Source organism: Bos javanicus, chromosome 19 (genome assembly GCF_032452875.1).
Source record: "Bos javanicus breed banteng chromosome 19, ARS-OSU_banteng_1.0, whole genome shotgun sequence".
NCBI lineage: Eukaryota > Metazoa > Chordata > Mammalia > Artiodactyla > Bovidae > Bos > Bos javanicus.
In genome coordinates this window covers 51,725,639-51,866,110 of record NC_083886.1, presented here as the reverse complement: position 1 = coordinate 51,866,110, position 140,472 = coordinate 51,725,639, and the positions used below count along the sequence as shown (strand labels likewise).

The 140,472-nt window shown below is 52.5% G+C and overlaps 4 protein-coding genes and 1 long non-coding RNA gene across 16 annotated transcripts; 2 read left to right on the top strand and 3 right to left on the bottom strand.

Moving 5' to 3' along the window:
* The first annotated feature begins 7,528 nt into the window (after positions 1–7,528).
* Positions 7,529–15,712, top strand: LOC133232709 (secreted and transmembrane protein 1A-like). The gene is made up of 6 exons (XM_061392467.1): positions 7,529–7,683; positions 12,421–12,574; positions 12,800–13,114; positions 13,701–13,733; positions 13,988–14,148; positions 14,866–15,712. Exons 1-5 carry the CDS (start codon positions 7,612–7,614, stop codon positions 14,107–14,109), a joined length of 696 nt encoding a protein of 231 aa, XP_061248451.1. The 5' UTR covers positions 7,529–7,611; the 3' UTR covers positions 14,110–14,148; positions 14,866–15,712.
* A 7,997-nt stretch (positions 15,713–23,709) lies between these two features.
* LOC133232708 (secreted and transmembrane protein 1A-like) lies at positions 23,710–83,444 on the top strand. 8 transcript variants are annotated; one of them, XM_061392461.1, is made up of 8 exons: positions 24,021–24,107; positions 70,678–70,803; positions 75,815–75,977; positions 80,710–80,860; positions 81,076–81,390; positions 81,975–82,007; positions 82,263–82,423; positions 83,140–83,444. In XM_061392461.1, the coding sequence occupies exons 3-7, from the start codon at positions 75,906–75,908 to the stop codon at positions 82,382–82,384; spliced, it is 693 nt and encodes a 230-aa protein (XP_061248445.1). In that variant the 5' UTR covers positions 24,021–24,107; positions 70,678–70,803; positions 75,815–75,905; the 3' UTR covers positions 82,385–82,423; positions 83,140–83,444. The 8 variants fall into 8 exon arrangements, with proteins under 8 accessions (XP_061248443.1, XP_061248445.1, XP_061248450.1 ...); XM_061392464.1 differs by lacking the exon at positions 24,021–24,107 and adding an exon at positions 55,860–55,990; XM_061392463.1 differs by lacking the exon at positions 24,021–24,107 and adding an exon at positions 56,436–56,523.
* LOC133232707 (syncytin-1-like) lies at positions 61,931–70,333 on the bottom strand. Its single transcript, XM_061392457.1, has 2 exons — positions 69,932–70,333; positions 61,931–64,516 (listed from the first exon to the last, which is right to left on the bottom strand). Exon 2 carries the CDS (start codon positions 63,532–63,534, stop codon positions 62,542–62,544), a length of 993 nt encoding a protein of 330 aa, XP_061248441.1. The 5' UTR covers positions 63,535–64,516; positions 69,932–70,333; the 3' UTR covers positions 61,931–62,541.
* Positions 83,445–84,818: 1,374 nt separating the features above from the next.
* Positions 84,819–97,497, bottom strand: LOC133232710 (uncharacterized). Its single transcript, XR_009731440.1, has 3 exons — positions 96,579–97,497; positions 85,529–85,707; positions 84,819–85,128 (listed from the first exon to the last, which is right to left on the bottom strand). It is a non-coding gene; the product is annotated as an uncharacterized LOC133232710 (long non-coding RNA).
* Positions 97,498–105,034: 7,537 nt separating this feature from the next.
* LOC133232700 (secreted and transmembrane protein 1A-like) lies at positions 105,035–139,969 on the bottom strand. 5 transcript variants are annotated; one of them, XM_061392449.1, is made up of 6 exons: positions 139,178–139,701; positions 108,271–108,424; positions 107,741–108,055; positions 107,125–107,157; positions 106,709–106,869; positions 105,035–105,991 (listed from the first exon to the last, which is right to left on the bottom strand). In XM_061392449.1, exons 1-5 carry the CDS (start codon positions 139,271–139,273, stop codon positions 106,748–106,750), a joined length of 720 nt encoding a protein of 239 aa, XP_061248433.1. In that variant the 5' UTR covers positions 139,274–139,701; the 3' UTR covers positions 105,035–105,991; positions 106,709–106,747. The 5 variants fall into 5 exon arrangements, 1 of the variants encoding a protein (XP_061248433.1); XR_009731433.1 differs by lacking the exons at positions 105,035–105,991; positions 106,709–106,869; positions 107,125–107,157; ... (1 more) ...; positions 108,271–108,424; positions 139,178–139,701 and adding exons at positions 122,355–123,392; positions 124,645–124,770; positions 130,403–133,261; positions 139,712–139,969; XR_009731435.1 differs by lacking the exons at positions 105,035–105,991; positions 106,709–106,869; positions 107,125–107,157; positions 107,741–108,055; positions 108,271–108,424 and adding exons at positions 122,355–123,392; positions 124,645–124,770; positions 130,403–133,261.
* Between the last annotated feature and the right edge of the window lie 503 nt (positions 139,970–140,472).

The following is a 140,472-nucleotide window of genomic DNA, read 5'->3' as shown; positions in this document are numbered from 1 at the left end:
ACCTGAACCCTCAGGTGTGTGCTGACCAGCTGATGCCCAGGCTTCTGGACCTGTCCTCTGGGCACCTGCCCTACCTGCTCACAGCCCTCCTCGGGGCCCCTTGTGGGAAAATATCCAATTTTAAACTTTGACCCTCAGTCACTCTCAGACCTGGTGGCCTCTGGCCTGTATATTCTAGCCCTGGGCCTGGAAGCCTCTACCAGGAGAGGAGGTCAGAGTTCAAATGAGGATGCAGAGGAAGAAAGCACTGCCCCAGGGTTGGGGTGAGGAGGAGGAGAACAGGAGGGGCATCTGTGCTCCTGGAGTGTCCTGACGCTGAGGGCCAATCTTCTCAGGCCAGGAGGGCGGGAAGACCCTTGAACCTTCTCACCCCCACTCAAGGCTGAGTGAGCCTCTGAACAGGGTGGCGTTGGGGGAGTGTTCTGGGGGGATGCAGTTAACAAAAAAAAAAAACCACACAGTGAGAGAGCTATGATGGAGTGAGAGAATCCGTACCAAGACACGGGGGAGGCCAGTTCGTGGGGCTTCTGGCCAGGAGTACAGGTGGGCTTTCCTGGTGCTCTAGTGGTAAAGAACCTGCCTACCAATGCAGGAACCGTAAGAGACCTCGGTTCGATCTCTGGGTTAGGAAGATGCCCTGGAGGAGGGCATGGCAACCCACCCCAGTATTCTTGCCTGGAGAATCCCATGGACAGAGGAGCCTGGCGGGGTACAGGCCATAGGGTCACAGAGTCGGAGACGACTGAAATGACTTGGCACATACAGATGGTCAAGGATACATCTGGGTAAATGTGACTCTACTGCTTGCCACAGAGAACAGATATATCACAAGTTAAGGGTGAGGGTGCTTTTCTTTTGTGGGAAAACACAAGCAGGTGGGGTCAGTGAAATTCTTCCTGAGACACGCATCTAATCATCTGACAGGCTGCTTGTCTAGAGTACACAGAGTCCGTTAACGTCTCTAATTCCTGTCTGAGCACAGAAGTGCACGGTGAGTCCCCAGCTGCAGCGGATCAACCTTTGCAGAACTGGACAGTGAGCAAGACACTCTGTGCTCCTCTTTTGTGTGCAGGGTCAAGCCCAGCAGGCTGCAGCCCTCAGCTGAGTCACTCAGGGATGGCCCCTCAGCCTTGGTGACCATCCAGGAGCCCCTGGAAGCTCACCTTCTTCTCCAGATGGTCTTGGAGTGACCTTCCACCCAGGAAAGGCAGCATGGTGGTGCCAGGGTCCCACAGCCCTCCCCTGGGAAAGGCCAGGGATGGGTCAGAAGGGGGACATGATGGCCTTCAAAGGTCCAGGGCTTTGCACTTAGAGCCCGTGGGCATTTCAGCCTGGCCCCAGCCCTTCCACCCACTGCCCCGGGGCCTTGGGGAAGCCTAAGATAGCCAAGGAGGGGTCATTCTACTGTCCCTATCATCCCATCAACCCCGCTCTCTCTAACCTAATAAAAATTGCTGTTTATTCTTAAAGAACACAGTATTCTCTGATTACTTGAGCACAGGACTGTTGTAGAAATTCTGGAGGAAAAAAAGTTGAAGAAACTGTAAAAACCTTTAGTTCCCAGACTCAGAATTACTTCCTGATGACATTCTATGTTCGTCTAGCTTTTCTGGAAGTATATATTTCTATGGATTCAAAAGGAAGGGGCTTCCCAGATGGCACTAGAACCTGCCTGCCAATTCAGGAGCTATAAGCACATGCAGGCTCGATCCCTGGATCGGGAAGATCTCCTGGAGGATCGCATGGCAACCCACTTCAGAATTCATGCCTGGGAAATCCCATTACAGAGGAGCCTGGCAGGCTGCACGCCAGTGGGTCCCAAAGAGTCAGACGCCACTGAAACGAGTTAGCATGCAGGCAGGTGTGCATTCAAAGGTATATTGGGATGATGCTGTCTGCACAGTTGGGAGTTTGGGCTGCCGGGTTCAGCTGATGCCCCGACAGTACTGTCAGACGTGCCCAGCCTCACCACAGCCCCTCAGTCCACACCAGACACGTCCACACACAGGAGCTGTGTATGGAACCTGTAACTGATGCAGCTACGGTCACAGGAACGCCCCAACCAGATCCTCTGCTTCCCCCAGACCCTCAGGTGGTCCCAGGAGCACTGGCTCCTCCAGGCTAAGCGGTACTTCCAGGGCCAGGGCCCCTCTCTGCCACACGACAGACCCCCAGGGACCCTCCCCCTCGACGACCATTTCAAGCAGCCCCTGAAGAAGGTCTTTCCCAGCTCCTGCCTCCCCCAGGAATAGCTGAGGAATCTCCCTCTGTCCCAAGCACTCTTTCTGAGATGCCTCTCGGAAACTCCCGTGGAGGGAGGGCATCTCCCGGGATCAGAAGGTGCTACATCCTGGGCCCTGGTCTGCCCTCTCTTTGGTCTGGGGTTAGAGTCTTCCCAGAGAAGCGTCCTGATTCTCGGGTAATTCTGGGAATGGAGGCAGAAAGTTGAAAGGAGAGAGCAGACTCTGTGTGTGAAGGTTCCTCCACCACCTTCTCTGGGGGTCACGTGGGGTGACTGGGGCAAGAGAGAGCCGGAGGCTGGGGCATGTGGGCCACTCTCAGGCTCAATGGGATGCAGGGAAGCCTCTTTGAAGGGCTCTAACTTTTATGTATGTTTTTGTAATTGCATGTCCCTCCCTGGCCTGCAGGTCCAGGGACTTCCCGGGATTGGGGCATAAGCCTCACCCTTCCTGGCACTGGTTCCCACTCAGCCCTCCACAAATGTTTGTTGAATAAACAAGAGTTGATTTGGCAAAGAATTCACATTGTTAGGACAGAGTACTTTAAACAAATCAATAAATAACAACACATAAACACAAAAATGGACTTATCCTGCCCCACAAAGTTCCTGTGCCAGGGATGCCTCTCACCTTACAGGTGAGGATTCTGTGGGGAGCAGGTTTGAACACCCCAAGTCGTCTGGCACCCTGGCAGTTTTCGAGGATGTTCCTCCAAGGCCCACATTAGCCAGACCAGTCCCCCAGGAAGGTCTGAGTTGGCTCAGGGACTCACATCTGGTATCCCCAGCTCCTGTGCCTGCAGCCCCACCTGTGACTTTCCTGCCACACCCTGGGTGATGCCAGGGAGCTCGTCACTTTTGCAAAGGACTTGCCTTCCAAGGTAAACACCCGACTGGGCCCCACCGGGGGCAGGACACCCACTCTGTGCTCAGAGGCACTAGAACAAGGGGGACCTTGCTCTTTGGGGACCAGGGGGAAGCGCAGGCTGGTAAGCCTGTTTGGAGGCAGGGGGACAGCAGCAGGATGGGTGCTTAACTGAGGAAAGTGGGCAGGCGGTGCCTCAGTCAGGGCCACCAAGGGATGGGGTCACCAACCCCCTCATGGCACTGTGCATCCTGTACATAAACCGCAGCGCTTGTGAGCACACCAGAGGATTCCCTCTCGGGATACCATCCCCGGAGACTTACTTTCTGTTTACCTCTTATTTCACTTCTATGCAGAGTACATCATGCGAATTGCCAGCCTGGGTGAAGCACAAGCTGGAATCAAGACTGTTGGAAGAAATACCAACAACCTCATAGATGATACCACTCTAAATGGCAGAAAGTGAAGAGGAACCAAAGAGCCTCCTGATGAGGGTGAAAGAGGAGAGTGAAAAAGCTGGCTTAAAACTCAATATTTATAAAACTAAGACCATAGCATCTGATCCCATCACTTCATGGCAAAGAAAGGGAAAAAATGGAAGCAATGACAGATTTTCTGTTCTTGGGCTCCAAATTCACTGTGGATGGTGACTGCAGCCATGAAATTAAAAGACACTGGCTTCTTTCAGAAGGAAGGAAAGCTATGCCCAACCTAAACAGCATGTTCAAAAGTAGAGACATCACTTGCTGACAAAGTTCCATATAGTCAAAGCTATGGTTTTTTCAGTAGTCATGGACAGATGTGAGAGTTGGACCATAAAAAGCTGAGTGCTGAAGAATTGATGCTTTTGAATGGTGGTGCTGGAGAAGACTCTTAAGAGTCCCTTGGACAGCAAGGAGATCAAACCAGCCAATCCTAAAGGAAATCAACCCTGAATATTCACTGGAAGGACTAATGCTGAGCTGAAGCCCTAATACATCGGCCACTTGATGAGAAGAGCTGACTCACTGGAAAAGACCCTGATGCTGGGAAAGATTGAAGTCAAAGGAGGAGGCAGCAGAGGATGCAGTGGTTGGACAGCATCACTGACTCAATGGACACAAATCTGAGCAAACTCTGGGAGACAGTGAAGGACAGGGGAGCCTGGCATGCTGCTGCCCATGGGGTCACAGTCAGGCACAACTTAGCAACCCAACAACAACAGCTTTTGTAAATGCTGGGCAATGAACAGGTTGTCAGGATAAGGGGGAAACAGTGCTCTAATGTTTAAATCACCTAGTGAGCCCTTCCCCTTCCAGGCAGAGCTGCCTCCCCCTGACTACTGTGGCCACTGAAACTCCATTCCTGTTGCCCCATCAGCAAGGTGACCTAAGGTACACTGACAGGGCTTGTCCCCAGAGGGGAGAGGAGAGCGTCCAGTCTGCGGTGGCCTGCGCGCCAGGGTCTGGGCAGCCCGGAAGCATCAAGGACCCTGGAGGGAGCTGTGGGGACCACGTGGCTCAGCCAGACTGGCGGAGCCCACCTCCTCCCTGACTCTGAGGGGCCACTGCAGGAGTTAGACCCTCAGGACCGAGTAACTTAATGCACGGCGGGGGCGGGGCCAGAGCCAGACCTACCTCATGATCCCTGAAGCAGCAACAGGCACCCCAGTTATAAGCACTTCCATAAGTACAATGTTATACTATGTTGAAGAAAATAAAAGAACGTTCAGATAAAGGGAAAGGCATATCTGGGTGTTGGTTGAGGAAGGATGAATACTGAAAATGTGATTCTTTCAAAAAATGAAGTGTAAAGACAAATAATTCCCAAGAGCACTGAAGACTGGGGCAGCTGGGGACAAAATAACCCGATGTTGGAGGAATGCAGCCATTTCAGAAAGCAAACATCATGCTTCCGGGTGACTCCATCAGAAAGAGAAATACTAACGGGTCAAGAATTTTAGTCTTACATTTTAAAACTTAGAAATGTCTAAAACAAGAAAGTTCCCTGGTCTCTAGTGATAAGGATTTGGCACTTTCCCTGCCGTGGCCTGGGTCCAATCGCTACTTGAGGAACTGAGATGCCACAAGCCACGTGGCACGGCCAGCTTAGCTGAAAACATTCTGGACCTGAGACTGAAAAGACTGTGACGTGAATGCTGACATCTGGACTGCAGGAGCCCTAGGGAGATCACTCAGAAGGAAGAGGAAGGATGTGCATTTCTTGGAGTTTAGAAAGAAGAAGAAAAGGAAATGCAAGATTTTGGTTGGAAGGGGGATATAGGCACTAGGGTGAGGAAGTAAGTAAAACACTCCCCTCCCCTAACCAAGGGCTTCCCAGGTGGCTCAGTGGTAGAGAAGCTGCCTGACAAAGCAGGAGATGCAGGAGGCACGGGCTCAATGCCTGGGTCAGGACGATCCGCTGGCCGAGGACATGGCAACCCACTCCAGTATTCCTGCCTGGAGAATCCCATGGATAGAAGAGCCTGGTGGGCTGCAGTCCACGGGGTCGCAAAACACCAGACACGACTCAGCAACTGAGCCCAGCACAGCACTCCTCACCAGAGACAAGAGGAAAAGTTTAAATCTTCCCCACAAGGATGATGTACGTAGGAATGAGCACAAGCAGATTCTTCCTCAGCTGCTCTGGAAATAAGGCGACACTGGACCAGGGCTTTCGAAATATTGAGGAAACGAGAAGCCAGGATTCTGGGGCTGTGAACCCAGCCTCAAAGCTCACAAACACAAAGCCCTGTTTAAACACACCCTTAGGCCCATGAGCCCTTGGAGGGTCTGCACTCCGAGACCTGCCCTTCAGTGGGGGTGCCTAGTGTCTGAGATGCCAGCAGACATGTGTTCATGAACGTGGCCACATGCCTCGGGGAAGCTGCTCAACCAGAAAGAGAGAATACAAGTCTACACATGTCAGCATAGGATGGGTGAGGGCTGGTCCACAAGGATCCCACCCACACCAGCACTGTCTCTGCCCACCTACGGAGGATTTGCCCAGCCTGGCTCCACAGTCTATGGGACCTCTCCCCTAGTGGCCACAGATACCTCTTTGCCTACAGCAATTAGAAAAAAACGGAGCTTGGAGTCAAACAAAGAACAAAGAGTCGAAACACCTCTGTCCTTCCCCGCCCTTGTGACTCTCACACATTGCCCTTATTCCCCACTTTCAGAGTTTCAAAGAGAGACTTCTATCTTAGTGATTTTTATAAGCACCGAAACCTTTTCTACATGAGAGACGTACACATCCCTGCAAGGAAACTGTTGGCTTCCAGCACTTCTCTGAGGTCAGCACCTATTGGACTCCACCCTCTGGGAATGAGGGCACTCAGGTATGCCCCAGGGACACCTGTTTTGGCCACAGAGTGTCTCTATTTCCCCTGCTAGGACTCTCCGTGGGGAGGGAGCCGGGAAGAGGGGCTCCTTCTGCTCAAGGCCTAATGAAGGACAATTTATAGTTCAAACTCTTTACCACTTGCTCCTACTCACTCTCGCTCCTTATCCCTGCCTGTGTCCCCAGCATGATTTCTATCTAGGTGGACCCAACTTGCATTTCTGAAAGATGGAATCAGGCTCTGAGGTTTCTCAATGGGCAGGGCTCGGCCCAGTGTCTGTGTGTGGGGGTGATGCACACTGCAGGGGACAGGCAGGTCCCCAGATCCACGCAGCGGGGTGAACACAACCAGCTCCCCAAAGGAGGATCTGTTCAGACGGAGCTTGAAAGGGGAGAACTCAGGAACTTGGTCTCCTGGAAAACTGCCACCTACCGTTTTCTTTAGAATGACCATCTAATGCCCTGAGCCTAATAAAAATATAATAAGGAATGCACTGTCAAGAAACTCATCTTTTCCCCTGAACTCAGGGCTGTTCCTGAAATTCAAGTTCAGTTCAGTTCAGTTCAGTCGCTCAGTTGTGTCTGACTCTTTGCCACCCCATGAACCGCATTTGCCAGGCCTCCCTGTCCATAACCAAGTCCCGGAGTCCACCCAAACCCATGTCCACTGTGTCGGTGATGCCATCCAAGCATCTCATCCTCTGTCGTCCCCTTTTCCTCCTGCCTTCAATCTTTCCCAGTATCAGGGTCTTTTCAGATGAGTCAGCTCTCCACATCAGTTGGCCAAAGTATTGGAGTTTCAGCTTCAACATCAGTCCCTCCAATGAACACCCAGGACTGATCTCTTTTAGGATGGACTGGTTGGATCTCCTTGACGTCCAAGGAACTTTCAAGAGTCTTCTCCAACACCACAGTTCAAAAGTATCAATTCTTCTGCACTCAGCTTTCTTTATAGTCCAACTCTCACATCCATACATGACTACTGGAAAAACCATAGCGTTGACTGGTCAGAACTTTCTTGACAAAGTAATGTCTCTGCTTTATGGGAAACTCGAGTGACTTCCCATAACTTGATGTTTTCCTTTTTGAATACAGGACCTGGGTATCAGACCTGAGGTGCATGGATTCTGAATCCTTCCTGCCTCCTCCTTTCCTGGCTCCGCCCTGGAATCATCATTCGGTTTGAATGCAGCCGCTCAGACCTGCACACAGACAGGCTGCAGCTGCCGGCGTGGAGGAGCCGGTTACCAGGTCGCAGGTGAGAGATGGAGGGGTGGTGGCTGGGGCTCCTGGTGTAGGATCGCACTCAAATAGGGGCTGGGTTGATGGAGATGGACCGCTGAGCTCCCAGGCTCTGCGCTCTGCCTCTCCGCTGAAGGAGGGGAAAAGACAAAGGCTTCCTGACCTGGTGGGGAGCTGCATCTCTGAGGGGCAGCTCCAGGCTTGACTCTGCCGTTGTTGGGAGGGGCAGAAAGTTGGCGTCTTGAGCTCCAGCATCTCCACCCATCCACACAAAACCTGCGTCCCGGACCAAACCTGGGAACACCGGGACACCTGCTGTCCCTGACCACATCTGGCGTGAAACACTTTCAGGTCCAGGCCAACACTGCGACTCTCATACTTGTGCACACACACTCACTTTCATGCACATACACACTTGTGTGCACTGACAAGGGGCACACATGCACACTCAGCCCATTCACTCACAAACACTCATTAAAACAGAGGAAACCTGGAGAGGGGCACTCCACTGACTCGTTCTATGCTCTCCTTTCATTTTTGGTTAAGCTGCACCAGCAATCTAAATTCAATTCACCACCCACTACTGGTGAATGATCTGCAATTTGAAAGCCGATTTCCACTCCCAGTGCCTGGGGAGCCAGAGCCCCTGGGAGGCCCTCATCCCCTGGGACTAATAGTGAAGGTGGTGGGGAGGTACAGGCCCCCACCCATCCCCGGAGGGTGCAACCAGCAGGTGCAAGGAGGGGAGGATTCTCAGAGGAAGTGCCTTGTGAAAGAGAGTGAGAAGTAGCCCAGCTGATGGGCTGGCAGGTACTGATGGCCCATGAGAGCAGCAATGGTTTACAGACTCAGCCCCCAGGCCTGGAGGAACTTATTACTGCCCAGTAGGAATCCCTCCAGAGAAGGCAATGGCAACCCAGCCCACTAATATTGCCTGGAAAATCCCATGGATGGAGGAGGCTGGTGGGCTGCAGTCCATGGGGTCGCACAGAGTCTGAGATGACTGAGCGACTCACTTTCATTTTCACTTTCATGCATTGGAGAAGGAAATGGCATCCTACTCCAGTGTTCTTGCCTGGAAAATCCCAGGGATGGGGGAGCCTGGTGGGCTGCCGTCTATGGGGTCGCACAGAGTCGGACACGACTAAAACAACTTAGCAGCAGGAGCAGAAGCAACCAGTGACCCTCCCTTCTGGCCATAGCAGCAGGGACAGGACACAGCAAAGGCTCCCTGGACTGGGGCATCCCTTCCCTCTGAGCCAGGGTTGGGGCTCCATTTCAGTGTCTCCTGAAGGTGGTTGGTCGTCTCCCTCCACACTGTTGGTGAAAGGCCTGCCTGGACAGCAGGGTGCTCACCATCCCATGTAAATATCCAGGTACATACACGTTACCACTGAGCCTTTGCGTGGAAAACCTGGTCCAACTTCTCCTAGGCGCTGCAGGAATGGAGATCCCTGCTGACCGAAAAACCCTGTGCCCCTGGTCAGCTGATAAGCCTCCAGCCACATACCTGCTGCCTCAGTTTCCCCAAGGTCCTGTGGCAGGACAAAGTGCTGGCAACGGCATGCACTTTCCAAGGTGTTCCACTGACTCCCAAATGTGAGCATGTCCCCATTGACAGCACAAATCCCAGCTGTGTGCCCCAGCTTAACACATGGAGATACCAGCAGCTGTGACAGTGATCTGAGAGAATGATGAATTGTTGCCTCACTTTTCCCAACTCCAGAAACCTCAGGGCCCCTCCAGCTCTTGCCCCATCATGCAGTCTTCCTGTAGCAACCCCCACCCTCTGCCTTCTCACCCCGCTCTTCCCCTGTTGTGCCCTGGCCTCTCTCTCTCCCATTTTCCTGTCCTTTGCAGCATCAGAGACAAGAGGAGGGACTCAGGCAGAGGAGTGGAAATGCCAGACTTAAAAACCCATCTGAATTTCAGATAACGAATCACTTTGAAATGTAAATATGTGGCAAATATTGCATAAAATATACCTATATTTAAAAATAAGACAGCAGTGGAACCCCAGACTGATAAGGGCGGCAAAGGTGCCTGAGGACAAGGGGAGTTCCTCCCACCCCCAGTCCAGCTCCTCCAGCCCAGACCACCTCCCCCTATCCCCATTCCAGTTCATCCATGCTCAGACCAGCCCCTCCATCCCAGTCCAGCTCCCATCCTCAGACAGGACGCTCCTTCCCAGTCCAGCTCCTCCATTCCCGGTCCAGCTCTTTGCAGACACCCCTTCCGCATTCTATAAGGTGGAAAAGTCTGTGTCTCCGATGTACAGATTTGGTTTAGTTGAGACTGGTCTATGGTTTCAAGGATCTACCCCAACCTGGAGTTCTTCCCAGCGCCTAGGCTGTATCATCTGACAATGAGGAGCCAGGCCCAAGGTAGTTGGACTTTGGGGGCAGAGACTGGTGGGAAGGGACCCTGGCATCCGTGTCCGGATTCTGGAACCCTCCAGAGCCCTTCCTGGTGAGAATCTCAGGGAGCTCATGAAGTTGGACTGAGAGGTTCGTGTGTGTGAGGGCAGAGGCCTGCCATGGCCTGGGGAAGGCTAAGGAAAGACTGGATGTTTGGGGGCAGTGGGAAGAGTGGCAGGGAGTCCCCACTGGTGCCCGTCTGGGAGCCCGCACTTTCAGCAGCCTTGGATAACATGACAGAAGATGGCCAGGGGTCACCTGTGCACAGGCCATACTCCTTCAGGAGGACTCCAAGTGGTGGTAGAAAGTCTGTGAGTGTCACCACGGCTGCAGGGAAATATCCTTCCTTGTCTCTTCCAGCTTCTGGTGGCTCTGACATCCCTTGGCTTGTGGCCACATCCCTTCAGTCTGTGCCTCTGTCAGCTCCAGGCCTCTCCCTTGTCTGTTTCTGACAAATTTCTCTCTTCTTACAGGAAAGCCAGACACATTACATTGGGGCCCACACTTCTCTAATACAACTTCCTCTTTATTTATGGCTGCAAAGGCTCTATTTCCAAGTAAGGTCACCTTCACAGATTCTGGGTGGACATGTGTTTTGGGGCCACCTTTCACCCTTCCCTGATGGATCAGTGGTAAAGAAACTGCCTGCCAACGCAGGAGAGGTGAGTTTAATCCCTGAGTCGGGAAAATCCCCTAGAGAAGGAAATGGCAACCCACTCCAATATTCTTGCAAGGGAAATCCCATGGACAGCAGAGCCTGGTGGGCTCCAGTACACGGGGTTGCAAAAAGTCAGACATGGCTTAGTGACTAAAAAGCAGCATTCACCCTTGTACATACAGTACAGAGGGCGAGAAGAGAGAGACAGTAGTGGGCTGTCTAACCTGATTCCACGTATGTAAAATCACATACATGTGTGTGCACAGAACACGTGTCTCTCAGGTGACGTCTTTCTTCCTCAACTACAAATGTTGTACTTATGTGAGAAAAGAAGGCTGTCCTTCTGACGGTAAATTAGGAATAGAAGCAAGTTTAGAAAATCAAGGGAAGCCAGAGACAGGAGCACCAGTCACAGGGGTCTGGGGGCTGAGACTGTCCCTCGCCATGTCATTCTCCTTGTTTGACCCAGAGTCTCCTGGAGTCAGGACTGGGGCTGGTCACCAATGGCCCTCAGCTCCTGGAAGCGATTACATCCACACTTTCCTTTGCTCCTGGCCCTTCTGCCCAGTACCCAGCAAAGTGGAAAAGGAAAATCAGACACTGAATTCAAAACCAAAGGGTACCAAGTCCATGGCATTCTGGAAAAGGCAAAACTCTTGACATGGTAAAAAGATCAATGGTTATCAGGAGTTGGGGGAAGGATGGATGAATGGATGGAACACAGAGGATTTTTCGGGCAGTGAAGCTACTTTTTGTTGTTGTTCAGTCACTAAGTCATATCCCATTCTTTGTAACTCCATGGATTGTAAACCGCCAGGCTCCTCTGTCCTCCACTGTATCCTGACTTTGCTCAAATTCATGTCCATTGAGTTGGTGATACTATCTAACCATCTCATCCTCTGTGTAGTACCTAATGGTAGCTACCTGTCATTATGAAAAGTGAAAGTGTTAGTCGCTCAGTCATGTCTGAGTCTGTCCATGGAATTTGCCAGGAAAGGCTACTGGAGTTGGTTGCCATTTCCTACTCCAGAGGATCTCCCTGACCCAGGATTGAACCCTCATCTCTTGTGTCTCCTGCATCGGCAGGCAGATTCTTCACCATTGTGCCATCTGGGAAGCCCAAACCTCAGTTTTACTGGATGCCAAAACCCGAGATGAGCATTTGTTTCAAAGGAAGTGAAAGTTCAGCTTTCCGGGCAGTAACTAAGGAGTTCCACAGGAAGACTCTTGTTGTTGATAAAAGCAAATCTGGAGAGTGAACCAAATATCCCCAAATGCCAATCCTCAGAATGCAAGAGTGCAAGAGGGGTAGGGAGCATCCAAGGTGGTCCTAGGCTGGTGTCAGGTTCAAGTGGCCACAGGAGATTCTGTGTGTCATGACCATCTCTACAGGACACATGGCTTAAGCAGTTTTGCATGTTTTATATAAAATTCAAGATAACCCCAGCAATATAAATGGACTTGTGTGCCAGGGACTTTTTTCCTGTCTCATTTGTTTCTCATCTGTCTGACAGTGGTCCCACTGCAGACATTATAAAGGTGTCGAGAAGGGTCATGACACAGTTGGGTCAGGGAGGAGCTTGGGGACCCTCACCCACCCTGGACAGGCTGCAGCCCCTCTCACTGGCTTCCAAAGGAGCCTAAGGGAACTCTGACTCATCAGCTTTCTGTCCTCCAGGGAGTGTCCCAAAAACCAGTAAGGAGAACAAGGGACCCCTTAAAACTCATCCACGTCCTGCTGGCCATGCTGACCTCAGCATACACTCTCCTCGCTCCCAGGATGTTCTGGGTCCTCTTGTTGTTGGCCACCTTGAGGAGTGCTCAGAGTGGAAGTAAGTTGCATGGTCCCAACTCTGCCTGTGGGGTCGGGGTGGGGGAGGGGGGAGGGGGGAAGGGGAGGCGAATGCAGCAGGGGCAAGATGGGTGTGGGAGGAGAGACCTAGATCAGGCCAGGAGGAGCCCAGGCTCCAGGTAGTGCCAGTGACCCCAGGAAGGGCAGTCACTGGATGTCCTGAGGTCCAGCCATGACCCACACGTGTGACTTTCCCCACACACAGCCTGGGACAACCCCAACTGCACCAAGGGTGTGGTTTCTGTGTCGAGGGGCAAGCCAGCCACGATGAGCTGCAGCATCTCCAATGCCTTCTCCCACATCAACATCTCCCTGAAAGTGAACCCCACGGCACCCTGGAAGCTCATCTGCAATGTAAAGCCCCCAGGAGACTTCTGCAAGGATGGATGGGAGCTCTGGATTTGGGATGGCGAGGCGTACCTAGTAACTGTTAAAGCCCAGGACACCCAGGCAGGGCAGTACAAGTGGAGTCTGAAGGGACGCCAGATAAATACCGAAATCACCACACTGACCGTCGTAGGTGAGCAGGGCGGGTAGGGGGAAGTATTGACCCCAAGAGCTTCTCTTTTTGGTGGGCAAGAGTGCGGAGCAACTAGGGAGGAGTGACTCCTGCCCACCTGAGGTGGCCAGAGCCACGGGGATGAGGCCTGAAGAGGACTTCCACCCTGCCCCACCCATGCCGAGGCTGTGCCCTCTCTGAGCTTCTCAGGGCAGCCCTGGCACGTGTGCCTGCTCACTGTCCCCTGTGGTCAGGGAGCTGGCACCTCCCTCCCTAAACACCGCCTATCCCCCCACCCCCACCCCTTGCTGTGCTGCAAACTCCCCAAGTCACCGTTGCTCCGTCCCCGCCCTCGCCTGCTCATACGCAGTCAGAGTCACTCTGAGCGCTGGGGACAGGAAGCAGGGATCCAGCTTTGCCCCGAACAAGGAACAGTGGGAGGGGCTGAGAAGGCACCCCTCAGCCTAGCCGGGCTCTGTGCGGGGAACCCAGTGAGGCCTTCATGATCTCCTGTATCCAGGGCTCATCTGACACCTGGGGCGGAGGGGATGTGTCAGGGCAGGCCCTGGGCAGGCCCCCGCCAACCTGCCCTGTGTCTCTTCGGCAGACCCGCATTACCTGCCTCTAGCACCTCCGACAGGTAGGTGTTCCTATCTTCATCCTGGGCTACAGGAGGGGAGCCCGCAGAAAGCCCCCTCGGGTCTTCCCTCCGCAGACACCCTCACCCTCTGTGCCTGGAGCCCTGCCCATCCCATGCACCCATCCCCCTGCCATTCTCCCAATCATGGGCTTCCCAACCACAGGCGATGTCCCCCTCCAGGGTGCCCCCAAGGTGGTGGGGGCTCCTGCACAGGTGAACAAAGGAGGGAGGGCCCACCCGCCCATTTACCGTAGGTCGGCAGATGAGCACACCCCGTTCCGATCATAATCCTGAACACACTGAGCGAGATGCTGGTAATCTTCCCCATCCTTGCCTCGTCGTCCTCCTCAGCCTGCTGATCTGCACACTGGCCTAGTGCCGAAGGTGTGGCTCCCTGAACTTCAAGCTCCAGAAGGTATTGGCCGCTGAGCCCCGTCTGTGGGCTGGGGAGGGTTAGGGTCATCCCAGACCCGGCATAGACACTCTGCCCCATGGTCTCATACTCACCGAGACCAGTGAGAGAGTGGGGAGCATTTGAGGTCCCAGAGAGCCAGAACCCCTGCCCAAGAGGACCCCAGGCAGCAAATTCAGTCCTAGTCCCAGAACGCAGATGCCCCACCGCAGACAGGCCATGGAGTCCACACCACCCCTAGGACCCCCTAGGGGATGGCATGGGGGCTTCCTGCTTCTTCCAGGAGACCTAGATGTGTGGGTGGGGGATGTTCCCACAGGACGACTTGTAGGCAAAGGTGTCTTGCGTGGCTCTCACCCCTCCCACTCTCCCCACTTCCCCAAGTAAGGAGGCTCTGAACCTGGGGTGGGGAGCTGAGTGCACCGTGCCCACTGGACTCTGCAGAGGGGACGTGCGCGGAAGAGCAGCTGAGGACTAGGAAGCTTGGCCACTTCCTGGCGTCTTCCTGATGGACATGCCAGGGAGGGCTCCTTAGCATGTTCTGAGGCCCAAAGAGCAAAAATCTCATGTTCCATAGCACTTGACCTAACGGGACCCTCCTCTCCTCCACCCAACTCAGGCCTGGGCTCCTCCCCAGGGCAGGAGTGCCACGCTTCGGTCACCTGGGAGATGCCCCAGTCTGGGGTCCTCAGCTGATCATGGACACTCTCTTGTCTTTAGAACATGAATAAGAACCAGTTTGAGGGACCTTCCAGGAAGCACCTGTGGAACCAAAATGAGGATATCAGTGGCCTGAGATGATGCATGAGGCCTCCTCCACCACCCCCACAGGGTAGAGCAGCCCCTCTGGATGGGAGGCCAGACAGGCGGCTGCTGGTGGAATCTCTGTCCAACCTCCCTGGTCTTCCCCAGCCCTGGGGCACCCCTCTCTGTCACCTACCCCAACGTGCAGCCCCTTCCTGTTCCCAAACCGCATCCCAAACCATATATGCCAGATGTCTTTACAAGCAAAGCTGTGCAACCTCTGTTGTTCTCTTATGATATGATGAATTTCGTGACGCACTTGAATTCCTTTTTCTTTTGTGTGTGTACATCTATGATAATAGACTTTGGTTTGTTGTGACCATGAGATTTTGATACAGCAGTCTACATATACATGCATGATTGTTTTAAGTTGCTGATCTCTTCCTTTCCAGTGCATTTCAAATATCCTGCGTGCGTCCACTCCTCCTCTCGTGATTACTGGTTTTGACCTCTTGTTTGTGTGCGTGGATGGTGTCCTACTTCTACTGCATGTTTGCCTTTACTGGTGAGCCCTCTTATTTCATCCTTTTCCTGTTTCTCGTTGTGGCCTTTTCTTTTCAGCGTAGAGAAGTTCCTTTAAAGATAGAGCTGGTTGGTGATTCATTGAATATTTCGTAAAAGGTACATATAATGTGATAAAAAGAAGGTTTTTCTAGGAGTGCTACCTTCCATGGTTTGCAAAATGTCCACATTGCTAATCCTCAAGATGACTACAGTAAACCTAGAAGCGAAGCATCGAATGAGCTGAGAAGTACATCCTTAAGTGAAGAAAATAAAAAATGAAAGAAACTCTGTGGGTCTTACAAGCTGAAAAGCCCAACGAGGACTTCCCTGGTGGTCGAGTGGTTAATAATTTGCCTTGCTATGCAGGGGAAGCGGATTCCATCCCTAGGGAGGGAATTAAGATTCCAAGTGCTGTGGGGCAGCTAAGCCTACATGCCACAACTAGAGAGCCCATGAGACCCGACACAGCCAAATAAATATATTAAAAAATATATATTAAAAAAAAAAAAGGAATCCAAATACATGCAGAAGGCCAGATATCTGGGAGTCCTCACTCACCTTGAAGAATCTCAGGTTGGATCAATGCACGGTGCCTGGCGACTGTCCTCACAGGAGGGTAACGATCCCAGAACAGCTTCGCTGGCACCCAGAGTCCAGGTCTAGAACTGACTGCATTTGCATCTCCCAGGTTAAAGAAAGGTTCGTGCCAGAAATGCTGGGTTTGTTCCACCCCCTGGGCCAGGCCCCTCAGACACAGTGGGCACGGCACGTGGGACTGCCATGCTTTGGGGGCCGTGGAAATCTGTTCCATTTTGCCTAAAAGAGACCAAAGGTGTTGATGCTTTGAAAGTCATTCAAAGGTCATTTTAATATTGCTATTATGGTGGGACGGGCTCACATTAAGTCATTCAGCCCCTGCACACCCAAGGCAGGAAACCTAGAAAGAAATCCTGTGTCTGGGTCTTTGACTAATTTTAATTTTCGACTTGTTGCTTATCTGTACGTTCAAGGATTTCTCTAAAGGAAGTTTAGCTCTGAGTGCTTGCAGTGCCCTAAAGACCCTTCGCCCCAGGCCCCCCTTGCTCATCCTCAGCCGCACTGGCCCTCCTGCAGGCACTCAGAAACCCCAGGCATTCTCTGGCCCTGGGGACCATGCATGTGCTGATGCCTCTGCTTGGAACCCTGTTCCCAGATATGCCACCTGACCCTCTCTCACCTCCTGTCCTTTACTCCTGTGGCCCCTGAGGTTCGGCACCCCTCTCCCAGCAGGTGCTGTGTGTCCTGCCGCAGGTCTGCTCGTGCTTCCCTGGAGTTGTCTCCAGGCCACGGGCCTCTCGTTCGTCTCACTCTCTGCCCTTGGCACTGGCCCTGGCACACGTGGGCGCCCAGGGAGTGCTGGTGATGAACAAAGGCAGGATGGGGTGTGTTTGACAAGCCTGATGCTTTTATTGGTTCCTGCCAACAGTTTTGCTAGGATTCTCTGTACCTTTGGCAAGATTCTGCCCCTGAAATACATACCCCCTCACGCAATAAGTGTCTGTAGGTAGGTGGACAGCCCCAGCCAGGGGCGCTCACCCAGCAAACCTAATCCGCTCCAAATCCCACCCAGGACCCCGAACCATCAGCACAGGAGCGTTCAGTCAGAGAAGGGGGTCTCTAGGGAGGAAATCTCTTAGGGCTGTCTGGCCACACTTGGTCCACGCGTGAACGACACGCACACACCCGGCACACACACATGTGGCTTTGGGCCAACGCTGGAAGCTTGGCCCTCTAGCCCAAGGCTGCCAGGACAGAAACATCTTCCTCTTCCTGGTTGCCACAGTCTGTCTCCTCTTCAAGCACCTCTGAGCCCTTGGGGTCAGGGTCCAGGCATGGATGTCCCTCTGCCCTGAGGGCTGCTCACCAGTACCCTGGTGCACCAACATACTGGATGGTAGCCCAGCTGGGTGGTCTCCAGCCCTGCACCCACAGGAAAGAGAATCGTGAGCCACTCAGGCAGCCACAACCTGGGCACATGCCCCGGGCCTTTCCCTACGACGACGCCCAGCCCCCAGGGGGCAGTGGTGACTGAGTTGATACTCCAAGTTTCTGGACATAAATCAGGTCCCAGCAGAAAGTGAACCAGAAGCCCGGGGCATCTGGAAGCCGACCCCCATCCCCACCTGGGGACCCCCTTGTCTTTCTCCTGGTCCTGCCCCTGCCCATTCTTGCCCTCCTTTCTCCTCTCCATGGTGTGCAAGTGGGGCAGAGGGGCAGGATCACGGGGCTACCAGTGTTATCTTAACTAGACACTCCTGTGAGAAAGTCAGCCCTGAGCTTCTGAGCGGGGCAGGGGCAGCTTGTGAGTTATCCTGGATGATCTGGAGGGGTCTCTGACGGGGACTCGACCTGAAGGCCATGTGGCCGGCCCCCAGCTCCTCCCCAGGCTTGCCCTAGAGTGTGGCAGGAAGGCTCGCTCCAACCTGGAGCTCATGCACACCAAGAGGGGCTCTCTAAGGAAATTAACACAAAATCACCAGTACAAGTCCTGGGACAGAAGCAAATGCTTATTTGGAATGAGAAAAGAAATCACACATTTTATAAAGCATCCAAAATATCCAGGAAGTAACAATATTTAAAATTAACTGATAACACAGACCATTCTTTTTTTTTTTTTTTGGCTGCATAATTTCACTGTCTCTTCTTTGGTGGCCTCTTCAGATGACCATAAAAGAGCACAGAGAAATATCATTCTTATGAAAGCACAAGCCTGGCTGGAACAAGACGTTTATGATGGACCAGGATGTGCTTGGCCTGCTGGGGTGTGAAACAAGTGCCTTGGCTCCCTACAAACACAGGAATTTCAGGAAATTCTAGTTTTCAAAGTCTCACACAGAAAGAAAGATGGGCAGCAGGGGGTGGGGGTGGGGGTGGAGTTGGTGCAGCTATAATTGTGTCTGACTGCATCGTGGAGAGCACTCCCGGAAGTGAAATGTGTGTTGACCAGCATGGACGAGTACCACGGCCTCTGCCAACAATCTCACATCTTATACACCTCAGCTGACGCTGCCAGGCACCGAAGGACACGGGTCCCTTTCGTCCACCCCTTGAACCACACATCTCACAGCTTCCTGTCATGAAGCCAGAGAGCCCGCCCAGAGCAGGGGGCGGGTAGGGAAGAAATCTGTATCTGGAGGCCAGAATGAATTGCAAATGTAGTGGTTTAAAACAACAGCAATTAATTTTTCCACAATTCTGGAGGCCAGAAGTTCAAAACCAACGTAGGGTTGGTGCTTCCTGGAGGCTCCAAGGGAAAGCCTGCCCCAGGCTTCTTCCAGCTCCTGGTGGTGCCGGCGATGCGTGCTTCCTGGGCTTGTGGCTACGTCTCTACACTCTCTGCCCCGTCAAGGCATGGCCTTCTCCCAGTATCCAAAATGATCTCTCCTATAAGGACATCAGTCATATCGGGATTAAGGCCAGACAGGATGGTTTGGTCTTGACTACATCTGCAAAGACCCTGACTCCAAATAAGATTCCATTCACAGGTCCAGGTGGATGAATTAGGGGGAGTACCGTTCACGCTTGGGCTTCCCCGGTCCCTCAGCAGTAAAGAACCCTCCTGCAACGCAGAAGCGGTAGGAGACGTGAGTTCGATCCCTGGGTCAGGAAAATCCCCTAGAGGAGAGCATGGCAACCCGCTCCAGTATTCTTGCCTGGAGAATCCCCAGGACAGAAACCTGGTGGGCTATGGTCCATGGGGTCACAAAGAGTCAGACACGACTGAAGTGACTAAGCACATACGTTTTCAACCTCAGCTCACGATTCCTCTCCAGATAGATAGCAAAACCTTCATCGATCTTAGAGACACTGGCACACCTATCAGTAGACCTATCATATCAACTAAATGTGTCATCAGGTCAATTAGCTCTTAACCAGGCCTCAGAGATGCTCTGGGCACACTGAGGCCGCCTGACACGCAAGCAGACTGGAGAGAGACAGGGGTCCGGATCACTGCGGTTGCACATCTTCACCAAGTTTTACATCATACGCGATGCCCCAGGCCTTGGGAGCGTCTGAGACCTGATTGTCAGAACCACGTAGTATAACCACCTCGGCCCACTGGATAAAATGTTTCCAGGAGATGGTGTCCACCCTGTGTTCCAGCTCAAACCCCCTACACACAACTCCTAGACACCGAGAGTGGATGGTTATTCCTATACAGCAGGTGCGATGGGCCCAGATCCTTGAAGGGCAGCACAGATCCCAGGTCAAAGACCCACCTCAGCCCCACACCCTGAAGCTTCCCCGAGAGTTTGCTGCGGGTCTCTCGACCATCAGAGCTGAGACCACCCCAGGCCTCTACCCCACAGTGGAACTTTCCAGCCCTGCCTCATACCACATTGCTGTGGGGTCAGCTCTGGGCTCTACAAGGAGGACACACCCAATTCAGGGTCAGTGGGTGCTCAGCCTGAAGAACACTCCGGGCTGTGCCCTGCAGATGCCTGACTGATGTAACCACATTAAGATCCAAAGACCCATGGACACCCCAGACTCAGTCCTGCTTAAGAGGAGATTTACCATCGTCTTTTATTCGCCGTGGGCCAAGAGGAAGGCAGAGGAGGCGACTCAGCCTCCAGGCCACAGTCCTCCAAACAAGGAGGGGATGCCAGCCCCAGTGGGCCCAGAACGCATGGGGAGAACCTGGCTGCTGTGGGAGCCTCGGCCCTGGGACAGCTGCTACGCTTCCAGCCCCTCAACCCAGGGTCCCACAACTACAGACTGAGGCCCACGTGGTCACCACTGTCCTGGCCTCCCTACAACACCACAGGCTGGGAAGGACTGACCTCTCCACAACAGCCCCGGTAGCCATTAACAATGAATGAGGCCTTGGGCCTGGAGAGGAACAATGGTGAGTGGCCCAGAGACTGAGACATGGGGCCCACTGCAGCATCAGGAGAAAGGGACACAAATACCTATAAGTGGGAGGGAAGTTCTCTGTCAGATGGATTTTTTCCCATCTGAGCCTCCAGGGAAGCCACAGAGTGACCCTTGAACATGCCTTTGCATCTGGCTGACCCTCCTCCAGTGTTTGGGGTTCCCAGCCACATCTCATGCCCACGCAGACCAACTGGGTTTAACACATTCCTTTCTATGGAATGTAGTAAATTGTTTTTCTTCATAAAGTCTATGGGGGCAGCTAGCGGCTGAAACCAGATATATCAAAATGTCCATCTCCCCATCATGGCTGAAAGCCACCTATTCTTCCAAAGGGTTCTGGTTTCAGACCACCTGCCCTCCCAGTTCATGCTGAGTGTGCCCATCTCCCCATGTAGGAAGAGAGAGGCTGTGGGGTCATGCCCCTTGTCTCACGGGTGCCTCAGGCAGGCAGGGTCACTGCAGGCTGGGTGGGGGGTGGCAAGTGAGGGGGCAGAAGGGACTGGGCTCCTGTCAGCACTGTCACTGAGAGTTGTTTGCCATCGATGGCTCCCTGCTCCCACCACTGGCAGAAAGCTCAGTTTTGTCACTTCCAGCAAGAGTCAGGCCGCGACCTCTGCCAGCAGTCCAGTGTGCCATGGGCGTGGCCCTGTCGGTGCTCCCTGCCCTGCTGCCTAGAGACATGTGGAAGCCGGGGTGCCTCTGGAGTTGGGGCCACAGGCTCCCCTGCTGGAAGGTTCCCAGGGAGGGAAAACAGCAGCACGGCTCTGCTCAGATTCCCGCTGACTCGCGCCCGCTGCCTCCCCAGGGCGCAGGCAGGGGGAGGCTCACCTTCCACCCTGGCTTTCAGGTCTCCGCGGGTGCCCCTGCCACGACCTGCAGGAACGGATGCTGCCCTGTGAGCCAGGCTGGGGTTCCCCTGGTTCCTATGAGGCAGAGAGAGGGCCTGAGCCCTGTGACCTGGGCCCAGCTCCCCACCCCTGCCTACCAGGCCACCGAGGGAACTTAGGATTCATGCTTCTGGGGTGCATGGGTTAAGGAAAGTGTCTGATCCTAAAGGCCTGAGTGATGCTTAATGGTGAAACCTCCCACTCTGGCCCCACCTGAGAAACGGAGACGGGGCCCCATGAATTTGGAATCCATTAGCCACAGACCTTCGCTTAAATACACCAAGCACCAAAGACGTAAACCTGGGTGCTTCTGGTAGACTTTCTTTTTTTCTCTCACCACCTGTAAAAAGAGCATCTCCTTCAAAACACACATTCCAGGAAGCTAATAGAAAAGGCTGAGGATTAAACATTCTGGGCAAACCATAGCAATGCGGCCTCAGTGACTGGCGGCCTGCCCTCATGGAGACCGGGCTCGTCACTGGCTGTCATCTGAGTGAATGGCTGAGGCGCTTGATGAATAACACGTGTTTTCAGTTAAAAACCATTTCTAAGGTTTATTTCAGTTTATTTGTTTTGAAGTCAGAGAAAACCCCAACTCGTACGGAGAATGAGCTGGGAGGTTCAGACATTCGACACAGGCACAGGTCACACTCACTCAGCTTGCGCTCCATGACGGTCCTGCCCACAGGCTGTAGACGGGCCTGCACTCGAGAAACTGCAGGACGTATGTGGGCAGCTCTTGTCGCCGCCACGGACCCCACTGCTGGACACGGTGCGGGATGCCATGAGGGGACATCCTGAAGGGAATCACGAGGGGACCCAAAGAGGAGACACTACGAAGGGATAATCATGAGAGGATACCACAAGAAGACACCATGAGGGAAACATCATGAGGGGATGTCATGAGAGGACACCACGAGGGCAGCCGTGAAGGGAGCATCACGAGGAGCCGCCATGGGGGAAACCGTTGGGTACACTATGAGGGGAACAGGATCAGGGACGCCACGAGGGGATAGTAAGGAGGAGACACGAGAGGAAAGAAACATCATCCAGGGAAGCCAGGAGGGAACAACCTGAGGAGATGCCATGAGGAGAATTTCAAGGGGAACAGCCATGTGGGGAACTTGAGGGGAACTGTGAGAGGATTCTCTGAGGGGATATCAGGGGAGTGTGCCATGAGGGGACATTGACAGGTACACAAATGGCCCCACTGAGGCATAGCCACGCCTCCTACTTTATGCCCCTGTTCCTGCTGTGCGTTGCACTTTTGTTTAAAGACCCACGACTAGACAAAACCAGCATGTAAACACAAGACTGAATCACACCCATAAATCTTTGGGTAGTGAAAGGATTATGGAATCTGAGGGCTTCCAGGAACCCTTGGCCTGCCCCACTGGCCTGTGGCAGGCCCCTCAAGTTCCTGGGGATCCCAAAGACATGGAGAAGCAGCCCTGGGGCGGCAGCATCCGCTCCCAGGCCTGGGACTCTGCTGCTGACTTAGTGTTTGCCAATGGCATCCCCTGCTGGTGACTTCAGGCTGCATGGACTGATGTGTCCCCACCCCAAACCGCAGCCTCCAGAAAGGAGCCCCAGCCCAATGCTGGCCTGGCTCTCATCAGAACCAAAACTAAGAGCCTGTCCTTGGAAACGCTGAGAACTCCCGACTCTGATCTGTCTGGCCTATGTTTTCTGATCTGTGGAATCAGGATGCTGCGTCCTCAGCGTCCATTGTTCTCTCCCGCCAGAGCCCTGTCTGGTGGGTTGGGAACATGTGGAAGCCATCCCCAGGCCAGCTCTGCTGCATCAGCAGCCCCACAGACCTGCTGTGAGTGTGCAGGTGTGTCACGTCTGTGAGTGCGGGTGTGCAGTGTCTAAGTGTGCATGCATGTGCCCCTGGTGTTAGGTGTGTTTCCAGGGCCCTTGGAGCAGATACCATGGTTCCTGGATCCCTCGTGCCTCGGCCAGGTCTAGTGACTGCAAGTCAATAGAAGACCTGATTAATAACCACAGGACCTTGAGATGTAGAGGGCTAGACCCCAAAGGCAGGAACCACACACTTAGAGGACTGAGAACCCGATGTTGGCCAAGGCCACTTTTGGGAAGGATTTTCTGCTTATTTGTGTTTTCGTAGGCTTCCAAAATGAACACGAAATCTGTGGAAATAAGAAAACACACCATGGTAACATTCTCACCCAGTCTGTGGCCTATGTCCACAGTCTGGGTGAAGCAGAGACACGGAGAAGCATCAAGAAGGGCAAAGGGGCGACCCATCCAGCCTTCCCCTGCAGATGGAAACCCCAGGCCATGCAGAAGCCTGTGAGTGGGGTGCGGGTGTGTGGGTGCTATGTCTCTGTGCTGGGTTCGACAGCAAAGGGGCGGGGGGAGGTGTTAGGAAAATTACAACGGAGGAAGGCTTGTTCCGGTTTCAGAGGCCGGAGAACAGGCCCTGACTGACTTCTGATCTTGCCTGGACTATGTGCTTGCTTGCAAACACACAAATTGTTACCAGCAAGTCAAGGGGCACTTTGGATAAGAAAGGGAATGGAGCTTGGATTTTCTTGAGCCCCTGGAGTTCTGGCCAACTCCCTGGGGTCTGGGAAATCTCCTGACTCACAAGGTGAAACAAACAACAATGTAAAAGGTGAAGGAAAACCAGAGCTGCATTGCTGCACACCCACGGATGATGGTGTCAGCTGCACCCTGGGATTCCAAGTGGGAGCCTCCAAAACTGCAATTTGAAGTCTCACCTGCGTGATGCGGACCTTTTCCCAACTGGGACTCCATATGCTGTTACCAAGGGACCTTCCAGCTCTGTTTACGTCTGGATGTTGGTCGGCCCCATGTGGTGATGTATGTGCTGTTACTTTTCTCTATTGTTTCTATTTCTCTTTTTTTAAGGACTGTATATTGAAATTAAGCCAAATACTCTTCTAGTAAATACTGAAATTGTTTATTGTGTGACAAGTGGTTTCTTTTGTTGATGAATCCTTCGAACCAAAAACAAAAATTTCAGCAAAATGGTGAGGTGGGGTGGCTCCGAGGTCACCCAAACAGATGTGATGCGGCACCATCCTTGAGGACTGTTTTACCTCTTTCTGTGACAACTGAGATTCTCTGCAATCTCAACAGACTGAGCTGGCAGCATAGGTGCCCACGAACACTCCCTGCGACGCCGGGAAAAGTGATACTGCGACAGGGGATGGTTTCCAAACTGGGTCCTGGAGCTCATCTTTGTACTAAGACTCCAGGAACAGTCATGCTTGTCAGGGGTTCATCCCGTGCCAGGCCACATAGGACATGTGTGTGCTTACCACAGGGCATCCAACCACGAGACACTGCGAGGCCAGTGCCGAGAAACTTCAAAACAGCCGAGTTCGTGCCAGACTGCTGGGGCTCAAGGCCCCCACAGCTGGGTGTGTCCTCTCATGGACTCCAGCCTGGGTCAGGCCCCCTGAGAACTGGAGAAACAGAAGGTGCCGTGTCAGAGTCCAAGGCCCCGAATCCTCAGCCAAAGGTCACTCTCATGTGGAGAAACCTCTACAGCCTGTTCAGGGTCTGGTGTTAACTGGTTCACATCCTGGGCATCTTGCCCTGAAAAAGACACTCTCTGCCCTAGCTTTCCAGTCACCACCAGAAACATCCATGACTGAGCGTCATTTCTGTTTGGCCCAGTCTCTTCATTCTTTCTGGAGCTGTTAGTAATTGCCCTCTGCTTGTCCTGCTCTTGCCCAGTATCATGTTGGACACATTCTGATCTGGGGCTGGGGTGCGGTGGGGCGCTCATGGGGTATCATATCTTTTTGCCTTTGCATACTGTTCATGGGGTTCTCATGGCAAGAATACTGGGAGGAGTTTCCATTTCCTCCTCCAGTGGATCAATTTTGTCAGAACCCTTCACTATGTCCTGTCTCTCTTGGGTGGCCCCATGTGGCATGACTCACAGCTTCACTGAGTTACACAAGCCCCTTCACCACAACAGGGCTGGGATCTATGAAGGGGTTAAGAAGGTGTATGTGCCATAATCATGATGCTGGAGATTCTTAAAGGTGCTTTCTCAAACCCCTCAGCAGAGGCAGTGGCTGGTGTGCGCTCTTTTGGTGGACTTTGCTTCTTGGGATTTGGTGGCAACTCCTTTTCATTCTTTCCTGAATCTGCAGAAAGAGAAATTGTAGGAGCAAGTCCTTGAAACACTCCAGCTTCTAGAAGCACAGTCTTCAGTACCCCGGCTCGTCTTTGCCGCAGTAGAAAGGAGGTCACCATAGCAGTGACTCGGGAGTGGGCTGGGTAATTGGCCTGGTAGATGGAGGTCACACCCTAAAACACAATCTCTTCCCATCCAAGCCTTTCGAACAGATTGAGTAATGGGGCAGAGTGACACGCTTCCCTGTGGAGGGATGGGGCCTGCCTGGGGAGGAGGAAATGTGCCTTTTGCCAGCCACCCCCACCCACGGCCCTTGGTTAAAGCTGCACGTTCTGCTCTTTTTTGGAAAGCAAGACTGTGGATGTTGGACTCTCAGGACATTTGGGCTAAAATGTACTCACATACTCAGACCCAGACGATGCAGGAATTCTCTGTCAATTTAAATGCCATTCTCTCAGGAATCGAAGTTTAAAAGTCATTTATATAAATAACTTAGGGAAATAGGATTTGTGGGTCGTCGAAGATATTCCCCTTTTGCAACAGTCTTATAATTAGGAAAAGCGCTAAGAAGAAGCTATTAAACCATGTACGTGGTTTCCAATCTAAGCTGCAGGCAAACGAGACAAGGAAGCTCATTGCCCAGGTGTTAGGAAACCAATACCGAGAGGGCCAGGAATGCGGTGCAGGAGGTAATAGAATCACTCACTAATTAAAGCCATTGCTGCCCCCTGCCCTCCAGGCTTGGCTTCCAAGCCACTGCTGGAGGAAACAGGAGAGACAGGGTGGAAATGGCAAAAGGGGCCAGGCTAGTTGCTGCCCTGATTCTGGTGACTTGTGTTTGAAGGAGGAGGAGGAACTTGCTGCTTTTGCAATAGATTGCCAAGCTCCACATTTCTTCCCTGTGATCTTGACTTTCCAATGTATCCTGATCCCAATGTATAGTGGATCATGATGGATTTTTTTAGACCCTCATCCTAAGGCCTCCCATTCTCTGGAAACCCTTCCACACCTGTGCCGTTGGCGCCCTCTGCAGGGTGGCTCAGCGACTTACAGGTTCATCATGCCCTCGCCCTGGGGGACAGATGTGCTTTCCATGCTTCCCTATGGAAACTGGTCAAAGGAATGTCTCAAAATAAAACTTGGCAGGGAAAGTGCATCAGATGTTGGGTGGGTGAGTTGGAGCAGGAGAGAGAGACGAAGAAAGGTTGTGGGGGTGATGGCCAAGGCAGGACGGTGGCAGCAGCCAGCCCGAGGAATCGCAGGAGACCTTATGGAGGAGCCTCAGCCTTGATGACACCTTTTCCCTGGCCAGCAGGTGGGGGCCCATTCCTCCAGCTCTGGGTTCCTTTTTGTGTGTCCTGAGGCTCTAGTGTCTTCCATCCCTCCAACCACTGGGACTCAGAACTGAAATAGAAACCCAAATCTCACTTTTCCACAATGAGGACAGGTTAACCTGAAGCCCCTCAAAGGAAACACAAATCAGAAAGTCAGAAGGCTTTAACTCTAATGAAAGAGAAACGTTGAGTCCTCTGGGCGTCTCTGGCCTTGATTCCCGAGTGCTGTGCTGTGATCTGCCTTGACTGTGTGTCCTGCAGGGTGATAGAGAGAGCTCTGGCCACTGATCAGTCCTTGAAGCTGGGGGCCCCTCTCCCTCTGGGCTCCAGCCACAGGGGAAGGTTTTGCCTCTCGTAGGGCCGGCCACAGTGCCTGCCTGTGGAACAGGGTTGGATCCATCTGAAACAAGTCTGTGGCCACCAGGTTTGTGAGGTGTGGGCCAGCATGGGGCATGGCTCCTGGACACCTCCCCTCGTGCGGTCCAGGAGCAGCAGCAGCTGGTGGGCAGCACACAGCATCGCCGCTGTCCAGACCTGAAGAACAAAGCCACGTGTGACCAGGTGCTCCAGGGATGCACAGGCAGGGGACAGGTTGATCACAGCAGGCACGGTCCTGAGATCTGATGTGGTCTCCTGTGTGTTTATGAGCGGTGGACTCCCCTCTCCTCTTCAGCAGTGCTTAATTCTAAAATTAAATTCTAAAGTTCTCCTGACAATTTTAACCCCAAACCTGTCTTGGAGCTTTATTCATTGTCTGACTCCAGCAGCAGAGATCGCTCCCAGCCCCGTGGCTCCATGGCATACAGCATGTGAGCCTACATGAGCCCATGTCTGTGAGAGCGCCCGGCTGTGGGTCAAGTCGAGCCCGAGGGCAGTGGCCACCGTCATGGGCCAAGTGGGCTAACGGAAGTGCACAGTGAGCCCAGCAGGACACCTCCTGTGGCATGAGGGGCTGCAGTCACACTGAGCTCCAAGGTCAAGTTGCTCTGCAGAGTCTCAATGCTGTCTAAGTAAAGATTGAACATAAGACAAAAAAGAAAAAGATACACGCAACTTGTGGCGAAGTCTGTTTTGAGAAAAAGGTGTAGATCTGGGTTGGAAGAGACACGGGGCAAAAGTGACCCAGGGCGCTCCCTATCTTCCGTGACCTGCCCTGCAACACTGACAGCGACACACCCAGCTGGGGCAGGCCCACGTGCGATGCTGACGACGACAGTGTCACCAGCTGGGGGGGCCTCTGGCTGCCGGGACCCCTGAATGACTGTGTGGCACCGGCCCCCTGCACAGGCTCCCAGGGTAGGGCTGCTGCTGCTAAGTCGCTTCAGTTGTGTCCGACTCTGTGTAACCCCATAGACAGCAGCCCACCATGCTCCCGCGTCCCTGGGATTCTCCAGGCAGGAACACAGGATAGGGCTGGCGGCCCCTGTTTCCACAGATCCCCCACTGCAGACCGTCACCAGGAGGCCACTCTTCCAACAGAGGGCACGGGCAGCCACGGGGAGACCAGGTCAGGTGCATATGTGCGCAGGGGATCACCCACACATGACTCTCCCTCACCGTGAGCAGACCCTCAGACCAGGCCCCCCAGGCGTGCTGACTCAGACCTGCCAACAAGGGACCAAGTTCAGAATCGTATTCCACCCCTCCTCCACCCAACAGCAGCTTCCTCCAAGGCCTGTCCAGTTAGAGCCAGACATGACACAACGGACTGGTTCCTTATTGGGAAGGAGTACGTCAAGGCTGCATATTGTCACCCTGCTTATTTAACTTATATGCAGAGTACATTGTGCAAAATGCTGGGCTGGTTGAAGCACAAGCCAGAATCAAGATTGCTAGGATTAACATCCATAATCTCAGCTATGCAGATGACACCACCGTTATGGCACAAAGCGAATGGGAACTAAAGAGCCTCTTGATGAAAGTGAAAGAAGAGAGTGAAAAAGCTGGCTTAAAACATGACATTCAAAAGACTAAGATCATGGCATCCGGAACCATCAGTCCAGTTCAGTTCAGTTGCTCAGTCGTGTCTGGCTCTTTGCGACCCCATGGACAGCAGCATTCCAGGACTTCCTGTCATTCACCAACTCCCAGAGTTAACTCAAACTCATGTCATTTGAGTCGGTAATGCCATCCAACCATCTCATCCTCTGTCATCGCCTTCTCCTCCTGCCTTCAATTTTTCCCAGGTTGAGGGTCTTTCAAATGAGTCAGCTCTTTGCATCAGGTGGCCAAAGTATTGGACTTTCAGCTTCCACATCAGTCCTCCCAATGAATATTCAGGACTGATTTCCTTTAGGATGGACTGGTTGGATCTCCTTACAGTTCAAGGGACTTTCAAGAGTCTTCTCCAACACCACAGTTCAAAAGCATCAATTCTTCTGCACTCAGCTTTCTTTATAATCCAACTTTCACATCCATACATGACCACAGGAAAAACCATAGCCTTGACTAGATGGACCTTTGTTGGCAAAGTAGTGTCTCTGCTTTTTCATATGCTGTCTAGCTTAGTCATAACTTTTCTTCCAAGGAGTAAACATCTTTTAATTTCCAGGCTGCAGTCACTGGTCCCATCACTCATGGCAAATCGATGGGGAAACAATGGAAATGGTGACAGACTTTATTTTCTTGGGCTCTACAATCACTGTAGATGGTGACTGCAGCTGTGAAATTAAAAGACATTTGCTCCTTGAAAGAAAAGCTATGACCAACCTAGACAGCATATGAAAAAGCAGAGACATTACTTTGCCAACAAAGGTCCATCTAGTCAAAGCTATAGTTTTTCTAGCAGTCATGTATGGATGTGAGAATCGGATCATAAAGAAAGCTGAGCACCAAAGAATTCATGCTTTTGAAGTGTGATGATGAGAAGACTCTTGAGAGTCCCTTGAACTGCAAGGACATCCAACCAGTCCATCCTAAAGGAAATCAGTCCTGAATAGTCATTGGAATAACTGATTCTGAGGTTGAAGCTCCAACACTTTAGCCCCTTGATGCTAAGAGTTAGTTCTTTTCTGGGAAAGATTGAAGTCAGGAGGAGAAAGAGACAACAGAGGATGAGATGGTTGGATGGCATCACCGACTCCATGGAAATGAGTTTGAGCAAGCTCTGGGATTTGGTGATGGACAGGGAAGCCTGGCACACTGCAGTCCGTGGGGTCACAAAGAGTCAGACACGACTGAGTGACTGATCTGATCCTGAGAAGGCCTGCCTGGGTGGTAGGGGCCTCCCCCAGTGAACCTGGTCCCCATCTGGGCTCACAGCCTGAACACCCAGCACCTGCATCCTCGAGCAGGTGCCCACATTTCCAGCTTCTTCTGATTTTAGGCGTGAGGACACAGACAGCCTGTCAGACGAGAACTGTTTCCCAGAACAGTGGGCACAGTTCAGGGCAGCATGGTGAGCCTGGGGGAGGCAGGAAGAGGCTGTCCAGCTGACTCAGCTCTTCTGTGCAGATGCTGCTGAGGCTCGGCTCTACAAGGAAACATGGACCAGTTGTAAACAGTGAGGGAGGAACTCACCAGCACCCCACCCTGACAGATCTCCTCACCTGCCTCCCAGTCGTCTCAGCTTTCTGGCAGGATAGCCCTCACGGGCACACGGAGACAGGAGGCTGGGCTGCTCTGCAGGCTGGCCGTTCTGTCAAGGCCTCTGCCTAGTCCCTAGTCTGGCTTCTGAGACAGGATGACCTCCTGCTCCCGACAAGTGCCTTCCCCACCCACCTCCCCTCCCCCTCAGATCAGATCATATCAGATCAGTCGCTCAGTCGTGTCCGACTCTTTGCGACCCCATGAATTGCAGCATGGCCTCCCTGTCCATCACCAACTCCCAGAGTTCACTCAGACTCACGTCCATCAAGTCAGTGATGCCATCCAGCCATCTCATCCTCTGTCTTCCCCTTCTCCTCTTGCCCCCAATCCCTCCCAGCATCAGAGTCTTTTCCAATGAGTCAACTCTTCCCATGAGATGGCCAAAGTACTGGAGTTTCAGCTTTAGCATCATTCCTTCCAAAGAAATCCCAGGGCTGATCTCCTTCAGAATGGACTAGTTGGATCTCCTTGCAGTCCAAGGGACTCTCAAAAGTCTTCTCCAAGACCACAGTTCAAAAGCATCAATTCTTCGGCTCTCAGCCTTCTTCACAGTCCAACTCTCACATCCATACATGACCACAGGAAATACAGAATGAAGCAGGGCAAAGACTAATAGAGTTTTGCCAAGAAAATGCACTGGTCATAACAAACACCCTCTTCCAACAACACAAGAGAAGACTCTATACATGGACATCACCAGATGGTCAACACCAAAATCAGATTGATTATATTCTTTGCAGCCAAAGATGGAGAAGTTCTATACAGTCAGCAAAAACAAGACCAGGAGCTGACTGTGGCTCACACCATGAACTCCTTATTGCCAAATTCAGACTTAAATTGAAGAAAGTAGGGAAAACCACTAGGCCGTTCAGGTATGACCTAAATCAAATCCCTTATGATTATACAGTGGAAGTGAGAAATAGATTTAAGGGACCAGATCTGATAGATAGAGTGCCTGATGAACTATGGAATGAGGTTCATGACATTGTACAGGAGACAGGGATCAAGACCATTCCCTCCCCCTAGCAGAGTGCAAGCCAGAGACCTGCAGGAGTGATGAGTATTCCAGGCCCAAGGCCACGTCATTGGTTCCAGGTCCACGTGTTCCTCTGTGTGTGTGTGAGTCGCTCAGTCATGTCCAACTCTTAGTGACCCCATGAAATATCGCCCACCAGGCTTCTCTGCCTATGGAGTCCTCCAGGCAAGAATACTGGAGTGGGTTGCCATTCCCTCTTCCAGGGGTTCTTCCCGACCCAAGGATGGAAACTGGGTCTCCTACATTGCAGGCAGATTCTTTACCATCTGAGCCACCAGGGAATCCCATCTGCTCCTTTAGTAGCAAACAATCCCCACATTTTTTTAGCCTCTGAATGCTTTTTTGAACCCTTTATCAGCTGAGCCAGTGAAAATCAAACAGCAAAATGGCAGCAGGGTGGCCGATACTCCATGCGCGAAAATGATGGAGTGAAGGACTGTGGGGCCTCCATTCACATGCCACCAGTCAAGTCCCGAGATTTTGTGCCAAATGGCAACAAACCGGGATTTGTGACTAGTGTGCATATTTTATGAAGCAGGTGGGACTCAGTGCTCTCCGAAAACCATACTCATCTCCTGAATTTAGCAGTCTGCCTCCAAAAGCTTCCCAGGTGACTCAGAGATAAAGAATCTGTCTACCCAGCAGGAGAGGCAAGTTTGGTCCCTGGGTGGAGAAGACCCCTGGAGAAGGGAATGGCAACATACTCCAGGATTCTGCCTGGGAAATCTCAGGGACGGAGGAGCCTGATGGTCTACCGTCCATGACATCGTAAAACAGTTGGACTCAACTCAGCAAATAAAAGAGCAGCAGCCACCTCCAAAGTGGGGAGGGGCTGGGGAGCCGGCTCTGTAAACACTTGTTCCTCTGTCGCAGGGACACCCATGGCTGTTGAGCAACATTTACGGAGAACCCACTGTGTTAGGAATGGCTGGCCTTCACACCATGGAAGAGCAGGGACCTCGTCAGAACAAAACACCCTTGTTTACTCACCCCTCGAAGAAGGGAACTGAACGCTCTCTCCCTCCCTCACCCCCACCCCAGGGGGCCCAGCCTCAGTGTGGACAGTCCCCTGGCGTTCCCATGAAGCCTGAGTAGCTGGCTGGGCTCTGTTCTCAGCCTGTGGACTACCCCTCAGGCTGACTCTGGCACATTCCGGAAGGTGGGGACCTGAACCTTCAGGTGTGTGCTGACCAGCTGACGCCCAGGCTTCTGGACCTCTCCCCAGGGCACCTGCCCTCAGCCTCCTGCTCACAGCCCTCCTTGGGGTCCCTTGTGGGAAAACACCCAATTTTAAACTTTGGCCCTCAGTCACTCTCAGACCTGGTGGCCTCTGGCCTGTATTCTAGCCCTGGGCCTGGAAGCCTCTACCAGGAGAGGAGGTCAGAGTTCAGATGAGGATGCAGAGGAAGAAAGCACTGCCCCAGGGTTGGGGTGAGGAGGGGGAGGACAGGAGGGGCATCTGTGCTTCTGGAGTGTCCTGGTGCTGGGGGCCAATCTTCTCAGGCCAGGAGGATGGGAAGACCCTTGAACCTTCTGACCCCTACTCAAGGCTGAGTGAGCCTCTGAACAGGGTGGCGTTGGAGGAGTGTTCTGGGGGGATGCAGTTGACTAAAAGAAAACCACACAGTGAGAGAGCTATGATGGAGTGAGAGAATCCGTCCCAAGACACGGGGGAGGCCAGTTCATGGGGCTTCTGGCCAGGAGTACAGGTGGGCTTTCCTGGTGCTCTAGTGGTAAAGAACCTGCCTACCAATGCAGGAACCGTAAGAGATCTGGGTTCGATCTCTGGGTTAGGAAGATGCCCTGGAGGAGGGCATGGCAACCCACCCCAGTATTCTTGCCTGGAGAATCCCATGGACAGAGGAGCCTGGCAGGGTACAGGCCATAGGGTCACAGAGTCGGACACGACTGAAATGACTTGGCACATACAGATGGTCAAGGATACATCTGGGCGAAGGTGACTCTACTGCTTGCCACAGAGAACAGATATATCACAAGTTAAGGGTGAGGGTGCTTTTCTTTTGTGGGAAATGCAAGCAGGTGGGGTCAGTGAAATTCTTCCTGAGTCACGCACCTAATCATCTGACAGGCTGCTTGTCCGGATACACAGAGTCCGTTAACGTCTCTAATTCCTGTCTGAGCACAGAAGTACACGGTGAGTCCTCGGCTGCAGCAGATCAACCTTTGCAGAACAGGACAGTGAGCAAGACACTCTGTGCTCCTCTTTTGTGTGCAGGGTCAAGCCCAGCAGGCTGCAGCCCTCAGCTGAGTCACTCAGGGATGGCCCCTCGGCCTTGGTGACCATCCAGGAGCCCCTGGGAGCTCCCTCTCTTCTCTAGATGGTCTTAAGATAACCTTCCACCCAGGAAAGGCAGCATGGTGGTGCCAGGGTTCCACAGCCCCTCCCTTGCGAAAGGCCAGGGATGGGTCAGAAGGGGGAGATGATGGCCTTCAAAGGACCCAGGGTTTTGCACTTAGAGCCCGTGGGCATTTCAGCCTGGTCCCAGCCCTTCCACCCACCACCTCGGGGCCTTGGGGAAGCCGGAGATAGCCAAGGAGGGGTCATTCTACTGTCCCTTCTCCTCCCATCAACTCTGCTCTCTCTAACCCAATAAAAATTGCTGTTTATTCTTAAAGAACACGATATTCTCTGATTACTTGAGCACAGGACTTTTGTAGAAATTCTGGAGGAAAAAAAGTTGAAGAAACTGTAAAAACCTTTAGTTCCCAGACTCAGACTTACTTCCTGATGACATTCTATGTTCGTCTAGCTTTTCTGGAAGTATATGTTTCTATGGATTCAAAAGGAAGGGGCTTCCCAGGTGGCACTAGAACCTGCTGCCAATTCAGGAGCTATAAGCATATGCAGGCTCGATCCCCGGATCGGGAAGATCTCCTGGAGGATCGCATGGCAACCCACTTCAGAATTCATGCCTGGGAAATCCAATGGACAGAGGAGCCTGGCAGGCTACACGCCAGTGGATCCCAAAGAGTCAGACACCATTGAAACGAGTTAGCATGCAGGCAGGTACGCATTCAAAGGGAAATTGGGACGATGCTGTCTGCACAGTTGGGGGTTTAACCTGCCTGGTTCTGCTGATGCCCCGACTACTGTCAGGCATGCCCAGCCTCACCACAGCCCCTCAGTCCACACCAGACACGTCCACACACAGGAGCTGTGTATGGAACCTGTAACTGATGCAGCTACGGTCACAGGAGCACCCCAACCAGATCCTCTGCTTCCCCGCAGACCCTCAGGTGATCCCAGGAGCACTGGCTCCTCCAGGCTCAGCGGCACTTCCAGGACCAGGGCCCCTCTCTGCCACACGACAGACCCCAGGGGCCCTCCCCCTCGATGACCATTTCCAGCAGCCCCTGAAGAAGGTCTTTCCCAGCTCCTGCCTCCCCCAGGAACAGCTGAGAAGTCCCCGTCTGTCCCAAGCGCTCTTTCTGAGGTGTCTCTTGGAAACTCCCGTGGAGGAAAGGTGTCTCTGGGGATCAGAAGGAGCCGCATCGTGGGCCCTGGCCTGCCCTCTCTTTGGTCTGGGGTTAGAGTCTTCCCAGAGAAGGGTCTGGATTCTCGGGTAATTCTGGGAATGGAGGCAGAAAGTTGAAAGGAGAGAGCAGACTCTGTGTGTGAAGGTTCCTCCACCACCTTCTCTGGGGGTCACATGGGGTGACTGGGCCAAGAGAGACCCAGAAGTTGGGGCATGTGGGCCACTCTCAGGCTCAGTGGGATGAAGGGAAGCCTCTTTGAAGGGCTCTAACTTTTATGTATGTTTTTGTAACTGCATGTCCCTCTCGGGCCTGCTGGTCCAGGGACTTCCCAGGATTGGGGCATTAGCCTTACCCTTCCGGGCACTGGTTCCCACTCAGGCCTCCACAAATGTTTGTTGAATAAACAAGAGTTGATTTGGGAAAGAATTCACATTGTTAGAACAGAGTACTGTAAACAAATCAATAAATAACAACACAAAATGAACCAACCAACACAAAAATGGACTTATCCTACGCCCAAAATTCCCTTGCTAGGGATGCCTCTCACCTTACAGGTGAGGATGGTGTGGGGAGCAGGTGTGAACACCCCAAGTCATCTGTCACCCTGGCAGTTTTCGAGGATGCTCCCCCAGGGCCCAGAGTAGCCAGGCCAGTCCTCCAGGAAGGTGTGAGTCAGCTCAGGGACTCACGTCCGGTATCCCCAGCTCCTGTGCCTGCAGCCCCACCGGTGACCTTCCTGCCACAACCCTGGGTGATGCCAGGGAGCTCGTCACGCTTGCACAGGACTTGCCTTTCAAGGTAAACACCCGACTGGGCCCCACCGGGGGAAGGACACCCACTCTGCGCTCAGAGGCACTAGAACAAGGGGGACCTTGCTCTTTGGGGACCAGGGGGAAGCGCAGGCTGGTAAGCCTGTTTGGAGGCAGGGGGACAGCAGCAGGATGGGTGCTTAACTGAGGAAAGCGGGCAGGCGGTGCCTCAGTCAGGGACAGATGTGAGAGCTGGACCATAAAAAGCTGAGTGCTGAAGAATTGATGCTTTTGAATGGTGGTGCTGGAGAAGACTCTTGAGAGTCCCTTGGACAGCAAGGAGATCAAACCAGCCAATCCTAAAGGAAATCAACCCTGAATATTCACTGGAAGGACTAATGCTGAGCTGAAGCCCTAATACATCGGCCACTTGATGAGAAGAGCTGACTCACTGGAAAAGACCCTGATGCTGGGAAAGATTGAAGTCAAAAGGAGGAGGCAGCAGAGGATGGGGTGGTTGGACAGCATCACTGACTCAATGGACACAAATCTGAGCAAACTCTGGGAGACAGTGAATGACAGGGGAGCCTGGCATGCTGCTGCCCACGGGGTCACAGGCAGGCACAACTTAGCAACCCAACAACAACAGCTTTTGTAAATGCTGGGCAATGAACAGGTTGTCAGGATAAGGGGGAAACAGTGCTCTAATGTTTAAATCACCTAGTGAGCCCTTCCCCTTCCAGGCAGAGCTGCCTCCCCCTGGCTACTGTGGCCACTGAATCTCCATTCCTGTTGCCCCATCAGCAAGGTGACCTAAGGTACACTGAAAGGGCTCGTCCCCAGAGGGGAGAGGAGAGCGTCCAGTCGGCGGTGGCCTGCGTGCCAGGGTCTGGGCAGCCCGGAAGCATCAGGGACCCTGGAGGGAGCTGTGGGGACCACGTGGCTCAGCCAGACTGGCGGAGCCCACCTCCTCCCTGACTCTGAGGGGCCACTGCAGGAGTTAGACCCTCAGGACCGAGTTACTCAATGCAGGGCGGGGTTGGGTACCCAGACCAACCTCCCGTTCCCTGAAGCAGCAACAAGCACCCCAGTTATAAGCACTTCCATAAGTAAAATGTTATACTATGTTGAAGAAAATAAAAGAACGTTCAGATAAAGGGAAAGGCATATCTGGGTGTTGGTTGAGGAAGGATGAATACTGAAAATGTGATTCTTTCAAACAATGAAGTGTAAAGACAAATAATTCCAAAGAGCACTGAAGGCTGGGGCAGCTGGGGACAAAATAACCTGATGTTGGAGGAATGCAGCCATTTCAGAAAGCAAACATCATGCTTCCGGGTGACTCCATCAGAAAGAGAAATACTAACGGGTCAAGAATTTTAGTCTTACATTTTAAAACTTAGAAATGTCTAAAACAAGAAAGTTCCCTGGTCTCTAGTGAAAAGGATTTGGCACTTTCCCTGCCGTGGCCTGGGTCCAATCGCTACTTGAGGAACTGAGATCCCACAAGCCACGTGGCACGGCCAGCTTAGCCGAAAACATTCTGGACCTGAGACTAAAAAGACTGTGACGTGAATGCTGACATCTGGACTGCAGGAGCCCTAGGGAGATCACTCAAAAGGAAGAGGAAGGATGTGCATTTCTTGGAGTTTAGAAAAAGAAGAAAAGGAAATGCAAGATTTTGGTTGGAAGGGGGATATAGGCACTAGGGTGAGGAAGTAAGTAAAACACTCCCCTCCCCTAACCAAGGGCTTCCCAGGTGGCTCAGTGGTAGAGAAGCTGCCTGACAAAGCAGGAGATGCAGGAGGCACGGGCTCAATGCCTGGGTCAGGACGATCCGCTGGCCGAGGACATGGCAACCCACTCCAGTATTCCTGCCTGGAGAATCCCATGGACAGAAGAGCCTGGTGGGCTGCAGTCCACGGGGTCGCAAAACACCAGACACGACTCAGCAACTGAGCCCAGCACAGCACTCCTCACCAGAGACAAGAGGAAAAGTTTAAATCTTCCCCACAAGGATGATGTACGTAGGAATGAGCACAAGCGGATTCTTCCTCAGCTGCTCTGGAAATAAGGCGACACTGGACCAGGGCTTTCGAAATATCGAGGAAACGAGAAGCCAGGATTCTGGGGCTGTGAACCCAGCCTCAAAGCTCACAAACACAAAGCCCTGTTTAAACACACTCTTAGGCCCATGAGCCCTTGGAGGGTCTGCACTCCGAGACCTGCCCTTCAGTGGGGGTGCCTAGTGTCTGAGATGCCAGCAGACATGTGTTCATGAACGTGGCCACATGCCTCGGGGAAGCTGCTCAACCAGAAAGAGAGAATACAAGTCTACACATGTCAGCATAGGATGGGTGAGGGCTGGTCCACAAGGATCCCACCCACACCAGCACTGTCTCTGCCCACCTGCCGAGGATTTGCCCAGCCTGGGTCCACAGCCTATGGGACCTCTCCCCTAGTGGCCACAGATACCTCTTTGCCCCTTACTCTGCTCTACACCTTGCCAGCAGGTCACTTTAGGTTCTAGTGGAAGGGGACAGTCCACATGGCACTCAGTTGGCACTACGGACCTCTGGGCTTCCTTACCCCACCTCCAAACCACTGATATCCGTGGGGTCTCCCTTCTCCATACACCTTCGAGGCTTCTGCTCCCTCATGGAAGGACCTTCAGATGCACTGCCCCCACCCCACTCCTGCCTTCCAGGGGGCTTTATTGGAAGTGCAGGTCTGATGAGGGACGTCCTACACTGAACAGAAACAAACTCTTTCTCCTGCCCCCAACCCCTGCCACAGCATCCCTGCTGGGTCTCTCTCTCCAAGCCTCTCTTCTCCGGGGAATGGGAACAGAGCCAGGCCCAGGCCTGCATGTGCCCCTTTGTCTCTGGTCACCCTTGACTCATGACTCGCTCCCCCTGGTGTGAGCTCCCAGGACACATGCTGCCCACAGCTGAGGCTGCACACCTGGCCCTCTGCCACAAGGAAAATGGAGCTGGGAGGGTGTACGCAGGCAGGCTAGGCAGCGGGATGATGACAGCAGCCTTCCTCCGGGTCTGCAGGAAATCTGGGTGCTGCTGGCGAGAGCCTGGAAGCTAGCGAGGCTGGACAGGGACCAAGGACTCTGGGTTCAACTCAACAACAGCCGCTTGCCTCCAGCAATTTGAAAAAAACGGAGCCTGGAGTCAAACAAAGAACAAAGAGTCGAAACACCTCTGTCCTTCCCCGCCCTTGTGACTCTCACACATTGCCCTTATTCCCCACTTTCAGAGTCTCAAAGAGAGACTTCTACCTTAGTGATTTTTATAAGCACCAAAACCATTTGTACAAGAGAAACATACATACCCCTGCAAGGGCACTCCCGGGTTCCAGCACTTCTCTGAGGTCAGCACCTATTGGACTCCACCCTCTGGGAATGAGGGCACTCAGGTATGCCCCAGTTTTGGCCACAGAGTGTCTCTATACCCAGCCTGCTAGGACCCTCCATGGAGAGGGAGCCGGGAAGAGGGGCTCCTTCTGCTCAAGGGCTAATGAAGGACAATTTATAGTTTAAACTCTTTACCACTTGCTCCTACTTACTCTCGCTCCTTATCCCTGCCTGTGTCCCCAGCATGACTTCTATCTAGGTGGACCCAACTTGCATTTCTGAAAGATGGAATCAGGCTCTGAGGATTCTCAATGGGCAGAGCTCGGCCCAGTGTCTGTGTGGGGGTGATGCACACAGCAGGGGACTGGCAGGTTCCCAGATCCACACAACGGGGTGAACACACCTGGCTCCCCAAAGGAGGATCTGTTCAGACGGAGCTTGAAAGGGGAGAACTCAGGCACTGGCTCTCCTGGAAAACTGCCACCTACCGTTTTCTTTACAACGATCATCTAATGCCCTGAGCCTAATAAAAATATAATAAGGAATGCACTGTCAAGAAACTCATCTTTTCCCCTGAACTCAGGGCAGTTTCTGAAATTCAAGTTCAGTTCAGTTCAGTTCACTCACTCAGTCGTGTCCGACTCTTTGGGACCCCATGAACCGCATTTGCCAGGCCTCCGTGTCCATAACCAAGTCCCAGAGTCCACCCAAACCCATGTTCACTGTGTTGGTGATGCCATCCAAGCATCTCATCCTCTGTCGTCCCCTTTTCCTCCTGCCTTCAATCTATCCCAGTATCAGGGTCTTTTCAAATGAGTCAGCTCTCTACATCAGGTGGCCAAAGTATTGGAGTTTCAGCTTCAACATCAGTCCCTCCAATGAACACCCAGGAATGATCTCCTTTAGGATGGACTGGTTGTATTTCCTTGACATCCAAGGGACTTTCAAGAGTCTTCTCCAACACCACAGTTCAAAAGTATCAATTCTTCTGCACTCAGCTTTCTTTATAGTCCAACTCTCACATCCATACATGACTACTGGAAAAACCATAGCGTTGACTAGTCAGACCTTTCTTGACAAAGTAATGTCTCTGCTTTTATGGGAAACTCGAGTGACTTCCCATAACTTGAGGTTTCTTTCCTGAATACAGGACCTGGGTATCAGAACTGAGGTGCATGGATTCTGAATCCTCCCCGCTTCCTCCTTTCCTGGCTCCGCCCTGGAATCATCATTAGGGTTTAATACAGGAGCTCGGACCTGTACACAGACAGCCTGCAGCTTCAGGCGTGGAGGAGCCGATTACCCGGTCCAGGTGAGAGCTGGAGGGGTGGTGGCCGGGGCTCCTGGTGTAGGATCGCACTCAAATAGGGGCTGGGTTGATGCAGATGGAGCGCTGAGCTCCCAGGCTCTGTGCTCTGCCTTTCCACTGAAGGAGGGAAAAAGACAAAGGCTTCCTGACCTGGTGGGGAACTGCGTCTCTGAGGGGCAGCTCCAGGCTTGACTCTGCCCTTGTCAGGAGGGGCAGAGAGTTGGCTTCTTGAGCTCCCGGATGTCCACCCATCTGCACAAAACCTACGTCCCGGACCACACCTGGGAACACCGGGACACCTGCTGTCCCTGACCACATCTGGCGTGAAACACTTTCACGTCCAGGCCAATGCTGCCACTCTCATACTTGCACACACACACTCACTTTCATGCACATACACACTTGTGTGCACTGACAAGGGGCACACATGCACACTCAGCCCATTCTCTCATAAACACTCATTAAAACAGAGGAAACCTGGAGATGGGCACTCCACTGACTCGTTCTATGCTCTCCTTTCATTTTTGGTTAAGCTGCACCAGCAATCTAAATTCAATTCACCACGCACTACTGGTGAATGATCTGCAATTTGAAAGCCAGTTTCCACTCCCAGTGCCTGGGGAGCCAGAGCCCCTGGGAGGCCCTCATCCCCTGGAACTAAATAGTGAAGGTGGTGGGGAGGTACAGGCCCCCACCTGCCCGCGGAGGGTGCCACCAGCTGGTGCTTCTCAGAGGAAGTGCCTTGTGAAAGAGAGTGAGAAGTAGCCCAGCTGATGGGCTGGCAGGTACTGATGGCCCGAGGGAGCCGCAACGGTTTACAGAGTCAGCCCTCAGGCCTGGAGGAACTTATTACTGCCCAGTAGGGATCCCTCCAGAGAAGGCAATGACAACCCAGTCCAGTAATCTTGCCTGGAAAATCCCATGGACGGAGGAGGCTGGTGGGCTGCAGTCTATGGGGTCGCACAGAGTCGTACACGACTGAAGCGATTTAGCAGCAGGGGCAGCAGCAGCACCAGGGACACTCCCTTCTGGCCATAGCAGCAGGGACAGGACACAGCAAAGGCTCCCTGGACTGGGGCATCCCTTCCCTCTGAGCCAGAGTTGGGGCTCCGTTTCAGTGTCTCCTGAAGGTGGTTGGTCGCCTCCCTCCACACTGTTGGTCAAAGGCCTGCCTGGACAGCAGGGTGCTCACCCTCCCATGTAAATATCCAGGTACATACACGTTACCACTGAGCCTTTGCATGGGAAACCTGGTCCAGCTTCTCCTAGGTGCTGCAGGAATGGAGATCCCTGCTGACCGAGAACCCCTGTGCCCCTGGTCAGCTGATAAGCCTCAAAGCCACATACCTGCTGCTTCAGTTTCCCCAAGGTCCTGTGGCAGGACAAAGTGCTGGCAATGGCATGCACTTTCCAAGGTGTTCCACTGATTCCCAAATGTGATCATGTCCCCATTGACAGCACAAATCCCAGCTGTGTGCCCCAGCTTAATACATGGAGATACCAGCAGCTGTGACAGTGATCTCAGAGAATGATGAATTGTTGCCTCACTTTTCCCAACTCCAGAAACCTCAGGGCCCCTCCAGGTCTTGCCCCATCATGCAGTCTTCCTGTACCACCCCCGACCCTCTGCCTTCTCATCCCGCTCTTCCCCTGTTCTGCCCTGGCCTCTCTCTCTCCCATTTTCCTGTCCTTTGCAGCATGAGAGAAAAGAGGAGGGACTCAGGCAGAGGAGTGGAAATGCCAAACTTAAAAACCCATCTGAATTTCAGATAACGAATCACTTTGAAATGTAAATATGTGGCAAATACTGCACAAAATACGCCTAAATTTAAAAATAAGACAGCAGTGGAACCCCAGACTGATAAGGCCGGCCAAGGTGCCTGAGGACAAGGGGAGCTCCTCCCATCCCCAGTCCAGCTCCTCCAGCCCAGACCAGCTCCCACCATGCCCATTCCAGCTCATCCATGCTCAGACCAGCCCTTCTGCACTCAATAAGGTGGAAAAGTCTGTGTCTCCGATGTACAGATTTGGTTTAGTTGAGACTGGTCTATGGTTTCAAGGATCTACCCCAACCTGGAGTTCTTCCCAGCTCCTAGGCTGTATCATCTGACAATGAGGAGCCAGGCCCAAGGTGGTTGGAGTTTGGGGGCAGAGACTGGTGGGAAGGGACCCTGGCATCCCTGTCCAGATTCTAGAACCCTCCAGAGCCCTTCCTTGTGAGAACCTCAGTGAGCTCATGAAGTTGGACTGAGAGGTTCGTGTCGTGTGTGTGAGGGCAGAGCCCCGCCATGGCCTGGGGAAGGCTAAGGAAAGACTGGAGGTTTGGGGGCAGCGGGAAGAGTGGCAGGGAGTCCCCACCAGTGCCCGCCTGGGAGCCCACACTTTCAGCAACCTTGGATAACATGAGAGAAGATGGCCAGCAGTCACCTGTGCACAGGCCATACTCCCTCAGGAGGACTCCAAGTGGTGGTAGAAAGTCTGTGAGTCTCAGCACTGCTACAGGGAAATATCCTTCCTTATCTCTTCCAGCGTCTGGCGGCTCTGGCATCCCTTGGCTTGTGGCTACATCCCTTCAGTCTGTGCCTCTGTCAGCTCCGGGCCTCTCCCTTGTCTGTTTCTGAAAATTTTCTCTCTTCTTACAAGAAAGCCTGACACATTACATTGGGGCCCACACTTCTCTAATACAACTTCCTCTTTATTTATGGCTGCAAAGGCTCTATTTCCAAGTAAGGTCACCTTCACAGATTCTGGGTGGACATGTGTTTTGGGGCCACCTTTCACCCTTCCCTGATGGATCAGTGGTAAAGAAACTGCCTGCCAACAACGGAGAGGTGAGTTTGATCCCTGAGTCGGGAAGATCCCCTAGAGAAGGAAATGGCAACCCACTCCAATATTCTTGCAAGGGAATTCCCATGGACAGCAGAGCCTGGTGGGCTCCAGTACATGGGATGGCAAAGAGTCAGACACGGCTTAGTGACTAAAGAGTAGCATTCAGCCTAGTACATACAGTACAGAGGGTGAGAAGAGAGAGACAGTAGTGGGCTGTCTAACCTGATTCCACGTATGTAAAATCACATACATGTGTGTGCACAGAACACATGTCTCTCAGGTGACGTCTTTCTTCCTCAACTACAAATGTTGTACTTATGTGAGAAAAGAAGGCTGTCCTTCTGATGGTAAATTAGGAATAGAAGCAAGTTTAGAAAATCAAGGGAAGCCAGAGACAGCAGCACTGTCACAGGGGTCTGGGGGCTGAGACTGTCCTTCGTCATGTCATTCTCCTTGTTTGACCCAGAGTCTCCTGGAGTCAGGACTGGGGCTGGTCACCAATGGCCCTCAGCTCCTGGAAGCGATTACATCCACACTTTCCTTTGCTCCTGGCCCTTCTGCCCAGTACCCCGCAAAGTGGAAAAGGAAAATCAGACACTGAATTCAAAACCAGAGGGTACCAAGTCCATGGATTCTGGAAAAGGCAAAACTCTGGACACAGTAAAAAGATCAGTGGTTGTCAGGAGTTGGGGGGAAGGATGGATGAATGGATGGAACACAGAGGATTTTCCAGCAGTGAAGCTACTTTTTGTTGTTGTTCAGTCGCTAAGTCACATCCCATTCTTTGTAACTCCATGGATTGTAACCTGCCAGGCTCCTCTGTCCTCCACTATCTCCTGAGTTTGCTCAAATTCATGTCCATTGAGTTGGTGATACTATCTAACCATCTCATCCTCTGTATAGTACCTAATGGTAGCTACATGTCATTATGAAAAGTGAAAGTGTTAGTCACTCAGTCATGTCTGAGTCTGTCCATGGAATTTGCCAGGAAAGGCTACTGGAGTTGGTGTCATTTCCTACTCCAGAGGATCTCCCTGACCCAGGATTGAACCCTCATCTCTTGTGTCTCCTGCATCGGCAGGCAGATTCTTTACCACTGTGCCGTCTGGGAAGCGCAAATATCAGTTTTACTGGATGCCAAAGCCTGAGATGAGCATTTGTTTCAGAGGAAGTGAAAGTTCAGCTTTTTGGACTGTAACTCACGAGTTTCACAACACTCTTGTTGTTGATACAAGCAAATCTGGAGAGTGGACCAAATGTCCCCAAATGCCAATCCTCAGAATGCAAGAGCCGAAAAGGGGCAAGGAGCATCCAAGGTGGTCTTAGGCTGGTGTCAGGTTCAAGTGGCCACACGAGATTCTGTGTGTCACGACCGTCTCTACAGGACACATGGCTCAGGGAGTTTTTCATGTTTTATATAAAATTCAAGATAACCCCAGCAATATAAAGGGACTTTTCTCCCAGGGACTTGTTTCCTGTCTCATCTGTCTTTCTCATCTGTCTGACAGTGGTCCCACTGCAGACATTATAAAGGTGTCGAGAAGGGTCATGACACAGTTGGGTCAGGGGAGGAGCTTGGGGACCCTCACCCACACTGGCCAGGCTGCAGCCCCTCTCACTGGCTTCCCAAGGAGCCTAAGGGAACTCTGACTCATCAGCTTTCCTTCTTCCAGGGAGTGTCCCAGAAACCAGTAAGGAGGACGAGGGACCCCTTAAAACTCATCCACGTCCTGCTGGCCATGCTGACGTCGGCATCCACTCTCCTCGCTCCCAGGATGTTCTGGGTCCTCTTGTTGTTGGCGGCCTTCAGGAGTGCTCAGAGTGGAAGTAAGTGGCATGGTCCCAACTCTGCCTTCGGGGGAAGGGGGTGGGGGGAGGGGGCGGGGAATGCATCAGGGGCAAGATGGGTGTGGGAGGAGAGACCTAGATCAGGCCAGGAGGGGCCCAGGCTCCAGGTAGTGCCAGTGACCCCAGGAAGGGCAGCCACTGGATGTCCTGAGGTCCAGGCATGACCCACACGTGTGACTTTCCCCCCACAGCCTGGGACAACCCCAAGTGCACCAGGGGTGTGGTTTCTGTGCCGAGGGGCAAGCCAGCCACGATGAGCTGCGGCATCTCCAATGCCTTCTCCCACATCAACGTCTCCGTGAAAGTGAACCACACAGCACCCTGGAAGCTCATCTGCAGTGTAAAGCCGCCAGGAGACTTCTGCCGGGATGGATGGGATCTCTGGATTTGGGAGGGCCAGGCATACCTAGTAACTGATAAAGCCCGGGACACCCAGGCAGGGCAGTACAAGTGGACTCTGCAGGGACGCCAGATAAATACCGAAATCACCACACTGACCGTCGTAGGTGAGCAGGGCGGGGTGGGGGGTATTGACCCCAAGAGCTTCTCTTTTTGGCGGGCAGGAGTGCGGAGCAACTAGGGAGGAGTGACTCCTGCCCACCTGAGGTGGCCAGAGCCACGGAGATGAGGCCTGAAGAGGACTTCCACCCTGCCCCACGCACGCCGCGGCTATGCCCTCTCTGAGCTTCTCAGGGCAGCCCCGGCACATGTGCCTGCTTACTGTCCCCGTGTGCTCAGGGAGCTGGCACCTCCCTCCCTAAACACTGCCTATCCCCCCACCTCCACCCCTTGCTGTGCTGCAAACTCCCCAAGTCACCGTCGCTCCCACCCGGCCCTCGCCTGTTCATACACAGTCAGAGTCACCCTGAGCACTGGGGACAGGAAGCAGGGCTCCAGCTTTGCCCCAGACAAGGAACAGTGGGAGGGTTGAGAGGCACCCCTCAGCCTAGCCGGGCCCTGGGCGGGGAACTCAGTGGGGCCTTTTTGAGCTGCTGTATCAAGGGCTCATCTGATACCTGGGGCGGACGGGCTGTGTCAGGGCAGGCCCTGGGCAGCACCCCGCCAACCTGCCCTGTGTCTCTTTGGCAGACTCGCATTGCCTGCCTCTCACACCTTCCGCAGGTAGGTGTTCCTATCTTCATCCTGGGCTACAGGAGGGGAGCCCGCAGAAAGCCCCCTCGGGTCTTCCCTCCGCAGACACCCTCACCCTCTGTGCCTGGAGCCCTGCCCATCCCATGCACCCATCCCCCTGCCATTCTCCCACCCATGGGCTTCCCAACCACAGGTGATGTCCCCCTCGAGGGTGCCCCCAAGGTGACGGGGGCTCCTGCACAGGTGAACAAAGGAGGGAGGGCCCGATCGCCCATTTTTCGCAGGTTGGCAGGTGAACATACCCCATTCGGATCTTAATCTTGAATACACTGAGCCAGATCTGGTTAATCTTCCCGATCCTTGCCCTGGGTGTCCTCCTCAGCCTGCTGATCTGCACACTGGCGTGGTGCCAAAGGTCTGGCTCCCTGAACTTCAAGCTCCAGAAGGTATTGGCCGCTGAGCCTGGTCTGTGGGCTGGGGAGACGCGGGGTCATCTCGGATATGGCATAGACACTCTGCCCCATGGTCTCGTACCCACCGAGACCAGTGAGAGAGTGGGGAGCATTTGAGGTCCCAGAGAGCCAGAACACCTGCCCCAAGAGGACCCCAGGCAGCAAATGCAGTCCTAGTCCCAGAACGCAGATGGCCCACGGCAGACAGGCCACGGAGTTCACACCACCCCTAGGACCCCCTAGGGGATGGCATGGGGGCTTCCTGCTTCTTCCAGGAGACCTAGATGTGTGGGTGGGGGATGTTCCCACAGGACGCACATGTAGACAAAGGTGTCTTGCGTGGCTCTCATCCCCTCCCACCCTCCCCACTTCCCCAAGTAAGGAGGCTCTGAGCCTGGGGTGGGGAGCTGAGTGCACCATGCACACTGGACTCTGCAGAGGGGACGTGCGGGGAAGAGCAGGCTGACGACTAGGAAGCTTGGCCACTTCCTGGCCTCTTCCTGATGGACATGCCAGGGAGGGCTCCTTAGCAGGTTCTGGGGCCCAAAGTGCAAAAATCTCACGTTCCATAGCACTTGACCTAACAGGACCCTCCCCTCCTCCACCCCACCCAGGCCTGGGCTCCTCCCCAGGGCAGGAGTGCCACGCTTCGGTCACCTGGGAGATGCCCCAGTCTGGGGTCCTCAGCTGATCATGGACACTCTCTTGTCTTTAGAACATGAATAAGAACCAGTTTGAGGGACCTTCAGAGAAGCACTTGAGGAACCAAAATGAGGAAATCAGTGGCCTGAGATGATGCATGAAGCCTCCTCCACCACCCCAACAGGGTAGAGCAGCCCCTCTGGATGGGAGGCCGGACAGGTGGCTGCTGGTGGAATCTGTGTCCAACCTCCCTGGTCTTCCCCAGCCCTGGGGCTCCCCGCTCTGCCACCTGCCCCACGTGCTGCCCCTTCCTGTTCCCAAACCGCATCCCAAACCATATATGCCAGATGTCTTTACAAGCAAAGCTGTGCAACTCCCTGAGTGTATTCTTTGTCGTTTTTTTGGAAGTGGGCTGGGACGTCTTTTTTCCTTCCTTTCCTCTTTTGTTCCCTTATGATTTGATGACTTTCGTGATGCACTTGAATTGCTTTCTCTTTTGTGTGTGTACATCTATGATAATAGACTTTAGGTTTGTCGTGACCATGAGATTTTGATACAGCAGTCTACATATACGTGCATGAGTGTCTTAAGTTGCTGATCTCTTCTTTCCAGTGCATTTCGAATGTCCTGCGTGCGTCCTCTCCTCCTCTCGTGATTCCTGGTTTTGACCTCCTGTTTGTGTGCATGGATGGTGTCCTATTTCTACTGCGTGTTTGCCTTTACTGGTGAGCCCTCTTACTTCATCCTTTTCCTGTTTCTCGTTGTGGCCTTTTCTTTTCAGCATAGAGAAGTTCATTTAAAGATAGAGCTGGTTGGTGGTTCATTGAATATGTTCCTAAAAGGTACATATAATGTGATAAAAAGAAGGTTTTTCTAGGAGTGCTGCCTTCCGTGCTCTGCAAAACGTCCACATTGCTAATCCTCAAGATGACTACACTAAACCTAGTAGCGAATCATCGAATGAGCTGAGAAATATATCCTTAAGTGAAGAAAATAAAAATCTGAAAGAAGCTGCTGTGAGTCTTACAAGCGGAAAAGCCCAACGAGGGCTTCCCTGGTGGTCCAGTGGTTAAGAATTCGCCTTGCAATGCAGGGGACGCGGGTTTGATCCCTGGTGAGGGAATTAGGATCCCAAGTGCAGTGTGGCAGCTAAGCCTACATGCCACAACTACAGAGCCCATGAGACCCAACACAGCCAAATAAATATATATTAAAAAAAAAAAAAAAAGGAGCCCAAGTACATGCAGAAGGCCAGATATCTGGAAGTCCTCACTCACCACAAAGAATCTCAGGTTGGATCAATGCACGGTGCCTGGCGACTGTCCTCACAGGAGGGTAACGATTCCAGAACAGCTTCGCTGGCTGTTCTGAGTCCATGTCTAGAACTGACTGCATTTGCATCTCCCAGGTTAAAGAAAGGTTCGTGCCAGAAATGCTGGGTTTGTTCCACCCCCTGGGCCAGGTCCCTCAGACACAGTGGGCACGGCACGTGGGACCGCCAGGCTTTGGGGGCCGTGGAAATCTGTTCCGTTTTGCCTAAAACAAACCAAAGGTGTTGATGCTTTGAAAGTCATTCAAAGGTCATTTTAATATTGCTATTACGATGGGACGGGCTCACTTTAGGTCATTCAGCCCCTGCACACCCAAGGCAGGAAACCTAGAAAGAAATCCTGTGTCTGGGTCTTTGACTAATTTTAATTTTCGACTTGTTGCTTATCTGTACGTTCAAGGATTTCTCTAAAGGAAGTTTAGCTCTGAGTCCTTGCAGTGCCCTAGAGACCCTTCCCCCCAGGCCCTCCTTGCTCGTCCTCAGCCACACTGGCCCTCTTTCAGGCCCTCAGAAACCCCAGGCATTCTCTGGCCCTGGGGACCATGCGTGTGCTGATGCCTCTGCTTGGAACCCTTTCCCAGATATGCCACCTGACCCTCTCTCACCTCCTGAGTCCTTTACTCCTGTGGCCCCTGAGGTTCGGCACCCCTCTCCCAGCAGGTGCTGTGTGTCCTGCCGCAGGTCTGCTCGTCCTTCCCTGGAGTTGTCTCCAGTCCCCGGACCTCTCGTTCATCTCACCCTCTGCCCTTGACACTGGCACTGGCACACGCGGGCGCCCAGGGAGTGCTGGTGATGAACAAAGGCAGGATGAGGTTGGAATGGGGTGTGTTTGACAAGCCTGATGCGTTTTTTGATTCCTGCCAACAGTTTTGCTAGGATCCTCTGGGCCTTTGGCAAGATTCTGCCCCTGAAATAGATACACCCTCCTCAAGAAGTGTCTGTAGGTAGGTGGACAGCCCCTGCCAGGGGCAGTCACCCAGGAAACCTAATCTGCACCCACCCCAAACCCCACCCAGGACCCTGAACTATCAGCACAGGAACGTCCAGTCAGAGGAGGGGGTCTCTAGGGAGGAAATCTCTTAGGGCTGTCTGGCCACACTTGGTCCACGCGTGAACCACACGCACACGCCCGACACACCCACATGTGGCTTTGGGCCAACACTGGAAGCTTGGCCCTCTAGCCCAAGGCTGCCAGGACAGAGAAATGTCTTCCTGTTCCTGGTTGCCCAGAGTCTGTCTCCTCTTCAAGCACCTCTGACCCACGGGGTCAGGGTCCAGGCATGGGTGTCCCTCTGCCCTGAGGGCTGCTCACCAGGACCCTGGTGCACCAACATACTGGATGGTAGCCCAACTGAGCAGTTCCAGCCCTTGCACCTACAGGAAAGAGAATCGTGAGCCACTCGGGCAGCCACAACCTGGGCACATGCCCCGGGCCTTTCCCTACAACCACACCCAGCCCCCAGGGGGCAGTGGTGACTGACTTGATACTCCAAGTTTCTGGACATAAATCAGGTCCCAGCAGAAAGTGAACCAGAAGACCGGGTCATCTGGAAGCGGACCCCCATCCCCACCTGGGGACCCCCTTGTCTTTCTCCTGGTCCTGCCCCTGCCCATTCTTGCCCTCCTTTCTCCTCTCCCTGGTGTGCAAGTGGGGCAGAGGGGCAGGATCACGGGGCTACCAGTGTTATCTTAACTAGACACTCCTGTGAGAAAGTCAGCCCTGAGCTTCTGAGCGGGGCAGGGGCAGCTTGTGAGTTATCCTGGATGATCTGGAGGGGTCTCTGACGGGGACTCGACCTGAAGGCCATGTGGCCGGCCCCCAGCTCCTCCCCAGGCTTGCCCTAGAGTGTGGCAGGAAGGCTCGCTCCAACCTGGAGCTCATGCACACCAAGAGGGGCTCTCTAAGGAAATTAACACAAAATCACCAGTACAAGTCCTGGGACAGAAGCAAATGCTTATTTGGAATGAGAAAAGAAATCACACATTTTATAAAGCATCCAAAATATCCAGGAAGTAACAATATTTTAAAATTAACTGACACCGCAGACCATTCTTTTTTTTTTTTTGGTTGCATAATTTCACTGTCTCTTCTTTGGTGGCCTCTTCAGATGACCACAAAAGAGCAAGGAGAAATGTCATTCTTACGAAAGCACAAGTCTGGCCGGAACAAGACGTTTATGATGGAGCAGGATGGGCTTGGCCTGCTGGGGTGTGAAACAAGTGCCTTGGCTCCCTACAAACACAGGAATTTCAGGAAATTCTAGTTTTCAAAGTCTCACACAGAAAGAAAGATGGGCAGCAGGGGGTGGGGGTGGGGGTGGAGTTGGTGCAGTTATAATTGTGTCTGACTGCATCGTGGAGAGCACTCCCGAAAGTGAAATGTGTGTTGACCAACATGGACAAGTACCACGGCCTCTGCCAACAATCTCACATCTTATACACCTCAGCTGACGCTGCCAGGCACCGAAGGACACGGGTCCCTTTCGTCCACCCCTTGAACCACACATCTCACAGCTTCCTGTCATGAAGCCAGAGAGCCCGCCCAGAGCAGGGGGCATGTAGGGAAGAAGTCTGTACCTGGAGGCCAGAATGGATTGCAAATGTAGTGGTTTAAAACAACAGCAATTAATTTTTTCACAAATCTGGAGGCCAGAAGTTCAAAACCAGCGTAGGGTCGGTGCTTCCTGGAGGCTCCGAGGGAGAACCTGCCCCAGGCTTCTTCCAGCTCCTGGTGGTGCTGGCGATGCGTGCTTCCTGGGCTTGTTACCACGTCTCCACACTCTCTGCCCCGTCATACATGGCCTTCTCTCAGTATCCAAAATCGTCTCTCCTTGTAAGGACATCAGTCGTATCGGGATTAAGGCCAGACAGGATGGTTTGGTCTTGACTACATCTGCAAAGACCCTGACTCCAAATAAGGTTCCATTCACAGGTCCGGGAGGATGAATTTGAGGGAGTACCATTCACCCTTGGGCTTCCACGGTCCCTCAGCACTAAAGAACCCTTTTGCAACGCAGGAGCCGTAGGAGACATGAGTTCGATCCCTGGGTCAGGAAAATCCCCTGGAGGAGAGCATGGCAATCCACTCCAGTATTCTTGCCTGGAGAATCCCATGGACAGAGGAACCTGGTGGGCTACGGTCCATGGGGTCACAAAGAGTCAGACACGACTGAAGTGACTAAGCACATACGTTTTCAACCTCAGCTCACCATTCCTCTCCCAGATAGATAGCAAAACCTTCATTGATCTTAGAGACACTGGCACACCCATCAATAGACCTATCAAATCAACCAAATGTATTGTCAGGTCAATTTGCTCTTAACCAAGTCTCAGAGATGCTCTGGGCAGACTGAGGCCGCCTGACACGCAAGCAGACTGGAGAGAGACAGGGGTCCGGATCACTGCGGTTGCACATCTTCACCAAGTTTTACATCATATGCGATGCCCCAGGCCTTGGGAGCCTCTGAGGCCTGATTGTCAGAACCACATAGTAAAACCGCCTCGGCCCACTGGATAGGATGTTTCCAGGAGATGGTGTCCACCCTGTGTTCCAGCTCAAACCCCCTACACACAACTTCTAGACACCGAGAGTGGATGGTTATTCCTATACAGCAGGTGTGATGGGGCCCAGTTCCTTGCAGGGCAGCACAGATCCCAGGTCAAAGACCCACCTCAGCCCCACACCCTGAAGCTTCTCTGAGAGTCTGCTGCGGGTCTCTCAACCATCAGAGCTGAGACCACTCCAGGCCTCTACCCCACAGTGGATCTTTCCAGCCCTGCCTCATACCACATTGCTGTGGGGTCAGCTCTGGGCTCTACAAGGAGGACACACCCAATTCAGGGTCAGTGGGTGCTCAGCCTGAAGAACACTCCGGGCAGTGCCCTGCAGATGCCTGACTGATGTAACCACGTTAAGATCGAAAGACCCATGGACACCCCAGACTCAGTCCTGCTTAAGAGGAGATTTACCATCCTCTTTTATTCACCCTGGGCCAAGAGGAAGACAGAGGAGGGGACTCAGCCTCCAGGCCACAGTCCTCCAAACAAGGAGGGGATGCCAGCTCCAGTGGGCCCAGAACGCCTGGGGAGAACCTGGCTGCTGTGGGAGCCTCGGCCCTGGGACAGCTGCCACGCTTCCAGCCCCTCAACCCAGGGTCCCACAACTACAGACTGAGGCCCATGTGGTCACCATTGTCCTGGCCTCCCTACAACACCACAGGCTGGGAAGCACTGACCTCTCCACAACAGCCCCGGTAGCCATTAACAATGAATGAGGCCTTGGGCCTGGAGAGGAACAATGGTGAGTGGCCCAGAGACTGAGACATGGGGCCCACTGCAGCATCAGGAGAAAGGGACACAAATACCTATAAGTGGGAGGGAAGTTCTCTGTCAGATGGATTTTTTCCCATCTGAGCCTCCAGGGAAGCCACAGAGTGACCCTCAAACATGCCTTTGCATCTGGCTGACCCTCCTCCAGTGTCTGGGTTTCCCAGCCACATCCCATGGCCACACAGACCAACTGGGTTTAACCCATTCATTTCCTTGGAATGTAGCAATTTTTTTTTCTTTCATAAAGTCTATGGGGGCAGCTATCAGCTGAAACCAGATATATCAAAATGTCCATCTTCCCATCACGGCTGAAAGCAAAGAGTTCTGGTTTCGGACCACCTGCCCTCCCAGTTCATGCTGAGCCTGCCCATCTCCCCATGTAGGAAGAGAGTGGCTGTGGGGTCACGCCCCTTGTCTCACGGGTGCCTCAGGCAGGCAGGGTCACTGCAGGCTGGGTGGGGGGTGGCAAGTGAGGGGGCAGAAGGGACTGGGCGCCTGTCAGCACTGTCACTGAGAGTTGTTTGCCATCGATGGCTCCCTGCTCCCACCACTGGCAGAAAGCTCAGTCTTGTCACTTCCAGCAAGAGTCAGGCCGTGACCTCTGCCAGCAGTCCAGTGTGCCCCTGGGCGTGGCCCTGTCAGTGCTCCCCGCCCTGCTGCCTAGAGACATGTGGAAGTCGGGGTGCCTCTGGAGTTGGGGCCACAGGCTCCCCTGCTGGAAGGTTCCCAAGGAGGGAAGGCAGCAGCACGCCTCTGCTCAGATTCCCGCTGACTCGCGCCCGCTGCCTCCCCAGTGCGCAGGCGGGGGAGGCACACCTTCCACCCTGGCTTTCAGGTTTCCGCGGGTCCCCCTGCCATCACCTGCAGAACGGATGCTGCCCTGTGAGCCAGGCTGGGGTTCCCCTGGTTCCCGTGAGGCACAGAGAGGGCCTGAGCCCTGTGACCTGGGCCCAGCTCCCCACCCCTGCCTACCAGGCCACCGAGGGGACTTAGGATTCATGCTTCTGGGGTGAATGGATTAAGGAAATCTCTGATCCTAAAGGCCTGAGTGATGCTGATCTGGATGAAACCTCCAACTCTGGCCCCACCTGAGAAACGGAGAGGTGGCCCCGCGGATATGGAATCCATTAGCCATAGACCTTCACTTAAATACACCAAGCACCAAAGACGTAAACCTGGGGTGCTTCTGGTAGACTTTCTTTTTTTCTCTCACCACTTGTAAAAAGAGCATCTCCTTCAAAACACACATTCCAGGAAGCTAATAGAAAAGGCTGAGGATTAAACATTCTGGGCAAACCATAGCAATGCGGCCTCAGTGACTGGCGGCCTGCCCTCATGGAGACCGGGCTCGTCACTGACTGTCATCTGAGTGAACGGCTGAGGCGCTTGATGAATAACACGTGTTTTCAGTTTAAAACCATTTCTAAGGTTTATTTCAGTTTGTTTGTTTTGAAGTCAGAGAAAACCCCAACTCATACGGAGAATGAGCTGGGAGGTTCAGACATTCGACACAGGCACAGGTCACACTCACTCAGCTGCGCCCTGTGACTGTCCTGCCCACAGGCTGTAGACGGGCCTGCACTGGAGAAAGCGTGGGACGTATGTGGGCAACTCTCGTCGCCGCCACGGACCCCGCTGCTGGACACGGTGCGGGATGCCATGAGGGGACATCCTGAAGGGAATCACGAGGGGACCCAAAGAGGAGTCACTACGAAGGGATAATCATGAGAGGATGCCACAAGGAGACACCATGAGGGAAACATCATGAGGGGATGTCATGAGAGGACACCATGAGGGCAGCCGTGAAGGGAACATCATGAGGAGCCGCCATGGGGGAACCGTTGGGTACACTATGAGGGGAACAGGATCAGGGACGCCACGAGGGGATAGTAAGGAGGAGACCACGAGAGGAAAGAAACATCATCCGGGGAAGCCAGGACGGAACAACCTGAGGAGATGCCATGAGGAGAATATTAAGGGGAACAGCCATGTGGGGAACTTGAGGGGAACTGTGAGAGGATTCTCTGAGGGGATATCAGGGGAGTGTGCCATGAGGGGACATTGACAGGTACACAAACGGCCCCACTGAGGCATAGCCACGCCTCCTACTTTATGCCCCTGTTCCTGCTGTGCGTTGCACTTTTGTTTAAAGACCCACGACTAGACAAAACCAGCACGTAAACACAAGACTGAATCACACCCATAAATCTTTGGGTGGTGGGAGGATTATGGAATCTGAGGGCTTCCAGGAACCCTTGGCCTGCCCCACTGGCCTGTGGCAGGCCCCTCAAGTTCCTGGGGATCCCAACGACACAGAGGAGCAGCCCTGGGGCTGCAACATCCGCTCCCAGGCCTGGGACTCTGGTGCTGACTTACTGTTTGCCAATGGCATCCCCTGGTGGTGACTTCAGGCTGCATGGATGGGTGTGTCCCTACCCCAAACCGCAGCCTCCAAAAAGGAGCCCCAGCCCAATGCCAGCCTGGCTCTCATCAGAACCAAAACTAAGCGCCTGTCCTTGGAAACGCTGAGAACTCCCGACTCTTATCTGTGTGGCCTCTGTTTTCTGATCTGTGGAATCAGGATGCTGCGTCCTCAGCGTCCATTGTTCTCTCCCGGCAGAGCCCTGTCTGGTGGGTTGGGAACATGTGGAAGCCATCCCCAGGCCAGCTCTGCTGCATCAGCAGCCCCACAGACCTGCTGTGAGTGTGCAGGTGTGTCATGTCTGTGAGTGCGGGTGTGCAGTGTCTAAGTGTGCATGCATGTGCCCCTGGTGTTAGGTGTGTTCCCAGGGCCCTTGGAGCAGGTACCATGGTTCCTGGATCCCTCGTGCCTCGGCCAGGTCTAGTGACTGCAGGTCAATAGAAGACCTGATTAATAACCACAGGACCTTGAGAGGCAGAGGGTTGGACCCCAAAGGCAGGAACCACAAACTTAGAGGACTGAGAACCAGATGTTGGCCAAGGCCACTTTGGGGAAGGATTTTCTGCTTATCTGCGATTTCCAAGGCTTCTAAAATGAACATGAACTTCTGTGGAAATAAGAAAACACACCACGGTAACATTCTCAGCCAGTCTGTAGCCTATGTCCACAGTCTGGGTGAAACAGAGACACAGAGAAGCATCAAGAAGGGCAGAGGGGCGACCCATCCAGCCTTCCCCTGCAGATGGAAACCCCAGGCGGTGCAGAAGCCTGTGAGTGGGGTGCGGGTGTGTGGGTGCTGTGTCACTGTTCTGGTTTGACAGCAAAGGGGCGGGGGGCAGTGTTACGGAAATGACAATGGAGGAAGGCTTGTTCAGGTTTCAGTGTCCGGAGAACAGGCCTCTGACTGACTTCTGATCTTGCCTGGGCTATATGCCTGCTGGCAAACACACAAATTGTTACCAGTAAGTAAGGGGCACTTTGGTTAAGAAAGGGCATGGGGCTTGGATTTTCTTGAGCCCCTGGAGTTCTGGCCAACTCCCTGGGGTCTGGGAAATCTCCTGACTCACAAGGTGAAACAAACAACAATGTAAAAGGTGAAGGAAAACCAGAGCTGCATTGTTGCACACCCACGGATGATGGTGTCAGCTGCACCCTGGGATTCCAAGTGGGAGCCTCCAAAACCGCAATTTGAAGTCTCACCTGCGAGATTCGGACCTTTTCCCAACTGGGACTCCATATGCTGTTACCAAGGGACCTTCCAGCTCTGTTTACATCTGGATGTTGGTTGGCCCCATGTGGTGATGTATGTGCTGTTACTTTTCTCTATTGTTTCTATTTCTCTTCTTTTAATGCCTGTATATTGAAAATAAGCCAAATATTCTTCTAGTAAATATTGAAAATGTTTATTGTGTGAAAAGTGGTTTCTTTTGTTAATGAATCCTTCGAACCAAAAACAAAAGTAAATCAGCAAAATGGTGAGGGGGGGTGGCTCCAAGGTCACCCAGCCAGATGTGATGCGGCACCATCCTTGAGGACTGTTTTACCTCTCTGTGACAATTGAGATTCTCTGCAATCTCAACAGACTGTCCTGGCAGAATTGGTGCCCATGAACACTCCCTATGATGCCGAAAAAAGTGATACTGCGGCAGGAGATGGTTTCCAAATTGGGTCCTGGAGCTCATCTTTGTACTAAGACTCCAGGAACAGTCATGCTTGTCTGGGGTTCATCCTTTGCCAGGCCACATAGGACATGTGTGTGCTTACCACAGGGCATCCAACCCCGAGACAGTGTGAGGCCAGTGCTGAGAAACTTCAAAACAGCCGAGTTCATGCCAGACTGGTGGGGCTCAGGGCCCCACAGCTGGGTGTGGCCTCTCAGTGGACTCCAGCCTGGGTCAGGCCCCCTGAGAACTGGAGAAACAGAAGGTGCCGTGTCAGAGTCCAAGGCCCCGAATCCTCAGCCAAAGGTCACTCTCATGTGGAGAAACCTCTGCAGCCTGTTCAGGGTCTGGTGTTGACTGGTTCACACCCTGGGCATCTTGCCCTGAAAATGACACTCTCTGCTCTAGCTTTTCGGTCGCCACCAGAAACATCCACGACTGAGCATCGTTTCTGCTTTGGCTCAGTCTCTTCATTCTTTCTGGAGCTGTTAGTAATTACCCTCTGCTCGCCCTGCTCTTGCCCAGTATCATATTAGACACATTCTGATCTGGGGCTGGGGTGGGGTGGGGCGCTCATCGGGTATCATACTTTTTGCCTTTGCATACTGTTCATGGGGTCCTCATGGCAAGAATACTGGGAGGAGTTTCCATTTCCTCCTCCAGTGGACCAGTTTTGTCAGAACCCTTCACTATGTCCTGTCTCTCTTGGGTGGCCCCATGTGGCATGACTCACAGCTTCACTGAGTTACACAAGCCCCTTCACCACGACAGGGCTGGGATCCATGAAGGGGTTAAGAAGATGTATGTGCCATAATCATGATGCTGGAGATTCTTAAAGGTGCTTTCTCAAACCACTCAGCAGAGGCAGTGGCTGGTGTGCGCTCTTTTGGTGGAGTATGCTTCTTGGGATTTGGTGGCAATTCCTTTTCATTATTTCCTGATTCTGCAGAAAGAGAAATTGTAGGAGCAAGTCCTCGGAACACTCCAGCTTTTAGAAACACAGTCTTCAGTACCCCGGCTCGTTTTTGCTGCAGTAGAAAGGAGGTCACTATAGCAGTGACTGGGGAGTGGGCTGTGTAATCGGCCTGGTGGATGGAGGTCACACCCTAAAACACAATCTCTTCACATCCAAGCCTTTCGAACAGACCGAGTAATGGGGCAGAGTGACACGCTTCCCTGTGGAGGGATGGGGCCTGCCTGGGGAGGAGGAAACGTGCCTTGTGCCAGCCACCCCACGCACGGCCCTTGCTTAAAGCTGCACATTCTGCCTCTTTTTGAAAAGCAAGACTGTGGATGTTGGACTCTCAGGACATTTGGGCTAAAATGTACTCACACACTCAACCCAGACGACGCAGGAATTCTCTGTCAATTTAAATGCCATTTCTCAAGAATCGAAGTTTAAAAGTCATTTATATCAATGGCTTAGGGAAATAGGATTTGTAGGTTGTAGAAGATGTTTCCCCTTTTGCAACAGTCTTATAATTAGGAAGGAGAAGGCAATGGCACCCCTCTCCAGTACTCTTGCCTGGAAAATCCATGGACAGAGGAGCCTGGTAGGCTGCAGTCTGTGGGGTCGGTAAGAGTCGGACAGGACTGAGCGACTTCACTTTCACTTTTCTCTTTCATGCATTGGAGAAGGAAATGGCAACCCACTCCATTATTCTTGCCTGGAGAATCCCAGGGACGGCGGAGCCTGGTGGGCTGCCGCCTATGGGGTCACACAGAGTCGGACACAACTGAAGTGACAGCATAAAATTAGGAAAAACGCTAAGAAAGAAGCTATTAAACCATGTACGTGGTCTCCAATCTAAGCTACAGGCAAATGAGACAAGGAAGCTCATTGCTCAGGTGTTAGGAAACCAACACCGAGAGGGCCAGGAATGCGGTGCAGGAGGTAATAGAATCACTCACTAATTAAAGCCATTGCTGCACTCCCTCCCCCGAGGCTTGGCTTCCAAGCCACTGCTGGAGGAAACAGGAGAGACAGGGTGGAAATGGCAAAAAGGGGCCAGGCTAGTTGCTGCCCTGATTCTGGTCGTTTGTGTTTGAAGGAGGAGGAGGAACTTGCTGCTTTCGCAATATGTTGCCAAGCTCCACATTTCTTCCCTGTGATCTTGACACTCCAATGTATCCTGATCCCAATGTATCACGGTGGATCACTGTGGATTTTTTTAGACACTCATCCTAAGGCCTCCCATTCTCTGGAAACCCTTCCACACCTGTGCCATAGGCACCCTCTGCAGGGTGACTTACAGGTTCATCATGCCCTCGCCCCGGGGGACAGGTGTGCTTTCCAGGCTCCCCTAAGGAAACTGGTCAAAGGAGTATCCCAAAATAAAACCTGGCAGGGAAAGTGCATCAGATGTCGGGTGGGTGAGCTATAGAAGGAGAGAGAGATGAAGAAAGTTTGTGAGTTGATGGCCAGGGCAGGACGGTGGCAGCAGCCAGCCCGAGGAATCACAGGAGACCTCACAGAGGGGCCTCAGCCCTGACGACCTCTTTTCCCTGGCCAGCAGGTGGGGGCCCATTCCTCCAGCTCTGGTTTCCTTTTGTGTGTCCTGAGGCTCCAGTATCTTCCATCCCTCCAACCACTGGGACTCAGAACTGAAATAGAAACCCAAATCTCACTTTTCCACCATGAGGACAGGTTAACCTGAAGCCCCTCAAAGGAAACACGAATCAGAAAGTCAGAATGCTTTAGCTCTAATGAAAGAAAAATGTGAGTCCTCTGGGCATCTCAGGCCTTGATACCCCAGTGCTGTGCTGTGATCTGCCCTGACTGTGTGTCCTGCAGGGTGATAGAGAGAGCTCTGGCCACTGATCAGCCCTTGAAGCTGGGGGCCCCTCTCCCTCTGGGTTCCAGCCACAGGGGAAGGTTTTGCCCCTGGGAGGGCTGGCCCTAGACCTACCTGTGGAGTGGGGTTGGACCCACCTGAAACAAATCCGTGGCCACCAGGTTTGTGAGGTGTGGGCCAGCATGTGGCATGGCTCCTGGACACCTCCCCCCGTGCGGTCCAGGAGCAGCAGCAGCTGGTGAGCAGCACACAGCATCGCCGCTGTCCAGACCTGAAGAACAAAGCCACATGTGACCAGGTGCTCCAGGGATGCACAGGCAGGAGACAGGTTGATCACAGCAGGCACGGTCCTGAGATCTGATGTGGTCTCCTGTGTGTTTATGAGTGGTGGACTGCCCTCTCTTCTGCAGCAGTGCTTAATTCTAAAACAAATTCTAAAGTTCTCCTGACAATTTTAACTCTAAACCTGTCATGGAGCTTTATTCATTGTCTGACTCCAGGATAGCAGGGATTGCTCCCAGCCCTGTGGCTCCATGGCATACACCATGTGAGCCTACGTGAGCCCGTGTTTGTGAGAGCGCCCGGTTGTGGGTCAAGTCGAGCCCGAGGGCAGTGGCCACCGTCATGGGCCAGGTGGGCTAATGGAAGTGCACGGTGAGCCCAGCAGGACAGCACCGGGTGCTTTGGGGCAGCCTCCAGCCACACTGAGCTCCAAGGTCTAGTCACTCTGCAGAGTCTCAAAGCTATCTAAGTAAAGACTAAAGAAAAGACAAAAAAGAAAAAGATTCATGCAAGTTGTGTTGAAGTCTGTTTTGAGAAAAAGGTGTAGATCTGGGTTGGAAGGAGACACAGGGCAAAAGTGACCCAGGCACTCCCTATCCTCCATGAACTGCCCTGCAACACGACAGCGACACGTGCAGCCAGAGCAAGCCCTGTAAGGTATAGTTCAGGCCAAGGCAGAAAAAGGAAAGACGACCTCAACAGACATTCAGTTCAGGTCAGTTCAGTCGCTCAATCGTGACCAACTCTCTGCGAACCCATGAATCGCAGCACGCCAGGCCTCCCTGTCCATCACCAACTCCCGGAGTTCACTGAGACTCAGGTCCATTGAGTCAGTGATGCCATCCAGCCATCTCATCCTCTGTCGTCCCTTTCTCCTCCTGCCCCCAATCTCTCCTAGCATCAGTCTTTTCCAATGAGTCAGCTCTTCACATGAGGTGGCCAAAGTACTGGAGTTTCAGCTTTAGCATCATTCCCTTCAAAGAAATCCCAGGGCTGGTCTCCTTCAGAATGCACTGGTTGGATCTCCTTGCAGTCCAAGGGACTCTCAAGAGTCTTCTCCAACACCACAGTTCAAAAGCATCAATTCTTTGGCGCTCAGCCTTCTTCACAGTCCAACTCTCACATCCATACATGACCACAGGAAAAACCATAGCCTTGACTAGATGGACTTTGTTGGCAAAGTAATGTCTCTGCTTTTGAATATGTTATCTAGGTTGGTCATAACTTTCCTTCCAAGGAGTAAGCGTCTTTTAATTTCATGGCTGCAGTCACCATCTGCAGTGATTTTTGAGCCCAGAAAAATAAAGTCTGACACTGTTTCCACTGTTTCCACATCTATTTCCCATGAAGTGATGGGACCGGATGCCATGATCTTCGTTTTCTAAATGTTGAGCTCTAAGCCAACTTTTTCACTCTCCACTTTCACTTTCATCAAGAGGCTTTTTAGTTCCTCTTCACTTTCTGTCATAAGGGTGGTGTCATCTGCATATCTGAGGTTATTGATAATTCTCCCGGCAATCTTGTTTCCAGCTTGTGTTTCTTCCAGTCCAGTGTTTCTCATGATGTACTCTGCATGTAAGTTAAATAAGCAGGGTGACAATATACAGCCTTGACGTACTCCTTTTCCTATTTGAAACCAGTCTGTTGTTCCGTATCCAGTTCTAACTGCTGTTTCCTGACCTGCATACAGATTTCTCAAGAGGCAGGTCAGGTGGTCTGGTATTCCCATCTCTTTCAGAATTTTCCACAGCCTATTGTGATCCACACAGTGAAAGGCTTTGGCATAGTCAATAAAGCAGAAATAGATGTTTTTCTGGAACTCTCTTGCTTTTTCCATGATCCTGCAGATGTTGGCAATTTGATCTCTGGTTCCTCTGCCTTTTCTAAAACCAGCTTGAATATCAGGAAGTTCACAGTTCACATATTGCTAAAGCCAGGCTTGGAGAATTTTGAGCATTCCTGATGAGTGCAATTGTGCAGTAGTTTGAGAATTCTTTGGCATTGCCTTTCTTTGGGATTAGAATGAAAACTGACCTTTTCCAGTCCTGTGGCCACTGCTGAGTTTTCCAAATTTGCTGGCAGATTGAGTGCAGCACTTTCACAGCATCAGGTTACCTTTATTCAGGCAAGGACAGGCGAAGTCGGCCTAACGACCAGGCTGAGCTTGGAGAGGGATCAGGGAGGCTCCATATTTATAGGGAGGTTTGTGCAGGTGATAAGGGAAACGTTCATCAGCCGGGATGTTTTGGGTAGTTTTTGGTTGAGATGGCATTGCAGTTGGGCAGGGGGTGATAAGTCTTCTGGGCAGGTGTAGGGGGTGGAAGGTTTCTGGACAGGGGGTGATAAGTCCCAGATAGATGCAACCAGCCTGGAGCATCAGGGCGGGACCTAAAGTTCTGTTTTGTTTTCTCTGAAGTTAGATGATTCAGCAAGGGCCTTTGAGACTCTTGTTTTCTTTTCTTGGCCCAAAAGACTCCTTCATTCCAGACCTGAAATCATTGTAAAAAAATGGGAAAAAGGTGCCGTATCTCTCTGGCTACTTCTTGCTGGATTGGGGCAACGAGTTGGGTCTGGAATGGAGGATCATCCTAGGGCCCAGGGTCTCCTTTTTCTGAGCTTGGGGTGAGGCTCTCGAGAAGAAAAATGGTGTTGACCTGATCTCGAGAGATGGCCCGAATCCGTTCTTGGAGAAACCTTTGAAAGAGATTGAAGAAACAGGGTCCAAATAAGAGGAATAGAATGATAAGTACCAGTGGTCCCAGGAGGGAGCAACCAAGGGAACTGCTTTCGGGGACTGTAAAGGTTTTGTAACTCTTTTCTGCGGCGTTCAATTCTGTCTCTAAGTTCTTTGACTCTGTCCTGGACTACACCCGTTTCATTAACAAAATAGCAGCACACTTCTCCTAGGAAAAGGCAGGTCCCTCCCTTTTCTGCGGTGAGAAGGTCCAGGGCTCGCCTATTTTGAAGAGCCACAGAAGCTAATGAGTTAATTGGTCTTTGGATTGAAAGGAAGGACTCCACTCCCTGCTCCATGTCTTCATTAAGTTCTTGGGACAGCTTGTAGTAGAATTGGGCAGAGGTCGAGCTGCCTCCAATCCTGGTGCCTACGGCTGCTGCTCTGCCAGTCCCAATCAGGAGCGGGGCTATGACGGCTCGTCTTTTCCTGTGGGAAAGTTCCCCTTGTGGGGAGATTCTTGTTCTCCCTCTTCTTCTTTGAGGAATGTTAGGCCCGGGGTCAGGAAGACCAAGATGCAAGGTCCAGGGGGTCCAACGGGAGACACGAGTATGTGCAGGTCCCGCAGAGAGTGAGGATTCCCGGATGGTGCAATTGTGTGTGCTGTTCCAGAGAACCCAAGTGGAACAGAAGGAGGGAGTGGAGTTTGTAAGACCAGTGTAGTTGGGACTAGAGTAGTTGATACAGGTTAGGTGTGAAGAGGCTGAGAGAAGGACATTGTCAGAGACTGGCCCAATGAGTTGTGTATTTTTTTGTTGGGAAGGGGAGGTGTAGTTGCCCTGTAAAGGCCAGGTTGAAGGTAAAGGAATTGTTATGACGGTGAGGGAGACAGTGACATGCATATCTTAGACTGGGATGTGTGTTGTGTGTACTGGAAGAATTGGAAGGAAGAGTTGAGAAGGCGGGTAAGGTGTTGGTTGCCAGAGGGAGGTTTTAGGACAGGCCATAATTGGGAAAGGAAGTCTAGGCGTTTATAAGGCTCAGGAGTCGCCTGTACCTGGGAAATTATGTTCTTGATGACTTGTTCTTGTTTCTTTTCCCGATTTTGATCTAGTACCCCGCCCCCGACTGAGTATCCCCAGTGAGTAATGGGATAGAAACATATGTTTCTTCCATTTGGCTTATGGCAGGTACTAATGAAATTCCCTCTCTGTTGTACTTGAATAGTGAGTAGGGATTTGGACTTCCCGCCCCTGAGGTTCATGGTGCATGGTTTTGGAGCTGTATTATAACATGAGGAATGTACATAGGAATAAATGTCAGAGCAGGGGCAGGGAGTAGCCAGAAGGCTGGGGAGTGCAGCAAGGATGAGGAACAGAGGAGTCATGGGCTGTTAGTTAGGCAGTGCAGAGGAAATAGCACCCTAGGAGTAGAACACAGCTAGCAACGTAGGCGATACCCACGGAAAGACGAAGGCTAGGTGGCCAGTCCTGAGGGAGACAGTTACCTGGCCTAGAGCAAGGATTAAGCTTAAGAGTGCTGTTAGAGTTAGAGAGACAGGGAGAGGCCAGTGAGGGCGGGGGAAAGGCCCCAAGTTGGTGGTGGTTTGAGTCTGAGGAGGAACACTGTTTATTAGGATGTAAAATGATGTAGAGAATGAGAGTAAAGAAATCAATTTCGTCTGGAGTCAGGTTGCAGAAGGTTCCCTGGAGCCACAGTTGAGACACCAGTGTAGTCAGGTCTTTGGAGGAGGTTCCTGTTGGGGCGCTGGTCCAGAGGTCTTGTTGGGTCAGGAACAGTTGCAGGCTGAGAGTCCAGGTCATTCAGTGCCTTCTTGGATGGTGGACAGAGGTTGTCGCTGGGTGAATTTTAAGGAGGTGGGTCCTGTGAGGGAGACCCGATAGGTGTCATTTAAGGAGGGCAGTGCAGGATCGGAGGTGACCCACTTTAGGCGAGACGGGTGTACCCAGGAGGTGACCTCGAGTTTACCTGCAGTTGGGGTGTGGAGGATGATTTTGAATGGTCCCTGCCACTTTGGGGTTAGGTCACCCTGGGGATTATCAGACAGACAGACCGTGTCCCCAGTTTGTAAAGGGGGCAGGAGGGCTTGGGGATCAGGGGCAGGCAAGAAGTGGTTGACGTATTTCCAGAGGCCATTGCGGAGTTCTGCCAGCAGAGAGGAGTGTAAGAAGCTTGGTATGGGAGGGGGTTCACGGCTGCCTCCAGGAGGGAGCACGGGCCTTCCACACATCACCTCAAAGGGGCTCAGCCCCAGGGGCTTTTTCAACAAAGCCCGTATTCAGAGGAGAACACTTGGCACAAGTTTAGTCCAATCCAGATGTACTTCGAGGGTTAGTTTGGTAAGGGTTTCTTTGATTTTTCTATTCATCCTTTCTACCTTTCCTGAGGACTGGGGACAGTATGTAATGTGAAATTTCCAGGGTATCTGTAAGAATTGGACAAGTTGTTGGGTGACCTCGGATGTAAATTACGGGCCGTTATCAGACTGTAGGGATGAAGGCAGGCCAAACCTGGGGATAATTTTTGTGAGGGGGATTTGGGCCCCGGTGTGGGCTCTTGTGTTTGTGGTGGGAAATGCTTCTACCCACCCCGAAAAGGTGTCCACAAGGTCCAGGAGGTATCTGACTCTCCGGACCGGGGGCATATGAGTACAGTCTATCTGCCAATCCTGTGTTGGGAGGCTGCCTCGCATCTGATGGGTTGGAAAGGATGTCAGTTTAAGGTTGGAATTGGGGTTAGTACGTTGACATGTTTGACAGGAGCAGGTAAGGTTATCTAAATATTGTTGGTCAGCATTGGATATGGGGAAGTGGTTATGGAGGAACTGTCGGAGTGTCTTGGATGAGGGAGGAAAAAGTGAGTGTAGATAAGAGAGGATTTCTGTGGTGGTGGGAGGGTCAGGTGGAATCAGAGCTAGGATGACAGGGGACTGGAGGGAAGGATGGGACAGGGCTGTCTCCTTTCCTTCTTGTCTGCAGCATTGTTGTAGCTGATACGACACTTCCCTTTTGATGCCCCTACAGTGGAGGATGGCGGCTTTGTTTGGTAAGAGTGCTGCCTCTAGGAGTTTGTGGATCAGGTCTGAATTAATAATGGGGGGTCCCTTTTGGGTTAGGAAAGCTCTTTCCCTCCATATTAGGATGTTTGAGTGAAGTACGTTATAGGCATATTTGGAGTCTGTGTGGATGTTAACCCTTAGATTTTTAGCCAGAGTTAAAGCTCTGGTGGCTTCCCAGTTAAAGGCTTTCCTGGTGGCTCAGAGGATAAAGCGTCTGCCTGCAAAGCAGGAGACCCAGGTTTGATCTCTGGGTGGGAAGATCCCCTGGAGAAGGAAATGGCAACCCACTCCAGTATTCTTGCTTGGAGAATCCCATGGACAGAGGAGCCTGGTGGGCTACAGTCCACGGGGTCGCAAAGAGTCGGACAGGACTGAGCGACTTCACACACACACTCAAAGCTCTGGTGAGAGCTATCAGTTCTGCCTGTTGGGAGGTGGTGTGAGGTGGCAGAGGTGAAGCTTCAGTTGTCTGGGTTCCGTGATTGTGACAAAGGTCCCCTGGATGATGGCGTATTCTGCTGCAAAGGGTGGGATTTTTGAGAGCTGCCATCAATGAACCAGTGTGGGGTGTCTGGGTCTAGGATGGGCTGATCTGTTAAATGTTGGAAGGGGTTTTGGGTAAGATCTACTGTTAGGCTGCAGCTATGTAGGAAGGAGTCTGTTGTAGAGGACGTGGGTAATAAGCTGGCGGGGTTAAGGGGAGAGCAGGGGGAGAATGAGAGCTGAGGGTCGAGGAGAAAAGCATGTAGGACCTGTACCCTGGAAGGGGGAAGGGAGAGGAAAGCCCGATGTGATAGTAAGTCTCCGAAGGTGTGTGGAGAACAGACTGTTAAAGGGGCATGCCTAGAGGGTTTATTTGCTTCGGGTACGAGGGCTGCGATAGCAGCTATGGCCTGTATACAGGGAGGCCAGCCCTTGGTCACCATGTCAGCTGTTTTGATAGATAGGCTATGGGAGCCCAGGTGTCTCCAGCCCGCTGACACAGAAGTCACAGGGCCTGTCCTTGGTTGGAGTATACAAAGAGAAAGAATGGTCTGGTGTGATCTGGCAGGTGGAGAGTTGGCACTCGGAGGAGGCTCTGGGTGAGCTGGCAAAGAGGATTGGCCAGTGAGGAGGGGTTAAAAAGGGGCTCATCCGGACATCCTTTAGTTGCCTCACAGAGAGGCTTTGCAAGGAGGGAGAAGTTAGGGATCCAGATACGGAAAAAGTTGAGGAGGCCAAGGGTAGACAGAAGCTCCCTTTTTGTTTTTGGAAGTGGACAGTTAATCAAGGCCTGGATTCTATCTGGGGCAATCGTTCTTTGTTGATGGGATATGGAGAGCCCCAGGTAGGTGACATTTGTCTGGGCTATTTGGGCCTTAGATTGGGATACCCGATAACCCCAGGATCCCAGGGCCCCAAGGAGTTTGGCAGTATGTTGGAGGCAGAGTTTTCGGGTTGGGCTACAAAGGAGGAGGTCATCTACGTATTGCAGGAGATGACTCAGGGCTAGGTCGAGTGTCTCTAGGTCCTTTTGTAAAGCCTGTCCAAAAAAGTGGGGACTGTCTCTGAACCCCTGGGGGAGAACTGTCCATGTTAGTTGTTGGGAAATGTGAGTCTCAGGGTCTTGCCAGGTGAAGGTGAAAAGGGGTTGGGAGAGGGGGTGGAGCAGGATGGTGAAAAAGGCGTCTTTGAGATCTAATATCGTGAAGTGGGTTGCAGTCAGGGGTATGGCGGACAGAAGGGTATAAGGGTTAGGGACTACTGGGAATGTCGATGTGATGGCCTCAATGACTTTCACAGATCCTGGTTCAGGATCCTGGACCTGATTCTGGTCCCTTCCTTACTGCCAGAGTAGGGGTGTTGTGTGGTGAATGGGTAGGAATTAGGATAGAGGCTTGAAGAAGACGGTCTACGATAGGCTTAAGTCCCTTGTGGGCCTCCGGGGTGAGAGAGTACTGTTGTTGGGTGATTATAGTCAAGGGGTCTTTTAGGGTAATGTGGACTGGGGGATGATGTTTGGCTATGGATGGGTGATCAGTGTCCCAGACTTGGGGGTCTGAGGTGGGTAGATCCAAGGGAAGGTCAGGGTGAGGGATAGGGACCGTCCAGGTGCCATCTGCATGCAGAATATAGAGACTGTATCGAGAGGGGTATGGTCATAAAGACCCCCAATTTGGATAACAAACCTCTCCCTAGGCGTGCCATCGGGCACTGAGGCATTATGAGGAGTGAGTGTATAAGGGTCGATTTTCCAAATTGACAGAGTAATAGAGGGCTGATTTTTGGCCTTAGGGGAACTCCAGAGACCCCCTTGACTGTGAGTTCTGAGTCTTGAGTTGGGCCAGAGTAGGAAGTTAAGAGAGAGAAAGTAGCTCCAGTGTCTACTATAAAAGAGGTCTTTTTTCCAGCCAGTACCCCATCTACCCTAAGTTCCGAGCTCATGTTTGAGACACGGGCCGGGGGGCTGGAACCTGGGCCCCATCATTGGAACAACTCTCGTAGGATTGGGCTGGGGTTCTGGGGAGAAGTGGGGATTTCCCCAGAGTTGCCAGGGCGTCCCTGGGGACAGTCCATCTTCCAGTGTCCCCATTGGCCACAGGTTGGGCATGCTTTTGGGGGGGCCGCGGGTGTGGGCATGCCTTTGCCCAGTGTCCTGAACTTGTTGCATCGGAAGCAGGGTCCGGGGATGGGAGGTCTTAAATCCCGTTCTGGGATGACGTGGGCCAGGTTGATCTCTTCCCTTAATTGCTGCCGCCAAAAGGGCATATTTAGCTTTTCTCTCACGTTCCTTTTCTCTCTTAGCCTCCTCCTCTCTATTAACACCTTGAAGCCTACTTCTAGAAAGTCTCTTTGGGGGGTCTCAGGGCCCTTTTCTAGTTGTTGAAGCTTGCGTCTGATGTCAGGGGCGGACTGGCCGATGAATTGAATGTGAAGGTAGAGTAAGCCAGCAGGGGTGGTGATATCTAGGTTGGTATACTTCTGGACTGCCTCTGTGAGGCGGGCTGAGAATAAGGCTGGATTTTTGTCTTCCCCTTGGGTGATTTCCCTGACTTTATCAAAATTGACATGGATATGAGTATTTTCCTGCATCCCTTCTAGAATGCAGGTAATCATATGATTCTCCTGATACCTGGGTCACCAGGCTGGTAAGTCCAGTGGGCATCTAACGGAGGCACTGCCTCATCAGCACCTGGGCTCTCCCGATCTTGGTTATGTAAATGATCAGCATGGACTTTTGCAGCTTGCCAGATATGGTCTTTTTCATCAGGGGTGAGAGTGGCATTTAGGATATAATAGACATCACTCCATGTGAGGTTATAGGCCTGTGAGAGTCTCAGGAATTCTTTGCTGGATCTGGTAGGATTTTCAGAAAATGATCCTAACTTTTCTTCTATCTGGCTCATATCTGACCATGAAAATGGTACGTGGACTCGGGTGGGGCCCTCTGGTCCTGCCACCTCTCTCAGGGGATCGTGTTGGGTACATGACCGTGTGGCAGTGGGGGAAGGAAGTGGGGAGGGGGAGTCGGGGAGATGGAGTAGTGGGGTTGAGGGGGAGTCAGAGAGGTTTCTGGGCCAGTAGGAGAGTTGGATGAAGGGGAAGGAGAGGGTTGGCGGGTGGCGGGTAGAGAGGGTCTCTCCGTAGGTCGAACTCCTGGGGCGGGCGCGGAAGGTCTCAGTCTGCGGTTAATTGAGGAAGAGCCCATTTGCTTGGGAGGCAAGGTGCATAGAAGGACCTTGTGGGTGGAGCGGGCCTTGCATAGGGAGGGCCTGCTCCAAAGGGCCCAAAAGGCTTGGGCATATGGGACCTCCGACCACTTGCCATTCTGTTTAAGGAAGTTGATGAGATTTTGAAGAATGTTGAAGTCAAATGTGCCGACTACAGGCCAGTGGTCTTGATTGTCTAATTGGTATTGAGGCCACATCTGTGTACAGAGTTGTTTTAAATGGTTAGCTTTGAGTTCAGTGAGTGACAGTGGTTTGAGATTTTTGAGAACGCAGGTCAGAGGGGAATCTTTTGGGACGGATTGGCCAGACCCCATAATTGAAAGGCAAGCAGAGGCTCCTATTGAGAGCTCGAGTCCTCACCCATAGTTGCAATAGGAGTTATGAGAAGAGAGCTCTGTGTTGAGGTGGAGCATCCCCCACCGTCACCTACAGACTGCCGCTGGGCTGGGGGTCCCCGGGACCTGGAGAGGACTGAGTTCTAGGGCACCTCCTGAACCGTCCGGATCTTACCTTAATCTAGGGGCCGGCTTGAGTGGAGTGTTGCATGTAGAGCAGTCGAATGGCAGGAGTTCCCTATTCTGGAGGTCGTCAGAAAGAGAGAGAGAGGGAAAGGGGGTAGAGCCGAGGCCTGGGGGTACGCAAAGCACCAATAAAGCCTTAGGCCAAGGCTTGCACCACTCACGAAGGCACTAGTGTCCCGGAGGGGAACTTGAGCCCTGGCAGAAAAGTGAGCTCGGAGGATGTTCGCGCTCCCAGATTCCTGGAAAAGGGAAAACATGAGAGTGAGGGAGAGTGAGAGGGAGTGAGACGAGTGCCTCGCCCCTTCCAGGTTTCGGCACCAAGAACGTAAGGTATAGTTCAGGCCGAGGCAGAGAGAGGAAAGACGAGCTCAACAGAAGTAGGTTACCTTCATTCAGGCACGGAGGGGTGACAGTCAGCCTAAGCACCAGGCTGAGAGCCGAGAGGGACCAGGGAGGCTCCATATTTATAGGGAGGTTTGTGGAAGCGATAAGGGAAACGTTAATCAGGCGGGATGTTTTGGGTATTCTTTAGTTGAGATGGCATTTGTAGTTGGGCAGGGGGTGATAAGTCTTCTGGGCAGGTGTAGGCGGTGGAAGGTCTCTGGACAGGGGGTGATAAGTCCCAGATAGATGCAACCGGCCTGGAGCATCAGGGCGGGACCTAAAGTTCTGTTTGTTTTCTCTGAAGTTAGATGATTCAGCAAGGGCCTTTGAGACTGTTGTTTTCTTTTCTAGGCCCAAAAGACTCCTTCAGGCCCAAGTGTGATTCTGATGACGACAGTGTCACCAGCTGGAGGGGCCTCTGGCTGCCTGGACCCCTGAATGACCATGTGGCACAGGCCCCCTGCACAGGCTCCCAGGGTAGGGTGGCTGCTGATGCTGCTGCTAAGTCGCTTCAGTTGTGTCCGACTCTGTGCGACCCCATAGACAGCAGCCCTCCAGGCTCCCCGGTCCCTGGGATTCTCCAGGCAGGAACACAGGGTAGGGCTGGAGGCCCCTGTTTCCACGGATCCCCCACCGCAGACCATCACCAGGAGGCCCCTCTTCCAACAGACGGCACAGGCAGCTGAGAGGAGACCTGGTCAGGTGTATATGTGCCTGGGGGATCACCCACATATGAGTCTCCCTCACCCTGAGCAGACCCTCAGACCAGGGCCCCCAGGCATGTTGACTCACACCTGCCAACTTGGGGCCCAGTTCAGAATGGTATTCTGCCTCCCCCTGACCACCCCCGAGAGCAGCTGCCTAGGAGGCCTGTCCAGTTAGAGCCAGACATGAAACAATGGACTGGTTCCAAATTGGGAAAGGAGTACGTCAAGGCTATATATTGTCACCCTGCTTATTTAACTTATAAGTAGAGTACATAGAGCAAAATGCTGGGCTGGTTGAAGCACAAGCCGAAATCAAGATTGCCGGGAGAAATATCAATAATCTCAGATATGCAGATGATATCACCCTTATGGCAGAAAGCGAACAGGAACTAAAGAGCTTCTTGATGAAACTGAAAAAGAGAATGAAAAAGCTGGCTAAAAACACGACATACAAAAAACTAAGATCTTGCCTGCCTCCCAGACATCTCAGCTTTTCGGCAGGATAGCCCTCACGGGGACAAGGAGGCAGGAGGCTGGGCTGCTCCCTGGGCTGGTCATTCTGTCAAGGCCCCTGCCTAGTCCCTAGTCTGGCTCCTGAGACAGGATGACCTCCCGCTCCCGACAAATGCCTTCTCCACCCACCTCCCCTCCCCCCAGCAGAGTGCAAGCCAGAGACGTGCATGAGTGATGAGTATTCCAGCCCCAAGGCCACGTCATTGGTTCCAGGTCCACGTGTTCCTCTGTGTGTGTGTGAGTCGCTCAGTCATGTACAACTCTTAGTGACCCCATGGACTGTAGCCTGCCAGGCTTTACTGCCCACGGAGTTCTCCAGGCAAGAATACTGGTGTGGGTTGCCATTCCCTCTTCCAGGGGTTCTTCCCGACCCAGGGATGGAAACTGAGTCTCCTACGTTGCAGGCAGATTCTTTACCGTCTGAGCCACCAGGGAATCCCATCTGCTCCTTTAGTAGCAAACAATCCCCATTCTTTTAGCCTCTGAATGCTTTTTTGAACCCCTTATCAGCTGAGCCAGTGAAAATCCAACAGCAAAATGGAAACTGGGTGGCTGATGCTCCATGCGCGAAAACGATGGAGTGAAGGAGTGTGGGGCCTCCATTCTCATGCCACCAGTTAAGTCCCGAGATTTAGTGCCAAATGGCAACAAACCGGGTTTTGTGACTAGTGTGCATATTTTATGAAGCAGGTGGGACTCAGTGCTCTTCGAAAACCATACTCATCTCCTTAATTTAGTAGTCTGCCTCCAAAAGCTTCCCAGGTGACTCAGAGATAAAGAATCTGTCTACCCAGCAGGAGAGGCAAGTTTGGTCCCTGGGTGGAGAAGACCCCTGGAGAAGGGAATGGCAACATACTCCAGGATTCTGCCTGGGAAATCTCAGGGACGGAGGAGCCTGATGGTCTACCGTCCATGACATCGTAAAACAGTTGGACTCAACTCAGCAAATAAAAGAGCAGCAGCCACCTCCAAAGTGGGGAGGGGCTGGGGACCCGGCTCTGTAAACAGGTGATCCTCAACCCCAGGGACACCCATGGCTGTTGAGCAACATTCACGGAGAACCAACTGTGCTCAGAATGGCTGACCTTCACACCATGGGAGAGCAGGGACCTCGTCAGAACAAAACACCTTGTTTACTGACCCCTCGAAGAAGGGAACTGCACGCTCTCTCCCTCCCTCACCCCCACCCCAGGGGGCCCAGCCTCAGTGTGGACAGTCCCCTGGGGTTCCCATGAAGCCTGAACAGCCGGCTGGGCTCTGCTCTCAGCCTGTGGACCTCCCCCTCAGGCTGACTCTGGCACATTCCGGAAGGTGGGGACCTGAACCCTCAGGTGTGTGCTGACCAGCTGACGCCCAGGCTTCTGGACCTGTCCCTTGGGCACCTGCCCTCAGCCTCCTGCTCACAGCCCTCCTCGGGGCCCCTTGTGGGAAAACACCCTGTTTTAAACTTTGACCCTCAGTCACTCTCAGACCTGGTGGCCTCTGGCCTGTATATTCTAGCCCTGGGCCTGGAAGCCTCTACCAGGAGAAGAGGTCAGAGTTCAAATGAGGATGCAGAGGAAGTAAGCACTGCCCCAGGGTTGGGGTGAGGAGGATGAGAACAGGAGGGGCATCTGTGCTCCTGGAGTGTCCTGGCACTGAGGGCCAATCTTCTCAGGCCAGGAGGGCGGGAAGACCCTTGAACCTTCTGACACCTACTCAAGGCTGAGTGAGCCTCTGAACAGGGTGGCTTTGGGGGAGTGTTTTGGGGGGATGCAGTTGACTAAAAGAAAACCGCACAGTGAGAGAGCTATGATGGAGTGAGAGAATCCATCCCAAGAGATGGGGGAGGCCAATTCGTGGGGCTTCTGGCCAGGAGTACAGGTGCACTTTCCTGGTGCTCTAGTGGTAAAGAACCCGCCTACCAGTGCAGGAACCGTAAGAGACCTGGGTTCGATCTCAAGATCCCCTGAGGAGGGCGTGGCAACCCACCCCAGTATTCTTGCCTGGAGAATCCAATAGCTATAGGCCATAGGGTCGCAGAGTTGGACACAACTGAAATGACTTGGCACGTACAGATGGTCAAGGATACTTCTGGGTGAAGGTGACTCTACTGCTTGCCACAGAGAACAGATATATCACAGGATAAGGGTGAGGGTGCTTTTCTTTTTGTGGAAAACGCAAGCAGCTGGGGTCAGTGAAATTCTTCCTGAGTCACACATCTAATCATCTGAGGGGCTGCTTGTCCAGATACACAGAGTCCGTTAACGTCTCTAATTCCTGTCTGAGCACAGAAGTGCACTGTGAGTCCACGGCTGCAGCAGATCAACCTTTGCAGAACAGGACAGTGAGCAAGACACTCTGTGCTCCTCTTTTGTGTGCAGGGTCAAGCCCAGCAGGCTGTAGCCCTTAGCTGAGTCACTCAGGGATGGCCCCTCGGACTTGGTGACCATCTAGGAGCCCCTGGGAACTCCCCCTCTTCTCCAGATGGTCTTGGGGTGACCTACCACCCAGGAAAGGCAGCATGGTGGTACCAGGGTCCCACAGCCCTCCCCTGGGAAAGGCCAGGGATGGGTCAGAAGGGGGAGATGATGGCCTTCAAAGGACCCAGGGTTTTGCACTTAGAGCCTGTGGGCATTTCAGCCTGGCCCCAGCCCTTCCACCCACCACCCCGGGGCCTTGGGGAAGCCCGAGATAGCCAAGGAGGGATCATTCTACTGTCCCTTCTCCTCCCATCAACTCTGCTCTCTCTAACCCCCCCAAAATTGCTGTTTATTCTTAAAGAACACAGTATTCTCTGATTACTTGAGCACAGGACTGTTGTAGAAATTCTGGAGGAAAAAAAGTTGAAGAAACTGTAAAAACCTTTAGTTCCCAGACTCAGACTTACTTCCTGATGATATTTTATGTTCGTCTAGCTCTTCTGGAAGTATATGTTTCTATGGATTCAAAGGAAGGGGCTTCCCAGGTGGCAGCAGTGGTAAAGAACCTGCCTGCCAATTCAGGAGCTATAAGCACATGCAGGCTCGATCCCCAGATCGGGACGATCTCCTGGAGGATCGCATCGCAGCTCACTTCAGAATTCTTGCCTGGGAAATCCCATGGACAGAGGAGCCTGGCGGGCTGCACGTTAGTGGGTCCCAAAGAGTCAGACGCCATTGAGTTAGCATGCAGGCAGGTGTGCATTCAAAGGGAAATTGGGACGATGCTGTCTGCACAGTTGAGGGTTTAGGCTGCCTGATTCTGCTGATGCCCCAACAGTACTGTCAGGCGTGCACAGCCTCACCACAGCCCCTAAGTCCACACCAGACACGTCCACACACAGGAGCTGTGTAATGAACCTGTAACTGATGCAGCTGCGGTCACAGGAGCGCCCCAACCAGATCCTCTGCTTCCCCGCAGACCCTCAGGTGGTCCCAGGAGCACTGGCTCCTCCAGGCTCAGCGGCACTTCCAGGAGCAGGGCCCCTCTCTGCCACACGACAGACCCCAGGGACCCTCCCCCTTGATGACCATTTCAAGCAGCCCCTGAAGAAGGTCTTTCCCAGCTCCTGCCTCCCCCAGGAACAGCTGAGGAGTCTCCCTCTGTTTGCAGTGCTCTTTCTGAGATGCCTCTCAGAAACTCCTGTGGAGGGAGGGTGTCTCCGGGGATCAGAAGGAGCATCATCTCGGGCCCTGGCCTGCCCTCTCTTTGGTCTGGGGTTAGAGTCTTCCCAGAAGAGCATCCTGATTCTCGGGTAATTCTGGGAATGGAGGCAGAAAGTTGAAAGGAGAGAGCACTCTGTTTGTGAAGGTTCCTCCACCACCTTCTCTGGTGGTCACGCAGGGTGACTGGGGCAAGACAGAGCTAGAAGCCGGGGCATGTGGGCCACTCTGAGGCTCAGTGGGATGAAGGGAAGCCTTTTTGAAGGGCTCTAACTTTTATGTATGTTTTTGTTACTGCATGTCCCTCCCGGGCCTGCTGGTCCAGGGACTTCCGGGGCAAAGTATTGGAGTTTCAGCTTCAACATCAGTCCCTCCAATGAACACCCAGGAATGATCTTTAGGATGGACCAGTTGGATCTCCTTGACGTCCAAGGGACTTTCAAGAGTCTTCTCCAACACCACAGTTCAAAAGTACCAATTCTTCTGCACTCAGCTTGCTTTATAGTCCAACTCTCACATCCATACATGACTACTGGGAAAACCATAGCGTTGACTAGTCAGACCTTTCTTGGCAAAGTAATGTCTCTGCTTTTATGGGAAACTCGAGTGACTTCCCATAACTTGAGGTTTCCTTCCTGAATACAGGACCTGGGTATGAGACCTGAAGTGCATGGATTCTGAATCCTTCCCGCCTCCTCCTTTCCTGGCTCCGCCCTGGAATCATCATTTGGGTTGAATGCAGCAGCTCAGATCTGCACACAGACAGGCTGCAGCTACACGCATGGAGGAGCCGGTTACCAGGTTGCAGGTGAGAGCTGGAGGGGTGGTGGCTGGGGCTCCTGGTGTAGGATCGCACTCAAATAGGGGCTGGGTTGATGGAGATGGGGCGCTGTGCTCTCAGGCCCTGCGCTCTGCATCTCCACTGAAGGAGGGATAAAGACAAAGGCTTCCTGACCTGGTGGGCAACTGTGTCTCTGAGGGGCCGCTCCAGGCTGACTCTGCCCTTGTCAGGAGGGGCAGAGAGTTGGCATCTCGAGTTCCCGGACGTCCACACATACGCACAAAACCTGCGTCCCGGACCAAACCTGGGAACACCGGGACACCTGCTGTCCCGACCACATCTGGCGTGAAACACTTTCATGTCCAGGCCAACACTGCGACTCTCATACTTGTGCACACACACTCACTTTCATGTACATACACACTTGTGTGCACTGACAAGGGGCACACACGCACACTCAGCCCATTCACTCACAAACACTCATTAAAACAGAGGAAACCTGGAGAGGGGCACTCCACTGACTCGTTCTATGCTCTCCTTTCATTTTTGGTTAAGCTGCAGCAGCAATCTAAATTCAATTCACCTCCCACTACTGGTGAATGATCTGCAATTTGAAAGCCAATTTCCACTCCCAGTGCCTGGGGAGCCAGAGCCCCTAGGAGGCCCTCATTCCCTGGGACTAAATAGTAAAGGCGGTGGGGAGCTACAGGCCCCCACCCGCCCGCGGAGGGTGCAACCAGCAGGTGCAAGGAGGGGGAGGATTCTCAGAGGAAGTGCCTTGTGAAAGAGAGTGAGAAGTGGCCCAGCTGATGGACTGGCAGGTACTGATGGCCCATGAGAGCAGCAATGGTTTACAGACTCAGCCCCCAGGCCTGGAGGAACTTATTACTGCCCGGTAGGGATCCCTCCAGAGAAGGCAATGACAACCCAGCCCAGTAATCTTGCCTGGAAAATCCCATGGACAGAGGAGGCTGGTGGGCTGCAGTTCATGGGGCCTCACAGAGTCGTAGATGACTGAGCGACTTCACTTTCACTTTTCACTTTCATGCATTGGAGAAGGTAATGGCAACCCACTCCAGTGTTCTTGCCTGGAAAATCCCAGGGACGGGGGAGCCTGGTGGGCTGCAGTCTTTGGGGTCACACAGAGTCGGACACGACTAAAGGGACTTAGCAGCAGCAGCACCAGGGACCCTTCCTTCTAGCCATAGCAGCAGGGACGGGACACAGCAAAGGCTCCCCAGACTGGGGCATCCCTTCTCTCTGAGCCAGGGTTGGGGCTCCGTTTCAGCTGTCTTCTGAAGGTGGTTGGTCACCTCCCTCCACACTGTTGGTGAAAGGCCTACCTGGACAGCAGGGAGCTCACCCTTCCATGTAAATATCCAGGTACATACACGTTACCACTGAGCCTTTGTGGGGAAAACCTGGTCCAGCTTCTCCTAGGTGCTGCAGGAATGGAGATCCCTGCTGACCGAGAAACCCTGTGCCCCTGGTCAGCTCATAAGCCTCGAGCCACATACCTGCTGCCTCAGTTTCCCCAAGGTCCTGTGGCAGGACAAAGTGCTGGCAACGGCATGCACCTTCCAAGGTGTTCCACTGACTCCCAAATGTGATCATGTCCCCAGTGACAGCACAAACCCCAGCTGTGTGCCCCAGCTTAATACATGGAGATACCAGCAGCTGTGACAGTGATCTCAGAGAATGATGAATTGTTGCCTCACTTTCCCAACTCCAGAATCCTCAGGGCCCCTCCAGCTCTTGCCCCATCATGCAGTCTTCCTGTAGCACCGCCGACCCTCTGCCTTCTCACCCCGCTCTTCCTCTGTTGTGCCCTGGCCTCTCTCTCTCCCTTTTTCCTGTCCTTTGCAGCATCAGAGACAAGAGGAGGGACTCAGGCAGAGGAATGGAAATGCCAAACTTAAAAACCCATATGAATTTCAGATAACGAATCACTCTGAAATGTAAATATGTGGCAAATATTGCACAAAATATACCTATATTTAAAAATAAGACAGCAGTGGAACCCCAGACTGATAAGGCCGGCCAGGTGCCTGAGGACACGGGGAGCTCCTCCCATCCCCAGTCTAGCTCCTCCAGCCCAGACCAGCTCCCACCATCCCCATTCCAGTTTGTCCATCCTCAGACCAGCCCCTCCATCCCAGTCCAACTCCTCGACCCTCAGACCAGAAGCTCCTTCCCAGTCCAGCTCATCCATCCCCAGTCCAGCTCTTTGCAGACAGTCCTTCCGCACTCTATAAGGTGGAAAAGTCTGTGTCTCCGATGTACAGATTTGGTTTAGTTGAGACTGGTCTATGGTTTCAAGGATCTACCCCAACCTGGAGTTCTTCCCAGCTCCTAGGCTGTATCATCTGACAATGAGGAGCCAGGCCCAAGGTGGTTGGAGTTTGGGGGCAGAGACTGGTGGGAAGGGACCCTGGCCTCCTTGTCCAGATTCTGGAACCCTCCAGAGCCCTTCCCGGTGAGAATCTCAGGGAGCTCATGAAGTTGGACTGAGAGGTTCGTGTGTGAGGGCAGAGCCCCGCCATGGCCAGGGGAAGGCTCAGGGAAGACTGGAGGTTTGGGGGCAGCAGAAAGAGCAGCAGGGAGTCCCCACGGGTGCCCATCTGGGAGCCCGCACTTTCAGCAACCTTGGATAACATGAGAGAAGATGGCCAGCAGTCACCTGTGCACAGGCCATACTCCCTCAGGAGGACTCCAAGTGGTGGTAGAAAGTCTGTGAGTGTTAGCACAGCTGCAAGGAAATATCCTTCCTTGTTTCTTCCAGCTTCTGGCGGCTCTGGTGTCCCTTGGCTTGTGGCCACATCCCTTCAGTCTGTGCCTCTGTCAGCTCCGGGCCTCTCCCTTGTCTGTTTCTGACAAATTTCTCTCTTTTTACAAGAAAGCCAGACACGTTGCTTTGGGGGCCACACTGCTCTACTACAACTTCCTCTTTATTTATGGCTGCACAGTCTCTATTTCCAAGTAAGATCACCTTCACAGATTCTGGATAGACATGTGTTTTGGGGCCACCTTTCACCCTTCCCTGATGGATCAGTGGTAAAGAAAGTGCCTGCCAACGAGGAGAGGTGAGTTTGATCCCTGAGTCGGGAAGATCCCCTAGAGAAGGAAATGGCAACCCACTCCAATAGTCTTGCAAGGGAAATCCCATGGACAGCAGAGCCTGGTGGGCTCCAGTACATGGGGTTGCAAAGAGTCAGACACGGCTTAGTGACTAAAGAGCAGCATTCACCCTTGTACATACAGTACAGAGGGCGAGAAGAGAGAGACAGTAGTGGGCTGTCTAACCTGATTCCACATATGTAAAATCACATACATGTGTGTGCACAGAACACATGTCTCTCAGGTGACATCTTTCTTCCTCAACTACAAATGTTGTACTTATGTGAGAAAAGAAGACTGTCCTTCTGATGGTAAATTAGGAATAGAAGCAAGTTTAGAAAATCAAGGGAAGCCAGAGACAGCAGCACCGGTCACAGGGGTCTGGGGGCTGAGACTGTCCCTCGCCATGTCATTCTCCTTGTTTGACCCAGAGTCTCCTGGAGTCAGGACGAGGGCTGGTCACCAAAAGGCCTCAGCTCCTGGAAGCGATTACATCCACACTTTCCTTTGCTCCTGGCCCTTCTGCCCAGTACCTAGCAAAGTGGAAAAGGAAAATCAGACACTGAATTCAAAACCAAAGGGTACCAAGTCCATGGTATTCTGGAAAAGGCAAAACTCTGGACACAGTAAAAAGATCGATGGTTGTCAGGAGTTGGGAGGAAGGATGGATGAATGGATGGAACACAGAGGATTTTCCAGCAGTGAAGCTACTTTTTGTTGTTGTTCAGTCGCTAAGTCACATCCCATTCTTTGTAACTCCATGGATTGTAACCCTCCAGGCTCCTCTGTCCTCCACTATCTACTGCGTTTGCTCAAATTCATGTCCATGGAGTTGATGATACTATCTAACCATCTCATCCTCTGTGTAGTACCTAATGGTAGCTACATGTCATTATGAAAAGTGAAAGTGTTAGTCACTCAGTCGTGTCTGAGTCTGTCCATGGAATTTGCCAGGAAAGGCTACTGGAGTTGGTTGCCATTTCCTACTCCAGAGGATTTCCCTGACCCAGGATTGAACCCTCATCTCTTGTGTCTCCTGCATCGGCAGGCAGATTCTTTACCACTGTGCCGTCTGGGAAGCCCAAATGTCAGTTTTACTGGATACCAAAGCCCGAGATGAGCATTTGTTTCAGAGGAAGTGAAAGTTCAGCTTTCCAGACTGTAACTCACGAGTTCCACAGGAAGACTCTTGTTGTTGATAAAAGCAAATCTGGAGAGTGGACCAAATGTCCCCAAATGCCAATCCTCAGAATGCAAGAGTGGAAGAGGGGCTGGGAGCATCCAAGGTGGTCCTAGGCTGGTGTCAGGTTCAAGTGGCCACACGAGATTCTGTGTGTCACAACCGTCTCTACAGGACACATGGCTCAGGGAGTTTTGCATGTTTTATATAAAATTCAAGATAACCCCAGCAATATAAAGGGACTTTTCTCCCAGGGACTTGTTTCCTGTCTCATCTGTGTTTCTCATCTGTCTGACAGTGGTCCCACTGCAGACATTATAAAGGTGTCGAGAAGGGTCATGACACAGTTGGGTCAGGGAGGAGCTTGGGGACCCTCACCCACCCTGGACAGGGTGCAGCCCCTCTCACTGGCTTCCCAAGGAGCCTAAGGGAACTCTGACTCATCAGCTTTCCGTCCTTCAGGGAGTGTTCCAGAAACCAGTAAGGAGAGCGAGGGACCCCTTAAAACTCATCCACGTCCTGCTGGCCATGCTGACGTCAGCATCCACTCTCCTCACTCCCAGGATGTTCTGGGTCCTCTTGTTGGCGGCCTTCAGGAGCGCTCAGAGTGGAAGTAAGTCCCATGGTCCCAAATCTGCCTGCAGGGGAAGGAAGGGAGGGGGAGAGGGGGCGGGGAATGCAGCAAGGGCAAGATGGGTGTGGGAGGAGAGACCTAGATCAGGCCAGGAGGGGCCCAGGCTCCAGGTAGTGCCAGTGACCCCAGGAAGGGCAGTCACTGGATGTCCTGAGGTCCAGCCATGACCCACACGTGTGACTTTCCCCCTACAGCCTGGGACAACCCCAACTGCACCAAGGGTGAGGTTTCTGTGTCGAGGGGCAAGCCAGCCATGATGAGCTGCCGCATCTCCAATGCCTTCTCCCACATCAACGTCTCCCTGAAAGTGAACCCCAGGGCACCCTGGAAGCTCATCTGCAGTGTAAAGCCCCCAGGAGACTTCTGCCAGGATGGATGGGGTCTCTGGGTTTGGCAGAGCGAGGCGTACCTAATAACTGATAAAGCCCAGGACACCCAGTCAGGGCTGTACAAGTGGACTCTGCAGGGACGCCAGATAAATACCAAAATCACCACACTGACCGTCGTAGGTGAGCAGGGCGGGGGGGCGGGGTATTGACCCCAAGAGCTTCTCTTTTTGGTGGGCAAGAGTGCAGAGCAGCTAGGGAGGAGTGACTCCTGCCCACCTGAGGTGCCCAGAGCCACGGAGATGAGGCCTGAAGAGGACTTCCACCCTGCCCCACCCATGCCGTGGCTGTGCCCTCTCTGAGCTTCTCAGGGCAGCCTGGCACATGTGCCTGCTCACTGTCCCCCTGTGCTCAGGGAGCTGGCACCTCCCTCCCTAAACACCGCCTATCCCCCCACTTCCACCCCTTGCTGTGCTGCAAACTCCCCAAGTCACTGTCGCTCCCTCTCCCTCTTTGACTGTTCATACGCAGTCAGAGTCACTCTGAGCGCTGGGGACAGGAAGCAGGGATCCAGCTTTGCCCCGAACAAGGAACAGTGGGAGGGGCTGAGAGGCACCCCTTAGCCTAGCCGGGCCCTGTGCGGGAAACCCAGTGAGGCCTTCATGATCTCCTGTATCCAGGGCTCATCTGACACCTGGGGTGGAGGGGCTGTGTCAGGGCAGGCCCTGGTCAGGCCCCCACCAACCTGCCCTGTTTCTCTTTGGCAGACCCGCATTACCTGCCTCTCACACCTCCCACAGGTAGGTGTTTCTATCTTCATCCTGGGCTACAGGAAGGGAGTCCCCAGAAAGCCCCCTCGGGTCTTCCCTCCGCAGACACCCTCACCCTCTGTGCCTGGAGCCCTGCCCATCCCATGCACCCATCCCCCCTGCCATTCTCCCACCCATGGGCTTCCCAATCACAGGCGATGTCCCCCTCCAGGGTGCCCCCAAGGTGGTGGGGGCTCCTGCACAGGTGAACAAAGGAGGGAGGGCCCGCCCACCCATTTATCGCAGGTCAGCAGAGGAGCACACCCCGTTCCGATCATAATCCTGAACACACTGAGCGAGATGCTGGTAATCTTCCCCATCCTTGCCTCGTCGTCCTCCTCAGCCTGCTGATCTCCACACTGGCCTAGTGCCGAAGGTGTGGCTCCCTGAACTTCAAGCTCCAGAAGGTATTGGCCGCTGAGCCTGGTCTGTGGGCTGGGGAGGGGTAGGGTCATCCCAGACCCGGCATAGACACTCTGCCCCATGGTCTCGTACCCACCGAGACCAGTGAGAGAGTGGGGAGATTTGGGGTCCCAGAGAGCCAGAACACCTGCCCAAGAGGACCCCAGCCAGCAAATGCAGTACTAGTCCCAGAACGCAGATGCCCCAACGCAGACAGGCCACGGAGTCCACACCACCCCTAGGACCCCCTAGGGGATGGCATGGGGGCTTCCTGCTTCTTCCAGGAGACCTAGATGTGTGGGTGGGGGATGTTCCTACAGGACGCACTTGTAGGCAAAGGTGTCTTGTATGGTTCTCACCCCCCCATCCTCCCCACTTCCCCAAGTAAGGAGGCTCTGAGCCTGGGGTGGGGAGCTGAGTGCACCGTGCACACTGGACTCTGCAGAGGGGACGTGCGGGGAAGAGCAGCTGAGGACTAGGAAGCTTGGCCACTTCCTGGCGTCTTCCTGATGGACATGCCAGGGAGGGCTCCTTAGCAGGTTCTTGGGCCCAAAGTGCAAAAATCTCACGTTTCATAGCACTTGACCTAATGGGACCCGCCCCTCCTCCACGCCACCCACGCCTGGGCTCCTCCCCAGGGCAGGAGTGCCATGCTTCGGTCACCTGGGAGATGCCCCAGTCTGGGGTCCTCAGCTGATCATGGACACTCTCTTGTCTTTAGAACATGAATAAGAACCAGTTTGAGGGACGTTCCAGGTAGCACCTGTGGAACCAAAATGAGGATATCAGTGGCCTGAGATGATGCATGAAGCCTCCTCCACCACCGCCACAGGGTAGAGCAGCCCCTCTGGATGGGAGGCCGGACAGGTGGCTGCTGGTGGAATCTCTGTCCAACCTCCCTGGTCTTCCCCAGCCCTGGGGCTCCCCGCTCTGCCACCTGGCCCACGTGCTGCCCCTTCCTGTTCCCAAACCGCATCCCAAACCATATATGCCAGATGTCTTTACAAGCAAAGCTGTGCAACCCCACTGAGTGTATTCTTTGTCGTTTTTTGGAGGTGGGCTGGGACGTCTTTTTTTCTTCCTTTCCTCTTTTGTTCCCTTATGATTTGATGACTTTCGTGATGCACTTGAACTGCTTTTTCTTTTGTGTGTGTATACCTATGATAATAGACTTTTGGTTTGTGGTGACCATGAGATTTCGATACAGCAGTCTACATATACGTGCATGAGTGTTTTCAGTTGCTGATCTCTTCTTTCCAGTGCATTCCGAATGTCTCGCATGCGTCCTCTCCTCCTCTCGTGATTACTGGTTTTGACCTCTTGTTTGTGTGCGTGGATGGTGTCCTACTTCTACTGCATGTTTGCATTTACTGGTGAGCCCTCTTATTTCATCCTTTTCCTGTTTCTCGTTGTGGCCTTTTCTTTTCAGCATAGAGAAGTTCCTTTAAAGATAGAGCTGGTTGGTGGTTCACAGAATATGTTCCTCAGATCAGATCACATCAGATCACTCGCTCAGTCGTGTCCGACTCTTTGCGACCCCATGAATCGCAGCACGCCAGGCCTCCCTGTCTATCACCAACTCCCGGAGTTCACTCAGGCTCACGTCCATCGAGTCAGTGATGCCATCCAGCCATCTCATCCTCTGTCGTCCCCTTCTCCTCTTGCCCCCAATCCCTCCCAGCATCAGAGTCTTTTCCAATGAGTCAACTCTTCGCATGAGGTGGCCAAAGTACTGGAGTTTCAGCTTTAGCATCATTCCTTCCAAAGAACACCCAGGGCTGATCTCCTTCAGAATGGACTGGTTGGATCTCCTTGCAGTCCAAGGGACTCTCAAGAGTCTTCTCCAACACCACAGTTCAAAAGCATCAATTCTTTGGTGCTCAGCCTTCTTCACAGTCCAACTCTCACATCCATACATGACCACAGGAAAAACCATAGCCTTGACTAGACAAACCTTTGATGGCAAAGTAGTGTCTCTGCTTTTGAATATGCTATCTAGGTGGGTCATAACTTTCCTAAAAGGTACATATAATGGGAAAAAAGAAGGTTTTTCTAGAAGTGCTACCTTCCGTGCTTTGCAAAACGTCCACATTGCTAATCCTCAAGATGACTACACTAAACCTAGTAGCGAATCATCAAATGAGCTGAGAAATATATCCTTGAGTGAAGAAAATAAAAATCTGAAGAAGCTGCTGTGAGTCTCATAAGCTAAAAAGCCCAACGAGGGCTTCCCTGGTGGTCCAGTGGTTAAGAATCTGTCTTGCAATGCAGGGGATGCGGGTTTGATCCCTGGTGAGGGATAAGATCCCAAGTGCTGTGTGGCAGCTAAGTCTACATGCCACAACTAGAGAGCCCATGAGACCCGACACAGCCAAATAAATATATATTAAAAAAAAAAAAAAAGGAGTCCAAATACATGCAGAAGGCCAGATATCTGGGAGTCCTCACTCACCTTGAAGAATCTCAGATTGGATCAATGCACGGTGCCTGGCGACTGTCCTCACAGGAGGGTAACGATCCCAGAACAGCTTCGCTGGCACCCAGAGTCCAGGTCTAGAACTGACCGTATTTGCATCTCCCAGGTTAAAGAAAGGTTCGTGCCAGAAATGCTGGGTTTGTTCCACCCCCTGGGCCAGGCCCCTCAGACACAGTGGGCACGGCACGCGGGACCGCCATGCTTTGGGGGCCGTGGAAATTGGTTCCATTTTGCCTAAAACAAACCAAAGGTGTTGATGCTTTGAAAGTCATTCAAAGGTCATTTTAATATTGCTATTACGGTGGGACGGGCTCACATTAAGTCATTCAGCCCCTGCACACCCAAGGCAGGAAACCTAGAAAGAAATCCTGTGTCTGGGTCTTTGACTAATTTTAATTTTCGACTTGTTGCTTATCTGTACATTCAAGGATTTCTCTAAAGGAAGTTTAGCTCTGAGTCCTTGCAGTGCCCTAAAGACCCTTCCCCCCAGGCCCTCCTTGCTCCTCCTCAGCCACACTGGCCCTCTTTCAGGCCCTCAGAAACCCCAGGCATTCTCTGGCCCTGGGGACCATGCGTGTGCTGATGCCTCTGCTTGGAACCCTGTTCCCAGATATGCCACCTGTCCCTGTCTCACCTCCTGTCCTTTACTCCTGTGGCCCCTGAGGTTCGGCACCCCTCTTCCAACAGGTGCTGTGTGTCCTGCCGCAGGTCTGCTCGTCCTTCCCTGGAGTCGTTTCCGTTCCCCAGGGCTCTCGTTCATCTCACCCTCTGCCCTTGGCACTGGCGCTGGCACGCGCGGGCGCCCAGGGAGTGCTGGTGATGAACAAAGGCAGGACGAGGTTGGAATGGGGTGTGTTTGACAAGTCAGACGCTTTTATTGGTTCCTGCCAACAATTTTGCTAGGATCCTCTGGGCCTTTGGCAAGATTCTGCCCTTGAAATAGATACACCCTCATGCAAGAAGTGTCTGTAGGTAGGTGGACAGCCCAGGGGCGGTCACCCAGCAAACCTAATCCACCCCAACCCAAAACCCCACCCAGGACCCTGAACCATCAGCACAGGAGTGTCCTGTCAGAGGAGGGGGTCTCCAGGGAAGAAATCTCTTGGGGCTGTCTGGCCGCACTTGGTCCACGCGTGAACCACACGCACACGCCCGACACACATGCATGTGGCTTTGGGCCAACACTGGAAGCTTGGCCCTCTAGCCCAAGGCTGCCAGGACAGAGAAACATCTTCCTCTTTCTGGTTGCCCAGATCTGTCTCCTCTTCAAGCACCTCTGAGCCCTCGGGGTCAGGGTCCAGGCTTAAGGGAGATTTACCATCCTCTTTTATTCGCCATGGGCCAAGAGGAAGGCAGAGGAGGGGACTCAGCCTCCAGGCCACAGTCCTCCAAACAAGGAGGGGATGCCAGCCCCAGTGGGCCCAGAACGCCTGGGGAGAACCTGGCTGCTGTGGGAGCCTCGGCCCTGGGACAGCTGCCACGCTTCCAGCCCCTCAACCCAGGGTCCCACAACTACAGACTGAGGCCCATGTGGTCACCATTGTCCTGGCCTCCCTACAACACCACAGGCTGGGAAGCACTGACCTCTCCACAACAGCCCCGGTAGCCATTAACAATGAATGAGGCCTTGGGCCTGGAGAGGAACAATGGTGAGTGGCCCAGAGACTGAGACATGGGGCCCACTGCAGCATCAGGAGAAAGGGACACAAATACCTATAAGTGGGAGGGAAGTTCTCTGTCAGATGGATTTTTTCCCATCTGAGCCTCCAGGGAAGCCACAGAGTGACCCTTGAACATGCCTTTGCATCTGGCTGACCCTCCTCCAGTGTTTGGGGTTCCCAGCCACATCCCATGGCCACACAGACCAACTGGGTTTAACGCATTCATTTCCGTGGAATGTAGCAATTTTTTTTTCTTTCATAAAGTCTATGTGGGCAGTTAGCAGCTGAAACCAGATATATCAAAATGTCCATCTACCCTTCACGGCTGAAAGCCACCTATTCTTGCAAAGAGTTCTGGTTTCGGACCACCTGCCCTCCCAGTTCATGCTGAGCCTGCCCATCTCCCCATGTAGGAAGAGAGTGGCTGTGGGGTCACGCCCCTTGTCTCACGGGTGCCTCAGGCAGGCAGGGTCACTGCAGGCTGGGTGGGGGGTGGCAAGTGAGGGGGCGGAAGGGACTGGGCGCCTGTCAGCACTGTCACTGAGAGTTGTTTGCCATCGATGGCTCCCTGCTCCCACCACTGGCAGATAGCTCAGTCTTGTCACTTCCAGCAAGAGTCAGGCCGTGACCTCTGCCAGCAGCCCAGTGTGCCCCTGGGCGTGGCCCTGTTGGTGCTCCCCGCCCTGCTGCCTAGATACATGTGGAAGTCGGGGTGCCTCTGGAGTTGGGGCCACAGGCTCCCCTGCTGGAAGGTTCCCAGGGAGGGAAGGCAGCAGCACGCCTCTGCTCAGAATCCCACTGAATCGCGCCCGCTGCCTCCCCAGTGCGCACGCGGGGGGAGGCACACCTTCCACCCTGGCTTTCAGGTGGCTGCGCGTCCCCCTGCCACCACCTGCAGGAACGGATGCTGCCCTGTGAGCCAGGCTGGGGTTCCCCTGGTTCCCATGAGGCACAGAGAGGGCCTGAGCCCTGTGACCTGGGCCCAGCTCCCCACCCCTGCCTACCAGGCCACCGACGGGGACTTAGGGTTCATGCTTCTGGGCTGCATGGGTTAAGGAATATCTCTGATCCTAAAGACCTGAGGGATGCTGATCTGGATGACACTTCCCACTCTGGCCCCACCTGAGAAACGGAGAGGGGGCCCCGCGGATATGGAATCCATTAGCCATAGACCTTCGCTTAAATACACCAAGCATCAAAGACGTAAACCTGGGGTGCTTCTGGGAGACTTTCTTTTTTTCTCTCACCACCACAGAAATCCTCTCTTATCTACACTCACTTTTTCATCCCTCATCCAAGACACTCCAACAGTTCCTCTGTAACCACTTCCCCATATCCAATGCTGACCAATAATATTTAGATAACCTTACCTGCTCCTGTCAAACATGTCAATGTACTAACCCCAATTCCAACCTTAAACCGACATCCTTTCCAACCCATCAAATGCAAGGCAGCCTCCCAACACAGGATTGGCAGATAGACTTTACTCATATGCCCCCGGTCCAGAGTCAGATACCTCCTGGTCCTTGTGGACACCTTTTCAGGGTGGGTAGAAGCATTTTCCACCACAAACACAAGAGCCCACACCGGGACCCAAATCCTCCTCACAAAAATTATCCCAGGTGTGGCCTGCCTTCATCCCTACAGTCTGATAATGGCCCGAAATTTACGTCCGAGGTCACCCAACAACTGGTCCAATTATTACAGATACCCTGGAAATTTCACATTCCATACAGTCCCCAGTCCTCAGGAAAGGTAGAAAGGATGAATAGAAAAATCAAATAAATCCTTACCAAACTAACCCTCGAAGTACATCTGGATTGGACTAAACTTGTGCCAATTGTTTTCCTCTGAATACGGGCTTTGTCCTGAAAGCCCCTGGGGCTGAGCCCCTTTGAGGAGATGTGCGGAGGCCCATGCTCCCTTCTGGACGCAGCCCTGAACCTCCTCCCATACCAAGCTTCTTACACGCCCCTCTGCTGGCGGAACTCCGCAATGGCCTCTGGAAATACGTCAACCACAACTTTCCTGCCCCTGACCCCCAAGCCTCCCTGCCTCCTTTACAAATTGGGGACACGGTCTATCTGTCTGATAATCCCCAGGGTGACCTAACCCCAAAGTGGCAGGGACCATTCAAAATCATCCTCCTCACCCCAACTGCAGATAAACTCGAGAAGGTCACCTCCTGGGTACACCCGTCTCGCCTAAAACGGGTCACCTCCGATCCTGCGCTGCCCTCCTTAAATGACACCTATCGGGTCTCCCTCACAGGACCCACCTCTTTAAAATTCACCTGGCGACAACCTCTGTCCACCATCGAAGAAGACACTGAATGACCTGGACTCTCAGCCTGCAACTGTTCCTGACCCAACTACTTCAAGACCTCTGGACCAGCGCCCCGACAGGAACCTCCTCCAAAGACCTGACTACACTGGTGTCTCAACTGTGGCTCCAGGGAACCTTCTGCAACCTGACTCCAGACGAAATTGATTTCTTTACTCTCATTCTCTACATCATTCTACATCCTAATAAACAGTGTTCCTCCTCAGACTCAAACCACCACCAACTTGGGGCCTTTCCCCCTCGCCCTCACTGGCCTCTCCCTGTCTCTCTAACTCTAACAGCACTCTTAAGCTTAATCCTTGCTGTAGGCCTAGTAACTGTCTCCCTCAGGACTGGCCACCTAGCCTTCGTCTTTCCGTGGGTATCGCCTACGTTGCTAGCTGTGTTCTACTCCTAGAGTGCTATTTCCTCTGCAGTGTCTAACTAACAGCCCATGACTCCTCTGCTCCTCATCCTTGCTGCACTCCCCAGCCTTCTGGCTACTCCCTGCCCCTGCTCTGACATTTATTCCTATGTACATTCCTCATGTTATAATACAGCTCCAAAACCATGCACCATGAACCTCAGGGGCGGGAAGTCCAAATCCCTACTCACTATTCAAGTACAACAGAGAGGGAATTTCATTAGTACCTGCCATAAGCCAAATGGAAGAAACATATGTTTCTATCCCATTACTCACTGGGGATACTCAGTCGGGGGCGGGGTACTAGATCAAAATCGGGAAAAGAAACAAGAACAAGTCATCAAGAACATAATTTCCCAGGTACAGGCGACTCCTGAGCCTTATAAACGCCTAGACTTCCTTTCCCAATTATGGCCTGTCCTAAAACCTCCCTCTGGCAACCAACACCTTACCCGCCTTCTCAACTCTTCCTTCCAATTCTTCCGTACACACAACACACATCCCAGTCTTAGATATGCATGTCACTGTCTCCCTCATCGTCATAACAATTCCTTTACCTTCAACCTGGCTTTTACAGGGCAACTACACCGCCCCTTCCCAACAAAAAACTACACAACTCATTGGGCCAGTCTCTGACAATGTCCTTCTCTCAGCCTCTTCACACCTAACCTGTATCAACTAGTCTAGTCCCAACTACACTGGTCTTACAAACTCCGCTCCCTCCTTCTGTTCCACTTGGGTTCTCTGGACCAGCACAAACAATTGCACCATCCGGGAATCCTCACTCTCTGCGGGACCTGCACATATTCGTGTCTCCTGTTGGACCCCCCTGGACCTTGCATCTTGGTCTTCCTGACCCCGAGCCTAACATTCCTCAAAGAAGAAGAGGTAGAACAAGAGTCTCCCCATAAGGGGAACTTTCCCACAGGAAAAGACGAGCCGTCATAGCCCCCCTCCTGACTGGGACTGGCAGAGCAGCAGCCCTAGGCACCGGATTGGAGGCAGCTCAACCTCTGCCCAATTCTACTACAAGCTGTCCCAAGAACTTAATGAAGACATGGAGCAGGGAGTGGAGTCCTTCCTTTCAATCCAAAGACCAATTAACTCATTAGCTTCTGTGGCCCTTCAAAATAGGCGAGCCCTGGACCTTCTCACCGCAGAAAAGGGAGGGCCCTGCCTTTTCCTAGGAGAAGAGTGGTGCTATTTTGTTAATGAAACGGGCGTAGTCCAGGGCAGAGTCAAAGAACTTAGACAGAATTGAATGCCGCAGAAAAGAGTTACAAAACCTTTACCGTCCCCGAAAGCAGTTCCCTTGGTTGCTCCCTCCTGGGACCACTGGTACTTATCATTCTATTCCTCTTATTTGGACCCTGTTTCTTCAATCTCTTTCAAAGGTTTCTCCAAGAACGGATTCGGGCCATCTCTCAAGATCAGGTCAAGACCATTTTTCTTCTCGAGAGCCTCACCCCAAGCTCAGAAAAAGGAGACCCTGGGCCCTAGGACGATCCTCCATTCCAGACCCAACTTGTTGCCCCAATCCAGCAAGAAGTAGCCAGAGAGATACGGCACCCTTTTTCCCATTTTTTTACAATGATTTCAGGTCTGGAATGAAGGAGTCTTTTGGGCCAAGAAAAGAAAACAAGAGTCTCAAATGCCCTTGCTGAATCATCTAACTTCAGAGAAAACAAAACAGAACTTTAGGTCCCACCCTGATGCTCCAGGCTGGTTGCATCTATCTGGGACTTACCACCCCGTGTCCAGACACCTTCCACCCCCTACACCTGCCCAGAAGACTTATCACCCCCTGCCCAACTACAATGCCATCTCAACTAAAAACTATCCAAAACATCCCGCCTGATTACCGTTTCCCTTATCACCTCCACAAACCTCCCTATAAATACAGAGCCTCCCTGATCCCTCTCCAAGCTCAGCCTGGTCGTTAGGCCGACTGTCGCCCCTCCTTGCCTGAATGAAAGTAACCTGATGCTGTGAAAGTGCTGCACTCAATATGCCAGCAAGTTTGGAAAACTCAGCAGTGGCCACAGGACTGGAAAAGGTCAGTTTTCATTCCAGTCCCAAAGAAAGGCAATGCCAAAGAATGCTCAAACTACTGCACAATTGCACTCATCTCACATGCTAGTAAAGTAATGCTCAAAATTCTCCAAGCCAGGCTTCAGCAATATGTGAACCATGAACCTCCTAATGTTCAAGCTGGTTGTAGAAAAGGCAGAGGAACCAGAGATCAAATTCCAACATCTGCTGGATCATGGAAAAAGCAAGAGAGTTCCAGAAAAACATCTATTTCTGCTTTATTGACTATGCCAAAGCCTTTGACTCTGTGGATTACAACAGACTGTGGAAAATTCTGAAAGAGATGGGAATACCAGACCACCTGACTTGCCTCTTGAGAAATCTGTATGCAGGTCAGGAAGCAGCAGTTAGAACTGGACATGGAACAACAGACTGGTTCCAAATAGGACAAGGAGTACGTCAAGGCTGTATATTGTCACCCCGCTTATTTAACTGATATGCAGAGTACATCATGAGAAACGCTGGACTGGAAGAAACACAAGCTGGAATCTAGATTGCTGGGAGAAATATCAATAACCTCAAATACGCAGATGACACCACCCTTATGGCAGAAAGTGAAGAGGAATTTAAGAAACTCTTGATGAAAGTGAAAGTGGAGAGTGAAAAAGTTGGCTTAGAGCTCAACATTTAGAAAACGAAGATCATGGCATCCGGTCCCATCACTTCATGGGAAATAGATGTGGAAACAGTGGAAACAGTGTCAGACTTTATTTTTTGGGCTCCAAAATCACTGCAGATGGTGACTGCAGCCATGAAATTAAAAGACGCTTACTCCTTGGAAGGAAAGTTATGACCAACCTAGATAGCATATTCAAAAGCAGAGACATTACTTTGCCAACAAAGGTTCGTCTAGTCAAGGCTATGGTTTTTCCTGTGGTCATGTATGGATGTGCGAGCTGGACTGTGAAGAAGACTGAGCACCGAAAAATAGATGCTTTTGAACTGTGGTGTTGGAGAAGACTCTTGAGAGTCCCTTGGACTGCAAGGAGATCCAACCAGTCCATTCTGAAGGAGATCAGCCATGGGATTTCTTTGGAAGGAATGATGCTAAAGATGAAACTCTAGTACTTTGGCCACCTCACGCGAAGAGTTGACTCATTGGAAAACACTCTGATGCTGGGAGGGATTGGGGGCAGGAGGAGAAAGGGATGACAGAGGATGAGATGGCTGGATGGCATCACTGACTCAATGGACCTGAGTCTCAGTGAACTCCGGGAGTTGGTGATGGACAGGGAGGCCTGGCGTGCTGCGATTCATGGGGTCGCAAACAGTTGGACACCACTGAGCAACTGAACTGACCTGAACTGAACGTCTGTTGAGGTCGTCTTTCCTTTTTCTGCCTTGGCCTGAACTATACCTTACAGGGCCTGCCCTGGCTGCACGTGTCGCTGTCATGTTGCAGGGCAATTCACGGAAGATAGGGAGCGCCTGGGTCACTTTTGCCCCGTGTCTCTTCCAACCCAGATCTACAGCTTTTTCTCAAAACAGACTTCAACACAACTTGCATGTATCTTTTTCTTTTTTGTCTTTTGTTTAGTCTTTACTTAGATAGCTTTGAGGCTCTGCAGAGTGACTAGACCTTGGAGCTCAGTGTGGCTGGAGGTTGCCCCAAAGCACCCGGTGCTGTCCTGCTGGGCTCACCGTGCACTTCCGTTAGCCCACCTGGCCCATGACGGTGGCCACTGCCCTCGGGCTCGACTTGACCCACAACCGGGCGCTCTCACAAACACGGGCTCACGTAGGCTCACATGGTGTATGCCATGGAGCCACAGGGCTGGGAGCAATCCCTGCTATCCTGGAGTCAGACAATGAATAAAGCTCCATGACAGGTTTAGAGTTAAAATTGTCAGGAGAACTTTAGAATTTAATTTTAGAATTAAGCACTGCTGCAGAAGAGAGGGCAGTCCACCGCTCAAAAACACACAGGAGACCACATCAGATCTCAGGACCGTGCCTGCTGTGATCAACCTGTCTCCTGCCTGTGCATCCCTGGAGCACCTGGTCACATGTGGCTTTGTTCTTCAGGTCTGGACAGCGGCGATGCTGTGTGCTGCTCACCAGCTGCTGCTGCTCCTGGACCACACGGGGGGAGGTGTCCAGGAGCCATGCCCCATGCTGGCGCACACCTCACAAACCTGGTGGCCAAAGATTTGCTTCAGGTGGGTCCAACCCCACTCCACAGGTAGGTCTAGGGCCAGCCCTCCCAGGGGTAAAACCTTCCCCTGTGGCTGGAACCCAGAGGGAGAGGGGCCCCCAGCTTCAAGGACTGATCAGTGGCCAGAGCTCTCTCTATCACCCTGCAGGACACACAGTCAGGGCAGACCACAGCACAGCACTGGGCGAGTCAAGGCCAGAGACGCCCAGAGGACTCACATTTTTCTTTCATTAGAGCTAAAGCCTTCTGACTTTCTGATTCGTGTTTCCTTTGAGGGGCTTCAGGTTAACCTGTCCTCATGGTGGAAAAGTGAGATTTGGGTTTCTATTTCAGTTCTGAGTCCCAGTGGTTGGAGGGATGGAAGATACTGGAGCCTCAGGACACACAAAAGGAAACCAGAGCTGGAGGAATGGGCCCCCACCTGTTGGCCAGGGAAAAGGGGTCGTGTGGGCTGAGGTCTCTCCGTGAGGTCTCCTGCGATTCCTCGGGCTGGCTGCTGCCACCGTCCTGCCCTGGCCATCAACTCACAACCTTTCTTCATCTCTCTCTTCTCCTCCTACTCACCCACCCGACATCTGATGCACTTTCCCTGCCAGGTTTTATTTGGAGACATTCCTTTGACCAGTTTCCTTAGGGGAGCCTGGAAAGCACACCTGTCCCCCGCGGGGCGAGGGCATGATGAACCTGTAAGTCACTGAGCTAGCCTGCAGAGGGCGCCAACGGCACAGGTGTGGAAGGGTTTCCAGAGACAGGGAGGCCTTATCATGAGGGTCTAAAAAAATCCACCGTGATCCACCAGGATACATTGGGATCACGATACATTGGAGTGTCAAGATCACAGGGAAGAAATGTGGAGCTTGGCAACCTATTGCGAAAGCAGCAAGTTCCTCCTCCTCCTTCAAACACAAGTGACCAGAATCAGGGTAGTAGCTTGCCTGGCCCCTTTTTGCCATTTCTATTCTGTCTCCTGTTTCCTCCAGCAGTGGCTTGGAAGCCAAGCCTGGGTGTCGGGTGGCAGCAATGGTTTAAATTAGTGAGTGATTCTATTACCTCCTGTACCGCATTCCTGGTCCTCTCCCTTTGGGTTTCCTAGCATCTGGGCAATGTGCTTCCTTGTCTCATTTGCCCGCAGCTTAGATTGGAGACCACGTACATGGTTTAAAAGCTTCTTTCTTAGCGCTTTTCCTAATTATGAGACTGTTGCTAAAGGGGAACATCTTCGATGACCCACAAATCCTATTTCCCTAAGCCATTGATATAAATGACTTTTAAACTTTGATTCCTGAGAGAATGGCATTTAAATTGACAGAGAATTCCTGTGTTGTCTGGCTCTGAGTATGTGAGTACATTTTAGCCCAAAAGTCCAGAGAGTCCAACATCCACAGTCTTACTTTCCAAAAAGAGGCAGAATTTGCAGCTTTAACCAAGGGCTGTACGTGGGGTGGCTGGCACAAGGCACTTTTCCTCCCACCCAGGCAGGCCCCATCCCTCCACAGGGAAGCATGTAACTCTGCCCCATTACTCAGCCTGTTCGAAAGGCTTGGATGGGAAGAGATTGTGTTTTAGGGTGTGACCTCCACCCACCAGGCCGATTACCCAGCTCACTCCTGAGTCACCACTATGGTGCCCTCCTTTCTACTGTGGCAAAGACGAGCCGGGGTACTGAAGACTGTGCTTCTAGAAGCTGGAGTGTTCCGAGGACTTGCTCCTACAATTTCTCTTTCTGCAGAATCAGGAAAGAATGAAAAGGAATTGCCACCTAATCCCAAGAAGCAAAGTCCACCAAAAGAGCGCACACCAGCCACTGCCTCTGCTGAGGGGTTTGAGAAACCACCTTTAAGAATCTCCAGCATCAGGATTATGGCACATACACCTTCTTAGCCCCTTCATAGATCCCAGCCCTGTCGTGGTGAAGGGGCTTGTGTAACTCAGTGAAGCTGTGAGTCATGCCACATGGGGCCACACAAGAGACAGGACATAGTGAAGGGTTCTGACAAAATTGATCCATGGAGGAAGAAATGGAAACTCCTCCCAGTATTCTTGCCATGAGGACCCCATGAACAGTATGCAAAGGCAAAAGATATGATACCAGATGAGCACCCCACCCCACCCCGCCCCCAGATCAGAAGGTGTCCAATATAATACTGGGCAAAAGCAGGACGAGCAGAGGGCAATTACTAACAGCTCCAGAAAGAATGAAGCGACTGGGCCAAAGTGGAAACGACACTCAGTCGTGGATCTATCTGGTGGCGACCGAAAAGCTAGGGCAGAGACTGTCATTTTCAGGGCAAGATGCCCAGGGTGTGAACCAGTCAACGCCAGACCCTGAACAGGCTGCAGAGGTTTCTCCACATGAGAGTGACCTTTGGCTGAGGATTCAGGGCCTTGGACTCTGACACGGCACCTTCTGTTTCTCCAGTTCTCAGGGGGCCTGACCCAGGCTGGAGTCCACTAAGAGGCCACACCTAGCTGTGGGGGCCCTGAGCCCCACCAGTCTGGCATGAACTCAGCTGTTTGAAGTTTCTTGGCACTGGCCTCCCACTGTCTCGGGGTTGGATGCCCTGTGGTAAGCACACACATGTCCTGTGCGGCCTGGCACAGGATGAACCCCAGACAAGCATGACTGTTCTTGGAGTCTTAGTACAAAGATGAGCCCCAGGACCCAGTTTGGAAATCACCCCCTGCCGCAGTATCACTTTTCCCAGCATTGCAGGGAGTGTTCGTGGGCACCTATGCTGCCAGCTCGGTCTGTTGAGATTGCAGAGAATCTCAATTGTCACAGAAAGAGGTAAAACAGTCCTCAAGGATGGTGTCACATCACATCTGTCTGGGTGACCTCAGAGCCACCCCCCCCCCCAGCATTTTGCTGGAAGTTTTACTTTTCTTTTTGGTTCGAAGGATTCATTAACAAAAGAAACCACTTTCACACAATAAACAATTTCAACATTTACTAGAAGAATATTTGGCTTATTTTCAATATACAGCCCTTAAAAGAGAAATAGAAACAATAGAGAAAAGTAACAGCACATACATCACCACATGGGGCCGACCAACATCCAGACTTAAACAGAGCTGGAAGGTCCCTTGGTAATAGCCATACAGAGTCCCAATTGGGAAAAGGTCCGCATCACCCAGGTGAGACTTCAAGTTGCGGTTTTGGAGGCTCCCACTTGGAATCCCAGGGTGCAGCTGATACCATCATCCGTGGGTGTGCAACAATGCAGCTCTGGTTTTCCTTCACCTTTTACATTGTTGTTTGTTTCACCTTGTGAGTCAGGAGATTTCCCAGACCCCAGGGAGTTGGCCAGAACTCCAGGGGCTCAAGAAAATCCAAGCCCTGTTCCCTTTCTTATCCAAAGTGCCCCTTGACTTGCTGGTAACAATTTGTGTGTTTGCCAGCAGGCACATAGCCCAGGCAAGATCAGAAGTCAGTCAGAGGCCTTCTCTCCAGCCGCTGAAACCTGAACAAGCCTTCCTCCGTTGTCATTTCCCTAACACCTCCCCCCGCCCCTTTGCTGTCGAACCCAGCACAGAGACATAGCACCCACACACCCCCACCCCACACAGGCTTGTGCATGGCCTGGGGTTTCCATCTGCAGGGGAAGGCTGGATGGGTCGCCCCTTTGCCCTTCTTGATGCTTCTCCGTGTCTCTGCTTCACCCAGACTGTGGACATAGGCTACAGACTGGCTGAGAATGTTACAGTTGTGTGTTTTCTTATTTCCACAGAACTTCATGTTCATTTTAGAAGCCTTGGAAATCGCAGATAAGCAGAAAATCCTTTCCAAAAGTGGCCTTAGCCAACATCTGGTTCTCAGTCCTCTAAGTTTGTGGTTCCTGCCTTTGGGGTCCAGCCCTCTGCATGTCAAGGTCCTGTGGTTATTAATCAGGTCTTCTATTGACTTGCAGTCACTAGACCTGGCCGAGGCACGAGGGATCCAGGAACCATGGTACCTGCTCCAAGGGCCCTGGGGACACACCTAACACCAGGGGCACATGCATGCACACTTAGACACTGCACACCTGCACTCACAGACGTGACACACCTGCACACTCACAGCAGCTCTGTGGGCTGCTGATGCAGCAGAGCTGGCCTGGAGATGGCTTCCTCATGTTCCCAACCCACCAGACAGGGCTCTGCCGGGAGAGAACAATGGACGCTGAGGATGCAGCATCCTGATTCCACAGATCAGAAAACAGAGGCCAGAGAGATCAGAGTCGGGAGTTCTCAGCGTTTCCAAGGACAGGCTCTTAGTTTTGGTTCTGATGAGAGCCAGGCCGGCATTGGGCTGGGGCTTCTTTCTGGAGGCTGCAGTTTGGGGTGGGGACACACCAGTCCATGCAGCCTGAAATCACCACCAGGGGATGCCATTGGCAAACAGTAAGTCAGCACCAGAGTCCCAGGCCTGGGAGCAGATGCTGCCGCCCCAGGGCTGCTCCTCCGTGTCGTTGGGATGCCCAGGAACTTGAGGGCCCTGCCACAGGCCAGTGGGGCCGGCCAAGGGTTCCTGGAAGCCCTCAGTTTCCATAATCCTCCCACCACCCAAAGATGTATGGGTGTGATTCAGTCTTGTGTTTACGTGCTGGTTTTGTCTAGTCGTGGGTCTTTAAACAAAAGTGCAATGCACAGCAGGAACAGGGGCATAAAGTAGGAGGCGTGGCTATGCCTCCGTGGGACAGTTTGTGTACCTATCAATGTACCCTCATGGCACACTCCCCTGATATCCCCTCAGAGAATCCTCTCACAGTTCCCCTCAAGTTCCCCACATGGCTGTTCCCCTTAATATTCTCCTCATGGCATCGCCTCAGGTTGTTCCCTCCTGGCTTCCCCGGATGATGTTTCTTTCCTCTCGTGTCTCCTCCTTACTATCCCCTCGTGGCGTCCCTGATCCTGTTCCCCTCATAGTGTACCCAACGGTTTCCCCCATGGCGGCTCCTCATGATGTTCCCTTCACGGCTGCCCTCATGGTGTCCTCTCATGACATCCCCTCATGATGTTTCCCTCATGGTGTCTCCTTGTGGCATCCTCTCATGATTATCCCTTAGTAGTGTCTCCTCTTTGGGTCCCCTTGTGATTCCCTTCAGGATGTCCCTTCATGGCATCCTGCACCGTGTCCAGCAACAGGGTCCATGGTGGTGACGAGAGCTGCTCACATACGTCCTGCGGTTTCTCGAGTGCAGGCCCGTCTACAGCCTGTGGGCAGGACCGTCATGGAGTGCAAGCTGAGTGAGTGTGACCTGTGCCTGTGTCGAATGTCTGAACCTCCCAGCTCATTCCGTACAAGTTTGGGTTTTCTCTGACTTCAAAACAAATAAACTGAAATAAACCTTAGAAATGGTTTTTAACTGAAAACACGTGTTATTCATCAAGCGCCTCAGCCATTCACTCAGATGACAGCCAGTGACGAGCCCGGTCTCCATGAGGGCAGGCCGCCAGTCACTGAGGCCGCATTGCTATGGTTTGCCCAGAATGTTTAATCCTCAGCCTTTTCTATTAGCTTCCTGGAATGTGTGTTTTGAAGGAGATGCTCTTTTTACAGGTGGTGAGAGAAAAAAAGAAAGTCTACCAGAAGCATTCAGGTTTACGTCTTTGGTGCTTGGTGTATTTAAGCGAAGGTCTGTGGCTAATGGATTCCATATCCACGGGGCCCCCTCTCTGTTTCTCAGGTGGGGCCAGAGTGGGAGGTTTCACCATTAAGCATCACTCAGGCCTTTAGGATCAGAGACTTTCCTTAACCCATGCACCCCAGAAGCATGATTGCTAAGTCCCCTCGGTGGCCTGGTAGGCAGGGGTGAGGAGCTGGGCCCAGGTCACAGGGCTCAGGCCCTCTCTGTGCCTCATGGGAACCAGGGGAACCCCAGCCTGGCTCACAGGGCAGCATCCGCTCCTGCAGGTCGTGGCAGGGGGACATGCAGAGACCTGAAAGCCAGGGTGGAAGGTGTGCCTCCCCCGCCTGCGCACTGGGGAGGCAGCGGGCGCGAGGCAGCGGGAATCTGAGCAGAGCTGTGCTGCTGCCTTCCCTCCCTGGGAACCTTCCAGCAGGGGAGCCTGTGGCCCCAACTCCAGAGGCACCCCGACTTCCACATGTCTCTAGGCAGCAGGGCGGGCAGCACCGACAGGGCCACGCCCAGGGGCTCACTGGGCTGCTGGCAGAAGTCACGGCCTGACTCTTGCTGGAAGTGACAAGACTGAGCTTTCTGCCAGTGGTGGGAGCAGGGAGCCATCGATGGCAAACAACTCTCAGTGACAGTGCTGACAGGCGCCCAGTCCCTTCCGCCCCCTCACTTGCCACCCCCCACCCAGCCTGCAGTGACCCTGCCTGCCTGAGGCACCCGTGAGACAAGGGGCGTGACCCCACAGCCTGTCTTCCTACATGGGGAGATGGGCACGCTCAGCATGAACTGGGAGGGCAGCTGGTCTGAAACCAGAACCCTTTGCAAGAATAGGTGGCGTTCAGCCATGATGGGGAGATGGACATTTTGCTATATCTGGTTTCAGCTGATAGCTGCCCACATAGACTTTATGAAAGAAAAAAAAATTGCTACATTCCAAGGAAATGAATGGGTTAAACACAGTTGGTCTACGTGGCCATGGGATGTGGCTGGGAACCCCAAACACTGGAGGAGGGTCAGCCAGATGCAAAGGCATGTTCGAGGGTCACTCTGTGGCTTCCCTGGAGGCTCAGATGGGAAAAAATCCATCTGACAGAGAACTTCCCTCCCACTTATAGGTATTTGTGTCCCTTCCTCCTGATGCTGCAGTGGGCCCCATGTCTCAGTCTCTGGGCCACTCACCATTGTTCCTCTCCAGGCCCAAGGCCTCATTCATTGTTAATGGCTACCGGGGCTGTTGTGGAGAGGTCAGTCCTTCCCAGCCTGGGGTGTTGTAGGGAGGCCAGGACAATGGTGACCACATGGGCCTCAGTCTGTAGTTTTGGGACCCTGGGTTGAGGGGCTGGAAGCGTGGCAGCTCTCCCAGGGCGGAGGCTCCCACAGCAGCCAACTTCTCCCCAGGCGTTCTGGGCCCACTGGGGCTGGCATCCCCTCCTTGTTTGGAGGACTGTAGCCTGGAGGCTGAGTCCCCTCCTCTGCCTTCCTCTTGGCCCAGGGTGAATAAAAGAGGATGGTAAATCTCCTCTTAAGCAGGACTGAGTCTGGGGTGTCCATGGGTCTTTGGATCTTAACGTGGTTACATCAGTCAGGCATCTGCAGGGCACTGCCCGGAGTGTTCTTCAGGCTGAGCACCACTGACCCTGAATTGGGTGTGTCCTCCTTGTAGAGCCCAGAGCTGACCCCACAGCAATGTGGTATGAGGCAGGGCTGGAAAGATCCACTGTGGGGTAGAGGCCTGGAGTGGTCTCAGCTCTGATGGTTGAGAGACCCGCAGCAGACTCTCAGAGAAGCTTCAGGGTGTGGGGCTGAGGTGGGTCTTTGACCTGGGATCTGTGCTGCCCTGCAAGGATCTGGGCCCATCGCACCTGCTGTATAGGAATAACCATCCACTCTCAGAATCTAGAAGTTGTGTGTAGGGGGTTTGAGCTGGAACACAGGGTGGACACCATCTCCTGGAAACATCCTATCGAGTGGGCCGAGGTGGTTTTACTATGTGGTTCTGACAATCAGGCCTCAGACGCTCCCAAGGCCTGGGGCATTGCATATGAGATAAAACTTGGTGAAGATGTATAAGCGCAGTGATCCGGACCCCTGTCTCTCTCCAGTCTGCTTGCGTGTCAGGCGGCCTCTGTCTGGCCCAGAGTATCTCTGAGGACTGGCTCAGAGGAAATTGACCTGACGATACATTTAGTTGATTTGATAGGTCTATTGATGGGTGTGCCAGTGTCTCTAAGATCGATGAAGGTTTTGCTGTCTAACTGGGAGAGGAAAGGTGAGCTGAGGTTGAAAACGTATGTGCTTAGTCACTTCAGTCGTGTCTGACTCTTTGTGACCCCATGGACCGTAGCCCACCAGGTTCCTCTGTCCATGGGATTCTCCAGGCAAGAATACTGGAGTGGATTGCCATGCTCTCCTTCAGGGGATTTTCTTGACCCAGGGATCGAACTCACGTCTCCTACGGCTCCTGTGTTGCAGGAGGGTTCTTTACCGCTGAGGCACCAGGGAAGCCCAAGGGTGAACGGTACTCCTCCAAATTCATATCCACCCGGAATGTGAATGGAACCTTATTTGGAGTCAGGGTCTTTGCAGATGTAGTCAAGACGAAACCATCCTGTCACGCCTTAATCCTGTTATGACTGATGTCCTTATAAGGAGAAACGGTTTTGGATACTGGGAGAAGGCCATGTGGTGACGGGGCAGAGAGTGTGGAGACGTGGCCACAAGCCCAGGAAGCACGCATCGCCGGCACCACCAGGAGCTGGAAGAAGCCTGGGGCAGGTTCTCCCTCGGAGCCTCCAGGAAGCACCGACCCTACGCTGGTTTTGAACTTCTGGCCTCCAGATTTGTGAAAAAATTAATTGCTGTTGTTTTAAACCACTACATTTGCAATTCATTCTGGCCTCCAGATACAGATTTCTTCCCTACCCGCCCCCTGCTCTGGGCGGGCTCTCTGGCTTCATGACAGGAAGCTGTGAGATGTGTGGTTCAAGGGGTGGACGAAAGGGACCCGTGTCCTTCGGTGCCTGGCAGCGTCAGCTGAGGTGTATAAGATGTGAGATTGTTGGCAGAGGCCGTGGTACTCGTCCATGCTGGTCAACACACATTTCACTTCCGGGAGTGCTCTCCACGATGCAGTCAGACACAATTATACCTGCACCAACTCCACCCTCACCCCCACCCCCTGCTGCCCATCTTTCTTTCTGTGTGAGACTTTGAAAACTAGAATTTTCTGAAATTCCTGTGTTTGTAGGGAGTCAAGGCACTTGTTTCACACCCCAGCAGGCCAAGCACATCCTGGTCCATCATAAACGTCTTGTTCCAGCCAGGCTGTGCTTTCATAAGAATGACATTTCTCTGTGCTCTTTTGTGGTCGTCTGAAGAGGCCACCAAAGAGGAGACAGTGAAATTATGCAGTCAAAAAAAAAAAAGAGAATGATCCATGGTGTCAGTAATTTTAAAATATTGTTACTTCCTGGATATTTTGGATGCTTTATAAAATGTGTGATTTCTTTTCTCGTTCCAAATAAGCATTTGCTTCTGTCCCAGGACTTGTACTGGTGATTTTGTGTTAATTTCCTTAGAGAGCCCCTCTTGGTGTGCATGAGCTCCAGGTTGGAGCGAGACTTCCTGCCACACTCTAGGGCGAGCCTGGGGAGGAGCTGGGGGCCAGCCACATGGCCTTCAGGTTGAGTCCCCGTCAGAGACCCCTCCAGATCATCCAGGATAACTCACAAGCTGCCCCTGCCCCGCTCAGAAGCTCAGGGCTGACTTTCTCACAGGAGTGTCTAGTTAGGATAACACTGGTAGCCCCGTGATCCTGCCCCTCTGCCCCACTTGCACACCAGGGAGAGGAGAAAGGAGGGCAAGAATGGGCAGGGGCAGGACCAGGAGAAAGACAAGGGGGTCCCCAGGTGGGGATGGGGGTCAGGTTCCAGATGACCCGGTCTTCTGGTTCACTTTCTGCTGGGACCTGATTTATGTCCAGAAACTTGGAATATCAAGTCAGTCACCACTGCCCCCTGGGGCTGGGTGTGGTTGTAGGGAAAGGCCCGGGGCATGTGCCCAGGTTGTGGCTGCCCGAGTGGCTCACGATTCTCTTTCCTGTGGGTGCAAGGGCTGGAGACCGCTCAGCTGGGCTACCAACCAGTATGTTGGTGCACCAGGGCCCTGGTGAGCAGCCCTCAGGGCAGAGGGACACCCATGCCTGGACCCTGACCCCGAGGGCTCAGAGGTGCTTGAAGAGGAGACAGACTCTGGGCAACCAGGAACAGGAAGACGTTTCTGTCCTGGCAGCCTTGGGGTAGAGGGCCAAGCTTCCAGTGTTGGCCCAAAGCCACATGTGCGTGTGCCGGGTGTGTGTGTGTGGTTCACGCGTGGACCAAGTGTGGCTAGACAGCCCTAAGAGATTTCCTCCCTAGAGACCCCCTCCTAACAGGGCGTTCCTGTGCTGATGGTTCGGGGTCCTGGGTGGGGTTTGGGGTGGGGGCGGATTAGGTTTGCTAGGTGACCGCCCCTGGCAGGGGCTGTCCACCTACTTACAGACACTTCTTGCGTGGGGGGGTATCTAGTTCAGGGGCAGTATCTTGCCAAAGGCCCAGAGGATCTTAGCAAAATTGTTGGCAGGAACCAATAAAAGCATCAGGCTTGTCAAACACACCCCATTCCGACCTCGTCCTGCCTTTGTTCATCACCAGCACTCCCTGGGCGCCCGCGCGTGCCAGCGCCAGTGTGAAGGGCAGAGGGTGAGATGAACAAGAGGCCCGTGGTCTGGAGATGACTCCAGGAAAAGACGAGCAGACCTGCGGCAGGACGCACAGCACCTGTTGGGAGAGGAGTCCAAATACACGCAGAAGGCAGTATCTGGGAGTCCTCACTCACCATGAAGAATCTCAGATTGGATCAATGCACGGTACCTGGCAACTGTGTTCTCACAGGAGCGTAATGATCCCAGAACCTCAGGGGCCACAGGAGTAAAGGACTCAGGAGGTGAGAGAGGGTCAGGTGGCATATCTGGGAACAGGGTTCCAAGCAGAGGCATCAGCACACACATGGTCCCCAGGGCCAGAGAATGCCTGGGGTTTCTGAGGGCCTGCAAGAGGGCCAGTGTGGCTGAGGACGAGCAAGGGGGTCTGGGGGGAAGGGTCTCTAGGGCACTGCAAGGATTCAGAGCTAAACTTCCTTTAGAGAAATCCTTAAACGTACAGATAAGCAACAAGTTGAAAATTAAAATTAGTCAAAGACCCAGACACATTATTTCTTTCTAGGTTTCCTGCCTTGGGTGTGCAGGGGCTGAATGACTTAATGTGAGCCCGTCCCAACGTAATAGCAATATTTGAATGACTTTCAAAGCATCAACACCTTTGGACTGTTTTAGGCAAAATGGAATAGATTTCCACGGCCCCCAAAGCCTGGCGGTCCCACGTGCCGTGCCCACTGTGTCTGAGGGGCCTGGCCCAGGGGGCGGAACAAATCCAGCACTTCTGGCATGAACCTTTCTTTAACCTGGAAGATGCAAATTCGGTCAGTTCTAGACCTGGACTCTGGGTGCCAGCGAAGCTGTTCTGGGATTGTTATGCTCCTATGAGAACACATTCGCCAGGCACCGTGCACTGATCCAATCTAAGATTCTTCATGGTGAGTGAGGACTCCCAGATATTGCCTTCTACATGTATTTGGAATCCTTTTTTTTTTTAAATATATGTTTATTTGGCTGTGTCGGGTCTCATGGGTCTCTAGTTGTGGCATGCAGACTTAGCTGCCACACAGCACTTGGGATCTTAATTCCCTCACCAAGGATCGAACCCGCGTCCCCTGCATTGCAAGGCAAATTCTTAACCACTCGACCACCAGGGAAGCCCTCATTGGGACTTTTTAGCTTGTGAGACTCACAGCAGCTTCTTTCAGATTTTTATTTTCTTCACTTAAGGATATATTTCTCAGCTCATTCGATGATTTGCTACTAGGTTTAGTGTAGTCATCTTGAGGATTAGCAATGTGGATGTTTTGCAAAGCACGGAATGTAGCACTTCTAGAAAAACCTTCTTTTTATCACATTATATGTACCTTTTAGGAACATATTCAATGAACCACCAAGCAGCTCCATCTTTAAAGGAACTTCTCTATGCTGAAAAGAAAAGGCTACAACGAGAGACAGGAAAAGGATGAAATAAGAGGGCTCATCAGTAAAGGCAAACATGCAGTAGAAGTAGGACACCATCCACGCACACAAACAGGAGGTCAAAACCAGGAATCACGAGAGGAGGAGAGGACGCACGCAGGACATTCGAAATGCACTGGAAAGAAGAGATCAGCAACTTAAGACACTCATGCACGTATATGTAGACTGCTGTATCGAGATCTCATGGTCACCACAAACCGAAAGTCTGTTATCATAGATGTACACACACAAAAGAGAAAGCAATTCAAGTGCATCACTGAAGTCATCAAATCATAAGGGAACAAAAGAGGAAAGGAAGAAAAAAAGATGTCCCAGCCCACCTCCAAAAAAACGACAAAGAATACACTCAGGGAGTTGCACAGCTTTGCTTGTAGACACATCTGGCATATATGGTTTGGGATGCGGTTTGGGAACAGGAAGGGGCAGCACGTGGGGCAGGTGGCAGAGCGGGGAGCCCCAGGGCTGGGGAAGACCAGGGAGGTTGGACACAGATTCCACCAGCAGCCACCTGTCTGGCCTCCCATCCAGAGGGGCTGCTCTACCCTGTGGGGGTGGTGGAGGATGCCCCATGCATCATCTCAGGCCACTGATATCCTCATTTTGGTTCCACAGGTGCTTCCTGGAAGGTCCCTCAAACTGGTTCTTATTCATGTTCTAAAGACAAGAGAGTGTCCATGATCAGCTGAGGACCCCAGACTGGGGCATCTCCCAGGTGACCACAGCGTGGCACTCCTGCCCTGGGGAGGAGCCCAGGCCTGGGTGGGGTGGAGGAGGGGAGGGTCCTGTTAGGTCAAGTGCTATGGAACGTGAGATTTTTGCACTTTGGGCCCCAGAACCTGCTAAGGAGCCCTCCCTGGCATGTCCATCAGGAAGACGCCAGGAAGTGGCCAAGCTTCCTAGTCGTCAGCCTGCTCTTCCCCGCACGTCCCCTCTGCAGAGTCCAGTGTGCACGGTGCACTCAGCTCCCCACCCCAGGCTCAGAGCCTCTTACTTGGGGAAGTGGGGAGGATGGGGGGGATGAGAGCCTCGCAAGACACCTTTGCCTACAAGTCGTCCTTTGGGAACATCCCCCACCCACACATCTAGGTCTCCTGGAAGAAGCAGGAAGCCCCCATGCCATCCCCTAGGGGGTCCTAGGGGTGGTGTGGACTCAGTGGCCTGTCTGCGGTGGGGCATCTGCGTTCTGGGACTAGGACTGAATTTGCTGCCTGGGGTCCTCTGGGGCAGCAGTTCTGGCTCCCTGGGACCTCAAACGCTCCCTACTCTCTCACTAGTCTCGGTGGGTATGAGACCATGGGGCAGAGTGTCTATGCCGGGTCTGGGATGACCCTACCCCTCCCCCACCCACAGACCAGGCTCAGTGGCCAATACCTTCTGGAGCTTGAAGTTCAGGGAGCCACACCTTCAGCACTATACCAGTGTGCAGATCAGCAAGCTGAGGAGGACGACGAGGCAAGGATGGGGAAGATTACCAGCATCTCGCTCAGTGTGTTGAGGATTATAATTGGAACGGGGTGTGCTCCTCTGCCGACCTGCGATAAATAGGAGGGACCGGGCCCTTCCTCCTTTGTTCACCTGTGCAGGAGCCCCCACCACCTTGGGGGCACCCTCGAGGGGGACATCGCCTGTGGTTAGGAAGCCCATGGGTGGGAGAATGGCAGGGGGATGGGTGCATGGGATGGGCAGGGCTCCAGTAACAGAGGGTGAGGGTGTCTGCGGAGGGAAGACCCGAGGGGGCTTTCTGGGGGTTCCCTCCTGTAGCCCAGGATGAAGATAGGAACACCTACCTGTGGGAGGTATGACAGGCAGGTAATGCGACCCTGCAAAGAGACACACGGCAGGTTGGCGGGGGCCTGCCCAGGGCCTGCCCTGACACAGCCCGTCTGCCCCAGGTGTCAGATGAGCCCTGGATACAGGAGTTCATGAAGGCCTCACTGGGTTCCCCGCCCAGGGCCCGGCTAGGCTGAGGGGTGCCTCTCAGCCCCTCCCACTGTTCCTGGTCCGGGGCAAAGCTGGAGCCCTGCTTCCTGTCCCCAGCGCTCAGGGTGACTCTGACTGCGTATGAACAGGCAAAGCGGTAGAGGGAGCGACGGTTGACTTGGGGAGTTTGCAGCAAAGCAATGGGTGGGGGTAGGGAGATAGGCGGTGTTTAGGGAGGGAGGTGCCAGCTCCCTGAGCACACGGGGACAGTGAGCAGGCACACGTGCCGGGGCTGCCCTGAGAAGCTCAGAGAGGCCACAGCCGCGGCGTGGGAGGGGCAGGGTGGAAGTCCTCTTCAGGCCTCATCTCCGTGGCTCTGGGCACCTCAGGTGGGCAGGAGTCACTCCTCCCTAGTTGCTCCGCACTCCTGCCCGCCAAAAGAGAAGCTCTTGGGGTCAATAACCCCCACCCCGCCCTGCTCACCTACAACGGTCAGTGTGGTGATTTCGGTATTTATCTGGCGTCCCTGCAGAGTCCACTTGTACAGCCCTGACTGGGTGTCCTGGGCTTTATCAGTTACTAGGTATGCCTGGTCCTTCCAAATCCAGAGCTCCCATCCATCCTTGCAGAAGTCTCCTGGGGGCTTTACATTGCAGATGAGCTTCCAGGGTGCCGTGGGGTTCACTTTCAGGGAGATGTTGATGTGGGAGAAGGCATTGGAGATGCGGCAGCTCATTGTGGCTGGCTTGCCCCTCGACACAGAAACCACACCCTTGGTGCAGTTGGGGTTGTCCCAGGCTGTGCGGGGAAAGTCACACATGTGGGTCATGGCTGGACCTCAGGACATCCAGTGACTGCCCTTCCTGGGGTCACTGGCACTACCTGGAGCCTGGGCCCCTCCTGACCTGATCTAGGTCTCTCCTCCTACACCCATCTTGCCCCTGCTGCATTCCCCGCCCCTTCTCCCCCTCCCCTTCTTCCCATGCAGGCAGAGTTGGGACCATGCCACTTACTTCCACTCTGAGCACTCCTGAAGGCCGCCAACAACAAGAGGACCCAGAACATCCTGGGAGCGAGGAGAGTGGATGCTGACATCAGCATGGACAGCAGGACGTGGATGAGTTTTAAGGGGTCCCTCGTCCTCCTTACTGGTTTTTGGGACACTCCCTGGAGGAAGGAAAGCTGATGAGTCAGAGTTCCCTTAGGCTCCTTGGGAAGCCAGTGAGAGGGGCTGCACCCTGTCCAGGGTGGGTGAGGGTCCCCAAGCTCCTCCCTGACCCAACTGTGTCATGACCCTTCTCGACACCTTTATAATGTCTGCAGTGGGACCACTGTCAGACAGATGAGAAACACAGATGAGAAAGACAGATGAGACAGGAAACAAGTCCCTGGGACACGAGTCCCTTTATATTGCTGGGGTTATCTTGAATTTTATATAAAACATGCAAACTCCCTGAGCATGTGTCCTGAGAGACGGTCAGGACACACAGAATCTCGTGTGGCCACTTGAACCTGACACCAGCCTAGGACCACCTTGGATGCTCCCTGCCCCTCTTCCACTCTTGCATTCTGAGGATTGGCATTTGGGGACATTTGGTCCACTCTCCAGATTTGCTTTTATCAACAACAAGAGTCTTCCTGTGGAACTCGTGAGTTACAGTCTGGAAAGCTGAACTTTCACTTCCTTTGAAACAAATGCTCATCTCGGGATTTGGCATCCAGTAAAACTGACGTTTGGGCTTCCCAGACGGCACAGTGGTAAAGAATCTGCCTGCCGATGCAGGAGACACAAGAGATGAGGGTTCAGTCCTGGGTCAGGGAGATCCTCTGGAGTAGGAAATGGCAACCAACTCCAGTAGCCTTTCCTGGCAAATTCCATGCACAGACTCAGACACAACTGAGTGACTAACACTTTCACTTTTCATAATGACAGGTAGCTACCATTAGGTACTACACAGAGGATGAGATGGTTAGATAGTATCACCAACTCAATGGACATGAATTTGAGCAAACTCAGGAGATAGTGGAGGACAGAGGAGCCTGGCGGGTTACAATCCATGGAGTTACAAAGAATGGGATGTGACTTAGCAACTGAACAACAACAAAAAGTAGCTTCACTGCCCCAAAATCCTCTGTGTTCCATCCATTCATTCATCCTTCCCCCCAGCTCCTGACAACCATCGATCTTTTTACTGTGTCCAGAGTTTTGCCTTTTCCAGAATGCCATGAACTTGGTACCCTTTGGTTTTGAATTCAGTGTCTGATTTTCCTTTTCCACTTTTCTGCGTACTGGGCAGAAGGGCCAGGAGCAAAGGAAAGTGTGGATGTAATCGCTTCCAGGAGCTGAGGGCCATTGGTGACCAGCCCCAGTTCTGACTCCAGGAGACTCTGGGTCAAACAAGGAGAATGACATGGCGAGGGACAGTCTCAGCCCCCAGACCCCTGTGACCGGTGCTGTTGTCTCTGGCTTCTCTTGATTTTCTAAACTTGCTTCTATTCCTAATTTACCGTCAGAAGGACAGTCTTCTTTTCTCACATAAGTACAACATTTGTAGTTGAGGAAGAAAGACGTCACCTGAGAGACACGTGTTCTGTGCACACACATGTATGTGATTTTACATACGTGGAATCAGGTTAGACAGCCCACTACTGTCTCTCTCTTCTTGCCCTCTGTACTGTATGTACAAGGGTGAATGCTGCTCTTTAGTCGCTAAGCCATGTCTGACTCTTTCCAACCCCATGTACTGGAGCCCACCAGGCTCTGCTGTCCATGGGAATTCCCTTGCAAGAATATTGGAGTGGGTTGCCATTTCCTTCTCTAGGGGATCTTCCCGACTCAGGGATCAAACTCACCTCTCCTGCATTGGCAGGCACTTTCTTTACCAGATCCACCAGGGAAGGGTGAAAGGTGGGCCCAAAACACATGTCCACCCACGATCTGTGAAGGTGACCTTACTTGGAAATAGAGCCTTTGCAGCCATAAATAAAGAGGAAGTTGTATTAGAGCAGTGTGGGCCCCAGTGTAATGTGTCAGGCTTTCTTGTAAAAAGAGAGAAATTTGTCAGAAACAGACAACGGAGAGGCCCGGAGCTGACAGAGGCACAGACTGGAGGGATGTGGCCACAAGCCAAGGGATGTCAGAGCCACCAGAAGCTGGAAGAGACAAGGAAGGATATTTCCCTGCAGCTGTGCTGACACTCACAGACTTTCTACCACCACTTGGAGTCCTCCTGAGGGAATATGGCCTGTGCACAGGTGAACCCTGGCCATCTTCCGTCGTGTTGTCCAAGATTGCTGAAGTACGGGCTCCCAGATGGACACCTGTGGGGACTCCCTGCCGCTCTTTCCGCTGCCCTCAAACCTCCAGTCTTCCCCAAGCCTTCCCCAGGCCATGGCGGGGCTCTGCCCTCACACACACGACACGAACCTCTCAGTCCAACTTCATGAGCTCCCTGAGGTTCTCACCGGGAAGGGCTCTGGATGGTTCCAGAAACTGGACAGGGATGCCAGGGTCCCTTCCCACCAGTCTCTGCCCCCAAACTCCAACCACCTTGGGCCTGGCTCCTCATTGTCAGATGATACAGCCTAGGAGCTGGGAAGAACTCCAGGTTGGGGTAGATCCTTGAAACCATAGACCAGTCTCAACTAAACCAAATCTGTACATCGGAGACACAGACTTTTCCACCTTATAGAGTGCGGAAGGGGTGTCTGCAAAGAGCTGGACCGGGGATGGATGAGCCGGACTGGGAAGGAGCGTCCTGTCTGAGGATGGAGGAGTTGGACTGGGATGCAGGGGCTGGTCTGAGGATGGATGAGCTGGAATGGGGATGGTGGGAGCTGGTCTGGGCTGGAGGAGCTAGACTGGGGATGGGAGGAGCTCCCCTGTCATCAGGCACCTTGGCAAGACTTATCAGTCTGGGGTTCCACTGCTGTCTTATTTTTAAATATAGGCATATTTTGTGCAGTATTTGCCACATATTTACATTTCAAAGTGATTCGTTATCTGAAATTCAGATGGGTTTTTAAGTCTGGCATTTCCACTCCTCTGCCTGAGTCCCTCCTCTTGTCTCTCATGCTGCAAAGGACAGGAAAAAGGGAGAGAGAGAGGCCAGGGCACAACAGGGGAAGAGCGGGGTGAGAAGGCAGAGGGTGGGGGGTGCTACAGGAAGACTGCATGATGGGGCAAGAGCTGGAGGGGCCTGAGGTTTCTGGAGTTGGGAAAAGTGAGGCAACAATTCACCATTCTCTCAGATCACTGTCACAGCTGCTGGTATCTCCATGTGTTAAGCTGGGGCACACAGCTGGGATTTGTGCTGTCAATGGGGACATGCTCACATTTGGGAGTCAGTGGAACACCTTGGAAAGTGCATGCCGTTGCCAGCACTTTGTCCTGCCACAGGACCTTGGGGAAACTGAGGCAGCAAGTATGTGGCTCGAGGCTATTCAGGTGACCAGGGGCACAGGGGTTCTCGGTCGGCAGGGATCTCCATTCCTGCAGCACCTAGGAGAAGCTGGACCAGGTTTCCCACGTAAAGGCTCAGTGGTAACGTGTATGTACCTGGATATTTACATGGGAGGGTGAGCACCCTGCTGTCCAGGCAGGCCTTTGACCAACAGTGTGGAGGGAGGCGACCAACCACCTTCAGGAGTCACTGAATCGGAGCCCCAGCCCTGACTCAGAGGGAAGGGATGCCTCAGTCCTGGGAGCTTTTGCTGTGTCCTGTCCCTGCTGGGATGGCCAGAAGGGAGGGTCCCTGGTGCTGCTGCTGCTGCTGCTGCTATGTCGCTTTAGTCTTGTCCACTCTGTGTGACCCCATAGACGGCAGCCCACCAGGCTCCCCCGTCCCTGGGATTTTCCAGGCAAGATTACTGGAGTGGGTTGTCATTGCCTACTCTGGACGGATCCCTACTGGGCAGTAATAAGTTCCTGCAAGCCTGGGGGCTGAGTCTGTAAACCATTGCGGCTTTCTCGGGCCATCAGTACCTGCCAGCCCATCAGCTGGGCTACTTCTCACTCTCTTTCACAAGGCACTTCCTCTGAGAATCCTCTCCTCCTTGCACCTGCTGGTTGCACCCTCTGGGGGCACCTCCCCACCACCTTCACTATTTAGTCCCAGGGGATGAGGGCCTCCCAGGGGCTCTGGCTCCCCAGGCACTGGGAGTGGAAATTGGCTTTCAAATTGCAGATCATTCACCAGTAGTGGGAGGTGAATTGAATTTAGAGATTGCTGCTGCAGCTTAACCAAAAATGAAAGGAGAGCATAGAACGAGTCAGTGGAGTGCCCCTCTCCAGGTTTCCCTCTGTTTTAATGAGTGTTTATGAGAGAATGGGCTGAGTGTGCGTGTGTGCCCCTTGTCAGTGCACACAAGTGTGTATGTGCATGAAAGTGAGTGTGTGTGCACAAGTATGAGAGTCGCAGCGTTGGCCTGGACGTGAAAGTGTTTAATCCTAGATGTGGTCCGGGACAGCAGGTGTCCCGGTGTTCCCAGGTGTGGTCTGGGAGCAGGTTTTGTGCGTATGGGTGGACATGCAGGAGCTCAAGACGCCAACTCTCTGCCCATCCCAACAATGGCAGAGTCAAGCTTGGAGCGGCCCCTCAGAGACGCAGTTCCCCACCAGGTCAGGAAGCCTTTGTCTTTTTCCCTCCTTCAGCGGACAGGCAGAGCACAGAGCCTGGGAGCTCAGCGCTCCATCTCCATCAACCCAGCCCCTATTTGAGTGCGATCCTACACCAGGAGCCCCGGCCACCATCCCTCCAGCTCTCACCTGCGACCCGGTAACCGGTAACCGGCTCCTCCACGCCTGCAGCTGCAGCCTGTCTGTGCGCAGGTCTGAGCGGCTACATTCAACCCAAATGATGATTCCAGGGCGGAGCCAGGAAAGGAGGAGGCGGGAAGGATTCAGAATCCATGCACCTCAGGTCTGATAGCCAGGTCCTGTATTCAGGAAGGAAACCTCAAGTTATGGGAAGTCACTCGAGTTTCCCATAAAAGCAGAGACATTACTTTGACAAGAAAGGTCTGACTAGTCAACGCTATGGTTTTTCCAGTAGTCATGTATGGATGTGAGAGTTGGACTATAAAGAAGGCTGAGTGGAGAAGAATTGATACTTTTAACTGTGGTGTTGACAAGACTCTTGAAAGTCCCTTGGATGCAAAGGAGATCCAACCAGTCCATCCTAAAGGAGATCAGTCCTGGGTGTTCATTGGAGGGACTGATGTTGAAGTTGAAACTCCAATACTTTGGCCACCTGATGTGGAGAGCTGACTCATTTGAAAAGACCCTGATACTGGGAAAGATTGAAGGCAGGTGGAGAAGGGGACGACAGAGGATGAGATGCTTGGATGGCATCACCAACACAGTGAACATGGGATTGGGTGGACTCCGGGACTTGGTTATGGACAGGGAGGCCTGGCAAATGTGGTTCATGGGGTCGCAAAGAGTCAGACACAACTGAGCAACTGAACTGAACTGAACTGAACTTGAATTTCAGGAACTGCCCTGAGTTCAGGGGAAAAGATGAGTTTCTTGACAGTGAATTCCTTATTATATTTTTATTAGGTGTAGGGCATTAGATGATCATTGTAAAGAAACCGGTAGGTGGCAGTTTTCCAGGAGAGCCAGTTCTTGAGTTCTCCCCTTTCAAGCTCTGTCTGAATAGATCCTCCTTTGGGGAGCCGGGTGTGTTCACCCCCCTGCATGGATCTGGGGACCTGCCTGTCCCCTGCTGTGTGTATCACCCCCACACAGACACTGGGCTGAGCTCTGCCCATTGAGAATCATCAGAGCCTGATTCCAGCTTTCAGAAATGCAAGTTGGGTCCACCTAGATAGAAATCATGCTGGGGACAGAGGCAGGGATAAGGAGCGAGAGTGAGTAGGAGCAAGTGGTAAAGAGTTTAAACCATAAATTGTCCTTCATTAGCCCTTGAGCAGAAGGAGCCCCTCTTCCCGGCTCCCTCCCCATGGAGGGTCCTAGCAGGCTGGGTATAGAGACACTCTGTGGCCAAAACAGGTGTCCCTGGGGCATACCCGAGTGCCCTCATTCCCAGAAGGTAGAGTCCAATAGGTGCTGACCTCAGAGAAGTGCTGGAACCCGGGAGTGTCCTTGCAGGGGTGTGTATGTTTCTCTTGTACAAATGGTTTTGGTGCTTATAAAAATCACTAAGATAGAAGTCTCTCTTTGAGACTCCGAAAGTAGGGAATAAGGGCAATGTGTGAGAGTCACAAGGGCGGGGAAGGACAGAGGTGTTTCAACTCTTTGTTCTTTGTTCGACTCCAGGCTCCATTTTTTTCAAATTGCTGGAGGCAAGCAGCTGCTGTTGACTTGAACCCGGAGTCCTTGGTCCACGTCCAGCCTCGCTAGCTTCCAGGCTCTCGCCAGCAGCGCCCAGATATCCTGCAGACCCAGAGGAAGGCTGCTGTCGTCATCCCGCTGCCTAGCCTGCCTGCGTACACCCTCCCAGCTCCATCTTCCTTGTGGCAGAGGGGCAGGTGTGCAGCCTCAGCTGCGGGCAGCATGTGTCCTGGGAGCTCACACTTGGGGCAGCGGAGTCATGAGCCAAGGGTGACCAGAGACAAAGGGGCACGTGCAGGGCTGGGCCTGGCTCTGTTCCCGCACCCCCGAGGAGAGAGCCTGGGAGAGAGAGACCCAGCAGGGATGCTGTGGCAGGGGTTGGGGGCAGGAGAAAGAGTTTGTCTCTGTTCAGTGTAGGACGTCCCTCATCAGACCTGCACTTCCAATAAAGCCCCCTGGAAGGCAGGAGTGGGGTGGGGACAGTGAGTCTGAAGGTCCTTCCATGAGGGAGCAGAAGCCTCGAAGGTGTATGGAGAAGGGAGACCCCATGGTTATTGATGGTTTGGAGGTGGGGTGAGGAAGCCCAGAGGTCCGCAGTGCCAACTGAGTGCCATGTGGACTGTCCCCTTCCACTAGAACCTAAAGTGACCTGCTGGCAGGGTGTAGAGCAGAGTAAGGGGCAAAGAGGTATCTGTGGCCACTAGGGGAGAGGTCCCATAGGCTGTGGAGCCAGGCTGGGCAAATCCTCGGCAGGTGGGCAGAGACAGTGCTGGTGTGGGTGGGAGCCTCGTGGACCAGCCCTCACCCATCCTATGCTGACATGTGTAGACTTGTATTCTCTCATTCTGGTTGAGCAGCTTCCCCGAGGCATGTGGCCACGTTCATGAACACATGTCTGCTGGCATCTCAGACACTCGGCACCCCCACTGAAGGGCAGGTCTCGGAGTGCAGACCCTCCAAGGGCTCATGGGCCTAAGGGTGTGTTTAAACAGGGCTTTGTGTTTGTGAGCTTTGAGGCTGGGTTCACAGCCCCAGAATCATGTTCACAGACCCAGAATCATGGCTTCTTGTTTCCTCGATATTTCGAAAGCCCTGGTCCAGTGTCGCCTTATTTCCAGAGCAGCTGAGGAAGAATCCGCTTGTGCTCATTCCTACGTACATCATCCTTGTGGGGAAGATTTAAACTTTTCCTCTTGTCTCTGGTGAGGAGGGCTGTGCTGGGCTCAGTTGCTGAGTCGTGTCTGGTGTTTTGCGACCCCGTGGACTGCAGCCCACCAGGCTCTTCTGTCCATGGGATTCTCCAGGCAAGAATACTAGAGTGGGTTGCCATTTCCTTGGCCAGCAGATCGTCCTGACCCAGGCACTGAGCCCATGCCTCCTGCATCTCCTGTTTTGTCAGGCAGCTTCTCTACCACTGAGCCACCTGGGAAGCCCTTGGTTAGGGGAGGGGAGTGTTTTACTTACTTCCTCACCCTAGTGCCTATATCCCCCTTCCAACCAAAATCTTGCATTTCCTTTTCTTCTTTTTTCTAAACTCCAAGAAATGCACATCCTTCCTCTTCCTTTTGAGTGATCTCCCTAGGGCTCCTGCAGTCCAGATGTCAGCATTCACGTCACAGTCTTTTCAGTCTCAGGTCCAGAATGTTTTCAGCCAAGCTGGCCGTGCCACGTGGCTTGTGGGATCTCAATTCCTCAACTAGGGATTGGACCCAGGCCACGGCAGGGAAAGTGTCAAATCCTTTTCACTAGAGACCAGGGAACTTTCTTGTTTTAGACATTTCTAAGTTTTAAAATGTAAGACTAAAATTCTTGACCCGTTAGTATTTCTCTTCCTGATGGAGTCACCCGGAAGCATGATGTTTGCTTTCTGAAATGGCTGCATTCCTCCAACATCGGGTTATTTTGTCCCCAGCTGCCCCAGCCTTCAGTGCTCTTGGGAATTGTTTGTCTTTACACTTCATTTTTTGAAAGAATCACATTTTCAGTATTCATCCTTCCGCAACCAATTCCCAGATATGCCTTTCCATTTAACTGAACGTTCTTTTATTTTCTTCAAAATAGTATAACACTGTACTTATGGAAGTGCTTATAACTGGGGTGCTTGTTGCTGCTTCAGGGATCATGAGGTAGGTCTGGCTCTGGCCCCGCCCCCGCCATGCATTGAGTAACTTGGTCCTGAGGGTCTAACTCCTGCAGTGGCCCCTCAGAGTCAGGGAGGAGGCTGGCTCCGCCAGTCTGGCTGAGCCACGTGGTCCCCACAGCTCCTTCCAGGGTCCCTGATGCCTCCGAGCTGCCGAAACCCTGGCGCGCAGGCCACCGCCGACTGGATGCTCTCCTCTCCCCTCTGGGGACAAGCCCTGTCAGTGTACTTGAGGTCACCTTGCTGATGGGGCAACAGGAATGGAGATTCAGTGGCCACAGTAGCCAGGGGGAGGCAGCTCTTCCTGGAAGGGGAAGGGCTCACTAGGTGATTTAAACATTAGAGCACTGTTTCCCCCTCATCCTGACAACCTGTTCATTGCCTAGCATTTACAAAAGCTGTTGTTGTTGGGTTGCTAAGTTGGGTCTGACTCTGTGACCCCCATGGGCAGCAGCATGCCAGACTCCCCATCCTTCACCATCTCCCAGAGCTCGCTCAGATTTGTGTCCTTTGAGTCAGTGATGCTGTCCAAACACCGCATCCTCTGCTGCCTCCTCCTTTGACTTCAATCTTTCCCAGCATCAGGGTCTTTTCCAGTGAGTCAGCTCTTCGCATCAGGTGGCCAACGTATTAGAGCTTCAGCTCAGCATTAGTTCTTCCAGTGAATATTCACGGTTGATTTCCTTTAGGATTGGCTGGTTTGATCTCCTTGCTGTCCAAGGGACTCTCAAGAGTCTTCTCCAGCACCACCATTCAAAAGCATCAATTCTTCAGCACTCAGCTTTTTATGGTCCAACTCTCACATCTGTCCATGACTACTGAAAAAACCATAGTTTTGACTATATGGAACTTTGTCAGCAAGTGATGTTTCTGCTTTTGAACATGCTGTGTAGGTTGGGCATAGCTTTCCCTCCTTCTGAAAGAAGCAAGTGTCTTTTAATTTCATGGCTGCAGTCACCATCCACAGTGAATTTGGAGCCCAAGAACAGAAAATCTGTCATTGCTTCCATTTTTTCCCTTTCTTTGCCATGAAGTGATGGGATCAGATGCTATGGTCTTAGTTTTATGAAAATTGAGTTTTAAGCCAGCTTTTTCACTCTCCTCCTTCACCCTCATCAGGAGGCTCTTTGGTTCCTCTTCACTTTCTGCTATTTAGAGTGGTATCATCTGCATCTATGAGGTTGTTGGTATTTCTTCCAACAGTCTTGACTCCAGCTTGTGCTTCATCCAGCCCGGCAATTAGCATGATGTACTCTGCATAGAAGTGAAATAAGAGGTAAACAGAAAGTAAGTCTCCGGGGATGGTATCCCGAGAGGGAATCCTCTGGTGTGCTCACAAGCAGTGCGTTTATGTACAGGAGGCACAGTGCCATGAGGGGGTTGGTGGCCCCATCCCTCGGTGGCCCTGACTGAGGCACCGCCTGCCCACTTTCCTCAGTTAAACACCCATCCTGCTGCTGTCCCCCTGCCTCCAAACAGGCTTACCAGCCTGAGCTTCCCCCTGGTCCCCAAAGAGCACAGTCCCCCTTATTCTAATGCCTCTAAGCGCAGAGTGGGTGTCCTGCCCCCGGTGGGGCCCAGTCGGGTGTTTACCTCAGAAGGCAAGTCCTGTGCAAATGTGACGAGCTCCCTGGCATCACCCAGGGTTGTGGCAGGAAAGTCACAGGTGGGGCTGCAGGCACAGGAGCTGTGGATACCAGATGTGAGTCCCTGAGCCGACTCAGACCTTCCTGGGGGACTGGCCTGGCTACTCTGGGCCCTGGGGGAACACCCTCAGAAACTGCCAGGGTGCCAGATGACTTGGGGTGTTCAAACCTGCTCCCCACAGAATCCTCACCTGTAAGGTGAGAGGCATCCCTGGCACGGGAACTTGGGGGGCAGGATAAGTCCATTTTTGTGTTGATTTGTTGATTTTGTGTTGTTATTTATTGATTTGTTTAAAGTACTCTGTTCTAACATTGTGAATTCTTTGCCAAATCAACTCTTGTTTATTTAACAAACATTTGTGGAGGGCTGAGTGGGAATCAGTGCCAGGAAGGGTGAGGCTTATGCCCCAATCCCGGGAAGTCCCTGGACCAGCAGGCCCGGGAGGGACATGCAGTTACAAAAACATACATAAAAGTTAGAGCCCTTCAAAGAGGCTTCCCTTCATCCCACTGAGCCTGAGAGTGGCCCACATGCCCCAGCTTCCGGCTCTCTCTTGGCCCAGTCACCCCGCGTGACCCCCAGAGAAGGTGGTGGAGGAACCTTCACACACAGAGTCTGCTCTCTCCTTTCAACTTTCTGCCTCCATTCCCAGAATTACCCGAGAATCAGGATGCTTCTCTGAGAAGACTCGAAACCCAGACCAAAGAGAGGGCAGGCCAGGGCCCAAGATGTGGCTCCTTCTGATCCCGGGACATGCCCTCCCTCCACGGGAGTTTCCGAGAGGCATCTCAGAAAGAGTGCTTGGGACAGAGGGAGACTCCTCAGCTGTTCCTGGGGGAGGCAGGAGCTGGGAAAGACCTTCTTCAGGGGCTGCTTGAAATGGTCGTCGAGGGGGAGGGTCCCTGGGGTCTGTTGTGTGGCAGAGAGGGGCCCTGGTCCTGGAAGTGCCGCTGAGCCTGGAGGAGCCAGTGCTCCTGGGACCACCTGAGGGTCTGCAGGGAAGCGGAGGATCTGGTTGGGGCACTCCTGTGACCGCAGCTGCATCAGTTACAGGTTCCATACACAGCTCCTGTGTGTGGACGTGTCTTGTGTGGACTGAGGGGCTGTGGTGAAGCCTGGGCACGTCTGACAGTACTGTCGGGGCATCAGCAGAACCAGGCAGTCCAAACCCCCAACTGTGCAGACAACATCGTCCCGTTTTCCCTTTGAATGCGCACCTGCCTGCATGCTAAGTCGTTTCAATGGCGTCTGACTCTTTGGGACCCACTGGCATGCAGCCTGCCAGGCTCCTCTGTCCATGGGATTTCCCAGGCAAGAATTCTGAAGTGGGTTTCCATGAGATCCTCCAGGAGATCTTCCCGATCCGGGAAGCCTGCATGTGCTTATAGCTCCTGAATTGGCAGGCAGGTTCTAGTGCCACCTGGGAAGCCCCTTCCTTTTGAATCCATGGAAACATATACTTCCAGAAAAGCTAGACCAACATAGAATGTCATCAGGAAGTAAGTCTGAGTCCGGGAACTACAGGTTTTTACAGCTTCTTCAGCTTTTTTTCCTCCAGAATTTCTACAACAGTCCTGTGCTCAAGTAATAAGAGAAAACTGTGTTCTTTAAGAATAAACAGCAATTTTTATTAGGTTAGAGCATGGTTGACGGGAGGAGAAGGGACAGTAGAATGATCCCTCCTTGGCTATCTTAGGCTTCCCCAAGGCCCCGGGGCAGTGGGTGGAAGGGCTGGGGCCAGGCTGAAATGCCCACAGGCTCTAAGTGCAAAACCCTGGGTCCTTTGAAGGCCATCATCTCCCCCTTCTGACCCATCCCTGGCCTTTCCCAGGGGAGGGCTGTGGGACCCTGGCACCACCATGCTGCCTTTCCTGGGTGGAAGGTCACTCCAAGACCATCTGGAGAAGAGGAGGGGCTCCTGGATGGTCACCAAGTCCGAGGGGCCATCCCTGAGTGACTCAGCTGAGGGCTGCAGCCTGCTGGGCTTGACCCTGCACACAAAAGAGGAGCACAGAGTGTCTTGTTCACTGTCCAGTTCTGCAAAGGTTGATACACCGCAGCCGCGGACTCACAGTGCACTTCTGTGCTCAGACAGGAATTAGAGACGTTAACGGACTCTGTGTATCTGGAAAAGCAACCCCTTAGATGGTTAGATGCGTGTCTCAGGAAGAATTTCACTGACCCCACCTGCTTGCATTTTCCCACACAAAGAAAAGCACTGTCACCCTTAACTTGTGATATATCTGTTCTCTGTGGCAAGCAGTAGAGTCACCTTCGCCCAGATGTATCCTTGACCATCTGTATGTGCCAAGTCGTTTCAGTAGTGTCCGACTCTGTGACCCTATGGCCTGTACCCCGCCAGGCTCCTCTGTCCATGGGATTCTCCAGGCAAGAATACTGGGGTGGGTTGCCACGCCCTCCTCAGGGGATCTTCCTAACCCAGAGATCGAACCCAGGTCTCTTACGGTTCCTGCATTGGTAGGCGGGTTCTTTACCACTAGAGCACCAGGAAAGCCCACCTGTACTCCTGGCCAGAAGCCCCACGAACTGGCCTCCCCCATCTCTTGGGATGGATTCTCTCACTCCATCATAGCTCTCTCACTGTGTGGTTTTCTTTTAGTCAACTGCATCCACCCAAAACACTCACCCAAAGCCACCCTGTTCAGAGGCTCACTCAGCCTTGAGTAGGTGCCAGAGGGTTCAAGGGTCTTCCCACCCTCCTGGCCTGAGAAGATTGGCCCTCAGCGCCAGGACACTCCAGGAACACAGATGCCCCTCCTGGCCTCCCACTCTTCACCCCAACCCTGGGGCAGTGCTTACTTCCTCTGCATCCTCATTTGAACTCTGACCTCCTCTCCTGGTAGAGGCTTCCAGGCCCAGGGCTAGAATATACAGGCCAGAGGCCACCAGGTCTGAGAGTGACTGAGGGTCAAAGTTTAAAATTGGGTGTTTTCCCACAAGGGGCCCCAGGAGGGCTGTGAGCAGGAGGCTGAGGGAAGGTGCCCTGGGGACAGGTCCAGAATCCTGGGCGTCAGCTGGTCAGCACACACCTGAGGGTTCAGGTCCCCACCTTCCGGAATGTGCCAGAGTCAGCCTGAGGGGGAGGTCCACAGGCTGAGAGCAGAGCCCAGCCGGCTGCTCAGGCTTCATGGGAACCCCAGGGGACTGTCGACACTGAGGCTGGGCCCCCTGGGTTGGGGGTGAGGGAGGGAGAGAGCGTGCAGTTCGCTTCTTCGAGGGGTCAGTAAACAAGGGTGTTTTGTTCTGACGAGGTCCCTGCTCTCCCATGGTGTGAAGGCCAGCCATTCTGAGCACAGTGGGTTCTCCGTGAATGTTGATCAACAGCCATGGGTGTCCCTGGGGTGGAGGATCACGTGTTTACAGAGCCGGGTCCCCAGCCCCTCCCCACTTTGGAGGTGGCTGCTGCTGTTTTATTTGCTGAGTTGGGTCCAACTCTTTTAAGACGCCATGGACGGTAGACCATCAGGCTCCTCCGTCCCTGAGATTTCCCAGGCAAGAATCCTGGAGTGTGTTGCCATTCCCTTCTCCAGGGGTCTTCCCCACCCAGGGACCAAACTTGCCTCTCTTGCTGGGTAGACAGATTCTCTATCTCTGAGTCACCTGGGAAGCTTTTGGAAGCAAACTGCTAAATTAAGGAGGGGAGTAAGGTTTTTGGAGAGCACTGAGTCCCACCTGCTTCATAAAATATGCACACTAGTCACAAAACCCGGTTTGTTGCCATTTGGCACAAAATCTCAGGACTTGACTGGTGGCATGTTATTAGAGGACCCACACTCCTTCACTCTGCCGGGGTCCAGCCCCAGAAGGATCCAGGGGTACCCTCAGGATGATGGCCTAGGCAATAAGGATAGCAAAGTGGAGAGCAGGGCTTGATCTTCCTTGATAAACACAGAAAGCCAATAAAGTTCCTGTGTTCCAAGGAGTCATCCTGAAAGAAGAACAGAGAGAAAAGGAGGGAAAAGGAAAAAAAGAACGACACAGGGAGACCAAGCTTCCGTGAGCGAGGCCCATAACTTTATTTTCAAAAGGAACTTTTATACCTTCACTTGTACATAGAAGGAAATGAAAGATGCAAAGTCATACAGAGTCAGCCCAAACATTACATCTGTTTTGTCTTTATCAAAACCAGGATTTTTTCTGCACACCTTTCCCATAAACAATGTTGTGTACAATATCTTCTGGCCTTGGAGGCACGTGGACATTTTATGACCCTTTTTTGATAAAGGCTGCTCAGCCAGAAAACTTATTTTCCCTTGAAGTGTTTTTTCTTTATATTTCTCCCAGCCTCAGAAAATACTAAACAGAGTTACATTCTCACGGAGCAAAGGTGCAGTGGGTCGCAACAAAGAAAGAACCAATCAGCTCAAAGGTCTGATGTGGGTAATTCCAAGGCTGCTGCTTGTTTTTCTTACATTCCAACTACGTTAACCAATCACTCCCAGGTGCACAGTGGATAAGGGATATGGGCACTCGGCAGCAAGCATTAGCCCGATAATGAAGCCCTTTACCAGTACTATCTATTCTAATAATTGTTCACCCCTTAAAGGACTCTATGCTCATTAGGACTTTTAGAATGTTTTGGCTTCCCGTGCCTTTCAAGGTTGCGGAGTTGTGAACAATCATGTGTGTTAATTGCAAGAGTATGGATAAACCTGTCAGGCAAGCTAGAATGCCAACAGAGGGGTTAAAATAGAAATATTCCTTTTGTGTCCAAGAGACTTCTTAACTAAAGCCCTAAGTTGACTTTTTCCAGAGAAAAGTGGTCGGGGATGACCTCCTGTTAATGTCAGAAGAGTTGGTGAAAGGCACAAAATAGTAAGGCAGACAGATTCTGGTTTTGGGGTAGATGCTCCAGCAGGTTCAGGGGGTCCCTTGAGGCCCGATCCGCCTTTGCCTGTCAGGTCTCTTCCGCATGACCTTTGTCATGGGTGGGATCTCCCGTGGAGGCTCCCGGCATCACTCCATCGTTGTTGCGCATGGAGTATCAGCCACCCAGTTGTCATTTCCTCGTTGGATTTTCACTGGCTCAGCTGATAAAGGGTTCAAAAAAGCATTCAGAGACTAAAAGAATGTGGGGATTGTTTGCTACTAAAGGAGCAGATGGGATTCCCTGGTGGCTCAGATGGTAAAGACTCTGCCTGCAATGTAGGAGACTCAGTTTCCCTCCCTGGGTCGGGAAGAACCCCTGGAAGAGGGAACGGCAACCCACTCCAGTATTCTTGCCTGGAGAAGTCTGTGGGCAGAGAAGCCTGGCAGGCGACAGTCCATGGGGTCACTAAGAGTTAGACATGACTGAGCGACTCACACACACACAGAGGAACATGTGGACCCACAACCAATGAAGTGGTCTTGGGCCTGAAATAGTCATCCCTCCTGCACGTCTCTGGCTTGCACTCTGCTAGGGGGAGGGGAGGTGGGTGGGGAAGGCACTTGTCGGGAGCGGGAGGTCATCCTGTCTCAGAAGCCAGACTAGGGACTAGGCAGGGGCCTTGACAGAATGGCCAGCCCGAGGAGCAGCCCAGCCTCATGCCTCCTTGTCCCTGTGAGGGCTATCCTGCGAAAAGCTGAGACGTCTGGGAGGCAGGCAAGATCTTAGTTTTTTGTATGTCTTGTTTTTAGCCAGCTTTTTCATTCTCTTTTTCAGTTTCATCAAAAGGCTCTTTAGTTCCCGTTCGCTTTCTGCCATAAGGGTGATGTCATCTGCATATCTGAGATTATTGATATTTCTCCCCGGAAATCTTGATTTCGGCTTGTGCTTCAACCAGCCCAGCATTTTGCTCTATGTACTCTGCGTATAAGTTAAATAAGCAGGGTGACAATATACAGCCTTGACGTACTCCTTTCCCAATTTGGAACCAGTCTGTTGTTTCATGTCTGGCTCTAACTGGACAGGCCTTCTAGGCAGCTGCTCTTGGGGGTGGTCAGGAGGAGGCGGAATACCATTCTGAACTGGGCCCCAAGTTGGCAGGTCTGAGTCAGCATGCCTGGGGGGCCTGGTCTGAGGGTCTGCTCAGGGTGAGGGAGACTCATATGCGGGTGATCCCCTGGGCACATATACACCTGACCAGGTCTCCTCTCAGCTGCCCATGCCCTCTGCTGGAAGAGGGGCCTCCTGGTGATGGTCTGTGGTGGGGGATCCGTGGAAACAGGGGCCTCCAGCCCTACCCTGTGTTCCTGCCTGGAGAATCCCAGGGACCGGGGAGCCTGGAGGGCTGCCGTCTATGGGGTCGCACAGAGTCGGACACAACTGAAGCGACTTAGCACCAGCAGCAGCAGACCTACCCTGGCAGCCTGTGCAGGGGGCCTGTGCCACATGGTCATTCAGGGGTCCAGGCAGCCAGAGGCCCCTCCAACTGGTGACACTGTCGTCGTCAGAATCACACTTGGGCCTGAAGGAGTCTTTTGGGCCTAGAAAAGAAAACAACAGTCTCAAAGGCCCTTGCTGAATCATCTAACTTCAGAGAAAACAAACAGAACTTTAGGTCCCGCCCTGATGCTCCAGGCCGGTTGCATCTATCTGGGACTTATCACCCCCTGTCCAGAGACCTTCCACCGCCTACACCTGCCCAGAAGACTTATCACCCCCTGCCCAACTACAAATGCCATCTCAACTAAAGAATACCCAAAACAACCCGCCTGATTAACGTTTCCCTTATCGCTTCCACAAACCTCCCTATAAATATGGAGCCTCTCTGGTCCCTCTGGCTCTCAGCCTGGTGCTTAGGCCGACTGTCGCCCCTCCTTGCCTGAATGAAGGTAACCTACTTCTGTTGAGCTCGTCTTTCCTCTCTCTGCCTCGGCCTGAACTATACCTTACGTTCTTGGTGCCGAAACCTGGAAGGGGCGAGGCACTCGTCTCACTCCCTCTCACTCTCCCTCATTCTCATGTTTTCCCTTTTCCAGGAATCTGGGAGCGCGAACATCCTCCGAGCTCACTTTTCTGCCAGGGCTCAAGTTCCCCTCCGGGACACTAGTGCCTTCGTGAGTGGTGCAAGCCTTGGCCTAAGGCTTTATTGGTGCTTTGCGTACCCCCAGGCCTCGACTCTACCCCCTTTCCCTCTCTCTCTCTCTCTCTGATGACCTCTGGAATAGGGAACTCCTGCCATTCAACTGCTCTACATGCAACACTCCACTCAAGCCGGCCCCTAGATTAAGGTAAGATCCAGACGGTGTTCAGGAGGCGCCCTAGAACTCAGTCCTCTCCAGGTCCCGGGGACTCCCAGCCCAGGGGCAGTCTGTAGACGACAGTGGGGGACGCTCCACCTCGACACAGAGCTCTCTTCTCATAACTCCTATTGTGACTACCGGTGAGAATCAAGCTCTCAATAGAAGCCTCTGCTTGCCTTTCAATTATGGGGTCTGGCCAATCCGTCCCAAAAGATTCCCCTCTGACCTGTGTTCTCAAAAATCTCAAACCACTGTCACTCACTGAACTCAAACCTAACCATTTAAAACAACTCTGTACACAGACTTGGCCTCAATACCAATTAGACAATCAAGACCGCTGGCCTGAAGTCAGCACATTTGACTTGAACATTCTTCAAAATCTCACTGACTTCCTTAAACAGAATGGCAAGTGGTCGGAGGTCCCATATGCCCAAGCCTTTTGGGCCCTTTGGAGCAGGCCCTCCCTATGCAAGGTCTGCTCCACCCACGAAGTCCTTCTGTGCACCTTGTCTCCCAAGCAAAAGGGCTCTTCCTCAACTAACCGCAGACCGTGACCTTCCGAGCCCCTTCTCTACCCACCACCCGCCAACTCTCCTTCCCCTACATCCAACTCTCCTACTGGCCCAGAAACCTCTCCTGACTCCCCCTCAACCCCAGTACCCCATCTCCCTGACCCCCCTCCTCCCTTCCTTCCCCCCCGCCCCGCCACACGGTCATGTACCCAACACGATCCCCTGAGAGAGGTGGCAGGACCAGAGGGCCCCACCCGAGTCCACGTGCCATTTTCATTGTCAGATATGAGCCAGATAGAAGAAAAGTTAGGATCGTTTTCTGAAAATCCTACCAGATCCAGCAAAGAATTCCTGAGACTCTCACAGGCCTATAACCTCACATGGAGTGACGTCTATTATATCCTAAATGCCACTCTCACCCCTGATGAAAAAGGCCATATCTGGCAAGCTGCAAAAGTCCATGCTGATCATTTACATAACCAAGATCGGGAGAGCCCAGGTGCTGATGAGGCGGTGCCTCCGTTAGATCCCCACTGGACTTACCAGCCTGGTGACCCAGGTATCAGGAGAATCATATGATTACCTGCATTCTAGAAGGGATGCAGGAAAATACTCATATCCATGTCAATTATGATAAAGTCAGGGAAATCACCCAAGGGGAAGACGAAAATCCAGCCTTATTCTCAGCCCGCCTCACAGAGGCAGTCCAGAAGTATACCAACCTAGATATCACCACCCCTGCTGGCTTACTCTACCTTCACATTCAATTCATCAGCCAGGCCGCCCCTGACATCAGACGCAAGCTTCGACAACTAGAAAACGGCCCTGAGACCCCCCAAAGAGACCTTCTAGAAGTAGGCTTCAAGGTGTTCAATAATAGAGAGGAGGAGGCTAAGAGAGAAAAAGAACGTGAGAGAAAAGCTAAATATGCTTTTTGGCAGCAGCAATTAAGGGAAGAGATCAGCCTGGCCCACATCATCCCAGAACGGGATTTAAGACCCCCCATCCCCGGATCCTGCTTCCGATGCAACGAGTTCAGGACACCGGGCAAAGGCATGCCCACACCCACGGCCCACCAAAAGCATGCCCAACCTGTGGCCAATGGGGACACTGGAAGATGGACTGTCTGCAGGGACGCCCTGGCGACTCTGGGGAAATCCCCACTTCTCTCCAGAACCCCAGCCCAACCCTACAAGAGTTGTTCCAATGATGGGGCCCAGGTTCCAGCCCCCCGGCCCGTGTCCCAAACATGAGCTCGGAACTTAGGGTGGATGGGGTAGTGGCTGGAAAAAAGACCTCTTTTATAGTAGACACAGGAGCCACTTTCTCTCTCTTAACTTCCTACTCTGGCCCAACTCAATACTCAGAACTCACAATCAAGGGGGTCTCTGGAGTTCCCCTAAGGCCAAAAATCAGCCCTCCATTACTCTGTCAATTTGGAAAATTGACCCTTATACACTCATTCCTCATAATGCCTCAGTGCCCGATGGCAGTCCTAGGGAGAGGTTTGTTATCCAAATTGGGGGTCTTTATGACCATACCCTTCTCGATACAGTCTCTATATTCTGCATGCAGATGGCACCTGGATGGTCCCTATCCCTCACCCTGACCTTCCCTTGGATCTACCCACCTCAGAACCCCAAGTCTGGGACACTGTTCATCTATCCATAGCCAAACATCATCCCCCAGTCCACATTACCCTAAAAGACCCCTTGACTATAATCACCCAACAACAGTACTCTCTCACCCCGGAGGCCCACAAGGGACTTAAGCCTATCGTAGACCGTCTTCTTCAAGCCTCTATCCTAATTCCTACCCATTCACCACACAACACCCCTATTCTGGCAGTAAGGAAGGGACCAGGATCTGTGAAAGTCATTGAGGCCATCACATCGACATTCCCAGTAGTCACTAACCCTTATACCCTTTGTCTACCATACCCCCGACTGCACCCACTTCACGGTATTAGATCTCAAAGAGCCTTTTTCACCATCCTGCTCCACCCCGTCTCCCAACCCCTTTTCACCTTCACCAGGCAAGATCCAGAGACTCACATTTCCCAACAATTAACATGGACAGTTCTCCCCCAGGGGTTCAGAGACACTCCCCCCTTTTTTGGACAGGCTTTACAAAAGGACCTACAGACACTCGACCTAGCCCCTAGTCATCTCCTGCAATACGTAGATGACCTCCCCCTTTGCAGCCCAACCCAAAAACTCTGCCTCCAACATACTGCCAAACTCCTTGGGGCCCTGGGATCCTGGGGTTTTCGGGTATCCCAATCTAAGGCCCATATAGCCCAGACCATCATCACCTACCTGGGGCTCTCCATATCCCATCAACAAAGAACGATTCCCCCAGATAGAATCCAGGCCTTGATTAACTGTCCACTTCCAAAAACAAAAAGGGAGCTTCTGTCTACCCTCGGCCTCAACTTTTTCCATATCTGGATCCCTAACTTCCCCCTTATTGCAAAGCCGTTCTATAAGGCAACTAAGGGATGTCTGGATGAGCCCCTGTTTAACCCCTCCTTGCTGGCCAATCCTCTTCGCCAGCTCACCCACAGCCTCCTCTGAGTGCCAACTCTCCACCTGCCAGATCATACCAGACCATTCTTTCTCTTTGCACACTCCAACCAAGGACAGGCCCTGGGACTTCTGTGTCAGCGGGCCGGAGACACCTGGGTTCCCATAGCCTATCTGTCAAAACAGCTTGACATGGTGACCAAGGGCTGGCCTCCCTGTATACAGACCATGGCTGCTATCGCAGCCCTCGTACCCAAAGCAAATAAACCCTCTAGGCATGCCCCTTTAGCAGTCTGTTCTCCACACACCTTCGGAGACTTACTATCACATCGGGCTTTCCTCTCCCTTCCCCCTTCCAGGGTACAGGTCCTACATGCTTTTCTCCTCGACCCTCAGCTCTCATTCTCCCCCTGCTCTCCCCTTAACCCCGCCAGCTTATTACCCACGTCCTCTACAAAGACTCCTTCCTACATAGCTGCAGCCTAACAGTAGATCTGACCCAAAACCCCTTCCAGCATTTCACAGATCAGCCCATCCTAGACCCAGACACCACACACTGGTTCGTTGGTGGCAGCTCTCAAAAATCCCCACCCTTTGCAGCAGAATACGTCATCATCCAGGGGACCTTTGTCACAATCACGGAACCCAGACAACTGAAGCTTCACCTCTGCCACCTCACACCACCTCCCAACAGGCAGAACTGATAGCTCTCACCAGAGCTTTGAGTGTGTGTGTGAAGTCGCTCAGTCTTGTCCAACACTTTGCAACCCCATGGACTGTAGCCCACCAGGCTCCGCTGTCCATGGGATTCTCCAAGCAAGAATACTGGAGTGGGTTGCCATTTCCTTCTCCAGGGGATCTTCCCAACCCAGGGATTGAACCCTGGTCTCCTGCATTGCAGGCAGACACTTTATTCTCTGAGCCAACAGGGAAGCCTTTAACTGGGAAGCCACCAGAGCTTTAACTCTGGCTAAAAATCTAAGGATTAACATCCACACAGACTCCAAATATGCCTATAGCATACTTCACTCAAACATCCTAATATGGAGGGAAAGAGGTTTCCTAACCCAAAAGGGACCCCCCATTATTAATTCAGACCTGATCCACAAACTTCTAGAACAACACTCTTACCAAACAAAGCCGCCATCCTCCACTGTAGGGGCATCAAAAGAGAAGTGTCGTATCAGCTACAGCAATGCTGCAGACCAGAAGGAAAGGAGACAGCACTGTCCCATCCTTCCCTCCAGTCCCCTGTCATCCTAGCTCTGACTCCACCCGACCCTCCCTCCACCACAGAAATCCTCTCTTATCTACACTCACTTTTTCCTCCCTCATCCAAGACACTCCGACAGTTCCTCCGTAACCACTTCCCCATATCCAATGCTGACCAACAACATTTAGATAACCTTACCTGCTCCTGTCAAACATGTCAACGTACTAACCCCAATTCCAACCTTAAACCGACATCCTTTCCAACCCATCAAATGCGAGGCAGCCTCCCAACACAGGATTGGCAGATAGACTGTACTCATATGCCCCCGGTCCGGAGAGTCAGATACCTCCTGGACCTTGTGGACACCTTTTTGGGATGGGTAGAAGCATTCCCCACCAGAAACACAAGAGCCCACACCGGGGCCCAAATCCTCCTCACAAAAATTATCCCAGGTGTGGCCTGCCTTCATCCCTACAGTCTGATAATGGCCCGGAATTTACATCCGAGGTCACCCAACAACTTGTCCAATTCTTACAGATACCCTGGAAATTTCACATTCCATACTGTCCCCAGTCCTCAGGAAAGGTAGAAAGGATGAATAGAAAAATCAAAGAAACCCTTACCAAACTAACCCTCGAAGTACATCTGGATTGGACTAAACTTGTGCCAAGTGTTCTCCTCTGAATATGGGCTTTGTCCAGAAAGCCCCTGGGGCTGAGCCCCTTTGAGGTGATGTGTGGAAGGCCCATGCTCCCTCCTGGACGCTGCCCTGAACCTCCTCCCATACCAAGCTTCTTACACGCCCCTCTGCTGGTGGAACTCCGCAATGGCCTCTGGAAATAGGTCAACCACAACTTTCCTGCCCCTGACCCCCAAGCCTCCCTGCCTCCTTTACAAACTGGGGATATGGTCTGTCTGTCTGATAATCCCCAGGGTGACCTAACCCCAAAGTGTCAGGGACCATTCAAAATCATCCTCCACACCTCAACTACAGATAAACTCGAGAAGGTCACCTCCTGGGTACACCCGTCTCGCCTAAAACGGGTCACCTCCGATCCTGCGCTGCCCTCCTTAAATGACACCTATCGGGTCTCCCTCACAGGACCCACCTCCTTAAAATTCACCCGGCGACAACCTCTGTCAACCATCCAAGAAGGCACTGAATGACCTGGACTCTCCTCAACCTACAGCTGTTCCTGACCCAAATACTACAAGACCTCTGGACCAGCGCCCCGACAGGAACCTCCTCCAAAGACCTGACTACACTGGTGTCTCAACTGTGGCTCCAGGGAACCTTCTGCAACCTGACTCCAGACGAAACTGATTTCTTTACTCTCATTCTCTACATCATTCTACATCCTAATGAACACTGTTCCTCCTCAGATTCAAACCACCACCAACTTGGGGCCTTTTCCCCCTCGCCCTCACTGGCCTCTCCCTGTCTCTCTAACTATAACAGCACTCTTAAGCTTAATCCTTGCTATAGGCCAGGTAACTGTCTCCCCTCAGGACTGGCCACCTAGCCTTCGTCTTTCCGTGGGTATCGCCTATGTTGCTAGCTGTGTTCTACTCCAAGGGTGCTATTTCCTCTGCAGTGTCTAACTAACAGCCCATGACTCCTCTGTTCCTCATCCTTGCTGCACTACCCAGCCTTCTGGCTACTCCCTGCCCCTGCTCTGACATTTATTCCTATGTACATTCCTCATGTTATAATACAGCTCCAAAACCATGCACCATGAACCTCAGGGGCGGGAAGTCCAAATCCCTACTCACTGTTCAAGTACAACAGAGAGGGAGTTTCATGAGTACTCGCCATAAGCCAAATAGAAGAAACGTATGTTTCTATCCCATTACTCACTGGGGGTATTTAGATGGGGGCGGGGTACTAGATCAAAATCGGGAAAAGAAACAAGAACAAGTCATCAAGAACATAATTTCCAGGTTACAGGCGACCCCTGAGCCTTATAAATGCCCAGACCTCCTTTCCCAATTATGGCCTGTCCTAAAAACCTTCCTCTGGCAACCAACACCTTACCCGCCTTCTCAACTCTTCCTTCCAATTCTTCCAGTACACACAACACACATCCCAGTCTTAGATATGCATGTCACTGTTTCCCTCACCGTCATAACAATTCCTTTACCTTCAACCTGGCTTTTACAGGGCAACTATACCTCCCCTTCCCAAAAAAAACTACACAACTAATTGGGCCAGTCTCTGACAATGTCCTTCTCTCAGCCTCTTCAAACCTAACCTGTATCAACTAGTCTAGTCCCAACTACACTGGTCTTACAAACTCCACTCCCTCCTTCTGTTCCACTTGGGTTCTCTGCTAAGTCTGCTATGTCACTTCAGTTGTGTCTGATTCTGTGCAACCCCATAGACCGCAGCCCACCAGCTTCCCCCGTCCCTGGGATTCTCCAGGCAAGAACACTGGAGTGGGTCTCCATTTCCTTCTCCAATGAATGTAAGTGAAAAGTGAAAGTTACTCGCTCAGTCGTGTCCGACTCTTAGCGACCCCATGGACTGCAGCCTACTAGGCTCCTCCATCCATGGGATTTTCCAGGCAAGAGTATGGAGCGGGGTGCCATTGTCTTCTCTGGAACAGCACAAACAATTGCACCATCCGGGAATCCTCACTCTCTGCGGGACCTGCACATACTCGTGTCTCCCGTTGGACCCCCTGGACCTTGCATCTTGGTCTTCCTGACCCCGGGCCTAACATTCCTCAAAGAAGAAGAAGAGGTAGAACAAGAGTCTCCCCACAAGGGGAACTTTCCCACAGGGAAAGACGAGCCGTCATAGCCCCCTCCTGACTGGGACTGGCAGAGCAGCAGCCCTAGGCACCGGGATTGGAGGCAGCTCGACCTCTGCCCAATTCTACTACAAGCTGTCCCAAGAACTTAATGCAGACATGGAGCAGGGAGTGGAGTCCTTCCTTTCAATCCAAAGACAAATTAACTCATTAGCTTCTGTGGCCCTCCAAAATAGGCGAGCCCTGGACCTTCTCACCACAGAAAAGGGAGGGACCTGCCTTTTCCTAGGAGAAGTGTGCTGCTATTTTGTTAATGAAACGGGCGTAGTCCAGGGCAGAGTCAAAGAACTTAGAGACAGAATTGAACGCCGCAGAAAAGAGTTACAAAACCTTTACAGTCCCCGAAAGCAGTTCCCTTGGTTGCTCCCTCCTGGGACCACTGGTACTTATCATTCTATTCCTCTTATTTGGACCCTGTTTCTTCAATCTCTTTCAAAGGTTTCTCCAAGAACGGATTCGGGCCATCTCTCGAGATCAGGTCAACACCATTTTTCTTCTCGAGAGCCTCACCCCAAGCTCAGAAAAAGGAGACCCTGGGCCCTAGGACGATCCTCCATTCCAGACCCAACTCGTTGCCCCAATCCAGCAAGAAGTAGCCAGAGAGATACGGCACCCTTTTTCCCATTTTTTTAAATGATTTCGGGTCTGGAACGAAGGAGTCTTTTGGGCCTAGAAAGGAAAACAAGAGTCTCAAATGCCCTTGCTGAATCATCTAACTTCAGAGAAAACAAAACAGAACTTTAGGTCCCCCCCTGATGCTCCAGGCTGGTTGCATCTATCTGGGACTTATCACCCCCTGTCCAGAAACCTTCCACCCCCTACACCTGCCCAGAAGACTTATCACCCCCTGCCCAACTACAATGCCATCTCAACTAAAAACTACCCAAAACATCCCGCCTGATTACCGTTTCCCTTATCACCTCCACAAACCTCCCTATAAATACGGAGCCTCCCTGATCCCTCTCCAAGCTCAGCCTGGTCGTTAGGCCGACTGTCGCCCCTCCTTGCCTGAATAAAGGTAACCTGATGCTGTGAAAGTGCTGCACTCAATATGCCAGCAAATTTGGAAAACTCAGCAGTGGCCACAGGACTGGAAAAGGTCAGTTTGCATTCCAATCCCAAAGAAAGGCAATGCCGAAGAATGCTCAAACTACCGCACAATTGCACTCATCTCACAGGCTAGTAAAGTAACACTCAAAATTCTCCAAGCCGGGCTTCAGCAATATGTGAACCGTGAACTTCCTGATGTTCAAGCTGGTTTTAGAAAAGGCAGAGGAACCAGAGATCAAATGCCAACAGCCGCTGGATCATGGAAAAAGCAAGAGACTTCCAGAAAAACATCTATTTCTGCTTTATTGACTATGCCAAAGCCTTTGACTGTGTGGATTACAATAGACTGTGGAAAATTCTGAAAGAGATGGGAATACCAGACCACCTGACTTGCCTCTTGAGAAATCTGTATGCAGGTCAGGAAGCAGCAGTTAGAACTGGACATGGAACAACAGACTGGTTCCAAATAGGACAAGGAGTACATCAAGGCTGTATATTGTCACCCTGCTTATTTAACTGATATGCAGAGTACATCATGAGAAACGCTGGACTGGAAGAAACACAAGCTGGAATCAAGATTGCCGGAAGAATTATCAATAACCTCAGATATGCAGATGACACCACCCTTATGGCAGAAAGTGAAGAGGAACTAAAAAGCCTCTTGATGAAAGTGGAAGTGGAGAGTGAAAAAGTTGGCTTAAAGCTCAACATTCAGGAAACGAAGATCATGGCATCCGGTCCCATCACTTCATGGGAAATAGATGTGGAAACAGTGGAAACAGTGTTAGACTTTATTTTTTGGGCTCAAAAATCACTGCAGATGGTGACTGCACGCATGAAATTAAAAGACGCTTACTCCTTGGAAGGAAATTTATGACCAACCTAGATAGCATATTCAAAAGCAGAGACATTACTTTGCCAACAAAGGTTCGTCTAGTCAAGGCTATGGTTTTTCCTGTGGTCATGTATGGATGTGAGAGTTGGACTGTGAAGAAGGCTGAGCGCCGAAGAATTGATGCTTTTGAACTGTGGTGTTGGAGAAGACTCTTGACAGTCTCTTGGACTGCAAGGAGATCCAACCAGTCCATTCTAAAGGAGATCAGTCCTGGGTGTTCTTTGGAAGAACCGATGCTAAAGCTGAAACTCTAGTACTTTGGCCGCCTCATGGGAAGAGTTGACTCATTGGAAAAGACTCTGATGCTGGGAGGGATTGGGGGCAGGAGGAGAAGGGGAGACAGAGGATGAGATGGTTGGATGGCATCACTGACTCGATGGACGTGAGTCTGAGTAAACTCCGGGACTTGGTGATGGACAGGGAGGCCTGGTGTGCTGCGATTCATGGGGTCACAAAGAGTTGGACACGACTGAGTGACTGAACTGACCTGAACTGAATGTCTGTTGAGGTCGTCTTTCCTTTTTCTGCCTTGGCCTGAACTATGCCTTACAGGGCCTGCCCTGGCTGCACGTGTCGCTGTCATGTTGCAGGGCAGTTCACGGAAGATAGGGAGCGCCCTGGGTCACTTTTGCCCCATGTCTCTTCCAACCCAGATCTACACCTTTTTCTCAAAACAGACTTCAACACAACTTGCATGAATCTTTTTCTTTTTTGTCTTTTGTTTAGTCTTTACTTAGATAGCTTTGAGGCTCTGCAGAGCAACTTGACCTTGGAGCTCAGTGTGGCTGGAGGTTGCCCCAAAGCACCCAGTGCTGTCCTGCTGGGCTCACCGTGCACTTCCGTTAGCCCACCTGGCCCATGACGGTGGCCACTGCCCTCGGGCTCGACTTGACCCACAACCGGGCGCTCTCACAAACACGGGCTCACGTAGGCTCACATGGTGTATGCCATGGAGCCACAGGGCTGGGAGCGATCCCTGCTATACTGGAGTCAGACAATGAATAAAGCTCCAAGACAGGTTTAGAGTTAAAATTGTTAGGAGAACTATAGAATTTAATTTTAGAATTAAGCACTGCTGCAGAAGAGAGGGCAGTCCACCGCTCATAAACACACAGGAGACCACATCAGATCTCAGGACTGTGCCTGCTGTGATCAACCTGTCCCCTGCCTGTGCATCCCTGGAGCACCTGGTCACATGTGGCTTTGTTCTTCAGGTCTGGACAGCGGCGATGCTGTGTGCTGCTCACCAGCTGCTGCTGCTCCTGGACCACACAGGGGGAGGTGTCCAGGAGCCATGCCCCATGCTGGCCCACACCTCACAAACCTGGTGGCCACAGATTTGTTTCAGGTGGGTCCAACCCCACTCCACAGGTAGGTCTAGGGCCAGCCCTCCCAGGGGCAAAACCTTCCCCTGTGGCTGGAACCCAGAAGGAGAGGGGCCCCCAGCTTCAAGGACTGATCATTGGCCAGAGGTCTATCACCCTGCAGGACACACAGTCAAGGCAGATCACAGCACAGCACTCGGGAATCAAGGCCAGAGACGCCCAGAGGACTCACGTTTTTCTTTCATTAGAGCTAAAGCCTTCTGACTTTCTGATTCGTGTTTGAGGGGCTTCAGGTTAACCTGTCCTCATGGTGGAAAAGTGAGATTTGGGTTTCTATTTCAGTTCTGAGTCCCAGTGGTTGGAGGGATGGAAGATACTGGAGCCTCAGGACACACAAAAGGAAACCAGAGCTGGAGGAATGGGCCCCCACCTGTTGGCCAGGGAAAAGGGGTCGTCAGGGCTGAGGCCCCTCTGTGAGGTCTCCTGTGATTCCTCGGGCTGGCTGCTGCCACCGTCCTGCCCTGGCCATCACCCCACAACCTTTCTTCATCTCGTTCTCCTCCTAGAACTCATCCATCCAACATCTGATGCACTTTCCCTGCCAGGTTTTATTTTGGGACACTCCTTTGACCAGTTTCCTTAGGGGAGCCTGGAAAGCACACCTTTACCCCCAGGGCGAGGGCATGATGAACCTGTAAGTTGCTGAGCCACCCTGCAGAAGGCACAAATGGCACAGGTGTGGAAGGGTTTCCAGAGACAGGGAGGCCTTAGGATGAATGTCTAAAAAAATCCACCGTGATCCACCAGGATATATTGGGATCACGATACATTGGAGTGTCAAGATCACAGTGAAGAAATGTGGAGCTTGGCAACCTATTGCGAAAGCAGCAAGTTCCTCCTCCTCCTTCAAACACAAGTGACCAGAATCAGGGCAGCACCTAGCCTGGACCCTTTTTGCCATTTCCACCCTGTCTCTCCTGTTTCCTCCAGCCGTGGCTTGGAAGCCAAGCCTGGTGGGAGGGGGGTCAGCAATGACTTTAATTAGTGAGTGATTCTATTACCTCCTGCACCGCATTCCTGGTCGTTTCGGTATTGGTTTCCTAACACCTGGGCAATGAGCTTCCTTGTCTCATTTGCCTGTAGCTTAGATTGGAGACCACGTACATGGTTTAATAGCTTCTTTCTTAGCAATTTTCCTAACTATATGCTAAGTTGCTTCAGTCGTGTCCGGCTCTGTGTGACCCCATAGACGGCAGCCCACCAGGCTCCGCTGTCCCTGGGATTCTCCAGGCAAGAATACTGGAGTGGGTTGCCATTTCCTTCTCCAATGCATGAAAGAGAAAAGTGAAAGTGAAGTCGCTCAGTCGTGCCGACTTAGCGACCCCATGGACTGCAGCCTACCAGGCTCCTCTGTCCATGGATTTTCCAGGCAAGAGTACTGGAGTGGGGTGCCATTGCCTTCTCCTTCCTAATTATAAGACTGTTGCAAAAGGGGAAACATCTTCTACGACCCACAAATCCAATTTCCCTAAGCCATTGATATAAATGACTTTTAAACTTCGATTCCTGAGAGAATGGCATTTAAATTGACAGAGAATTCCTGCGTCGTCTGGGTCTGAGTATGTGAGTACGTTTTAGCCCAAAAGTCCAGAGAGTCCAACATCCACAGTCTTGCTTTCCAAAAAGAGGCAGAATTTGCAGCTTTAACCAAGGGCCGTGCATGGGTTGGCTGGCACAAGGCACGTTTCCTCCTCCCCAGGCAGGCCCCATCCCTCCACAGGGAAGCGTGTCACTCTGCCCCATTACTCGATCTGTTCGAAAACTTGGGTGTAAAGAGATTATGTTTTAGAGTGTGACCTCCATCCACCAGGCCAATTACCCAGCCCACTCCCAAGTCATCACTATGGTGGCCTCCTTTCTACTGTGGCAAAGACAAGCCGGGGTACTGAAGATTGTGCTTCTAGAAGCTGGAGTGTTCCGAGGACTTGCTCCTACAATTTCTCTTTCTGCAGAATCAGGAAAGAATGAAAAGGACTTGCCACCAAATCCCAAGAGGCATAGTCCACCAAAAGAGCGCACACCAGCCACTGCCTCTGCTGAGGGGTTTGAGAAACCACCTTTAAGAATCTCCAGCATCATGATTATGGCACATACACTTTCTTAGCCCCTTCGTGGATCCCAGCCCTGTCGTGGTGAAGGGGCTTGTGTAACTCAGTGAAGCTGTGAGTCATGCCACATGGGGCCACCCAAGAGAGACAGGACATAGTGAAGGGTTCTGACAAAATTGGTCTACTGGAGGAGGAAATGGAAACTCCTCCCAGTATTCTTACCATGAGAACCCCATGAACAGTATGCAAAGGCAAAAAGTATGATACCCGATGAGCGCCCCACCCCACCCCGCCCCCAGATCAGAAGGTGTCCAATATGATACTGGGCAAGAGCAGGACCAGCAGAGGGCAATTACTAACAGCTCCAGAAAGAATGAAGAGACTGAGCCAAAGCAGAAACGATGCTCAGTCGTGGATGTTTCTGGTGGCGACCGGAAAGCTAGAGCAGAGAGTGTCATTTTCAGGGCAAGATGCCCAGGGTGTGAACCAGTCAACACCAGACCCTGAACAGGCTGCAGAGGTTTCTCCACATGAGAGTGACCTTTGGCTGAGGATTCAGGGCCTTGGACTCTGACACGGCACCTTCTGTTTCTCCAGTTCTCAGGGGGCCTGACCCAGGCTGGAGTCCACTGAGAGGCCACACCCAGCTGTGGGGGCCCTGAGCCCCACCAGTCTGGCATGAACTCAGCTGTTTTGAAGTTTCTCAGCACTGGCCTCACACTGTCTTGGGGTTGGATGCCCTGTGGTAAGTACACACATGTCCTATGCGGCTTGGCAAGGGATGAACCCCAGACAAGCATGACTGTTCCTGGAGTCTTAGTACAAAGATGAGCTCCAGGACCCAATTTGGAAATCACCCCCCGCCGCAGTATCACTTTTCCCGGCATCGCAGGAAGCATTCATGGGCACCAATTCTGCCAGGACAGTCCTTGAGATTGCAGAGAATCTCAGTTGTCACAGAAAGAGGTAAAACAGTCCTCAAGGATGGTGCCACATCACATCTGGCTGGGTGACCTTGGAGCCACCCCCCCTCACCATTTTGCTGATTTACTATTGTTTTTGGTTCGAAGGATTCATTAACAACAGAAACCACTTTTCACACAATAAACATTTTCAATATTTACTAGAAGATTATTTGGCTTAATTTCAATATACGGGCATTAAAAGAAGAGAAATAGAAACAATAGAGAAAAGTAACAGCACATACATCACCACATGGGGCCGACCCACATCCAGACGTAAACAGAGCTGGAAGGTCCCTTGGTAACAGCATATGGAGTCCCAGTTGGGAAAAGGTCCGCATCACACAGATGAGACTTCAAATTGCAGTTTTGGAGGCTCCCTCTTGGAATCCCAGGGTGCAGCTGACACCATCATCCGTGGGTGTGCAACAATGCAGCTCTGGTTTTCCTTCACCTTTTACATTGTTGTTTGTTTCACCTTGTGAGTCAGGAGATTTCCCAGACCCCAGGGAGTTGGCCAGAACTCCAGGGGCTCAAGAAAATCCAAGCCCTGTTCCCTTTCTTATCCAAAGTGCCACTTGACTTGCTGGTAACAATTTGTGTGTTTGCAAGTAGGCACATAGTCCAGGCAAGATCAGAAGTCAGTCAGAGGCCTTCTCTCCAGCTTCTGAAACCTGAACAAGCCTTCCTTCTTCTTAATTTCCCTAACACCGCCCCCAGCCCCTTTGCTGTCCAACCAGCACAGTGACACAGCACCCACACACCCGCACCCCACTCACAGGCTTGTGCATGGCCTGGGGTTTCCATCTGCAGGGGAAGGCTGGATGGGTCGCCCCTTTGCCCTTCTTGATGCTTCTCCGTGTCTCTGCTTCACCCAGACTGTGGACATAGGCTACAGACTGGCTGAGAATGTTACAGTTGTGTGTTTTCTTATTTCCACAGAACTTCATGTTCATTTTAGAAGCCTTAGAAAACACAGATAAGCAGAAAATCCTTCCCAAAAGTGGCCTTGGCCAACATCTGGTTCAGTCCTCTACGTTTATGGTTCCTGCCTTTGGGGTCCAGCCCTCTGCATCTCAAGGTCCTGTGGTTATTAATCAGGTCTTCTATTGACTTGCAGTCACTAGACCTGGCCGAGGCACGAGGGATCCAGGAACCATGGTACCTGCTCCAAGGGCCCTGGGAACACACCTAACACCAGGGGCACATGCATGCACACTTAGACACTGCACACCCGCACTCACAGACATAACACACCTGCACACTCACAGCAGCTCTGTGGGGCTGCTGATGCAGCAGAGCTGGCCTGGGGATGGCTTCCACATGTTCCCAACCCACCAGACAGGGCTCTGCTGGGAGAGAACAATGGACGCTGAGGATGCAGCATCCTGATTCCACAGATCAGAAAACAGAGGCCAGACAGATCAGAGTTGGGAGTTCTCAGACGTTTTCAAGGACAGGCTCTTAGTTTTGGTTCTGATGAGAGCCAGGCCGGCATTGGGCTGGGGCCCTTTCTGGAGGCTGCGGTTTGGGGTGGGGA

Bases quoted from the DNA above. Each gene is read 5' to 3' on its own strand.
- LOC133232708 (XM_061392459.1), top strand. From the start codon at position 24,012: ATGCGGACCTTTTCCCAACTGGGACTCCATATGCTGTTACCAAGGGAC. The intron at 44,933-45,144 runs GTAAGTGGCATG...TTCCCCCCACAG, and splicing joins CAGGAGTGCTCAGAGTGGAA to CCTGGGACAACCCCAAGTGC. The intron at 82,008-82,262 runs GTAGGTGTTTCT...CATTTATCGCAG, and splicing joins GCCTCTCACACCTCCCACAG to GTCAGCAGAGGAGCACACCC.
- LOC133232700 (XM_061392449.1), bottom strand. From the start codon at position 139,273: ATGCGGACCTTTTCCCAACTGGGACTCCATATGCTGTTACCAAGGGAC. The intron at 107,158-107,740 runs GTGAGCAGGGCG...GTCTCTTTGCAG, and splicing joins CACCACACTGACCGTTGTAG to GGTCGCATTACCTGCCTGTC. The intron at 106,870-107,124 runs GTAGGTGTTCCT...TATTTATCGCAG, and splicing joins GCCTGTCATACCTCCCACAG to GTCGGCAGAGGAGCACACCC.
- LOC133232709 (XM_061392467.1), top strand. From the start codon at position 7,612: ATGCAGCCGCTCAGACCTGCACACAGACAGGCTGCAGCTGCCGGCGTG. The intron at 12,575-12,799 runs GTAAGTTGCATG...CCCCACACACAG, and splicing joins GAGGAGTGCTCAGAGTGGAA to CCTGGGACAACCCCAACTGC. The intron at 13,115-13,700 runs GTGAGCAGGGCG...TCTCTTCGGCAG, and splicing joins CACCACACTGACCGTCGTAG to ACCCGCATTACCTGCCTCTA.
- LOC133232707 (XM_061392457.1), bottom strand. From the start codon at position 63,534: ATGCATGTCACTGTCTCCCTCACCGTCATAACAATTCCTTTACCTTCA.